General features: G+C 38.1%; 1 protein-coding gene and 1 long non-coding RNA gene across 2 annotated transcripts; one reads left to right on the plus strand and one right to left on the minus strand.

Annotated features, from left to right (window-relative positions):
* Positions 1 to 16,960: 16,960 nt before the first annotated feature.
* LOC122434736 lies at positions 16,961 to 22,557 on the minus strand. Its single transcript, XR_006267446.1, has 4 exons — positions 22,413 to 22,557; positions 20,915 to 20,986; positions 19,657 to 19,802; positions 16,961 to 17,079 (listed from the first exon to the last, which is right to left on the minus strand). It is a non-coding gene; the product is annotated as an uncharacterized LOC122434736 (long non-coding RNA).
* On the plus strand, positions 21,636 to 104,565 carry WDR44 (WD repeat domain 44). Its single transcript, XM_043458390.1, has 20 exons — positions 21,636 to 22,112; positions 47,071 to 47,104; positions 53,779 to 53,853; positions 61,815 to 62,451; positions 62,939 to 63,069; positions 65,469 to 65,564; positions 66,850 to 66,986; positions 68,650 to 68,733; positions 73,716 to 73,822; positions 74,817 to 74,968; positions 77,133 to 77,271; positions 78,562 to 78,626; positions 90,908 to 91,021; positions 94,547 to 94,669; positions 97,227 to 97,418; positions 97,627 to 97,728; positions 97,945 to 98,060; positions 99,163 to 99,290; positions 99,689 to 99,823; positions 103,496 to 104,565. Exons 1-20 carry the CDS (start codon positions 22,036 to 22,038, stop codon positions 103,588 to 103,590), a joined length of 2,739 nt encoding a protein of 912 aa, XP_043314325.1. The 5' UTR covers positions 21,636 to 22,035; the 3' UTR covers positions 103,591 to 104,565.
* The last annotated feature ends 39,614 nt before the right edge of the window (positions 104,566 to 144,179 follow it).

Raw genomic sequence — 144,179 nt, forward strand, 5'->3', positions numbered from 1 at the left:
ATGGATCATATAATGGAATATATGCATGTGTTGAAAAAAGAAGATTCACTGATACAGAAAAATGCCTCTGGTTTATAGTTATATTTTTAAAAAAGCGATATGCAGATCAATGATTTACTTCATCAAAAACTCTGTATGTGTATTTACATATATATAAAAAAATAACATATTAAAATATATATGCCTTTGTCTATATGTTTTTGTCTGCTTATATATTCTTTTTTCTCTATGCTTTTTAACAATTTACACATGGTATATAAAAGTATATCAAAAAGCATATACATGTGTGTGTATATATATATAAGCATAGAAAGTATTTTGAAAGAAATCACTAAACTGTTCATTATGGTTACCTCTTGTTGGGTAATGTAACTGGGTGGCAGCTGGAGAAAGATTAGCAATTATAACATTTAACTTCTGTATTGTTTGAATCTTTATCAGCATGTACCTGAAGATTTCTTGCACAACTATAACATAAAAATGCTAATGCTTGCATAGTTGGTGGGGAAATGTTTACAAAAATATGTTTGATAATGTTTAATTTAGTATAGCTTTGATTGGGACTTCCCTTAAAATAAACCAGATTACTTTTGTCAAATCAGCTTATGGATAATATGGGCTCACAAGCGCAATCACAAAATAGTATATCTCTGACTTCACTCCCATCTGCTCTGCGGAAGTTAAAAATAACTCTTCTTAAATTTTTCCCAAATATTTCTGGCATTAAGTCCCCAGAGGCTATCTCACATATGCTCTGTAAATGAATCTGCTTGCTGCCATGTGGTGCCTGCCATTTTCCTCCAGTAATGATGTCTCCGTTCCTTTCACCACCAAGAGTGGCTAGTATGCCAACAATGCCTGTGAAAGGCATGTAAGCTGATGCCTGAGCTGAAGGTGCCAATGCTGTTTGTCAGAGACACTGAAGATAACCACTGCCAACAGAGCTACTACCTTCAAAAATGTCTCTGCTAATGTGCTGCCACCATCACCATCACCTAGATAGCTCTCTTTCCCTTACCCCCACATCCTATTTATGTATAAGTCCAATGGATTCAAGCTCCAGGACATATCTCAAATATGCCTTCCACTGTTATCACCCTGGCCCAAGCCACCATCATACTTGTGCTATTGCAAACACCCTAAGTACTCTCCCTGTTTCCATTCTTACATCAATATGATCCATTTTCCACTACAGTAATAAGAATGATCATTTAAAATATAAATTAGGTCTTCTCATTTCCCTGCTGAAAACTATTCAGTGACTCTTCATCACATTTAGATTAAAATTCAGACTCTTAACCATGACTCACTGCACTGGACATCATCTGACCCCTGACTACCTCTAGAACCTCATCTTGTGCTACACTCTCCTCAATCAAACCAGCCTCCTGGGCTTCCATGGTGGTCCAGTGGTTAAGAATCCACTTTGCAATGCAAGGGACATAGTTTCAATCCCCGGCCTGGGAAGATCCCACATGCCATGGAGCACCTAAGCCCGCAACTATTGAGCCTGTAACTACTAAAGCCATAACTACTGAGCCCATGTCCTGCAACTACTGAAGCCCAGGCACCCTAGAGCCTGTGCTCTGCAACAAGAGAAGCCACCACAATGAGAAACCCGAGCACTGCAACTAGAGAAAGTCCGTGTGCAGCAACGAAAACACCACAGCCAAAAAATAAAAAATCAATGAAAACTGGCCTCCTTTCTGTTCCTCCAACATGCCAAGCTTTTCGAAAGCCTTCAAGTCATTATACTTGCTGTTCTCTGTGCCTAGAATATTCATCCCCCTGCATTTTATGTGGCTGCCTCCTCCTTGTCATTCATACTTTACCTTAAATGTCTCCTCTGCAAAGAGCAACCTTCCCTGACCTACCAATACAAATGCCCACTCATTCTCTATCACATCACTCCATTTAATATTCTGCACCCTCTTTTGTTAGTCCATTTCTCAATAACGGACACTTTTTTTTTTTAGCTCATTTCCACCAAAAAACTATGAGAATCCATGATCCAAGAGAGAAAGGACCTTGTCAATCCTGTTTGCCACTGTATCCTTAGCACCTAGACTAGTACCTAGCACACAGTATAGCTTTCAATAAAATTTTGCTGAATGAAGGAATCACCACAACCAATACACCACAACCAATACCACAAAGCTGGTAACCTCTTGTGCTCTTACTATCCTACTGAGTTTTAGAAGACACTGTTATTTTAGCTTTTACTCTTTTGCTGCTCTTTAGACCTAATCTCAAGTATGGCGATCCAGGGATAGCCATGGGTATGACTCCCTGGGGGCTGAATCCAGGGGCAACTTGATTGATAGAAACATGTTGTACCCAGAACCCCTCTTCCCCTGTTTCATTTGTCAGTATCCTTGACTCAATCCCGTGTATCTCTATGCTCTCATCCTCTAGAGCTACAGTTCTCCATCTTGGCTGTGCAAAGAATTACCTGAGGAAGTTTGATGCCTGGCCAGGTTCCACCCTCAGAGGTTCTGATTAATTGCTCTGAGATGCATCGTAGGCAAAGGGATGTTTTTTTTAAGCTCCCCAGGTGATTCTGATGTGATAACCACTGCTTTGGAATAAAGTCTTTGACAGGAGCCTCCTTGAGTCCTCATAGAAATTAGATTCCCGGGAGGTCAATTTCAAATCCTCTCGAATCTCCCAGAATTACAACGAATGACATCTTTAGGCTCAATCTGAGACCTGAGGCCCCTACTGCATAGATGTGCTGCCATACACTCATATTGAAATAGTAATACAATAATATTTTGACCAAATCAGGGTTCTGAAGATACACTTCATGATCACATTAACTTGAGTTGAGGCACTAAAAAAAAAATGTAGTATGTGCTCATTGTCACTAGAGGGCCGTCAGGTAAGGTAAGGAAGAAAGAAGGAAGAAATGAAACTGTCAAAATTCAGAGAATCCATTTACTCCCACAGTTCCTATCATTTTGATGAGTACGAATCTAAGCTTTCTATCACTTGCTCTGATCGCTTTTCAAATGTCCAGTCCTGTATACTCAAGTGCAGCCTTGCAATTTCTTCATGATTATTCACCACCTCACATTCAACTCAACACTAAAATCAAACACATGCCTCTCCAAACTGACTTCCCCTCTGACTTCTGTTCCTGTCCATGATGTTTTTCTTTTTTTTTTTTTCCCCAAACTTTAAACTTTTTGTGTTGGGGTATAACCAATTAACAATGTTATGGTAGTTTCAGGTAAATAGCAAAGGGACACAGCCATATATATACCTGTATCCATTCTCTCCCAAACCTTCCTCCCATCCAGGCTGGCACATAACATTGAGCAGAGTTCCATGTGCTATACAGTAGGTCCTTGTTGGTTATCCATTTTAAATATAGCAGTGTGTACATGACCTTCCCAAAGTCCCTAACTATCCCTTCCCCCTGGCAACCATAAGTTAGTTTTCTAAGTCTGTGAGTCTGTTTCTATTTCGTAAGTAAGTTCATTTGTATCATTTCTTTTTAGATTCCACATATAAGGGATGTCATAGATATTTCTCTTTCTCTGTCTGACTTAACTTCACTCAGTATGACACTCTCTAGGTCCATCCATGTTGCTACAAATGGCACTATTTCTTTTTTTAATAGCTGAGTAATATTCCATTGTATATATGTACCACATCTTCTTTATCCACTCCTCTGTTGATGGACATTTATGTTTCTTCCATGTCTTGGCTATTGTAAACAGTGCTGCAATGAACACTGGGGTGCTTGTATATTTGGGTGGCATGTTTTCCTCTACATATATGCCCAAGAGTGGGATTGCAGGGTCATATGTTAGCTCTATTTTTAGGTTTTTGAAGAACCTCCATACTGTTCTCCATAGTCCCTGTACCAATTTACATTCCCACCAACACCATAGGAGGGTTCCCTCCTCTCCACACCCTCTCCAGCATTTACTGTTTGTGGGTTTTTTGATGATGGCCATTCTGACTGGTGCGAGATGATATCTCATTGTAGGTTTAATTTGCATTTCTCTAATAACTAGTGATACTGAACATCTTTTCATGTGCCTATTAGCCATCTGTATGTCCTCTTTGGAGAAATGTCTATTCAGGTCTTCTGCCCATTTTTTTAAGTGGGTTGTTTGTTTTGACGCTGTTTGTAAATTTTGGAGACTAATCCCTTATAGATCACATCGTTTGCAAGTATTTTCTTCCAATCTGTAGGCTGCATTTTTATTTTGTTTATTGTTTCCTTTACTGTGCAAAAGCTTTTGAGTTTAAGTAGGTCCCATTTGATTATTTTTATTTCCATTATTCTGGGAGATGGATTCTCCCAGGCACATAACGAGAAACTCCACAACCCCATGCTTTCTTTTCCCATGTGTCCCCTCCAAGCTCCAAACTGATTTACCTCCTAAATATTTCTCACATCCATTTCTTCTGTTTGTTTTCTTTTGTTTTAGTCACTAAATTGTGTCCAACTCTTCACAATCTCATGGACTGTAGCCTGCCAGGATCCTCTGTTCATGGGATTTCCCAGGCAAGATACTAGACTGGGTTGCCATTTCCTCCTCCAGGGGATCTTTCCAACCCAGGGATCAAACCCGAGTCTCCTGCGTTGCAGGCAATTTCTTTACCACTGAGCAACCAGGGAAGTCCCCATTTCTTCTACTTTATCCCTACTGCCATGGCCTTAGACCAGACCCATAGGACTTCTCATTTGGATTTTTATAGTAACCTCCTAACAGGTCTCTCTGACCCAGTCTGGGGTTGTCTACTCCTTCCTTAACATTGTCACCAGAATGAGCTTTCAAAACCCCAAAGCTGACCGTGATCATGGCAGTGGCAGTCCCCTGCTTAAAACCCTTCAGCAGCTCCATACATAATAAAGTATAAATATCCCTTTCGGGCCCTTTAAGATCTAGCTCTTTGCCTACTTCTCCAAACACATCTTTCTCAGCCTGTTTTTTCTAGCATGCTAAGATCTGATGTCTACAATCTTGAAGTTTCCCCACCTGTGTATTTCCTGTCTACCATGTTCTTCCTCCTCTTTAAAACTTGATAAGCTACTCATCTTTCAAAATTCAGCTATGGAGTTTCCTTCTCTTTTCAGGGAAAGACAGTTAGTTACTCTGGAACTGCCTGGACATCAGGATTTGTCAGAGCTCATCTGGTGATTCTGACATGTACCGAGACGGAGAACCACTGCCACCACGTATCTCTAAAACTCCACTGTATTTCAACCCGTTTTAGGTATATCTGTCCTCCTTTCTAAACTCTAAGGTCTTTGAGGGAATAAGCTATGTTTTATTCAATTTTACAATCCTAGTACCTGTGGAGAAGAAATGAAGGAACAAGTGAATAAACCCTCCCAATGATATAAAAATACAAGTTTCCACTAATATTTTTGTGTCATATGAGTCTCTTCTGTAAAAATATGAGGAAGTATTACATTATAAGAACATAGGAATTGGGGCTTCCCTGGCAGTCCAGCAGTTAAGACTCTGTACTTCCATTTCAGGGGGCAAAGGTTTAATACCTGATTGGGGAGTTAAGATCTGGCATGCCACACAATAAATACCTGCTTCCCCCCAAAAAAAAGAACATAAAAATTGTATTGCTGATTTAGACTAAATATTGTCACCAATAGTGTAAAAGAACATGATTGTCACTAACAACTACTTTAATCTGCTCAAAGATATACCTATAGTAATTTTAGCTTCCTAAACTAATTGATTATTAAAAAAGTCTCTTTTTAAACTTATTATTAATAAGTCTCTTTAGAAGCTATTTATAATTTCAGCTAGCCCTATTTTGTAGGGATACATTTACTACTGGCATGCAGCAGCATTCCAGGGCCTGGTAGGAGACACAGCGTACAATGAAGCCACCTAAAATTTTCTTTTTTAGATAGAACTCAATCCTATGACCAAGGACAATTTATCCCCACAGCAGCTTCCCTAGATGCCTCCATTACACCATCACATTCTTATCAACAGCTGCTTAGCTAAAAAGTCCTGAGGACAGCTCATCCAGCCCAACCCCAAAACTTGAAGATATTTCTGTGATTAGGAGAGAGAGTTCAGAGACCATGGAAATAGAGGACATCTGTTGTTGTCCTTCCACAATAAAGAAGACACCAAACAACTTGGACCTTCATCCTGGATACAAGTGCCTAAACACAATTTGGAGATTTCTGGCCCATGAGGAAATGTGAAGGCCTGAGTTGAGCTGACTGTAGCTCAGATCACGAACTCTTTATTGCAAAATTCAGACTTAAATTGAAGAAAGTAGGGAAAACCACTAGGCCTTTCAGGTATGACCTAAATCAAATCCTTATGATTATACAGTGCAAGTGACAAATAGATTCAAGGGATTAGATCTGATAGACAGAGCACCTGAAGAACTATGGACAGACATTCACGACATTGTACAGGAGGCTTTGACCAAGACCATACCCAACAAAAAGAAATGCAAAAAGGCAAAATGGTTGTCTGAGGAGGCCTTACAAATAGCTGAGAAGAGAAGCAAAAGGCAAAGGAGAGAAGGAAAGATATACCCATCTGAATGCAGAGTTCCAAAGACTAGCAAGGAGAGATAAGAAAGCCTTCCTAAGTGATTAACGTAAAAAATAGAAGAAAACAATAGAATGGGAAAGACTAGACATCTCTTTAAGAAAATTAGAGATACCAAGGGAACAATTTATGCAAAGACGGGTGCAATAAAGGACAGAAAAGGTAAGGACCTAACAGAAGCAGAAGAGATTAAGAAGAGGTGGGAATGCAAACTAGTACAGCCACTATAGAGAACAGTGTGGAGATTCCTTAAAAAACTGGAAATAGGACTGCCATAGGACCCAGCAATCCCACTGCTGGGCATACACACCGAGGAAACCAGATCTGAAAGAGACACTTGCACCCCAATGTTCATCGCAGCACTGTTTATAATAGCCAGGACATGGAAGCAACCTAGATGCCCATCAGCAGACGAATGGATAAGGAAGCAGTGGTACATATACACAATGGAATATTACTCAGCCATTAAAAAGAATACATTTGAATCAGTTCTAATGAGATGGATAAAACTGGAGCCCATTATAAAGAGTGAAGTAAGCCAGAAAGATAATGACCAATACAGTAGACTAACACATATATATGGAATTTAAAAAGATGGTAACGATAACCCTATATGTAAGACAGAAAAAGAGACACAGATGTACAGAACAGACTTTTGGACTCTGTGGGAGAAGGCGAGGGTGGGATGATTTGAGAGAATAGCATTGAAACAAGCATACTATCAAGGGTGAAACAGATCACCAGCCCAGGCTGGATGCATGAGACAAGTGCTTGGGGCTGGTGCACTGGGAAGACCCAGAGGGATGGGATGGGGAGGGAGGTGGGAGGGGGGTTCAGGATGGGGAACACATGTAAATCCATGGCTGATTCATGTCAATGTATGGCAAAAATCACTACAATATTGTAAAGTAATTAGCCTCCAACTAATAAAAATAAATGGGGAAAAAAAAAAGAAAATTAGAGATACCAAGGGAACAATTCATGCAAAGATGGGCACAATAAAGGACAGAAAAAGTAAGGACCTAACAGAAGCAGAAGAGATTAAGAAGAGATGGCAAGAATACACAGAAGAAACTATACAAAAAAGGTCTTCATGACCACCCAGATAACCATGATGGTGTGATCACTCACCTAGAGCCAGACATTCTGGAATGCGAAGTCAAGTGGGCCTTAGGAAGAATCACTACAAATAAAGCTAGTGGAGGTGATGGAATTCCAGTTGAGCTATTTCAAACCCTAAAAGATGATGCTGTGAAAGTGCTGCACTCAATATGCCAGCAAATTTGGAAAACTCAGCAGTGGCCACATGACTAGAAAAGGTCAGTTTTCATCTCAAAGAAAGGTAATGGCAAAGAATTTTCAAACTACCACACAATTGCACTCACCTCACACGCTAGCAAACTGATGCTCAAAATTCTCCAAGCAAGGCTTCAGCAGTATGTGAACCAAGAATTTCCAGATGTTCAAGCTGGTTTTAGAAAAGGCAAAGGAACAAGAAATCAAATTGCCAACATCCATTGGATCATAGGAAAACCAAAAGAGTTCCAGAAAAACATTTACTTCTGCTTCATTAACTATGCTAAAGCCTTTGACTGTGTGGATCACAACAAACTGTAGAAAATTCTTCAAGAGATGGGAATACCAGACCACCTGAGCTGCCTCCTGAGAAATCTGTATGCAGGTCAATAAGCAACAGTTAGAACTGGACATGGAACAACAATTTAGACTGGTTCCAAATTGAGAAAGGAGTACCTCAAGGCTGTATATTGTCACCCTGCTTATTTAACTTATATGCAGAGTACATCATGTGAAATGCCGGGCTGGAAGAAGCACAAGCTGGAAGCAAGATTGCCGGGAGAAATATCAATAACCTCAGATGTGCATATGATACCACTCTTACAGCAGAAAGTGAAGAGGAACTAAGGAGCCTTTTGATGAAAGTGAAAGAGGAGAGTGAAAAAGCTGGCTTAAAATTCAACATTCAAAAAACTAAGGTCATGGCATCTGGTCCCATAATTTCATGGCAAATAGATGGGAAAACAATGGAAACAGTGACAGATTTATTTTCTTGGGCCCCAAAATCACTGTACATGGTGACTGCAGCCATGAAATTAAAAGATGTTTGCTCCTTGGAAGAAAAGCTATCACCAACCTAGACAGCATATTAAAAAGTAGAGACATTACTTTGTCAACAAAGGTCCATCTAGTCAAAGCTATGGTTTTTCCAGTAGTCATGTATGGATGTGAGAGTTGGACCATAAAGAAAGCTGAGAGCAGAATTGATGTCTCCCACATCTCCAGCATTGGCAGGCAGGTTCTTTACCACTGAGCCACTTGGGAAGCCCCTAAGGAGGACTGTTTGACAATAAAAATGGCAAATATTCTTCCTATTTCAGGACTTAAAGAGTAAGCATCTTGTTTGTGGTTGCAGATAGGATGAAATGGATCTGGACAGCCTCTAATGGGCTCCTCATTTTTTCTCTATTGACCAACTCTCTTGGTCTATTTCAGACACAAGTAAATTTAAAGCATTGAGAGGAAAATTTGAGGAAAAGTTATTTACATTTGTGGTGATGGCAAAGTATTGCTCAGGCTTCCTTGATGGCTCAGGTGGGAAGGAACCCACCTGCCAATGCAGATATAAGAGACACAGGTTTGATCCCTCTGTCAGAAAGATCCCCTGGAGAAGGAAATGGCAACTCACTCCAGTATTCTTGCCTAGGAAATATGACGGACAGAGGAGCCTGGTGGACTATAGTCCATGCGGTCTCAAAGAGTCACACATGACTGAGCGACTAACACTTTCACTTTTTCACAAAGTGTTGCTCAACTTTGCACAGGTTGAGCCAGTAAGTAGGTCCTTTCAGTATTCACTGCTAATACTCCCTATAAAACAGGGGAGTGAGAACAGTCCCTAGACCCCGACCACAAAGTCTAGTTTTTCTAATTAATTTTCCCTACTTCCACCTTACAGACCCAGATTACAATATAAGCTTTAACTTCCTTTTTGGTCTTTAAGGAGTTAAAGTCCTTTGTTATCTGGCCTTCAACAGACATGAGTTTTGACTTCAGCTTGAAACAGCATTAACTTCCTGACCACTTCTCATCACCCACTTGGTTAGCTTCCCTCTGGCTGCTCCCAGGATGTCGTCTTTCTATCTCTTCCTCCCGGCTTGTGACAGAAGCCCTGCTCCCACACTGTTCCTGGTCCCTATCCCCAGGACTAGAGCATCCTGAGTGGTCTGCTATTTCTCTCTATTGCTTCTCTTCAGATTCTCCCTGGCTGCTGTACTTTCTGGCATTCATCATATATTCTGTATCCAGTGCTCTTGAGCTTCTTTTTGACTCTGGCCATCCTACACTTTCCGTTTCTTCTCTGCCTTTCCAAAAAATATACTTTTGGATTTTGGATTTGTTTTTCACAAGTTTACCTACCCCTAGGTATCACCCACCCACTATGTGAGGTTCCATTTCCTTACCTTCCTGTAGTTCAATCTTTCCCTCATTCAGGCTTGAACAATTCACATCTTCAAAAGTACCTCCCAGGAGATTTCTCTGGTGGTCCAGTGGTTGAGAATCCGCCTTGCAATGTAGGTGACACAGGTTCCATCCCTGGTCAGGGAACTAAGATCCCACATGACACAGGGCAACCAAGCCTGAGCGTAGCAAATACTGAGCCACAACTAGAAAGAGAAGATTGTGCACCCCACTGAAGAGCCAATGCAGCCAAAAATAATTTTGTTTTTAAAAAAGCACTGCCCTACACACACTAATTGCTATTAAACATTTACATATACTTAAGATTCTTACATTTATACTTTAATAGTCCCACTTTTAGACCTCCCTTCCTCAATTTCACAGTCACTTTTAAGAAGGGAGGCATTTTTTTCTATAGATGTCTCTGAGTGTTTATGGCTAGAATCCTCAGTCTGATGACCAAATAAGCAAATATAATGTGACACTCCCTCAAATAGATCTTGTTTAAGGTGTTATCTAAGGACTACCTGCATCACAGTCACTTGAGGGAAGCTCCTTAAAATGCTAATTTCAGGGGCTTCCCAGAAATCAGAATTCAATAGGCCTAGGATGAAGTTCCAGGATCTATATTTTAAGCAGCTCCCTAGAAGAGTATATAGTTTGAAAACCATTGCAGTAAGACATGTTGCTTACATAACTTTCCTTACTTACTTTATTTATATATTTTATTTTGGCCACGCCACACAGCTCGCAGAATCTTAGTTCCCTAACCAGGTAATGAATCCATGCCAATGGCAGTGAAAAACACAGTCTTAACCACTGGACCACCAGGGAATTTCCAGCTTTCTTTACTTTAGGTGTTACAATCTTGACCATGGTCATCAGGTTATATACCTATAACAGTATGTAGAGTTCTTTAACTTGGGGTTTTATGAAGACAGCAAAAATATCTGTTGAGAATAACTGAAGCTGAACTGAACCCTAACAAGAACCATATACCTACTCACTCATACACAATACACACACACCCTCTGCCTGTTTATTTACTACATATATTTAGATAAAACAAACTATAAGGGTCTATGGCAGGTTTTGATATCAATCTCCATATTCTCCTTTCTAAGGAATTGTGTATATTTTCCTCCTAGGATCCAAGGATCACTGTCTATCTGCCAAGTTATTTTCCCATGCTGACTGACCTGGGAGATCCAATTCTAGCTTCAGGGTGCTTCTTAGGAATCATGTGTACTTGCTCTAAATATGGAAAATTAAATGATTTCTATGTTAAGCTTTACATCCTTACAACGTGTTCTGTGAATAGCTGACTACCTAGTGTACTAGTTAACTGGAATTGGCAATGTGTGTGTGTTTAGTCATTCAGTCACGTCCTACTCTCTGCGACCCCATGGACTGTAGCCCACCAGGCTCCTCTGTCCATGGGAATTTTTTTCCAGGCAAGAATCCTGGAGTGAGGCGCCATTTCCACCTCTGGAGGATCTTCCCGACCCAGGAATTGAAACTGCATCTCCTGCATCTCCTGCATTGCAGGCAGATTCTTTACCTCTGAGCCATTGGTGAAGTCCCAGATTCTGCAATACTTTCAGTAAATGTCTAATCTGATTGTTCCAAAAGAGAGTCAGTGGGGAGGCAATTGGATATATGAAAATCAACTGATTTTCTATCCAAGATGGCTGAGCTTTTGGCAAGACTCATTTTTGTGGACAGGGTAGTAAATTCAGGTTGAGAATTACCAGGCTAAACAGCATTCTGCATCTATATTCTCTGGAATAGTAGGAGTCTCTTATTTTTTTTAAATCGGTGTTTTTCAAGGTAAGACAATAGGAGATGCACTTTCAATACATTTCGCTGGAAAAGCCACTTATGGTTTTGAATCTAAACTGAAAACAAATTCTCCTATTTCTCTCACTATGTAACTCTTCCTTTATAACACCATAAACACCCTCCACGACCATCCCAACCCTTAGTCCTCAGGTGGCATCAGCTCAGGTATTACTACTTAATCACTTCTTCCCTTCTATCCTTTGGTCTACAGAATGACTTTTAGATTTACAATGGGCATCCTCAGAAATTGACGGGATCTAGAGTTTTTCCCAGGGTGGTATGAAATATGACCTAGACTCTGAGTTTCCTACTTGTGGTGTATGACCAGAGGAAATGGGTTTCTGTTACTAGCCTCACTGACATTCATCCCTCAACCAAAATGATGGACACTGAATAGCTGTTCACTAACCAATGTATAGCCAAAGGAGGAAGACTTAGATCTCAATCAGAGAAATGATTGACCCCTTCTTAGACAAAGGTTATGGCTCCTCAGTAAGAAAGTAGCTCAGTTTCAAATAAACTGAATCTCCATACTTCCTAGGCAGACTAGCTATCCTTATGCTCTTCTGGAAAGAAAGGAGTCTCACCTCCTACCCAGTTTTTTATCTACTTTCTGCAATTCTTTAGTCCAGAAAGTGTCTGCTTTAGGATCTGCTGCTGGTAGAAGTAATTATATCACACTACCTGATCCAGGGCCTCAAACTTTTTTACTTTTTTGAAGGTACAATAAATCTAGTAAAAACACATCCACCAGAACTAAGCAATGGCCTAATTGATATAAACCTAGAAGCAGAGCTTCTGTATCCTCAGTTTTACTTTTTGCCTGGAAGACTGCCTCCATGATAACTGTACAGATCTTAATCCACCTATCCAAACATCATTCTGCGGAATAGAATTGAATTGAGGTAATATGGCAGAAGAGATGGCCAAGGAAGTACCTCACATCTTAAAATAAGTAGATAGATATATAGACAGATAGATAATGATAGACAGGTATGATAGAATATATTCTTTTAAATTCAGGGCTGATGGTTGAGATAGGGGGAAAATAACAGCCAGTAAGGATATGTCAGCACTGATTCAGAATAAAAAAGGAAGCTCTGAAGATGGCATCTACTTTTGGATCACTACTGGCTCCTAGTAGTTTTAAAGGGCCAGTCAAGTGCAAGGGACAAAGAATACAAATCCTGGGAGGCAAGCAAGGTTAGCAGTTAGAGCAGGTGCACACCATCCCTTTCCTTCTCTGCTTACAGTCAGACTCCCAAAGGGTAATGCTCTTAATGGATGAATGGGGGCAAAACTACCACCCAGAGGCAGATGGTAGAGACAGGAGCTTGCGCTGGTTTTGGCTCTGAGTATAAGAGACAGACAGAGAGAAATTCCCTTCAGACATCATAACCCCAGGCAGCTCTGGGTCCGGAAGTCATATGGGTCCAGAAATCTATGGCCAAAACATCTCATGTGAGAAATTTAGCTTAAAACGGTTGTGGATTGGCAATATTCCTGGGTGACTAGTAGGAGCAAATGCAACTCTCCTCTAGAAGAATTCACTTTAAACCCAGGTCTCAGTATCCAAAGAAAAAGTTCCAAGGAACACATGTTCACAAATAAATATCATAATATACACAAGGGAAAATATGAAAGACAGGTAAAGATATACGGAGGGTATAATGAGAAGGATCAACAAGCATCTAATGGAAGTCCTAGAAGGAAATACTAAAAATAATAAGGAAGAGAGAATGGCTAAGCATTTTCCAAAGTTAGTGAAACATACAAATCTTTACATTCAGGCCACCCTTAATGAACTTGCTCACTCCACTAAACTTATTAGGCTAATATCAACCTTTCATTTGCCCACATGGCAATCCTGGATAGACCACAATTAGTGTCCATTCATGCCACCTTCAAAAGGAGCAAAGGCGATTGAGTACAGTTGCTTGAATAAGCCTTACGGTTTATCTTTCAGAATACCAGAAGTAAGATTACCTATAGTCAACGCTGATCTTTCCTTCAGAGTCTGAAGTGGTAGGTAAGCTCTGTTAATCCTAAATCCTAGCGCGACCATTCTGCAATCTCCAAAAGAAAAAAAGAGAAAAGTATGCATTTTGATGCAGAATACTAGGAAAAGCATAAATTTGAGGGCCAGGTACATCTAAGTTCAAATTCTGACTCTGCTACCATGCTTCAGGTCCCTTCCTATAAAAAGATTTTTTAAAAAACAACACAGTGGGGGAAGGTTAGAGAATTGAGTCACTGAGATAACATGTAAAATGCCAGCCAGGTCACTGGTACAGAACAAATGATTATTTCCTTTTTACCCCCCATCCCTCTACTTACGTCACGACTTTCAGACTTTTGTCCAAGACTGAGGTCAGCTCCATGATTAATTTTTAAACAAATTGCCTACTTTTGACAAAATAGTCATTTTAGTTATAAAACTTCGTTAAACTTTTGAAAAACTAAAATTATGTCCACTATTTCTCAACTTCAAGATGTATATGGACAGGCTGGGTCTAAAGATTGAAGAGATATTGACCAACCAGAATGGCCAGCCAATGTGACCCAGGTGAATAGGATGACTGAAGTAGGAAAAAAGATGTGGCAAAAAGATTTCAAGCCCATAATTTAGCACTAACCAGGGAGTATTGGAAGATCGTGGTCAAGGCAGACTGGAGAAGGCTGGTAACCAGAAGTTTAGGCTTCAAAGATGAGGAACATAGGCAAGAGCCATAAATGAAAAGCTAGGGATTTAATTATTCAGGGACTGGGCAATGACCACTAGAAGCTCAATTCCCAGATCATCTGGGTTACATGTGTCAGAGTTCAAGTTTAGGTGACAGAGATGAAAAGCTCATCACAGAAGGACTAAACTATACCACTGTTAACCTACTACTAATACAATGCCTAGCACATAGCAAGCCCTCTGTTGAGTGAATGAATAATCAAGCAACCATAGTAAAGCCAGATAAAAATACTGGAAGGTCAGTAGTAAGATTAACATTGAAACTAAGGTTAAATTCTAAAGGCAAGCAGGTTCACTCAGTGGTTAAAGACCACAGAAGAAAGGGAACCAGACGGTCCCTAACATCACATGGGCAGTAAGATTGCTGAGGTTCTAGAGAATATTTAGAAATGGGGTTGAATTTTACGTGTACTGTGTGTGAGTGTATGTGAAGCAAGATACTTCTTTCATACTTTAAATTCATGTTACAGCCTTTTCTTTTTTCTGAACTCACTGTTTTTTCTTCTGTTATATCATACCTTAGTGTTCACTTCCAGGGTGATATTTATTTCCAAGGGCATTCAAGGACTTCAGAGAGCAAACAGCACCTGCTGATGTGTTACACTTGTTTTTCCAGGACCCACCTAGATTCGTGGTTCTCAACTGGCAGAGGGAAGATAAGGATATTTATCCCTGGAGTAGTTTTCTACTGTTTCATAACAAATTACCACAAACTGAATGGCCTAAAAAAAAGACAAATTTGTTAGCTCCTAGTTCTGTAAATCAGAAGTCTGGGTACAGTGTAGCTGGACTCTCTGCTCAGGGTCAAGCAGGGCTGAAATCAAGGTGTCAGCTAGGCTGCTTTCTCATATGGAGTTTGGGGTCCTCTTCCCACCCCATTCAGGTTATCAGCAGAATTCATACCCTGCAGTCAGAGGACTGAGGCTCCCATTTCCTTACTATCAGCAGGGAGCTACTCTTGATTCCTAGAGGCCACATTTCACATGTCTTGGCCCCAGCGTCAGCACACAGCATCGATGTTTGCTTTCTTTCTTTTTTTTAAGATGTTTGCTTTCTCCCAAGCCTGCCAGAGAGTATTTCTTTGACTTCCTTTCCCCACTAGTTAAAGAAAACTCTGCTTTTAAGGGGCTCATGTGATTAGGTCAGATTCACAAGTATCATCTTTCTATCTTAAACTTTAATTACATCTGCACAATCCCATCACAACAGCAGCTGGATTAGCACTGAATTAAATAACTGGGAGAAGATGTGTGTATAGAAGGAGCGAGGCAGTCTTGGAGGTCTAGCTTAAAATTCTGCCTACCATAAACCCCAATGTTGAGATGTTTCTATTTAGATAAATACCATAAAAATGGGAAAAAAGAAATATCAACCAGTTGCTTTAAGTTTTGTAGTAATATTACTGTTTCAGACACTTCTCTCATTAACATGGCTCATTTCCTATAAGATAGTAAACTCAAACTGTACATGCACACACACATGTGTACACATTAGCCTGACTGATATATCTATGTAATTGTTTGCCACCAGATTATTTCACCAATTAAAAAATACATATATATGTATATATGTATGAATGCATATATTCTTTTTCTTCCATGAAAGAAAAATAAAAGATTTATTCCTCAGATTTTGACCTGGAGTGAATTTTTGAAGCATAAAGTTCATATGTCTTAAGTTTCTCTCTCTTTAGATTAGGTCATATATTACTGCTTACTGTTTCGAAAAACAAAATTATTCTTAGTCCATATTATTTAGAAGTGAACCTCTAACATTATACTTTGCTTCTAGAAGCTCCACATCAGTGCATCATTTCACAGTTGCTTTAGAAATTATCATTACCATTCTCTTTGTTTATCAGGCCTGCAGTATAGAAAACATGATTTTTACCAGTAGAATAATTACATTCCAATGTTTTTTTTGTGGGTATTCTTTCCAAGTTCATTTTCTTAGTGGCACTTATTAAACTGTTCCAGAAGCTAAGTGTGACACAAGTAATACCTTATATTGGAAATGAATCTCAGATTTTCATTTCATGTGTAAGTCTACCTTGTATATGATTGGTTATATATTTTCTTTTAATATTTTCCCCTCATTTACAAAGTAACACATATTCACTGTAGAAAACTGAGTCATTTTATAAAGGTACAAATAACCATAAGTTTCATTATTATTTTAATCAACAACCAAAGACAATCACCATTAATCATTTGGGAACACTCTTCCAGAACTCTCTATGCTTATATACACATATAGATACATAGAAAAATAACTTTTATAAATCAAATTATTCTTCATGTAATTATTTCATAACATCTGTTTTCATTTAATACATTATCAGCTCCCATCATGTCAATGAATATAGAGACTTACCCCTTAACGACTGGTGGTTAGCACATTGTTCTTGTCTGCTAGTAACCCTTTCTTGGAAAAAACATCCATTGCATACTCCACATGGTCCTAGTAAGAAAGATGATCAGAGTAGTCTCTCCCTACATGGTGTGTGGCAGGGAATCAGTTGACCCATACCTGAAAACTCAGTCTCTATTCCCTTAGCTACAGGGGTTTCCTAAGACCAATGAACATAGGCCCTGAGATTTAATATATCAACACTAGGAGAGAGTCTTACTTCCTTTAGGATTGAGGATTATTAAGACAGTATAAACCAATTGCCTACAGTCATCTTTGCTGACAACAGATTCCTTTTTGGAATCTGTCTGTGACAGGAAAATTGAAGCCAAAGCACAAAAGAAGCAGAGATAAGCAAAGATGAAAAAGAAAGTTTTGAGATATCTTAGACCCTGGATCCCACTATGCCTGAAGCTACTTCATCTAGACTACAGTCAGTGCTGCTATAATACAATATAGGCTTTCCCCAAAATTACTGCACTATGCAAAGTTGTTCAGTAAAAATCACAGGGCTTATGGGGGAAATGGGACTAGGAGTACAAGATTTAAAAACTTTGTCACTGACACATATACAAAAAAGATATGAACTTAATGAAAATGGTAGCACAGTTTTACACGCCAGCTGGTGATGAAATACAAAAATACTACAATGAACATGGTGCTTTAGTTTGAAAAAGACCCGAAGCTTGCTTGTGGAAACAGGTATTAGAAGGGTTGCAACTTATGAGTTACTGTGAGGTGACAGATGGATGGTTATCTGAAACCAGGTGGAAAGCTGAAACACTAGATGTGGATGGGTATGACTCAAAAGATACAAAGAAGTGAGGCAACTGGTAGATGTCTGAGGTCTATGTGTGTATTTCATGTTCTCCTCTGCAACTTGATTCATCTGGGTTTAGTTTTCTGTTTTCACCTAATGTTTCTGGCTGACAAAATTGCACATAAGAAAATGCAAAATTCCTCTTACACTTAAACTGTTCTCTAATACATTAGTCACAAAGGAACAGACAAGTGTTAGAGCAGTCTGTACTTGACTATGTAAGTGAATAAATTCCCTTTATTGGTTTAACATAATTCCAGTTAGCTTTCTTCCAGGATCCTGAATAGTAATATATAGCTAAAAAATATTTCATTACACATCAGTAACACATTTTAAGTTCCAGGCTGGCTTCTCTGTGTCTCTTGACACATTTCTAGACTCTCTCTACTTTCAGTTCCTGTGTGCTCAGAGATTGAAAATTCATTTTAATATTAACATAAACCATCATTAAGAAGGTGAAGTGGGAACTTCCTTGATGGTCCAGTGGCATTAAGACTTTGCTTGCCAATGCAGGGGGTGCGGGTTCAATACCTGTTCGGGGAGCTAAGACCCCACATGTTTCACAGTCAAAAACATAAAACAGAAGCAATATTGTAACAAATTCAATAAAGACTTTTAAAAAAGAAGGTAGAATGGACCTGAAAAAGGCATAAAAATTCAAAGTCAAAAGATTTTAAAAATTGTATTATTATAATCTGTAACACAACTGACTTTTCAAACAGATGATTGAAAGTTGATGATTACAGAATTTAATCTTGGCCCTGACAAGTTTTGGCCATTTTCAGAATGATTTTTCCCATGGATTCTGCTACTTTAAAATCCATAAAAACTCTCATGGTGATTGCAATATTAAATCTTTTCATGTAAATATTATATCTCAAATCACCTAACCTTGTACATAAAAAAGTTTTTCCCTGGGTTATCACTTTAGCTCTTGTTTATGCAAAGGCCTACATGCATTACAGTTTTATCACTGATGTTCTAGGTGATTACTCTTCGGGTTGGAGCAAAATTGGCCCCAAAGATATTGCCATTTTGTATTATTCTTGACAAGAGGAGAGAGCGAGTATTTCACACCACAGACAAGTTCTTCCATATACTGGCTGTGACTTCAGCATTTGAAATCCCTAACCGGGTTTATGCTGTGCAGATAAGGAGGCATAAAAAGTTTCCTTAAACCCATCAGCCTTAGATCTGTGTAGTTTTTATAGTCATTGGAAATGAGCCACTCAACTCTGCTCTGAAAGCAGACATAAACAATATATAAACAAGTACGGCTGGTTATGTTCCAATAAAACCTTCTTTACAAAAGCAGACAGCAGGACAGATTTGTCCAGAGTTCCGGTACCATAATTTGCCAACGCCTGCTTTGGACCAATAGTTTTCACTTTTTTTTTTAATGGAGCCTTGCAGCAGTCTCTTGAGACTCAAGGAAGGCCAAGCAGGCAGGAACCTGAATTATCTCTGCTTCAAATAAAATAGTTTTTATTTTTATGATATGTGGACCTTTGTACGAAATCAGGTTTGATTAAAGAGTTTCATTTCTAATAAGGAGAAAAGCTTTAAAACCACAGCCTTGGACTAAGCCTAAAATCTGCTGCCTTAAAACTCAAGAACAGATGTTTAAGGCAAAACATCTTTAAAAATGATCATAGGTGGTACACATTTGTTTTGATGTTCCCAGAAATTTACTTTCTCATAAAATTGATAAAAGCATTTAAATAGATAACTTGAACAGCTCTAAAAATGTTATTGGCTTATCATTCCTATTTCATTTCAGCTTTTTCTAAACATAATGTTTAAGGTACCTTAAAAGGTCCAAGAGAGGTGGTAAGAAATAATGGAAAACACACCAATTTAGGAGACTGTATTTTCCTCCATTGTAAACTAGATTGTGAGCTCCTGGGAAACAGGAAGTAAATTGTCTTCCTCCTCTTTGAATTATGCTCAGCACCTAGAACAGAACATGACACCAAGTTTTAATTTTTAAGGCAAATGCAAATTAACTATTACATAGCTAGGAAGAAAATAAATTCAGATAGTTTATTTACTTATATCTTTCCATAATCTGTAAGGAAAAAAAGCATATCTTTCCTGATTGTATGCTAAGTTGCTTCAGTCATGTCCAATTCTGTGCAGCCCTATGGACTGTAGCCCACCAGGCTCCTCTGTCCATGGGATTCTCCAGGCAAGAATACTGGAGTGGGTTGCCATGCCCTCTTCCAAGGGATCTTCCTGACTCAGGGATTGAACCCTGGGTCTCCTGCATTGGCAGGCGGGTTCTTTACCATTAGCACTACCTGGGAAGCCGCTTATAATGAGCAACAAAATAAAAAGTTTGTACTTTGAGATATATTTTTAAACCTAGAAAATTAGCAAGTTTAAAACACATAAAAGCTAATAATTGGGTCCACAAATCCCTTATGTGCACTTCTTAAAACACAAAAAGCTCTGGAAGTCCAACATTTTTGTTTTGTATTTTTAGTGACTTATTTGACAGTCAATTTAGTCTAATCTAAACTTATCTGACAGTAGTAGCTGACCTGAACTGAAGGTGGCTACTTACTGGTGTTTATCTACCCCTTATGAATAATCATAAGGTTTGCTGCAAGAAATATTACCCTATTTGATTACGCAGCATTTTCCCTCAACTCCCTAGGGTGTTAAAGAATACATAGTATATCGCATTCGGTTTTACACAAACTCGCCAGACAACCCCAGATCTTTTCCCGGTTGTTTTTCACGTAGGAATCTAGAGTCCCATTCCAGCCTCTCTGAGGCCATGCCCCCGGTCCCAGTTGCTTTTCTGCCGCCATCTTGAGCAACAATTGCAGTGCAAAGAGCTCAGAGTGTCTTCCTGTTACGGCAGTTGGAAAAATAAATGTGCTTCCCGATTATATATAACAGTCAGCATTATCACTTTGATGGTCAATGATGCGTTAACAAAGAACATCTTGGTCTTTTATAAGCACCTTTCTATTTTCAGCACTGGACACTGGGCAGTAGAGGATCAGAGTTAAGTTACAAGCTCTTAGCCTTGCAAAGGAATCTGCTCAATATATTTACCATTTGACTGATGCACATCTTAGCCAGTATGTAAGAATTTCTCTCCCGTTAAGTGTCGGCAACAATAGGTATCTGTAAAGAGAAAGTAACCAGAGGCCCTACAGTGGCTCAGCTCCAGCAACAAATCCATCATTACTCCATTGAACTGGCACACTCCCCACCATCTCTCTTGGACCCCACCCTCTGGCCGGCAGGATCCAATCTAGAGATCTCAATTAGAGATCTTGTACTAAATAGCACAGGTTATGCCCCATAACGCTGGAGGAGGTGGACCCGCCTACTCCCTAGGGTTTGGGAATCTGGGCTTGGATAAATTAAATCGACGAAAATTTAAACCACAATGCCAACTTATCCCGACACCATTTCCTCATAAGAAAAAAAGCAGACTCCAAATCACCCCTCTAAAAATGCCTCTCTTTAGAATTGCAGAGTTAGTGGATGGGACACTCTGCCGGACCCCACCTACATCGGGCGCGTTCCCACAAAGTCGGGGGACCGCGCCGGTCAGGCGTAAGCTCTAGACTCCTCCCCTCAGAACACGCATCCCCACCCTTCTCCGCTACTTCCGGCCCTCACCTAACGCCCTCAACGGCGCTTGCGCCGTCTTGATAGGCTTCTCGAGTGCAAAAAATCTGAGCTCTGCCTCTCAGGAACCGCCCCCGCCTCCTCTTCGCCCCGCCCACGCCTCACCGGCCCCTCCCGAAATCTCGCGAGGGTAGGTGCGCGTCCGTGTTTTGCGGGCAACTAGCTCTCCCAGCAGCTGTAATTGCTGCTGCGGGAGATATCGGAGCTGCCGCCGTCCGCGCGCCCGCCCTCCCCCACTGAGGCGAGCCACCGCCTCTTTCGCTCTCCTCACACACCTATCGCCGGGAGCGGCGGCAGCAACAGTCCCTGGGTCCACCGCCGCCTCCTCAGACGGCCGCTCTGCTGGTTATTGCCTCAGTCCGACAGTTGCCGGCGGCCCCCTGTCCAGCTCCTCTCTTCAGATCGTCTGCTCCCTCCTCATCCTCCCGGGACCCACCTCCCCACGGTTCGCCGGGGTGGAGGACGACGTGGAGGAGACGAGAGTCACCCTCCCTCCAGGCGGCGCCGGCCCCCTCACCCGCGGGTGTGTCCTATAAATGGCGTCGGAAAGCGACACGGAGGAATTCTTTGATGCCCCTGAAGATGTGCACCTAGAGGGCGGCGACCCTATCGGGTAAGTAACCGGAGCCCTGGCCCAGAAGCCAGGCGTCCCCGTCTCCCGGCTTCCCCCGTGCCTTCCCCCCTACACCCCTTCCAGGTCCCGCCGCCGCAGCCCCTCCGCGTCTCCCTCGGCTACTTCAGAGTGAGTTCGGGGGAGGGCGATCGCCCACCTCGGGCAAACCCCCCTCTTGGCCCTGGTAAACGGCCCCCGGGCTTCTCTCGGAGCCTCTTTCTCTTGTCCGGCTTTCTGCGAGGTGGGACAGTTTCTGAGCTCGAGAGCCGGAGATGTGTATTTGAGGGTTTCAGAGCTTACCTTGAAACATCCGTTTTGGCCTTGGGGGCCATAGATGAAAGGAGCGGTAACAGGAGAAATTGCAGTGCTGGCTGTTGTTTTCTTCTTCTTTTGCCGCTAACTTACCTATCCGATTCAGAGGTGTCTCTACTTCTCCCTCTTTGCCGTCCTCTTTTGGTTGTACAAAAAGAAAAGGAGCGGAGCGCGGGGAGGGGGAAGACTGGGTGTTTACTTAGGAAAGTCCTCTAGCTGATGTACTCTAGATCCACGGTGTTTTATTAAAATAGCACCTTGCCGTGAGGCAGAGGAAATCGAAGACGAGGTCCTTTACCATTAGCGAGACTGCGGTCTTAAAAGAGTTGCCATACAGAAATGTGTACAACCGACTACAGCGATACAAACAAGTGCTGAGTAATCTGTGGTTGGAAGGAGAGCCACAGCTTTGTGCTCTTTATCTGTTTCTGCAAAATGTTTTAGTGGTGATTAATAGGGAGATTCTGAGTAGGAACTACAGTAGTTGGAATACTTGGCTTGCCTGGGACTTCTACTGACCCACTCCCGACTCTTCCAAGTTGGAATAATGTTTAAAGTGAGTTCACCGAACTCTTCTACTGGTCTTGTGTGGCACTAGAGGCAGTGAAATACATTTTCGTGCTATAAGAACTTGAAAATGGGTAAAATTTGTCATGTTACTGTAAAAGTCAGTAATATGGTTCCAGAAGTCAGCTGCCTTCAATTTGCAAGCTTACCCGTGGAAGAAATACCTTAATGCAAATTAATGTTATTTGTACATTCTAGAAGTCGTTCTAAAACTGAATAGGTATTATATATATATGTACCCCATATATACATATACATACACATATATAATATATAATATGTACCCCATATATATATAGTATGTACCCCAAAAGTTACAGCAACAAAAGCAGAGAAAATGTACGTTGTTAGGTCGTTAATGAGAGTGTTTCCACCAACCTTCAAATCACTAGTATGGGATTTGAAGGTGGCAATGGCCAATCTTGAGATGGCATTGAATCTCCTTCAAGTTCAATATATGAAACAAATTCACAGCTAGATGGTAGAGGATAGAAAATTGACTTGGATTTCCAAGTATATTGGAGTCCTCTGAAATTAAATTTTGCCTTCCTGGTATTCCCCTTAAAGTAATCATATGATTTAATAAATTTAGAGCTGTATGAATATTGTTTCTTTTCAATGAATGTAATATTTAATTGTGAAGAACAGCTACATCAGGACCTGTGTAAACTGCCTAATAGTCCAGTACCTGGCAGAAAGAACTCCAGTGTTCATTCCCTTCTCCTTCCTTTCTTGTAATTAGCAAATTTAACTTCACAGGGTGCTTGCTTTGGGAGGAAGTATGCACAACTTTGGATTTATTTAACTTATCTAAACTGAATGAGTCATTTTGATAGACTTGCTAGTCACTTCTTCCCTCCTGGGATAATAAACTTCTCAAGCACTTTGATCCTTTGATATGCTAGGTGAAAAGTAAAAACATCTCTTAGGACCCAGCCTTCTGATTTCAACTCTAATCTGCCCAAATATTGAGGATGTTGAGCTCTATGGGTAAAACTGTCAGTCTGTGAATTTCAAGGCTCCATCCTGCATTATTGAGGGGATTTCAAAGGAAATTAAACTCAACTGGAGAATTTAATCTGAAAAAAACTAGCAGTACTGAGAGGACTGCATAAGGTTGGCATTATTAACTTGCCCTCTGTCCTTTGTGACAGTTTTTGTTATTTGCATAAGGTACTGTGAGGAAACTTGGCTGGGTAACTAACAACCTAGAAATGAGTGAGAAATCTTGATTTGTGAAAACATATGGTATCATCAGATATCAGTTATTAGAAGTATCTTCTCTCCCTTGAGATACACTCAGAGATTTACACCACCCGCAGTCTAAGAGGTTAACCGACCTGGTTTGGGCACTTTAAGAAATGTTCCTTGCATTGCATGTTCTAGAGTACACAGAACATTTCACTAGAGTGTAGTAAACTGAGTAGGCTGTTGAGAGTTATCTCATATGTTTTGGTAATTAGCAGAATCCAGATAAACAATCCATTTCCTAAAACTGATTTCTTTCTTCTTTTCCAATGGTGTCTTCAGCTTTGTTATTCTACTCTTTGAAATCAGAGTTAATAAAGTTAAAAATCAGTCCAGTTTTTTATAGGAAGACTTGATTTGAATGCAGCTACTTTTCCGCAGTGGCAGATCATCTCTACTTGTCCAGCTTTGCATATACATCACAGTTACAATGCTTTATTTTGATTGATATTTTAGGTCAGATTTCCTTATTCTTTTCTCAGAGAGGTTACTAAGTTGGCCTAGGGGACACAGCTTGTAAGTGACAGCTGGGATTTGAAACCATTTCTTTGGACTCCTACTCCAGTATTTTTTTTCTAGTACATCATAGCTGCCCCATACTGGGTGTGTGCTCTGTGTGTGTGTGTGTGCTGTGTGTGTGTGTGTGTGTGTGTGTGTGTGTGTATTCAAGGTGACTTCCTCCAAGAGATACTTGAGTCAAATGCTTTAGGACCAACTTGCTAAATTGAACTGATGCATATATTTAAAACTAGCAGCCAAAACTTCAGTTCTCTTGACTAGAAATTCCCACTTTCTCTTTCAAGAATGTATATTTTGTTTTGTCATATAGGGCTGTTATAAGATCATAGCATGTTACAGCTGGAAGGGACATCTAGTTTGACTCCTTCATGTAAAATGTGAAAGCCAAAGCCCAGAGAAAGGAAAGTGACTTGTCCAAGGTGCCACAGCAAACTAATAGCAAAGTTAGGACTTGAATCCAGATCAGTTTCACTGTCTAGAATTATCTTCTGCTATCATGCTATCTTTTGATAAAGCAGGAAAGGGAGGAGGAAGTTTGGTATAGTACAAAAAGGCCCTGGACTATGAGTCATTTCATTTCCTCATCTTTAATTTGAGGAGAGTTTAACAGACTTGATGGTATTTGGTACATGATTTAAGACCTGTAGATTTGAAATTAGATATTTACTGGATAAATTATATGTGAAATGAATGTTTGTGCTATTTTGTGTGGATTATGCATACACATACTAAAGGCTGGCACTGAGAACATGTTGTAAAAACAAACGTGATGTTTTGAGCATTCTTTATTTTTTTATTGGAAGAAATGGCAAAATTTTTAGAGTAGGAAGGGACAGAAGATCATTTGGCCCAGCCCTTCCATTTAACTGAAAGAGAAACTATGCTCAGAGAGGGGAAGTGACACATTGCTGATTAGCGCCAAACTCAGAACTAGAACCCAAGTCTCCTGATTCCTCATTTATACCATGATGCCTTGTCTGTAGAAGGAAGGAAAGTATTGGCAGTTACCCCTGCTGTAGGTTTCTGGCACATACTCTCTTAGCAGGACTCCTGAGGTAGTCAACTACATCTACCATGATTCTGTTTCTTTCATGTCTTGCTGTCAGAGGACATGGAATGTTCTAGGATCCTCACTTTTGCCCACTAATTTTCTTCAAGTCTGGATGAAAAAACGGTGACAGAACAGCTATTATACGAACAGGGATGGTTATTTGTTTTGTTTTGTTAGTTTAGAGTCAGTTGCAGTCTATTATTTTAGATTGGAGTAATAACCCAAATCTTGATTTTTAAGTCATAAGAACTGAGATCAAACTGTCCCAAAGAGTTGTTTGGTCTAAAAAATAAAAACTTGCCTAACTGCCTTTGTTGAAAACTCAGTTTTTCACTTAGACTTCAGAAACATTTCTCTCTGAATTGAAAATTGATGCATTTCAGTTAAAAATTATTTGCATGATATGGGTTATTTAACAGCCCTATTAAAGATAAGCTGTTATTTAACAGCCTTATTAAAAATGGCTGTTCATAGGTTGGCCTGGAAGCATAGATGAATTATGGATTATATTTGATTGCCATTGGCTTTGTGGATTGATAGAAATATATTTACATATGCTTTTTTGTCACACCATGTGCCATCATGTAGAGGTAGGAGGGGACCTTTTACATATTAATTAGTGAATTCAGGCTCTAAATTTAGTGGCCTCCAGCTGTCAGTTTGGTGACTCAGGGAAGTAGGACAGTCCGAAGCAGCACTGCAGTTTGGGGACTCAATTTGAATCTGTACAAACTCTTATAAGCTGACAACTTTATTCTGTTCTTGGGATAACCTACTTCAAAAAATAGGGTGGATAAAATTTGATCTTTAAAAATGTTAAAAGCCTAGATAGTTTTAGGATGTTGACAGTTCAGTGATGATCCTACAGAACGAAAAGTAACTTCTAATTGTTGTTATTTGAGACCTGTATAACCTTCACAGTACATGACAGTCCTTGTGTTCTTTTCAGTTCATTGTTTAGATTTTGACAAAGTCAGGTGAATTTGCCAGGCAAACACCTTGAAGAGGCTGTTTCCTCCTCAAACTCTGCCTGCAATTCTGGTAATTACTTCCTGGGGTATGTAGGTGGTGGACAGGGTGGTGGTGATGGTGGTGATGGTGAGGGAGTAGGTGGTGAAGGAAGCCCCCCAAGCCAAGAGAGAGAGACCAGGTTCTCAGACTGCTTACTGGGACATGGATAACTGAGATCAGACAAATCACAGTATTTAGTATTGTTTTAGATATGCACCTACAGAGTGAATTAAACAACCCTTTCTGTGAGAGATTAATAGTCTATAAGAATTAACTCAAACAAAATTTAAAGTAATAAAAATTGTAGGTACTTTATGATGCCCTACTGATATTTAACTTGAATTGCTAATTAACCTACATTTTTGTTTTCTACCCATAGCTAAGCTAATTTCTACAAACTTTCACAAGGTTTGTTCCACCCTTGCTGTCAGATATTACTCTGCTAACATGCTAAACCTTTAATTGGGTGCTTTCCTTACTCTTCAGAGTGGAATCTTATCTGTTTTCTTATTTCAGACTGAGCAGCCTTTGTATTAGTCTGTCATCTCGTGATTCAAAATTGTGGAAAAACCGCATAAGACATAATGTGGGCCTCGTACCTGATGGCAACCCCAATGTTTTTCCCCAGTCCGTATACAAATTTATCTTGGTTACTGTAGCAACCAGCCTATCAGTTATTTTTCTAGCTCTTTTGCCTTCTCAGATACTAGGATTACCATATAATCAGGTTCTGCTAAAGCCCTTCAGATCTTAGCATTTTATTATCAGCTGCAGCTGTCTGACAGTTTCAGCTTGGCATTCCATTAGGGTCAATTGGTTTTAAGTTCACAAAACCCTTTTGTCTCCAAACATTTTAAACATACAGAATTTAACAGGAACATGTTTAGGCAATATTTCTCTCATGCTAATTTTATCAGTTCCATTGTTAGTCATTGTCTTGAAGATTGAATGCATTACATCACTGGCATCCAATGGCCATCCATTTGTCATATCAGCTAGAATAAATTTCAAGATCGAGTGACCATTTATATTTTAAATTGGGAGACCGAGGAAATTATTTTTCTAGTTATTAGCAGTACTATTAACAATTTGTGTGGTTTTAAAAAAAAATCACTCTTTTAAAATATGCTTATCTATCCAAATGAAAGGTGGTTTGAACATTTCTACTCAGCCCCAGTTCTACCCTATTCACCCTCAGCTTTCTCCTTCCTAGCTTACCTCAAGGTATTAGTACAGAGATTCCCCAGTGTAATAATTTATTCTTCTTTAACAACTGAGAAGAAACAGTGGTGGATGAAGTATAATGAATGGGTGGGTCTTTGGGGATGAATAAGGGAAAGATTGGTTATAGCAGATGCATTGGTAAGTGGGATTGGTTAGTGTCACAGGTACAGTGGAGCATTGGATTAGTGGAAGATAGGTGAGCAGAAGGAATAGGTAGCTTGATAAAACTAGTACCTTTGTGAGTGAAAGTGAGTGGGTTTGTCAGTATTATGCAATTGGCATTTTATCTTTATTGGATTGGCTTTAGAGATTAAAGCTAGTTACCTAGATCAGTCTTTTTTCCTTTAAGTGAACTTTGCTATACCTATTGTATCCCAGGTCAAAGCTCCTGTTTGTTAACTTTTAACCTTTGCCTTAATTTCCTAGGTAGAGAGACGTCTGCAGTTGATGTGTTGTTGTTGTTGTTCAGTCGCTCATTCGTGTCTGACTCTTTGCGACCCCATGGACTGCAGACTGCCAGGCTTCCCTGTCCTTCACCATCTCCCAGAGCTTGCTCAAACTCATGTCCATCGAGTCGGTGATGGCATCCTACCATCTCATCCTTTATTGTCCCCGTTTCCGCCTGCCCTCATTCTTTCCCAGAATCAGGGTCTTTTCCAATGAGGCAGCTCTTCGTATCTGGTGGCCAAAGTATTAGAGCTTCAGCATCGGTCCTTCCAATGAATATTCAGGACTGATTTTCTTCAGGATTGACTGGTTTGATCTCCTTGCAGTCCAAGGGACTCTCAAGAGTCTTCTCCAACACCACAGTTCGAAAGCATCACCTATCCTAGGTGGCAATAGGGATGCTCTGTGGTTTTCCACTTCCCTTCCTAATTTCTTCTAGCAGTACTTTTGAACTTCCTGGTTTCTCTCAAATCTTCACTCCCACTTCCCATTCCTATACACACTGGTTCCTGTAAGAGTGAAGGGAAGAAATGGAGGGGACTAAGGCAAAGATGGTGGTTTAGATTTATAGGACCTTTGTAACTTGGGGACATTCTGTATTCAGTAAATACTGTGTTAACAGTGAAGCCTTGGGAAGTGTTGCCAGTTATCCTGCAATCATATCGATTTCTTGTTACCAACTCCCCCCTCCCCCAGGATTGAATGTATTCCCAATAATAAAGAAGTATTATAGTCCTGCATGTTGTTAAACATGCAAAGAATGGTAATGCCATACTGTCAATTAATGTTGGACATTAATTTTCAAAGTATTTTTATTTACATTATCTCTTTGACTGTCCTGCAATTCTGTAAGATAGGACAATTTTTGTGAGACAGGACAGTTACTATGTTAATTTTGCAAATAAAAAACAGCTCAGGGTGAACAGGGATCAGCTAGCAAAAGTGGAATTTCACTAGTTTGTGATCCTTAGATGATGATTTTGAATGAAGATGTAAAGCATTAGGTCCCTCCCACTTCACTTTTCTAAGCTATAAATGTTTTTCGATGATATGTTTTAAATGTGAATTATTAAAATGATGAGGCTGACTCTCCTGCCAGTTGGGTATGTATAATTCACTTTTGAAAACATCAAAAAGCAGTATTTTAAATGCTTTTCTTTTTATGCTTTTAAAGAAATTGATTATGCTATGGTAGCTAGGTCAGAAAATGACCTTGCTCCTGAAAAAGCTGGAATCCCAGACACTGCTACTACACTTCAAAGGGTATGTTCTTTGTTCTTTCTATGTTCTTTCTATGTTCTAAGGGAAAACTCCTGAAGATGTGAGACACTGCTGATTTGGACTTCTGTGCTCCATCAAAAAGTCTTGATCCCAGATTTTTCTTTTCTGTAATTGTTTTGTAGGTTGTTGTTAGTTGTTTAGACCACATTTTTTCCCCTTTTTTTTATTTTGCAGTATAACTCTGGTTCATATTTTTAGCTACAAGTCACTAATTGGAAACACAATGTTTCTCCCCGCCCCCCCTTCCTCTTCAGAGGTGTTTTCTAGCAGTCACAATGAATGCATGTGGTGGTTTTTAATATTTTCCAGCTGGTCAAACATTTTGGCTATCAAATTAATGGGAAAAATGCATTCCAGTAGCTAATTAGAAAAATTACATTCTCAGTAATTACTATTTAAAGTGGAAATAAGGATGAATAATATTTTTAATAATAAACTTGGCCTACAGATTGTTTTATATAGGTAAGCATTCTAGGTAATTTGAGATTTTTCTAGAATGTTTTATCAAGTTTTAAATACATCTTCATTAAAGAATGCAGAAGTAGAAATTCAGATAAATTGTAAAAGTAGAATTTATAAACTAAAATGCTTAATTACTGAAGTATGTCCAGCTTTCTATTATTCATAATATTGAGGGAGAATATGAATAATTAAATGTTACCAGTTACACCAAACCCTCAGTTCAGTCATTAGTTTACAACTTCCTTTCCCATCAAATCTTTTATCAGAGATGACAGTAATGTTTTGTGTGTGATTTAGTTTGATTTTTTTTGTTCCTCTGCCAATCTTTGGTGATAACTAGTGAACTCAGAAGGAGAAAAAGAATACCAAAGTCTGAATAATCAGTTCATTGATAATATAATTGATTTATTTACATTTTTTAAAAAGGGGAGTTGTGACAGGTTCTTTAGTGCTCTTAATTTTTATGTGGGGTGACATTAGAAGTTACTGGCATTTACTTTTTAAGATTAGTACACCAAAAAAAAAAAAAGATTAGTACACCAATGAATGTTTTAGATAACTTAAAAATCATATTAGCACATTAACTTGATAAAGCTTCTGTAAAGTGGCCTGTAGACAAAAATCTTGTTTACTTTCTAAGAAGTAAGTTACAAAGTGATTTAGCACGATTGCATTAATATTGATTTTTTCCATACAGTCGTAAATTTAGCCATCTGTTTCTGTTGCAATTTTCTAGAAATTATTTTAAATCATTAATAGATGTGACTTTTATCTAACCCAGTTTGACAATTTGGAACGTTGATATAGCTGCCCTACCCTGGAGTTACTATTTGAATGTGAGTATTTATTGAATGGTTGTAAATGTGCAGGATAGAATGTTTTTAGTTTAGAATTCTTGAGTAGGCCTAGAGAAGTGATTATTCTGTTATTTTATCAATAAATAGATTATCAAGCTGTTCTTTCAGAAATATGACATAAAACTACATGAATTACATAAATCAGTTTTGAAAAATCAGCTTGTCATTTTAGACAATATTTAAGTTGCTTAAGGTCCACTTCAAGTTTGTAAATACTGTATATATGGCTGGAATTATATTTCATTATAACGTTTCCTTTGATTTCATTATAGATCACTTACAAATGTTGCCACAAAACCCACTTTCAGAAAACATAGAACCATTGTGCCAAACTTTCTCACCATCTCTTTCTGTTAACATCAGTGATAAAATAGTCATTAGGTGTTTTAGACATATTCTGCTTCTTGACTTTCATAGTACTTTAAAGTGGCATTTCAAAGAATATTAAAAGTATTAATTCACATCTTGAGGATTTGGTTAATTCCCTATTAGATAACTGTCATAAGTATATTCTCCATTTTTTATTAATCTTGTTAATAAGCCAGTATTACCATGTATGAAGGGAAACCTTCTATGGGAACCTTTATGCTTAGCATATAATCTAGTAAAACTTGCCATAAGAATGTAATTAATAAATGCATTTATTAATGATGTATATGCGTCAGTGTATACATTTTCATTCCAGTGAACAAATTTTTAAAAACTATGCACTTAGAGCAAGATTAAAAAAAAAAAATAAAACCCAGTATATTATTCTCTAAATTTGAACTGTTCTTGTTCAACTTGAAGTTTGGTTTTGTTTTTTATTTTGATTTTTACTTTGTTTTTGTTTTTCTCTTTCCTGGCCTAAGTGGGAAGAAATCCTCATGTCAGTGTTTTGTGAGCACCAGAACCTTTCCGATTACTAGTTTAGACTGAGCACTTTTGTGTTGGTCTTAGTTTGCCATCAGATCTTCGTATTTAAGCTTGCTGGGCTTTGGAAATCAAAACCCTTTAATTACCTGCTTATTTTAATGGCTAGCTAGGGCCTTATCTATGCTTATCTCCTTTTCACCTCAAGGACCTTAGAATCCCAAACCTTTGTACAGTTGAGCTGTTCTTTGCTCTGCTTGATTCAGTTCGTTGATGTACTGCTTAAGCTCATCCTACTTTTATATTTTCCTGATGGCAAAGGCAAAAAAAGGTGGATAAAAACAAAATCAAGCTATGGGGCAATTCTCCACAAAGCCCTTGGTAGTCACCTTTTTATAAGAAAAGTGTTTGCCAAGCCACCAGCTTTAGTTTCACTGACTGACTCTATACTCCTTCCTTCCGTGTCATTACTCTTTTTAACCTCCTTAAGAGTCTGTCAGGAATTTTGCAACCTGACAAGAGGCTTCTTCAGAGCCAACTACTTTTTTTCCTCAGAACCTAAAATAAAAAACGAGTCCTTTTACTGACAGAAAAAGAAAAGAAGACCTTGTTAGACCATTTTTCTGTGTTGCCCAATTTCATCCAGAAGTCTAGAAATGGGAATGTTAAATGTGAGATCATTCTTAGATTTTATGTAGTGGGTCTTTGAGTTCCTAGTTATTTAGTTGACTCTGAAGCAGGTGCCAGGTTTAGTCTGCACATTCCTTCCGCCCTATTCTCAGAAGGCTTACAGGTTTTGTTTTGTTTTGTTTTCAGATAACTCTCAGGTAAGAGGTAAGAGAAGACACCAAACCCCAAAGGCAGAAGGATCTGTCTATAGATAAAGGGTGAGAAACTAGAGGTAGAATGGCTTATGGGATCTGCCTCTTTGAAATTACAGAAATTCCATGTTGTTTTTTAAAGTGGACTTAAGCACTGATTATCCTAAAGCCTTAGTGCATGAGTGATGAAGATTTGAGTTTAAAAGTTGGAAAAGGTGATCCAGTGATTGCCTAGAGAGAAACCACTTGCTGAAGCTGTGAAAAACAAGTTAGACTCTTGCAGTAGTCAGCCATGTCTATACCTGATTTCAAAATGCGGATTTTGCAGTAAGACAGTGAAGGGAATGCAGCTGGCTTCTATTTGGGGAATCTAATCTGTATGTGTTCTTAATGCACACTTGTATTGATTGCCATTCAAATCTAGGAGCTATTTGTGCTTCAGGTTGTGGGAAGATGTTGAGACAGATTTGAAAAGCAGGTTCTACCTCATATCGTAGAAGGTTCATTAGTTTTCTTGATTGAAAAATATTGAAAAGTATCTGAAATATTTCTAATATCCCCTTTATAAAGTGAAGCCTGTCCTTAAAATGACTTTGTAAATACAGTAACCTAATCCCTTTTTAATGACAACATAATTTTAATTGATATTTATCCAGAAAGTTGACTGCTGATCTTTATTTGACCTATATAGGTTAAGTTCATTTTTAACATGAGGACAGTTTCAAATGATATATCTTTATAAATAATGGTTATAAGTCAATTTACATATCAAGAGATTTATCAGTTTGTTACAGTAGCCATCTTGTTTTTTTGAGGGATTTGATCTAAGTTAAAATAATGAAGCTGTTAATAATACACGTTCCTATTCTTCACAGAGTGTTTTTGAAAAATGTGTATAATAGCGTATATACAATATTTGCATTTGGGCAGGTCTACTGAATGCATTGTCTGGAAGAGCTTTGACTAAATTCACAGATGTTCTATTTTTTTCCCTAGTCGGTAAATGCTGTTTAATACTTAGATTAATATTTATACAATGACATTGGCCATACAAATCCTCCCACTTTGTTCCTTTATCACACATGAACAGAGCACAGAATTAATTGTCCACCTAATTAATTTAGGGATAGGGTAGAGTTGCCAGATAAAATACAGGCCTCCCAGTTAAATCCCAATTTCAGATAAACATACTTAAACTGGATTTAACTGAGCTGCCTATATTTATCATTGCTAAATGTGGTAACCCTAGGTGGGGGAGAAGCAGGAGGAGACCAGTAGGTATGGGCACAGTTGTGAGACTTAAACACAACTGAGAAGTGACAAGGGTCGCCTTTATTTACTCTGACATGAATACCAAGATTTTCGCAATGTTAATTTTAAGAGTCCAACTCTTTTTGTCTTTGTAAGTGCATTCCTGAAAACAGACCTCAGAAATAACAAAACTTAATATATTGTTCAGAGATACATGGCATTTTAAAAAGAAGTAAGGGCACAGTAAGTCAGGTCTGGGCTAGTGGTTCCCCCTGAGACAAAGGCATCGGAGTCCGGCCCGCAGTGCTGCTCTCATCTTGGTGCTGTTCTCATTCTCGGGTAACCTCGTGTGTCACAGTTTAGTTGATTGGTTGTGCTTCATAATTACATGTACATGCTACATTATACTCTTGTACATATCAAATATAGAATAATGGTTTGAAAGTTAAATTAAGACAGACTTCAGTAAGAAAATTAGCCTATATGCAAAGTTTCACTGCTTATACTTTCCAAACTAAAACCAAAGTCAAAAAAGTCAAGAGGCAGTCGTTTCTGTCTTATCTTCTCTGGATTAGCCATCCTTAGTACTTTGTATCATCCTACTCAGTTTCTGAAACATTCAGCAAATTGGTTTCTCTTTTGGATATGTTCCATTTTATCAGTGTTTCTTTTAAAATATGGTATCCCAATGACACATGATATTCTAAAGTGTGTTATTAGTGGGAAGTAGAGTAGAATTTACCCCCCGCCTTGTTGAGGACATAAAAGTTTTGTTATGCCTGCCAATGCAGGAGACATAAGAGATGCAGGTTCAATCCCTGGGTCAGGAAGATCCCCTGGAGAAGGAAATGACAACCTGCTTCAGTATGCTTGCCTGGAAAATCCCATGGACAGAGGAACCTGGAGGGCTACAGTCCATGGGCTCGCGAAGAGTTGGACATGACTGAAGTGACTTAGAATGCGTGCAATTCAGCCTAAGATCACACTAGCTCTTTCAGCAGTCATATGCTGAAGTCATAGCAGTCTTTTATGACTCTGTCAGGAGTCATATCACAGCCTTTACTCTGTCTGAGAAATCAACAAAAGTACCTGAATGTTTTCATGTGATTTGTTAAGTCACATCTCCCCAGTCATGCATTTTGCATTTATCCCTACTACATTATAAGATTTGGCTGGTGGTTCTGACCTATTGAAATATATTTTGGATACTGTCTGCTAGTATATTCCCTAAGCCCTCCAACTTTGTGCCATCTGTAAATTTTTTAGATATGCCATCAGTTTCTTTGTTTAAGACATTAGAACATCAAGTGGATAGAATATCGAGTAGGATAGAGCACAATAAAAATTAATACTTCCTTATGGTTTTTCATTGATCCATTAATCAGCACACCTTGAGTAATGTTTAGCCAGTTACAAACCCACCTAAGTGTATTCTAGCCTACATCCCTCTGTTGTCTAAAAGGATATCTTGAGAGAATTATAAAGTTTAGTACAAATTTGTATACAAAAATATCCAGATTTTTTTGTGTGTACAATATGCTCTTTATGTTCTAGGCCAGTAGCCCTATCAAAAAAGAAAATTAGGTTAATTTTGCCTGTTTGGCTTTCTGTGAATGCTTATTCTTAAATAAGAGTATCTTTTCCCTACACCTAAGGCCCTTAAACCATTTCATCATGTGTTTAAGAATTTTGCTTGACATTGACATCAAGTGAATCTGTTTATAGTTTGTAGCACTACTTGCTTTCCAGTGTTGACCACCAAAGTTTTCCCTAATATCCTCTTCCATACTCTGATTCTTCAGAGGTTTTAGAGATTGAACTCTACAAATTCTCAGCTTTTGCTAGGATGTAATTTGTCTAGGATAGAAGAACTGAACTCATTTAGAGTAGCCAGATACTTTTATCTCTTTGAATGCTTTGGAATTCAGTTTCCTCATTCTATAATTTATTTTTCCTTTTCTGGTTTGACTATCAGCAATCTTAATTGGAAAAAAAAAAGAATCGATGTATTTTTCACATATGTACATTCAGTTAAATCGTGTCTGATTTGATAGCCTGGCAGACTCCTCTGTCCATGGGATTCTCCAGGCAAGAATACTGGAGTGGGCTGCCATTTCCTTCACCAGGGAATCCTCTTGACCCAGGGATCAAACCCACGTCTCCTGCATTGGCAGGTGGATTCTTTACCGTCTGAATCACCAGGGAAGCCCAGCCTATTACATTATATAATTTATCCACGTATAAGCAGACTGCAGTTTATTTTTGTTATTCTTGTTAATATAAATTAAAATAATGAAAAACTGTCTTTGGTATTTTTTAAATCTTCTCACATTCTGAGCAACAGTCTCTCTGATACTGGTCTTACAGGTTTTTGTACTTTTCCTTGGATGTGTGTCCATTCCGTCCCTCCAATCTCTTCTGTATGGTCTCCTTTAAAATATTCCTTACGACATATCGCCATGGAGATGTAGTCAACAAAATTCAGACAATGAGAAATTCTACAGGATGAACAACCTAGTGTTTTTGCTTGTTTGTTTAAGACTTATTTAAAGAGCTGTTTTAGATTCACAGCAAAACTGAGAGGAAGGTACAGAGATTTCCCACACACCCCCTCCCCCAACACATGTATAGTCTCTCCCATTATCAACATTCCCTCGCCAGAGTGGTACATTTGTTACAACTGATGAACCTCCACTGACACAGCATAATCACCTAAAGTCCAAAGTTTCCCTTAGGGTTCAGTTTTGGTGTTGTAGGTTCTATGGTTTTGGATAACTGCATAATAGCATGTAGCCATCATTATAGTATCGTTCACAATAGTTTCACCACCCGAGAAAAATCATCTTTAGGATGAACAGCCTAGTTCCTCAATACATGAACTGCAAGAAATAAAAAAATGAAAGGAAACCTACTGATTGAAAGAGACATATCAACTGATTATGGCACGTGAAGCTTATTTGGATATTGATTGAAATGGACCAACTGTAAAAAAAAATTTGAGATGATTTGGGAAATCTGAATGTTTACTGTTTATAATAAGGAATTGCTAAATTTGATAATAGTGTTATAATTATATTTTAGATACATACTGAAATTTTTATGGGTAAAGATTAAATAATTTCTGAGATGTGCTTCAAAATAATCTGGCAAGGGAGTGGAGGGAGGCATATTGATATTGATCACTATTGACCATGGTCAACATTTTATACATGTGGGTTCATAATATTATCCCAGTTTTGTGCATGCTTGAAATAGCCATAACTAAAGGTTGGAAAAACTGTCCCAAAATATTTTTTATGGTCACATACATTGTTACTGGCAGATTCACAACTAAAACTCAGGTGTCCTGATTCCAGTTCATGTTCTTTTACTGGGTAGCTAAACTTACAGCCTTTCTACTTTGAGGTTGGTGTCACGGTGCCCTTTCAGTCTTTGGGAACCCCCAAACCTTAGCTGGAGAATTTGTGGTGGCAATCCTAGATAATTAAGACTTTAATAAATGACCAGTTTCACTTGACTGGCTACCTGCCCGTGTGAAAGTAGGAAGGGATTTTAGACCTCTTGGGGTAAACTGACAGGCTGCATGTGTTGTTCAAATCAGTAAAGAGACCCGGGTCCTAATCAGACCCTCATCTTAGCGTAGCTCTAGGAGGGCGTGACCTTGTCTGCCTTGTTCACTACTTTCAACCAGTGCCTAGCACTGTGCTGGTATGAGGTAAGCAATAGGTAAATGTTGAATGAAGGTATTAATTTAACCTTCTTCAGCCTTGTTTTCCTCACATGTGAAATGAGACAGTGGTCTGAATGAGTCTTCCTTCAAACACTGAAAAATTTTTTTACTGATGTAAAAAAAAAAATCCCTTTAGGATTTTGAAAAGAATTACTGTACATTTCTTTTTAACACTAGGTAAAGTCTATAGGTAGTATGCTCACTTTTAACACCTGGGACAGAAAACTCACAGTTATTATGTTGTATCAAAATCCCTTAAAAGTAGTCTCCTGCTATGCATTTTCTGTTGGATTGATTTTGTTTCTATTAAGTGAATGAATACGAACCAGGGTCTCCTGCATTGCAGGTGGATTCTTTACCAGCTGAGCTATGAGGGAAGCCCACTGATGTTCTCAACATCAGTAAATTAAAGAGTCAGGTTTATTAGCAAGTTGCAAAATCAAGCTCAGCCTTCCCAGTGGCTCAGTGGTAAGGAATCCACCTGCCAATGCAGGAGATACGGGTTCAATCCCTGAGTCGGGAAAATCCTCCAGAGAAGAAAATGGCAACCCACTCCAGTATCCTTGCCTGGGAAATCCCATGAACAGACGAACCTGGGGGATACAGTCCATTGGGTTGCAAAGAGTAGAACACAACTTAGTGACTCAAAAACAACAACAAAATCAAGCTAAGAGAGTTATAAATAAAATATTGCATTGCTTGCATATTTTGAATTGAATGCAGTATTATTGAAAGGATTTGACATTTTGCTTTCTATGGAAACTTAGTGAGCAACTTCTAGATAAGTTGTAATTATTGTCGTCAGATCCAAATCCCAGTGATTAGCACCTACCTTTGGAAGTAATGACCTTATTATTCTAATAAAATGTCACCTAAGGTGTCTGAAAGTTATCACTGGATCAGGTCAGAGTTAATAAAAGAAAAAATAATTCCTATACTGCTCTGCAAAATGACCAGAGCAATGTTTTGATGCCATGTAACATTTTAAAAATAATGTTGTGTAGATACTAAACTGCATTGGTGGTGGTTGTTCAGTTGCTAATTCATTTCCAACTCTTTGTAACTCTGTGGACTGCAGTACGCCAGGCTCGTCTGTCCTCCACTATCTCTTAGAGTTTGCTCAGATTCATGTTCACTGATTTGGTGATGCTATCTAACCATCTCATCCTCTGCTACCCCCTTCTCCTTTTGCCGTCAGTCTTTCCCAGCATCAGGGTCCTTTCCAATTAGTCAGCTCTTTGTATCCGGTGACCAAAGTATTGGAGCTTCAGCATCAATCCTTCCAATAAATATTCAGGACTGATTTCCTTTATGATTGACTGGTTTGGTCTGCTTGAAGTCCAAGGGACTCTTCAAGAATCTTCTCCAACACCATAATTTGAAAGCATCAGTTCTTTGGCACTCAGCCTTCTTTATGGTCCAACTCTCACATCCATATATGACTACTGGAAAAACCATAGCTTTGACTAGTCGGACCTTTGTTGGCAAAGTAACGTCTCTACTTTTTAACATGCAGTCTAGGTTTGTCATAACTTTCCTTTCAAGGAGCAAGCGTCTTTTAATTTCATGGCTGCAGTCACCATCTGTAGTGATTTTGGAGCCCAAGAAAATAAAACCTGTCACTGCTTCCCATCACTGAAGTGATGGAACTGGATGCCAGTGATCTTGGTTTTTTTAAATGTTGAGTTTTTTTTTTAATTAGAACCATTTTATTTTTTAATTAATTTATTTATTTTGCTTTACAATATTGTATTGGTTTTGCCATACATTGACTTGAATCCGCCATGGGTGTACAGGTGTTCCCCATCTTGAACCCCCCTCTCACCTCCCTCCCCATCCCAACCCTCTGGCTCATCCCAGTGCACCAGCTCTGAGCACTCTGTATCATGCATTGAACCTGGACTGGTGATTCGTTTCACATATGATAATTTACATGTTTCAATGCCATTCTCCCATATCATCCCACCCTTGCCCTCTCCCACAGAGTCCAAAAGACTGTTCAGTACATCTGTGTCTCTTTTGCTGTCTCGCATACAGGGTTATTGTTACCATCTTTCTAAATTCCATATATATGTGTTAGTATACTGTATTGGTGTTTTTCTTTCTGGCTTACTTCACTCTGTATAATAGGCTCCAGTTTCATCCACCTCTTTTTTTTTTAATAGTTGTTTTAGTTCTATTTTTTTTCCATTTATTTTTATTGGTTGGAGGCTAATCATCCACTTCTTTAGAACTGATTCAAATGTATTCTTTTTAATGGCTGAGTAATACTCCATTGTGTATATGTACCACAGCTTCCTTATCCATTCGTCTGCCGATGGACATCTAGGTTGCTTCCATGTCCTGGCTATTATAGACAGTGCTGCGATGAACACTGGGGTACACGTGTCTCTTTCAGATCTGGTTTCCTCGGTGTGTATGCCCAGCAGTGGGATTGCTGGGTCATATGGCAGTTCTGTTTCCAGCTTTTTAAGGAATCTCCACACTGTTCTCCATAGTGGCTGTACTAGTTTGCATTCCCACCACACTCTCTCCAGCATTTATTGCTTGTAGACTTTTGGATAGCAGCCATTCTGACTGGCATGTAATGGTACCTCATTGTGGTTTTGATTTGCATTTCTCTGATAATGAGTGATGTTGAGCATCTTTTGATGTGTTTGTTAGCCATTTGTATGTCTTCTTTGGAGAAATGTCTGTTTAGTTCTTTGGCCCACTTTTTGATTGGGTCTTTTATTTTTCTGGAATTGAGCTGCAGGAGTTACTTCTATATTTTTGAGATTAATTCTTCATCCGTTGCTTCATTTGCTATTATTTTCTCCCATTCTGAAGGCTGTCTTTTCACCTTGCTTATAGTTTCCTTTGTTGTGCAGAAGCCTTTAAATGTTGAGTTTTAAGCCAGCTTTTTCACCTTCTTCTTTTGCCCTCAAGAGGCTCTTTAGTTCCTCTTCCCTTTCTGCCATTAGAGTGGTATCATTTGTATATCTGAGGTTATTGATATTTCTCCCAGAAATCTTGATTCCAGCTTGAGCTTCATCCAGCCCAGCATTTTGCATGATGTTCTCTGCATACAAGTTAAATAAGCAGAGTGACAATAAACAGCCTTGACATACTTACTCCTTTCCTGATTTGGACCCAATATGTTGTTCCATGTCCAGTTCTAATGTTGATTCTTGACCTGCATACAGATTTCTCTGGAGACAGATAAGGTGGTCTGCTATTCCTATCTCTCTAAGAAAAACTTGAGTAGTCAATGAAGCAGAAGTAGATGTTTTTCTGGAATTCCCTTACTTACTCTATGATCCAATTGTGTTGGCAGTTTGATCTCTGGTTTCTCTCCCTTTTCTAAATCCAGCTTGTACATCTGGAAGTTCTCAGTTCATGTACCACGGAAGCCTAGCTTGAAGGATTTTGAGCATAACCTTACTAGCATGTGAAATGAATGCAATTGTAGGGTAGTTTGAACATTCTTTGGCATTTCCCTTCTTTGGGATTGGATGAAAAACTGACCTTTTCCAGTTCTGTGCCCACTGCTATTTTCCAAATTTGCTGACATATTGAGTTCAGCACTTCAACAGTGTCATCTTTTAGGATTTTAAATAATTCAGCTGGAATTCTGTCACCTTCACTAGCTTTGTTCATAGTAATGCTTCATAAGGGCCGCTTGACTTCACACTCCAGATCTCTGTCTCTAGGTGAGTAACCACACCATCGTAGTTATCCCAGTCATTAAGACCTTTTCTGTATAGTTCTTCTGTGTATTCTTCTACTTCTTAATCTCTTCTGCTTCTGTTACATCCTTACTGTTTGGTACTGAACACAAATACCCTAGCTGCAAAAGGAAAACTCTAGAATTAAAATGCTAAATGGATAGGAATGGGAGAAAGCATCTGTCACACATTGATTTATATTCAAACATGAGGTTCGTTAGTATAAACTCAATGTAGTGAATGCATGAAATTAACTTTTTACAGAAAACAGGATATAACGAATTAAAATATTCTATCTGTATTATAAGTTGCTGAAATGCTAACCTTAAAATTGTTTTTATATTCAAAACCTGAGTGCAAGCTACACTAAAAATTAGTATTTGCTCTGTAAGCCATGTGGGTTTTTTGTTATTGTTTTTTTGTTTAGTAGAATACCAATATTTTTTTAACTTAGACTCTATTTTGGAGTTGTTTCAGAAATTGTTTGTTTTCATGTTTAATAGTACCATTGATAGACATTGTCTTTAATTTCAGAAACTGTGCTGCAAAATCAAAGATTTACTGCATTTGTAATTAGAATATGTTGGAAGATTCTTTTTATACTATTAGGTGATGAAGGTAGTTTCGCCCGTTAAAGTCATATTTTTGTTCCGCATTGTAAGAAGCACATTTCTTATTTTAATGAAGCTTTGTTAATCATATATTTAAATGTGTCAAAAATATTTGATTTAAAAATAACCTATAGTAAAAACTTTTGAAATGAAAATTGAACTTTTGAAGTTCTCATTTTGGTTTATAAAAGTTTTGTTTAAATGTGTGGTAAACTACCAATACGTAAATATATCTACCTGTTACTTTGGTTTTCTTAAAGATTTCTCATATGTATGGGGTGTAATAAAAATTATTTTATTTACTTTTTTATGGGAAAATTGGGGCTTTTTATGGGAAGAATTACTAACCTTAACATTTAAATAAGGAGGAATCTAATATTTAGTATCTACAGAAAATTTTGAAGGAGTATTTTTTTAGTTAACTAGATGTATCAATATTTACCAGACATTTCTGGATGTCTGTGTGTGTGTGCTGGATTATGTCCATGTTTTCTATGATGTATCTCAAATTTAAGGGAAATCAGAGGGTATAAAATTTAGATCATTAATCATGGTATAAAAATTACATCTTCACTCCCAAATTAATGAAGGGTCTCAAAATAAACTTTCCTAAAATTACAGAATTCTAAAAACCCTTGCTTAAAGGTCTTGCAGTTAGTTGGTTGGGAAAGCCAAGAGTAGAACTAAATTTTCTTGATCTAGTCCCTTATTTCTCTTGTCCCCAAACTCAAACATGAATAAATTGCCTTTAGGCACATAATCACTCTGAAATAGTATAATAATATTATCTCTACTTTGAATGTATAGACTGAGTTACAAAGAGGAGTTGAATCGTTGTCTGGGGAGATCCTCATAATATCTGGATTCTTTCTTTACCACTACAATTACATTTTTAAAAACCCGGTTTCCCAGACTAAAAGCAAAAGACAGAAGGAGAGGGGGAGAAGAGCTTTTAAAGGCAGGCACATGGCCAACTGTATAAAGTGACCACTTCCATTGAAGCTATACACTTCCATGTAAAGCTATAAAACCCAGACATTCCAAGCATGGTAGCCTAGGGTCCTGTAGTGTGAAGGCACATAAAACCTCTGTGCCTTACAGTCCCTGAAGGGCATTACTGTATTACCATATAGTGTAGTATTTGAGCATAATTATTCTGAGTCAATAGCAAAGGGGAAAATGTATATCCTTTAAGAAGGTATTTTCTAGAGCAAGATTACTGAAATGGCAAGGCTTAGCCTATAATGTACTTATTTACAGGCTGCTTTTGAAATTTGAAATTCAAAAATAATTAAAACACTTTCAGAAGTTTGGCACTGAAAAGAGAAGCTTCATTTCTCTGGCAGTTTTCTATATGGAACATTTCATTATTTTATTTCCTAGCAGTGCCAAATCAATTAGATGTTAATTGTAGTTGTTAAAGGCAGATCAGGTTTCAAGCCTTTGACTTAATTAGTTTAGTCCAACCCAAGAAGCAATGCTAATTACCTTTACTTTGGTGTTCATTCACAGCACTGCTTAGAATATTCTCATAACTGTCATCTTTTAAGGCCTTACACAGAAAAAAGGCAACATTGCAATGTAGTTGAGAGAGTGGACACTAGAGTCAGACTGCCTAGGGTCAAATTCTGGCCCAGTTATTTACTAGCAGTGCAGTTACCCCATCTGACCCAAGCTTCAGGGTTTTTTTGTTGTATAAAATAGGGAAGATGTATAACTTATACCTCATTGGAAAGTTGTGAGGACTAAAGAAGCTAAAGCAATCAAGTCTTAGCACAGTTTTTGGCACATGCTTAGTAACTGATGGCCATTGTGTAATTGTTATTACAAGGCCCCTATTAAGAATTTTTCATGTGGGAATACTAAATAATGATTTACTGTTTCTTATAGTGAAATGAATTGTTGTTTTCACATTTTGGCACATGATACAAATCATTTTAGCTAACTTTGCAAATTATAAATATGCTTTCAGTTTTTACTAGGTGCTAATGTTTTATTGGAAAAGACCCTGATGCTGGGAGGGACTGGAGGCAGGAGGAGAAGGGGGCGACAGAGGATGAGATGGCTGGATGGCATCACCGACTCGATGGACATGAGTTGGAGTAAACTCCAGGAGTTGGTGATGGACAGGGAGGCCTGGCGTGCTGTGATTCATGGGGTTGCAGAGTTGGACATGACTGAGTGACTTAACTGAATTGAATGTTCTATAAATGGATGAAAAAATTTATCACAAAAAATTCTGGTCTTAAAGACAAATTCAGGCTTAATCAGACTGGAAGAAGCTACAAAGTATTTTACTACCTACCAAAACCTTAACAACCTTTTAATATTTACATTATGTTTCAAATATGAGTGGCTTTTCTTATTAGTTTTTTGTTTAATGACATCACAAAATGCAAGCAGGATCCCATTTTAATCCCCAGCTCAGTATAATCTGGTGTTTTTCATGTTCCCTGTTGTTAAATAGGCTGGAGTTTTATGGGCTGTAGGGTATCTTTTCTGTATCCAGAAATTGGTCTCAGGCTGCTCACTACTGACAGACTGCCAAAGTCCCTTGGAGAAACTTGGTGACACTCATTATTTGTGAGTTTCAATGGAGCAATTCAAAGCTGCTGAGGAAACTACAGCTTATTGTGTGTGCCCCATGTGCTGTCTCACTTAATCCTATGAAGTGTAAATGGTTTTACCCTTTTCCAAAGGAGGAGATTGAGGCTTGGAGAAATTAAATGAATTGATCAAGATCACACAGAAGGTAAACGGCAGAAACAATATTCAAGCAACATCTATCTGTACATGTTCTTTTCACTGCATTCCCTTGGCTCTCAAAAGGAAGTAATAAATTATTTTTTATGGTTTGTACATAGTTATATGTAAAGCTCCACCATAACCAGTCAGAACTGTTTCCTTGTATGTCAACAACTGATCTATAACTTAGAGCTCTTTATGAAACCAGTTACATACAAGAGAGAAAAATGTGCCCTATTCTGTTTTTTTTTTCTTTTTTTGACAGCTAAAAAACCTGATCAGATTTCTCAAAGTGGAAGTCATGAGGAAGGCAGATTTTCTTTTTCTTTCCTTCTCTACCTCATATGGGGCTTGAGTTTTTTGAAAAAAATCTTACTTCCTCTTGTCTCTATACCTCTGTGGCAGGTGATTTTCTTCTTGGTTGGAATTCAGAATATGTGCTACATGGGAATTTGAGCCTCTTCAAGGTTTTTTGTTTTTGCTTTTTAACCTTTTGTTATTGATTTGATTGCACTTGTATTATTTTACACATTCTTTGTGTAGAATCTTGATTCCTTATTTAAAAATTGGAATAGCCTTGGTCCTAATCACCTCTGGATAAAGAGGATTTTGTTACAGAGCAGTATATGTTTGCCAGGGAAAACAAGTAATTGGGGATGAAATTTTTTCGTTCCTGGAAATTATCCTTTATTAAGATTAAATTATATTGTCCAGGCTCTGCAATGGGCAGGTACTATTTTATACAGCCACCTTTTTTTTTTTAAACAAGCTCTAAAAAACCCCTAAACTAGGATTGTGTCTTAATTATCTTCCTTTCCTTAGTCTCTGATATATAGTAAGTGTTTCATAAATGTTCGTTGAATAAAGGGGTTGATTTTCTATTGAGTGGCAAAAGTAGCTTTTTAATCACACTTTTTTTTAATTAGAGGTCAAAGATTACTCAATTTGGCACATTGAGAAGCTTGGTAGTAGGACTTGATGCTTCTCTTGATTCTGCCCCTAACTAAATATGTGACTTTGGGGAAAGCCATTTAGTCTTTCAGCGCCTCAGTTTCTTTACCTGTAAAAAGAGGCTCTATGGCTAGATAGATCTTGAAGGCACCTTTCTACACAAAATTGTATCATCTGTGATCACTGCATTTTAAAAATTTAGAAATGGCTTATTAATATTTATGATTTAAAAGCTTCCTAGTGTGTAACCCTGAAATATAATAAGCAGCTGTAAGGGTATGTCACTCTTTTATGTTTTGAAGCAGGTATCAAGTTGTTCCTATTTGAAGAAAAACATGGGGGGTGAAAATAATTAGTGAAAAGTTACTTTTTAAAATTATCATATCTAAAGTAGCCTGTACTTAAGAATTGAGTTTTGTTGTAGTAAAAAACAAAGCAAAAAAGAGCTATGAACAAAAATGGTTTCTCTCTCTTTAAAAGCAACGTAAATGTCTAATGCATATGAAGCTTTTCATCCATTGGGCTTCCCTTTGTGGCTCAGCTGGTAAAGAATCCGCCTGCAATGCGAACCTGGGTTTGATCCCTGGGTTGGGAAGATCCCCTGGAGAAGGGAAGGGCTACCCACTCCAGTATTCTGGCCTGGAGAATTCCATGGGCTGTATAGTCTGTAGGGTCGCAAAGAATAGGACATAACTGAGCGACTTTCTTTTTTTTTTCCAAAATAATGTGTCAGGTTTTTATTTGAGTGACTTTCACTTCACTTCACGTCACTATAAATCAAGGAAGCACAAATTAAGACAGCAGTGAAATATACTTTTGCCTATCGAATTTTCTAAACATTTAAAAATAACACTCATTTTTGGCAAGGTTATTAAGAAACAGAGATGTAGAGCAATGGGAGTGTAAATTGGCACAACTGTTCTAGAGAGCAATTTGAGAGTTTCTCCAAACGCTGAAAAGCATGTATACTTTTAAGCTGCATTTCCACTTCTAAAGAAATTTGTGGAAGAGTACAAAATTATATTCACATTAATGCTAATTATAGTGTTATATATGTAGGAAAACAAAAGATACAAACTCAGATCTCTTGGTGGTAAGACTATGGGTCACTTTAATTTTCTTTACTTTTTTATGTTCTCTGCATCTTCTGTATGTACAGAAGAGTTTTTTATTTTTTTTTCAGAAGAGTTTTTTAAATGACAAAATATATAAATGTTTTTAAAAATATGGACTTGCCTTTAATGAGTGTATAGAAGGATTTCCCTTCTCATAGCCACTATCCAACACCTTCTTGCTTTTATTTCTGAACAGGTATCCAGGAAAAGTTGGGATTTCAGCATTAAAGGTAAGTTGTGCTTTGTGAAAGTCATAAGTGTATTTCTAAAAATCACATACACTTTTCATTCATTTTTCTCTTTTTTATGTAATTCTTCATTTTCTGCTTTTGCTTTCTATTACTTATTTTTTGCTAAGTAATATTATCATTGTATCTTATTTGAGGTGTGATTAAGTATTCTAGAAGTAACCTAGTTAAATACTGTACTGTAAGGAAGGGACTATAAGTCTTTTGTAGATTTCTACTAATTTTTATTTGGTTTATAATTTTTAGAATAAAGGAACACTTGTATTTGTGTATGTGTATATTTTATAAAGTAACTAAAACACTTGTATATTTATTATGGGCACATGTATGGGTATCATAACTACATATAAAAATCAATCCTAGCCTTATATTCAAGCAAAGAAATTTGATACTGAGAAATTACGCCAATGAGAACCATTTTAAATACAGGAATATCACCAAACAGAACTATTTACATCAAATAGAATATATACTGTATGTGTATGTTTGTATATGGTGGTGTTTGTGTGTATGTCTGTACATATGTATGTATAATTTCAAACATGCCATATATTTTTTTCAGTTCCACTGTCTCTACCTTCTATTTATATATATTAGATACTGATAATCTTTGATAAATTATGGGATATTCATATGGAATATTCTGTACAGTGGTTATGAATGAATTAGTTATATGCAATAACATGGATGAATTTCAGTACCATGGTGTCGAGTTGGGGGGAAACAAGTCACAGAAAAATATGTGCAGTAAGATTCCATTTATATTAAGTCTCAAAACATGCAAAATTAAAGAATATATTGTTTAGAGATATAAGCAGAGTAAAACTAAAGAACAGCAAGGAATGATAAGCACAAAGTTTAGGATATCAGTCATCTCTGAGGGGGTAAAGAATGTAATGGAAATGGAGAAGAATATACAGGAGACTTGAAAGCTAATAATAAGACTTCTTTTTATTAAACTGAGTACTTAAGAAAGGTTATATCATAATTCTTTCATCCTTATATTTTATAAAAATCCTTTATATGAACTATTTAATAAAACCATTTAAAAAATAATGCATGGACATGGTTAAAGTTCACTCAGTGTGGAAATAAGATGGTTGAAATTGTAGCTTCCCTCCCATTCCTCACCCTCCATTTCCCAGTCCCCCATCCACAGACTGTTGCTGGTTATGCTTGTAGATTTTAAAAGCCACTTAGATTGTAAGATGTTTTTAGGTCATCACAAATAGGTTTGGGGAATCTATTTTATCTCAGTAATTATAGATTGTCCTTAGCTTGAATAAAATTAGGTAGAAAATGTACATATTTAGTAAATAAAGATGAAGTTAGATATTTGTATTTTTTTTTACTTTTTATATTGAAATAATTATAGAGTCACAGAAAGCTGCAAAGATAGTACAGATAAGTCCTGTTTATCCTTCACCTATTTTTCCCAGTGGTTATGTCTTAATTATAGTATATCAAAACCAAGAATTTGACATCAGTACAGTGTAAGTGTATAATTCTGTGTCAGTTTATTACTTGTGTATATTTGTGTAACCACCACCACAATCAAGATGAGATTTTATCACCACAGAGATCTTCCTTTATAAAGTCATACCCACCACCTCCCCCACAATATCCCTAATCCTAGACAGCCACTAATCTGTTTTCCATCTCTATAATTTTGTCATTTGAGAATGTCCTAAAAATTGAATCATGTAGTATATAACCTTTTGAGATTGGCTCAATTGATCCATCCAAGTTGTTGCCTGTATCAGTGGTTTATTCCTTTTTGTTGTTGTGTAATATTCTATGATATGGATGTACGTGGGTTATTGAGTGCTTATTATGTATAACAGCATATCTGTTGATATCTTAAGCAATCTAAAGAAAAGTTTGATATAGTCCCGGCTTTTGATGACTTTACAAGCTCACAGAAGAGAGCTATATATAAGAAGGGATAATAGATGAGGTATTGATATTTGTAGACTAGAATGGATCTTAAGTACTACAAGGAGTTTGGAGGAGGAATGGGAAGATAGAACAATGGTGAGGGCAGTGTTACCTGGAATAGCAGAGAAAAGTTTTTGGGAGGAGATAGAACTTGTGTTAGGCTTTGAAAATTGGGAGATATTTACATAGGTAGATAGAGAAAAAATGGGAAAGCATTATATGTTAGGTAATAGTATGAACTAAATAGTATGCAAAGGAGAGAATTTGATGGGAGTGTTGAAAGACTGGTGTGACCAATGTAAACATTTCAGTGGTGGAATGTTGGAAAAATAAATTGGGGCCATATTTCCATGAGTCTTGAATGTCAGGTTAAGAAATCTGGCCTTTACACTATGAAAAACAGTATGGAGATTCCTTTGAAAACTAGGAATAAAACTACCATGTGACCCAACAATCCCACTACTGGGCATATACCCTGAGAAAATCATAATTGAAAAAGACACATGTATCCCAGTGTTCACTACATCTCTATTTACAATGGCTAGGACATGGAAGCAACCTAGATATCCATCGACATATGAATGGATAAGCTGTGGCACATATATATTATGGAATATTCCTCAACCATAAAAAGGAACACATTTGAGTCAGTTCTAAGGAGTTGGATGAACCTAGAGCCTATTTATACAGAGTGAAGTAATTCAAAAAGAGAAAAACAAATATCGTACATTAATGCATATATGTGGAATCTAGAAAGATGTTACTAATGAGCCTATTTGCAGGGCAGCGGTGGAGACGCAGACATAGAGAACAGACTTGTGGACACAGAGGATGAAGGAGAGGGTTGTACAAATGGAGAGAGTAGCATAGAAACATATATACTACCACATGTAAAAGATAGCCAGTGAGAATTTGCTATATGACTCAGGGAGCTCAAACTGGTGCTCTGTGCCAACCTAGAGGGATGAGATGGGGTCTGCAGTGGGAGGAAGGTTCAAGAGGGAGGGGACATACGTATAACTATGGCTGATTCATTATGTTGATGTATGGCAGAGACCAGCACAACATTGTAAAGCAATTATCCTCCAATTAAAAATAAATTTACAAAATTTTTTTAAATCTGGACTTTAAAATTTTAAAGCAAAAGACTCTGATGGAGAGATGGGGTTGATAGGAATGTATGGATGCATATGACAGCTATTTGAGTTTCCTGGGTTTTTTGTTTTTTTTTTTCCTCTCCTCTGAAAAAAGAACAGCAATCTCATCTCTCAAGCATTTTTTTAAAATTTCACTTTAGTCACAGTTAATAACTTCCCCTTCCTCACTACTAAAACAGAAGTGACCTGAATTTTTTAGTAACTAACATTTTTAGCTTAATGTTCTTTAGTAGATAATAATGAAGATTTCTTTGAGTATAGATCACCTTTGTACAAATGATTTGTGAAACTAGGTCCTTTGGTGGTGTGCTTTTTAAAATTAAAAAGCTCAAATCTTACAACTCAGTACTATGAGGAGGGTACAAATAACTCTTTAATATCCAATATAGATGGAGGGAAACAGTGGTGTGAATTGCTGGAAATTGAATGGAAATTGGATAGAAAAACCATACCTTTTAAGAAAGCATGTTTCAAAAAAAAAAAGAAAGCATGTTTCTTAGGTTCTGATAGATAGGAATTAAGAGAAATGGCCTGATGGTGGGAACCGGGATTTAGTTGGTACTGTGCTTTTGTAATGGGGCAGCCCATCTCCAGAAGAAGGTAATAACTGAGGACTGTCTCAAGTCTAGCTAAGTTGATGTTGGTTGTCTGCAGGCACATGCTTGGCTTCCATTGCTTTGTCCTCAGCCTGATTGAAGTGCTGGGGGAAGGGCCTGGACCTTAGACCTTACCAAGGAGAGAATCATAGATGACTATATACCAAATCAGATTTTACTAAGAAATCTAGTTAACCTCTTTAGAGATTAGATCATCTGGTAGGTACACTATCACTCCTTAAAACTAGGACTTAGCAGCAGTTTACCTTATAGGAGTTGATTATCTTTCAAAGTTCAAAGTCTAAGAGAGTTTTTTAAAGCCAAATAAAATAGAAGCCTAATCACTGCTTGGCAGTTTTGGTCTGTGATCTTTGTAAGTACTTAATTAAATCAAATTAAATTGAGGTACAAGAATTATTGGTATGTATTTTTCTTAGGTTAACTTAGGGAAAATATCTATGGAATTAAGGTAGTACAGTGCTTCTGACTTCCCTACTAATAATGAACAGTTATTAGAAGGTAATTGGAGGAGGACATGGCAACCTACTCCAGTATTCTTGCCTGGGGAATCCCATGGACAGAGGAGCCTGACTGATTACAGTCCAGGGGGGTCACAAAGAGTGAGACACAACTGAAGGGACTTGGAACACATGCATGCAGTTAATTTGTAGGACAGTTAAAGGTTTTTCTCTAATATACATGAACTGTTCTTAACGATCATCAGCTTTCAAGAATTTGCTCTCATCTTGTCAACATGGCTATTTTAAAGTGATCAGGGAAGACTTTCATAATATAATAATGCTTGAGCTATGACACTAAGGATGTTAAGGAACCATCCAGTTGGCCAAAGTATAATTCTGGGGTTATGATGGGAAAGGGAGGTGATCAATATAGATGTGAAAGGTGCAGTTCAGTTCAATTCAGTTGCTCAGTCGTGTCCGACTCTTTGCAACCCCATGGACTGCAGTACGCCAGGCTTCCCTGTCCATCACCAACTCCTGGAGCCTGCTCAAACTCATGTCCATTGAGTCGGTGATGCCATCCAACCATCTCATCCTCTGTCATCTGCTTCTCCTCCCTCCTTCAATCTTTCCCAGCATCAGGGTCTTTTCAGATGAGTCAGTTCTTCACATCAGGTGGCCAAAGTATTGGAGTTTCAGCTTCAGCATCAGTCCTTCCAATGAATATTCAGGACTGATCTCCTTTAGGATGGACTGATTGGATCTCCTTGCAGTCCAAGGGGCTCTCAAGAGTCTTCTCCAACACCACAGTTCAAAAGCATCAATTCTTCGGTGCTCAGCTTTCTTTATAGTCCAACTCTCACATCCATACATGAAAGTGAAAGGAAAGTGAAAGTGAAAGTCACTCAGTCGTGTCTGACTCTTTGCGATCCCATGGAATAGTCCATGAAATTCTCCAGGCCAGAATACTGGGGTGGGCAGCTGTTCCTTTCTCCAGGGGATCTTTCCTAACGCAGGGATTGAACCCAAGTCTCCCACATTGCAGACGGATTCTTTACCAGCAGAGCCACCAGGGAAGCCATCCATACATGACTACTGGAAAAACCAAAGCTTTGACTAGACGGACCTTTGTTGGCAAAGTAATGTCTCTGCTTTTTAATATGCTGTCTAGGTTGGTCATAACTTTTTTTCCAAGGATCAAGCGTCTTTTAATTTCATGGCTGCAGTCACCATCTGCAGTGATTTTGGAGCCCCCTAAAATAAAGTCTGTCACTGTTTCCATTGTTCCCCATCTATTTGACATGAAGTGATGGGGCTGGATGCCATGATCTTAGTTTTCTGAATGTTGAATGTGAAAGATGCATGCAGGAGCCAAATCATATTAGGTGCTCATGGACTATGGTAGAGATTAGATTTTATCTAATACTTCAAATCCCCTGAAACAACTTTTCTCTAGAATAATCTATATAAGATTGGTAGTATTTCCCAAATGCTGAGAGGAATTCAATGAAACAACTTTTCAGCTTGAAGATATTGGAAATCCCACAGTCCTACAGAAATACATCTAGCATATTAAATCTTTAGCAGTATAATAATCTCTGGAGTAGAGAGATTATTGGAGCCTATCCTGATACTTGTGTAATTGCTACCTTAATATGTACATACATCCTTATATATCTTAGGTCAGTTAAAAATGGTTATATAGTAACTTCCTGACAAACTCTGTGATGGACACCAAGAATTAGGAAAATTTTTTTCTCAGTGTCAGTAGTAGCATTCAAATTCCTGTACTTTTATAAATGTAAAGAAAATTTAAGATGGAAAAGAATACTGTGTTATGATTTGCAAATGTATGATTGTCTTATTTTACCCAAATTTTTTTCCAGCAGAAATGCAGCATCCATTTCTACCTTCTTTAACCTCTCAAATATATATATATATGTACGTATGTGTATATGAATGTATACGTAGATATATATGTATTTTTGGTGGGTTTAATTTTCTTCATCTGTTACTATTTGGGGAACTTCATTTAATACCAGTTAAATTTTGATTCCTTTTATCTAAAGCATATAGAGTTTCCAAGAAAACAACTCTCTGAATATGGTTTTCCACATTTTCCATATTTATGGAGCAACACTTTGGGAAAAATAGCAATTCTGATTCAACCCTTTGCTTAAATTCGTAACCTTTTTGAGCTACAAAAGTACTTAGTAGTTCTTATATTCCTGTACAGTTTTTTATTGTTAAAAAGTTAGGTACACTTTAAAAGAAAATATCCTATTACAGTAGAAAAATAGAAAATTGCTGATTGGTAACCTTCTTATGAAAATTAAATTGTCCCAATTGGCATAAAATCTCTGGGAATCTATCAGTACCCAAACGTCTAAGCCCTTTATGGGCCTTTGATTTATTAATGCTATAATTTCTAATTTGTAGCCATTTTAAACAGAGTTTTAAAAGAAGATGTCATCATTTGGTTTGTTCTTTTCTTTTGAAAATAGGAAACAGAGAACTCTGCATACAAAGTTGGAAATGAGTCCACTGTACAAGAACTGAAACAAGATGTATCTAAAAAGGTTGGTAAGATAAAATGTCAATATTAATTTAGCAGATGTCATATTTATATGATATATTTAAAGTGGAAATTTTTTTATATTATTTTAGTGTAGTACCTTGTACATGCTGAATGTTCAGTAAATGTTCCTTGAATCTGTTGCATTTGATTGAAAGCACATAAGACTTTTTAGAAGTAATTTTGTAATCCAACTAATTGGTAATTTATCTTTGAATCAGTATTTTGAAAAATGTTTTATAATATATTTTTATTTTTCATACTTGTATTTTTGTTAAAGTAAGCTATAGCTACTCTTAAGGTTAGTACCAAGAGGTAAAGGTATTGAAAAGCTTAGTGCAGCAAATTCTGATGTCTTGAGGAGTTAGAGGTTACAAGAAGTCATTACTCTTGTAGTACATTTGATATTTTTTAAGGAATTGATGATATGAACCTTCAGAGTTTGATTTACTAAAAGAGACTGAGTATAAGATAAAAATGTTGACAATGGGTTGTTAACAGTATTGGAATAAAAACCAAAGAGAAAGAATGGTGTGTGTTCATTCATTTATATAAGTTTTGGGTGTTTTCTGTGCCGCAGGCACTGTTCTAGTCGGTAGATTGCCAGAGACCAGTGAGATGACACATCTACCCCAGAGTTTCTCAACAGCAACACTTTGGGATGAATAATTGTTTGTTGTGGAGGGAAAGGGAGACTGTTCTGTGAATGTTTAGCAGCATTCCTGGCTTTGACTCATTGGATGTCAGATCCCAACCCCCACCCACCCCTACCCATCTTGACAACCAAAAATGTCTCCAGACATCACCAAATGTCTAGGGGAATGGTACTGGGCAAAATCACCACCCCTGAAGATTCATTGTCATACCCTTATGGAATTTAGAAAATTAATGGACTAAAAATTTTAATATTGAGCCTACATTTTCCTTTGGGCTTCCCTGGTGGCTCAGCAGTAAAGAATCTGCCTGCAGTGTAGGAGACCTGGGTTTGATCCCTGGATCAGGAAGATCTCCTGGAGCAGGGCAGGGCAACCCACTCCAGTATTCTTGCCTGGAGAATCCCCATGGTCAGAGGAGTCTGGTGGGCTACAGTCCATGAGATTGCAGAGAGTCAGACACAACACGACTGAGTGACTATAACTAAGTATAGTTAGTAGCCCCCCACCCTCAAAAGCTACAGTCCATGGGGTCACAAGAGTCAGACACAGCTTAGCAACTAAACCACTACCACCACCTTCAAAAGTGGCATTTTAAGGAGCATTTAGAAGCTGAAAAAATAGTAAACACTATGGGGCAATAGGGCTTCCCAGTTGGCTCAGTGGTAAAGAATCTGCCTGCCAATGCAGGAGATGTGGGTTTGATTCCTGAGTTGGGAAGATCCCCTGGAGGAAGAAATAGCAACCTGCTCCAATAATTCTTGCCTGGAGAATTCCATGAACAGAGGAACCTGGCAGGCTACAGTCCATGGGGCTGCAAAGAGACACGACTGATTGACGATGCACGCACATAGGGCTATAGAGTGAGTCTTAAGACTCTAGGTATTAGTTTTTAAGTTCTAGGCCATTCAGGTAAATTAAGTATCCAACATTAATGATACAGGGTATGGAGTTATGTGCTGGATCAGGACACAATCCCTGTTCTCAGTAACTTACATTTTAGTAGAATAAATTAGATCAACACAAAACTGAATGTAGTAAGTATTCAAATAAACTCTTAAGCTATTACAAAAAAGCAAGGGAGACTTTACTTTCTGCTTGAGGATAGGAATGGGGAAGGAGGAAGTAGCATCTGAACTGGTGTTCTTGATGGATGGATAAGATTTGGGCAGGCAGAGGTGGAAGAGAAGAGGCATAAACAAAGGCGTGGAGATTCGGAATGTGCAGAATGTTTGATGATGAGTCTAGAAACCAAATTTAGGGCCAGATTACTGGAATACCTCTTATGTCATGCTAAAACATCTGGTTTTTATTTTACAGTCGCTGTGAAAGGAATGAGTTTTTTGAAGCAGAGAGGTGATAGGAAACATAGTTTTGATTCTCACTGTTCTCTTGTTCTTTCCCTGTTTGCTGCCTCCTGAAACCCAGGGGGGAAAAACAGAGCTAGGTACTATAAATAGGTGTTATGGGAGCATATCAAGAGGTAGAAAACATGGGCCTTGCTTTCCAGGTGTAGAGAAAATATTTATACAGAGTTAGCTCATGTACTACTCTGCATTTATTATATTCTAGTTCATATTATAATGAACAGAAAGACTGATAGGAGTTCAGAAAAGGAAGAGATTGTCTTCAGGTAAGGGATGAGGGAAGGCTTAAGACTTTCAACCTTTTTTTAACCTCTCTGATGGCGTAGGCCTTTTCACTTTGCATAGTTATCATTTGAAACCTTTACATTCACCTCATCTCATGGTGCCCACTTGGGTCTGCTCACTTTCAGCAGATAACCTTGCTTCCCACTGCATGTAGGTGTCAGAGGCTGTGCTGTGGCCTGCTAAGTTGTTTCAGTCATGTCTGATTCTTTGCGACCCTATGGACTGTAGCCCACCAGGCACCTCTGTCCATGGGGATCCTCCAGGCAAGAATACTGGTGTGGGTTGCCATGCCCTGCTCCAGGGGATCTTCCCGACCCAGGGATAGAACTGGCAGCTCCTGCATTGCAGGTGGATTATTTACTGCTGAGCCACCAGGGAAGCCCATCAGAGGCTAAGAAGCCTAAATTCACTCCTTTCCATCATCTCGAAATTCCCTCTCTGCAAATTTTCATCTTTTACCTCTTTTTCATGTAATTCCTGAGAATTTAGTATTCTTTTTTTTCCTGTCCAAAGTAGAATGGTATAAAGAACCCTGGACTTTTGGAGAAAAACCTGGATTTCAGTTTTGACTTTGTAGTTTACTAGCTGTGGGACCTTGGGTGAAATTCTTAATGCCTCTGTCTCAGATTCCTGCTTTTGTATGGTTGTTGTTCAGTTGCTAAGTCATATCCATCTCTTTGTGACCCCATGAGCTGCAGCACGCCAGGCTTTGCTGTCCTTCACTGTGTCCTGTAATTTGCTCATACTCATGTCCATTGAGTCAGTGATGCCATTCAACCATCTCATCTGTTGCCCGCTTCTCCTTCCGCCCTCAGTCTTTCTCAGCATCAGGGTCTTTTCCAGTGAGTTGGCTCGAGGTATTAGAGCTTCAGCTTCAGCATCAGTCCTCCAATGAGTACCCAGGGTTGATTTCCTTTGGGATTGACTGGTTTGATCTCCTTACAGTCTAAGGGACTCTCCGGAGTCATCTCCAACACCACAGTTTGAAAGCATCAATTCTTCCACAGTCAGCCATAAATGGTCCAATTCTCACATCCATACATGACTACTGGAAAACCATAGCTTTGACTCTGCAGAACTTTATCAGCAAAATGAAGTCTCTGTCTAGGTCTGTCATAGCTTTTCTTCCAAGGAGCAAGTGTCTTTTAATTTCATGGCTGCAGTAACCATCCGCAGTGATTTTGGAGCCTAAGAAAATAAAATCTGCCACTGTTTCCACTTTTCCCCCATCTATTTGCCAAAAGTGATGGGACCAGATGCCATAATCTTAGTTTTTGAATGTTGTGTTTTAAGCCAGCTTTTTCACTCTCTTTCACCCTCATCAAGAGGCTCTTTAGTTCCACTTCACTTTCTGCCATTAGAGTAGTATCATCTGCATATCTGAGGTTGTTGATATTTGTCCTGGCAGTCTTGATTGCAACTTGTGATTCATCCAACCTGGCATTTCGCATGGTGTACTCTGCATGTAAGTTAAATAAGCAGGTTGACAATATACAGACTTGACATACTCCTTTCCCAATTTTGAATCAATCTGTTGTTCCATGTCCGGTTCTAACTGTTGCTCCTTGCCCTGCCTATAGGTTTCTCAGGATGTAGGTAAGGTGGTCTGATATTCCCATCTCTTGAAGAATTCTCCACTGTTTGTTGTGATCCACACAGTCAAAGGCTTTAGTGCGGTCAATGAAGCAGAGGTAGATGTTTTTCTGGGTGGAATTCCCTTGCTTTTTCTATGATCCAATGGATGTTGGCAGTTGGATCTCTGGTTCCTCTGCCTTTTCTAAATCCATCTCATACATCTGAGATTTCTTGGTTCACATACTGTTTAAGGATTTTGAACATTACCTTGCTAACATGTGGAATGAGTGCAATTGTGCAGTAGTTTGAACATTCTTTGGCATTGCCTTTCTTTGGGATTAGAATGAAAACGCCTTTTCCAGTCCTGTGGCCACTGATGAGTTTTCCAAATTTGCTGACATGTTGAGTGCCGCACTTTAACAGTATCATCTTTTAGGATTTGAAATAGCTCAGCTGGAATTCCATCACAGTCACTAACTTTGTTTGTAGTGATGCTTCCTAAGCCCCACTTGGCTTCACACTCCAGGATGTCTGGCTCTAGGTGAGTGACTACACCATTGTAATTATATGGGTTAATAAGACCTTTTTTGTACAGCTCTTCCGTGTATTATTGCCACCTCGTCTCAGTCTCTTGTTCTGTTAGATCCTTGCTGTTTCTGTCCTTTATTGTGCCAATCTTTACATGAAATGTTCCCTTGGTATCTCCAGTTTTCATGATGAGAACTCTAGTCTTTCCCATTCTGTTGTTTTCCTCTGTTTCTTTGCATTGTTCACTTAAGAAGGTTTTGTTATCTCTCCTTGCTGTTCTCTAGAACTCTGCATTCAGTTGGGTATATCTCTCCCTTTCTCCTTTGCCTTTTGCTTCCCTTCTTTTCTCAGCTATTTGTAAGACCTCCTCAGACAACCGTTTTATTTTCTTGCATTTCTTTTTCTTTGGGATGGTTTTGGTCACCATTTCCTATACAGTGTTACTAACCTCCATCCATAGTTCTTCAGGCACTCTGTCTACCAAATCTAATCCCTTGAATCTATTTGTCACTTCCACTGTATAATCATAAGGGATGTGATTTAGGTCATACCTGAATGGTTTAGTGGTTTTCTCTACTTTCTTCAATTTAACCCTGAATTTTGCAATAAGCACCTCATGATCTGAGCCACAGTCAGCTCCAGGTCTTATTTTTGCTTACAGAGCTTCTCCATCTTTGACTGCAAAGATTATAATCAATCTGATTTCAGTATTGACCATCTGGTGATATCCTTGTATAGAGTCATCTCTTGTGTTGTTGGAAAAGGGTGTTTGTTATGACCAATGTGTTCTCTTGACAAACTCTGTTAACCTTTACCCTGCTTCATTTTGTACTCCAAGGCCAAACTTGCCTATTACTCCAAGTATCTGTTGACTTTTGCATTCCTATCCCCTGTGATGATAAGGACATCTCTTTTTTGGTATTAGTTCTAGAAGGTCTTATAGGTCATCATAGAATAGTTCATCATCAGCTTCTTCAGCATTAGTGGTTGGGGCATAGACTTGGATTACTGTCATGTTGAATGATTTGCCTTGGAAACGAACAGAGATCATTCTGTTGTTTTTGAGATTACACCTAAGTACTGCATTTCTGACTCTTCTGTTGACTACGAGGGCCACACCATTTCTTCTAAGGGATTCTTGCTCACAGTAGTAGATATAATGGTCATCTGAGTTAAATTCTCCCATTCCTATCCATTTTAGTTCACTGAATCCTAAAATGTTGATGTTTACTCTTGCCATCTCCTGCTTGACCATGTCCAATTTACCTTGATTCATGAACCTGCATTCCAGATTCCTATGCAATATTGTTCTTTACAACATCAATCTGTAACTTTCATCACAACACACATCTACAACTGGCATCATTTCTGCTTTGGCTCAGCTTCTTTATTCTTTCTGGAGCTATTTCTCTACTCTCATCCAGTAGCTTATTAGACACTGACCTGATGAAAAGGGGCTTATCTTTCAGTGTCATATCTTTTTGCCTCTTCATACTTTACATGGGGTTCTCAAGGCAAGGATACTGAACTGGTTTGCCATTCCCTTTTCCAGTGGACCACGCTTTGTCAGAACTCTTCACCATGACCCATCCGTCTTGGGTGTCCTGCACTACATGGCCCAGAGCTTCATTGAGTTACACAAGGCTATGATCCATGTGATCATTTTGGTTAGCTTTCTGTGATTGTTTTTGTTCTGGAGGCAGTGGAATTGTAGTTTTTGCTTCTTCGGTCTGCCTTCTGATAGATGAGCATAAGAGGGTTGTGCAAGCTTCCTGCTGGGAGGGACTGGCTGTTGGGGAAACTAGGTCTTGCTCTGATGGACAGGGACATGCTCAATAAATCTTTAATCCAATTTTCTGCTGATGGGTGGGGCTGCTTTTATAGAAGGGAGATAATCTAGTTACCTCACAAAAGCTGTGTAAAGATTGACTAGAAAATGTGTGTACTGGATCTAATACACAGCAGACCCTTTCTCTTCTCCAGAACTTATCTTCCTTTCCTTTGGCACCTTCCCCTCAGCTTATAAAAATGCTGGAGCACTTTCTTGAACCCTCTTCCATGTGTAGCCAAGCTCTTTGAGAACACAGACTGTACTGGCTGTCCCTGTGTCTTCACCTCTTTTTTTAAAAGATTTATTTGTTTGTTTTTGGTTGTGCTGGATCTTTGTCCCTGCACACTGGCTTTCTCTAGTTCTGGAGAGCAGGAACTACTCTTCGTTACATGCGCATTGCAGTTGGCTCTCTTGTTGTGGAACACAGCCTCTAGGCCGCGTGGACTTCAGTGGTTGTGGCATGTGAGCTCAGTAGTTGTGGTGTACTGCACAGGCCCACCTGCTCCACGGCATGTGGGATCCTCCCAGGCCAGGGACTGAACTGCGCGTCCCCTGCGTTGGCAGGCAGACTCCCAACCACTAGACCACCCAGGATGCCCTTCACCTCTTATTCCTTCTTGAACCTACTATAATCTGGCTTCTGTTCCTGCTAAACGACTCAGTGCTCAGTAACTACCTAATTCACAAATTAGGTGGAGTCTAGTTAATATTTCTCTGGTGAAAGTGAGGTAGATCTAGGATAAAAATGTGAAGATTGACAAAAAATCATATATAGAATATGCTGCAAAATCAGGGATGAATATTATTGAATGTCATACTATCCAGTTCAACTTGGCACAAATTTGTAGTAAATCACATCAGGATAGTTTCATGAGACGGTCTGTTAATTTTCTGGAGCCAAAGAATTGAGGAAGCAGAAGTCATCTATGGCTCTGTGGTAGAAAGATAAGTGAGTGGGCTGGGAGATTTAATGTGTTAATGATGACAAGACTGAGTAGAAAATACGTTTTCTTGTAAATGTTGGTAGAAATAACAGAAAGCCTGCCTGTATTTTTCAACTATAGATAAGACATAAAAGGGGGAAAAGGCAAGATGAGCTGGGTATTTGAACTGTTGATGCTCCTGACATCTCTTTGCAGAGCGGGGGGTTAGATGTAGCCTGTTTAAGAACTTTAATCTCTCTGGATCTGTTAGCTTTTCATGTTCAGGCCTGAGTTCAGAGCTAAACAGCTTGAATTCTTGTATAAGGTGGTTTTCATTCTCATAGTTTTGTTAACTAGACTCAAACCAGCAGGCTATTACTGCAACTAACTTGGCATAAATATGTAAATAAACTATGACATGAAGCATCTGAATGTAAATTTAGGTTTAAAGTTTTTTTTTTTTTACAGAGTTGATTGAACTTCTGTGATTACACAGACTAACACAGATTCCTTGTTATAATGATTAAGAGTACAGTTTCTGGAACCAAGCTCCCTACATTTATACTGGTTTCATTACTTACTAGCTTTGTAACCTTGAATAAATCTCTGTGACTTAGTTCCCTCATTTGTATATTGACTATAGTAAGAGTGCTATCTTATAAGATTGTTATAAAGATTAAAACACGTAAAATGTTAAGAACATTGCCTGGCACATAGTAAGTAAAATATAAATGATTAGTTAATATTATGTTCTTGAAAATCACTTCACTGTTTTTTTAAACTGCTTTTTAACCTTTCATCAGATTATTGAAAGTATTATTGAGGAGAGTCAGAAAGTACTACAGCTTGAAGATGATTCTTTGGATTCCAAAGGAAAAGGACAGTCTGATCAGGCTATTGCCAGTCCTGTCACAGCTGGAAGAGATCTTAGCAATATACCTGGACTGTTAGCCATAGATCAAGCACTGCAGGAAGATTCTCAGAAGGCAGAGAGTCAGGATGTATCTGAAGAAACTGAATTAGAATCAAAACAATGTTTTCCTTCTGATGACACATGTGAGAAGCCAGTAGATGAAACCGCAAAGTTAACTGAAATAAGTTCAACTGCACAGCTTAATATTCCTGAAACTGTAACAGAAGTGTTGAACAAGGAAGAAGTGGAAGTCAAAGAAAGTGATGTTCTAGAATCTGTATCCTCGCACTCCTTATCTATGAAAGATTTTGCTGTAGTGGAAGAAGTTGCACCTGCCAAACCGCCAAGACAGCTTACTCCAGAACCTGATATAGTAGCTAGTACAAAGAAGCCTGTTCCAGCACGCCCACCCCCTCCAGCTAACTTCCCACCTCCTAGGCCCCCACCTCCATCTCGACCTGCTCCACCACCAAGAAAAAAGAAGAGTGAATTGGAGTTTGAGGCTCTTAAGACACCTGATCTAGATGGTAAGTATTAATTGAGACATAAGGATCTTTGTGGGGAGTTTGGGGAGTTGAAACTTGACCTTTCTGATTTTTTTTTCAATTTATGCTGTATTTAACCACATTGATGACCAAGTTATAAAATGTATTTTAGTAACAGAAAGCCAAAATGTTTACATTGGTATTGTTGCATTATTGTAATTAAACATTTCAGCAGGCTTTCAAATCTGTTACCGTTGGAGAGCCAGAGTGGCACAGTGAAAAGAACATAGGATTTGGAGACTTAGGATTTGAATTCAAGCCCCAGATCTCTTCATGTATAAGGTGTATAGCCTTGAGGAATTTAAATAACTTATTTGAACTGGTTTCCCCTAATATAAAAAGAGAGTAATGAAACCACTTTTCTCATAGGATTGTTCTAAGAATCAGATAAAGGTTTAAGCACTTTTAAGCTATGAATAAGGTCATATAAGTATTGGTTGTTGTTGTTATTATATTATTATTATTGCAGTTCCCAAAGAGAATATTACATCTGATCCTCTCCTAACTGCGAGCATGGCTTCAGAGAGTACAGTCAAAGATTCTCAGCCTTCTCTTGATTTGGCAAGTGCTACCAGTGGAGATAAAATAGTTACTGCCCAGGTTGGTGAATATGTGTTATATTTGATACAGGCTGTCTCAACTTTCTGCAACTAACTGGTTTGTTGATTGTTGAACCTTCTTTCTTCTCCAGGCCAAATATTTCCTTGTCTCCAAAACCTGGCTACCACATCCCTTGTCCAGCTCTGCTACTAAGTAGCTGACTGATTCTAGCAGCCTTTTTAACATCTGAGTCTGAAATGGCTCATTGATAAAATGAGGGGAAAACCTTCCTTGAAGGTTTATTGCAAGATTGAAATGAGCTAAAGTATGCCAGGTACCTGGTATGTGTGTTCAAAAAGTGACAGATGCTGCTATATGTAGTATTTATTAAAAATACCAACTACCGTCTTCATTTATCTGACCTATAATGGTCAAAGGACTTCCCAGGTGGCGCTAGTGGTGAAGAACCTGCCTGCCAACGCAGGAGACATAAGGGATGAGGCTTCGATCCCTAGGTCGGAAAGATCTCCTGGAGGAGGGTATGGCAACCCACTCCAGTATTCTTGTCTGGAGAATCCCATGAACAGAGGAGTGTAGGGTTGCAGAGAGTCATACACAACTGAAGCGACTTAACACACACACGCACACATAGTGGTCAAATTGGGAGCTTTTATTTTTTACAATTTCCTTTTCCTAATCATGAAAAAAAAAAAAAAGCCTTCATACAGTAGACTATACATCCATATATGAGGCAATATAGAAAGAACTTGATAACATGAATTTCTACCTCTGCCAAATTCTGGAATTCAAGGGTTACTTACATGGTAGCTCTGATGGGGCAGGTTGGCAGACTGGGAGATATTATACTAAGTGAAGTATCAAATAGAGAAAGACAAATATCATATGATATTGCTTATATGCAGAATCTTAAAAAGTTACACAAATGAACTTATTTACAGAACAGAAACAGACTTAGAGAATTGAACTTATGATTACCAGGGGTGGGGGGTGGGGAAGAGTAGGTGAGGTAGATTGAGAGTTTGGAATTGACGTATACGCACTGCTATATTTAAAATAGATAATCAACAAGGACCTACTGTATAGCACAGGGAACTCTGCTCAATATTCTGTAATAACCTAAATGAGAGAAGAACTTGAAAAAGAAGAGCTACACTGTTTATAATAGCCAAGACATGGAAGCAACCTAGATGCCCATCAGCAGACGAATGGATAAGAAAGCTATGGTACATATACACAATGGAATATTACTCAGCCATTAAAAAGAATACATATGAATCAGTTCTAATGAGACGGATGAAACTGGAGCCCATTATACAGAGTGAAGTAAGCCAGAAAGATAAACACCAATACAGTATAATAATGCATATATATGGAATTTAAAAAGATGGTAACGATAACGCTATATGCAGGACAGAAAAAGAGACACAGATGTATAGAACAGGCTTTTGGACTCTGTGGGAGAAGGCAAGGGTGGGATGATCTGAGAGAATAGCATTGAAACATGTATATTATCAAGTGTGAAACAGATCGCCAGTCCAGGTTGGATGCATGAGACAAGTGCTCGGGGCTGGTGCACTGGGAAGACCCAGAGGGATGGGATGGGGAGGGAGGTGGGAGGGGGGATCAGGATGGGGAACACATGTAAATCCATGGCTGATGCATGTCAATGTATGGCAAAAACCACTACAATATTGTAAAGTAATTAGCCTCCAACTAATAAGTGAAAAAGAAAAAGAAGAGCTATGTGTGTATGTATAACTGAATCACTTTGCTATACACCTGAAACTGACACAACATTGTTAATCAACTATACTTCAATATAAAATAAAAATGTTTAATTTTTTTTTTTAGAAAATCAAGGATTCTGTGGCCACTGGACTTGGAATAAAATTCAAAACACACATACACACAAAAAGACACAATGGTCTTTTCATAGCCTTAGAGCAGAGGTCAATAGTGGCCTGATTTTATAGGGTCCTCAAGCTAAAAATGGTCTTTGTATTTTTAAAGCATTGTTTTTTTAAAAAAAGAATATTCAATAGACACTATATGTGAAGCAAAAAGCTTAAAATCTTTACTATCTGGCTGTACAGGAAAAAGTTTGCCAACCCCTGCCCTCAAGACATCCATGTGTATAGTCCTGATTAATGGCAAATTTTACTAGCAGAGAACTGATTTTGGACCAAGTTCAAATAGAACATTTATTTGCTTTCAAGACTACTCAGACATTATTTCATGAGCAGCAACACTTTTGGTACCTAATGTTTTTTAGCATGATGGGAATAATAAAAGACTGAAATGGAATGTTCTGTTTAAATTTTCAGTAGGCTCCATTATCTGTATTATGGAATTCTTTAGAACTGTGTGTGGTAATGAATAATTGAATATTTATAAAAACTGACTCAGTCTACTTTCTGTTTATAAAATTATAATTTCAGGAAAATGGAAAAGCACCTGATGGGCAGACAATAGCAGGTGAAGTGATGGGCCCTCAGAGACCTAGATCCAACTCTGGGAGAGAGCTTACTGATGAGGTATAATTAAATTTTTTTTTTTTTGTTCTTGAAAATAAAAAATATAATGGTCATAGTGAGAAGATTAAAAAATTCCAGAGATGAATGGTGATGGCGGTTGCATGGCAATGTAAATGTAGTTAATGCCACTGAACTATACAATTAAAAGTGGTTATAATGATAAATTTTGTATTATATATATTTTACTCTGATCAAAAAAATAAGTTTATTGCTATTAGGTAAAAAAATCATATTGTAAAAGAAAAAATGAAAATTGAAGATTGTCTTAGTTTTTGTTTTTTTAATGTGCTGGAATTTTAACTCTGACTTAAACTTGCCCTTTCACACAATTATATGGTAGAATAAATGTATTGAAAGCCAAGGCCTATGTTTTATAGGAAGTAGGCTTAAAAGGAACTTGATATTATATACATGTGTCATTATACATGTAGATGATGTACAGTATATACAAGCTCAATGCTTGATTCTTAACTTAAAATTTAGTATATATCTGTTGGCTAATTTATTCAGAATGAAGCTTTGAAGCAAAATCTGAGTTTTTGTTTCTTTTAAACAATACATTTTAAAAAAATTATTGTACTTTGGAAAACAGTTTTGTAGTTCCTCAAAATATTAAACATTGAGTTACCATGACCCAGCAATACCACTCCTATGTATACAGCAAAGTGAAATGAAAACATATGTCCACACAAAAAATGTACATAGGTGTTCATAACTAGCTAAAGTGTGGAAACAATACAAATGTCTGATAAATAGATAAATAAAATGTAGTATATCCACCCAGGTGGACTGTTTTTTGGCAATTAAAAGGAATGAGATTCTGATACATGCCATAACATGAATGAACCTTGAAAGCATGATGCTAACTGAAAGAAGCCAATCACAAAAGACTACATGCTATATAATATAATTTATATGAAATGCCCAGAATAGGCAATTACATAGAGGAAAAAAGTACATTAGTGGTTGCCAGGAACTGAGAGGAAAAGGGAATAAGGCATGACAGCTAATGGATATAGGGTTTCTCTTGGGGGAGGCAGAAATGTTCCAAACTTAGATAATGGTGGTAATTGTACAACTCTGAGTGTACTAAAAACTGTTGAATTATATATTAAATGTGTACATTATGTGGTGTGGGAATTGTATCTCACTAAAAATGTTTACAAAATTATTGCACACAGTACTGAATGTATCTAGAGAGTTCTTAGCTTAAATTTTTTAGGATTTTGTGGACTCAAAAAGATAATTAAATTATAGGTACTCTTGGTGTTATTTTTTACTTCAGGAAATTTTAGCCAGTGTAATGATTAAGAACCTAGATACTGGAGAAGAAATACCTTTGAGTCTTGCAGAAGAGAAACTGCCAACGGGTATTAATCCTCTCACTCTACACATCATGAGAAGGACTAAGGAGTATGTAAGGTATGGCCTAATGTTATTATTCATCATTTGTAGTATTTCATTCAAAGTGGTGAAGAGTTCTTTTATGAACTGTGAGAGTCCCTAATTTGGTTTCATTCAGTGTTCTTTTTTTAAAGTTAGAATTAAAATAGAGTCAGTTAATGTATATATTCTTAAACTTTGTCCTCTCTTTTTTAAAACAAGTTCTTTTTTTTAAGATTCCATATTTAAGTGATATCATAAAGTATTTGTCTTTTTCTGTCTGATTTATTTCATTTAGTTTAATGTTCCCAAGGTCTACCCATATTGTCACAAATGGCTGGATTTCCTTCCTTTTTATGGCTGAATAATATTCCTATGTGTGTCACATTTTCTTCATTTAACTTTGTTCTTTCTTATAACTGTGCAGTTACTTGGGGGGAAATATATATCTTAGTTCAGTTCAGTTCAGTTCAGTGGCTCAGTTGTGTCTGACTCTTTGCAACCCTATGGACTGCAGCATGCCAGGCCTCCCTGTCCATCACCAACTTCCGGAGTTACCCAAACTCATGACCATTGAGTCAGTGATGCCATCCAACCATCTCATCCTCTGTCATCCCCTTCTCTTTCTGCCTTCAATCTTTCCTAGCATCAGGATCTTTTCAAATGAGCCAGCTCTTCGCATTAGGTGGCCAAAGTATTGGAGTTTCAGCTTCAACATCAGTCCTTCCAATGAATACTCGGGACTGATCTCCTTTAGGATGGACTGGTTGAATCTCCTTGCAGTCCAAGGGACTCTCAAGAGTCTTCTCCAACACCACAGTTCAAAAGCATCAATTCTTTGGTGCTCAGCTTTCTTTATAGTCCAACTCTCACATCCATACATGACCACTGGAAAAACCATACCCTTGACTAGACGGACCTTTGTTGGCAAAGTAAAAAGTCTCTGCTTTTTAATATGCTGTCTAGGTTGGTCATAACTTTCCTTCCAAGGAGTAAGCATCTTTTAATTTCATGGCTGCAATCACCATCTGCAGTGATTTTGGAGCCCCCAAAAATGAAGTCAGCCACTGTTTCCACTGTTTCGCCATCTATTTGCCATGAAGTGATGGGACTGGATTCCATGATATATCTTAAATATCGTAGTATTTGGTTTGTCTTCTTTTAAAATGATTTTTATTATTCTAGAGAGTATATTAAAACATAAGAGGCTAAAAAGCCATGTGGGATAAATACCTGGTCTTCTGAAACCTTGCTTTAAAGATCAGAAATTTTATAAATAATTGTATTGTCTTTTTAGGGTCAGACAGTGTCTTTAGAGTGAAATGATTGACTTTACTATGAGAAATATGTAGACCCAAGAAGTAATTTCTGTGAAACCAAAGCTTTCACACGATGTGCCTGATAAGTAAGGAGGAAGATATTTACAAGTTAATTTGTCATTTCTGTGCAGCATGTTTTACCCAGCACAATGCCTTTTTTGTGTTAGTTTTTTCATAAATTCCTGAATTGCATTTGTTTATGTTTTATGCATTGTACCATCTTTCAAGTCTTTTAATTCTCAGGGTCATTTAAATTAAACCTACATAAAGCATGTAAACATTTTTTTTCTTAACACTTATTAGTTAATTGTATAGTAAGTATACATAGAGAGTTTTGAGAAGTTTTGAGAAATGGCTTCTTTTAAAATGACTTCTTCTTGTAGTAATGATGCAGCACAGTCAGACGATGAAGAGAAGTTACAGTCTCAACAAACAGATACTGATGGTGGACGGTTAAAACAGAAAACGTGAGTTACATCCAATTTCTTCATTTCAGGCTTCTATTACTATATGTGTGTGTGTGTGTGTGTGTGTATTTTATATATGAGAACTGTCATACTGTTTTAAATCTATGCTCTGGCCAGTTTGTTTGTCCATCTACCACCACCACTCCCTGCCCTCAGGCAATGGATTATGAGTTCCTCGAGGCTGTCTTGGTCATTTTTATAGCATCTGACATACAGTAAATGATCAATAACGTTTTGCTTCATGCTTATATTATTTTTCTAATGGTAGATAGGTACCAGAAGTGTTGGTAGAAGAACATGATTGTTCTTGAAATTGCTTTTTCCATTTCACATCATTGCTCCAAATCCTATTTGTCTTTCTAAACTCAACTACATGAGACTCTTCCTGACTACTCCAGTTCATAGTAAAGATTTTCCTGTTCTCAATTTCAGTGACAGCCATAGTCTATATACCATACATTTGCTATTTATATTATCTTAAATTGTTTTCTTATTTAAAAAATAAATACATGTTAAACAACTAGACCATAAGAACTGATACTTTGGAACTGTGGTGTTGAAGAAGATTCTTAAGAGTTCTTTGGACTGCAAGGAGATCAAACCAGTCAGTCGTAAAGGAAATCAATCCTGAATATTCATTGAAAGGACTAATGCTGAAGCTGCAGTACTTTGGCCACCTGATGAGAAGAATTGACTCATTTGAAAAGACCCTGATGCTGGGAAAAATTGAAGGCAGGAGAAAGGGACGACAGAGGATGAGATGTTTGGATGGCATCACCTACTCAGTGGACATGAGATTAAGCAGGCTCCAGGAGATGGTGAAAGACAGGGAAGCCTGGCGTGCTGCAGTCCGTGGGGTCACAAAGAGTCAGACGTGACTGAGTGACTGAACAACAACAATATGTTCCAAAAGGATTTTGATCATACCATTCTTTTTCCCTGTATAAAAATCTAGCACAGTGGTAGACATGTAGGATTTCCTTGATTGTACACAAGTCCCTTGTTGAGTCACTCAGTTGTGTCTGACTCTTTGCGACCCCATGGACTGCAACATGCCAGGCTTCCCTGTCCTTCACTATCTCCCAGAGTTTGCTCAGATTTATATCCATTGAGACAATGATGCCATCCAACCATCTCATCCTCTGTCACACCCTTCTCCTGCCCTCAGTCATTTCCAGCATCAGGGTCTTTTCAAATTAGTTGGTGGCTTCAGCTTCGGCATCAGTCCTTCCAATAAATATTCAGGACTGATTTCCTTTAGGATTGACTGGTTTGATCTCCTTGCTGTCCGAGGGACTCTCAAGAGTCTTCTCTAGCACCACAGTTGGAAAGCATCAGTTCTTTGGCACTCAGCTTTCTTTATGATCCAAGTCTCACATCCATACGTGACTACTGGAAAAACCATAGCTGTGACTATACGGACCTTTGTCGGCAAAGTGATGTCTCTGCTTTTGAATACGCTGTCTAGGTTTGTCACAGCTTTTCTTCCAGGGAGCAAGCATCTTTTAATTTGATGGCTGCAGTCACTGTCTGCAGTGATTTTTGGAGCCCAAGAAAATAAAGTCTGTCATTGTTTCCCCATCTGTTTGTCATGAAGTGATGGGACTGGATGCTGTGATCTTCATTTTTTGAATGTTGAGTTTAAAGCCAGCTTTTTCACTGTCCTCTTTCACCTTCATAAAGAGGCTCTTTAGTTCTTCCTCACTTTCTGCCATGAGGGTGGTGTCATCTGCATACCTGAGACTATTGATATTTCTCCTCGCAATTTTGATTCCAGCTTGTGATTCATCCAGATTGGCAGGCATTTTTCATGATGTACTCTGCATGCAAGTTAAATAAGCACGGTGATAATATACAGCCTTGCCATACTCGTTTCCCAATTTTGAACTGTCCTTTGTTCCATGTCCAGTTCTAACTGTTGCATTTGACCTGCATGTAGGTTTCTCAGGAGACAGGTAAGGTGGTTTGGTATTCCCATCTCTTTAAGAATTTTCCACAATTTGTTGTGATACACAGTCAAAGGCTTTAGTGTCATCAATGAGTCAGAAATAGATGTTTTTCTGGAATTCCTTTGCTTTTTCTATGATCCAGTGGATCTTGGCAATTTGATCTCTGGTTCCTTTGCCTTTTCTTAATCTAGCTTGTACATCTGAAAGTCCTTTAATTGGCAATAATTTAGTCTAAGGCCAAAGCGAGTTCTCCACTCAAGTCTGATCTTTTCCTCATGTGGAAAGTATAGCAAAGAAAACATTGAGATTTTTTTAGAAAAGGTATGCCCACAGTGGAGGTATATGATAACACCTCAGCCATCTGGACCCTGGCTGTCTAGCAGTGGCAACTATTAAGGACCGTATAATTAGAATTATTCAGGAGGTGTATAGACATCTAGGAAAGAGTGCTCCATGCAGTAAAGCTCATCATTTTTTAAAAAGAAAAGCTCCTCAGGTTTATTGAAAACCTTTATACGTCTTACATAATTTTAAAAAGTCTGGTCATCTGATATTTGATCTCAGAGCAAAATAGAAGCATCAAACCATGACAGATACAAGTTAGCACATACGAATGTCAGAGAATACTCTGATTGCAAGAGAAGAATCAGGAAAATGATAAAAAGGACTCATATATTGCTCAGCCATTCTACATGGCAGTGCTTTCAACTTCTCACGTCATGATGTTCAGAACATGGTATTATTTGCACTGAATCCTGGGGTAAGCTGATGAGGCAGCTGATGGCCAGAAGAGACTGACCCAGGGTTCTGGCTTCTCTGGGCCCTACCCTGTTGCCTTGAAGGCTGAGAGGGGAACCATTATTATGGCCCACTTGCAATCATTTGAGAAGCCTTGGTGTATTCAGTTCAGTTCAGTTCAATTCAGTTGCTCAGTCGTGTCTGACTCTTTGCGACCCCATGAATCGCAGTATGCCAGGCCTCCCTGTCCATCACCAACTCCCGGAGTTTACTCAAACTCATGTCCATTGAGTCGGTGATGCCATCCAGCCATCTCATCCTCTGTCGTCCCCTTCTCCTCCTGCCCCCAATCCCTCCCAGCATCAGGTGTATTAAAGAATAGTAAAGATGGTAACTGACCCTATTTATTAAAGAAACTTATTAAGCATTAAGTACCATTGAAGAAGGCACAAATGTATGTATTTTAGAGATGGTCTCATACAAACTGGCTAAAATATCTGTTTTCTTGCTTATAGTAGTAGTAAACCTATAGTTAACCAGAAAAATATAACTTCAGTTATAAATAACAGAGACCTTATTGTGATTTTTTAAATGGTTTATCTGTTTTTAATCTCTATATTTATTTAATCTCTGTATCACAGGTATAAACTAGTGGTTACCAGTGGGGAGAGGGAAGAAGAGAGAGGCAAGATAGGGGTAGGGGATTAAGAGATACACACTGCTATGTATAAAATAAGCTATAAGAATATATTGTACAGCATGGGGGATATAGCCACTATTTTATAATAACTATTTAATTTTTATTTTATATTGGAGTATAGTTGACTTACAATATCATATTAGCCTGACTGGTGTACAGCAAAGTGATTCAGTTATGCATGTGCATATATTCATTCTTTTTCAGATTCTTTTCCCATATAAGTTATTAGACAATATTGAATAGGGTTTCCTGTGCTATACAGTAGATCCTTGTTGATTATCTATTTTATATATAGTAGTATGTATATGTCAATCCCAAACTCCTAATTTATCTCCCCCCTCCACCTTTCCCCTTTGGTAACTGTAAGTTTGTTTTCAAAATCTGTGAGTATGTTTCTGTTTTGTAAATAAGTTCATTTGTATCATTTTTTTAGATTCCACATGTAAGTGATAACATATGATATTTGTGTTTGTCTGACTTACTTCACTTATGTATGATAACCTCTAGGTCAGGCCATGTTGCTACAAATCTCATTATTTCATTCTTTTTATGGCTGAGTAATATTCCATTGTATATATGTACCTCATCTTCTTTATTCATTCCTTTGTTGATGGACATTTAGGTTGCTTCCGTGTCTTGGCTATTGTGAGTAATGTACATTGGGGATGCATGTATCTTTTCAAAGTGTGCTTTTCTCCAGATATATGCCCAGAGGAGTGGGATTGCTGGACCACATGGTAGTTCTTTTTTTATTTTTTTAAGGAATCTCCATACTGTTCTCCATAGTGGTTTTACCAATTTAAATTCCCACCAACATGTGGGAGGTTTCCCTTTTTGCCCTACCCTCTCCAGCATTTATTGTTCGTAGACTTTCTGATGATGACCATTCTGGCTGGTGTGAGGTGATGCCTCATTGTAGTTTTGATTTGCATTTCTCTAATAATTAGTAATGTTGAGCATCTTTCTGTCTGCTTTTTTGCCATCTCTATGTCTTCTTTGGAGAAATGTCTCTTTGGATCTTCTGCTCATTTTTAATTGGATTGTATGGTTTTTGGTTTTTTTTGATATTCAGCTGGCAGGAGCTGTTTTTTATATTTTGGAGATTAGTCCCTTGCTGGTCACTTCATTTGCAAATATTTTCTCCCATTCTATGGGTTGTCTTTTGTTTTGTTTGTGATTTCCTTTGCTGTGCAAATGCTTTTAAGTTTAATTAGATCCCATTTTTTTTGTTTTTATTTTCATTACTCCAGGAGTTAGATCCAAAAAGATAGTGCTGCAATTTATGCCAAAGAGTGTTATACCTATGTTTTCCTCTAGTGACATAATGCTGTAGAGGATATGATACTGTCATTGGGGAGAACTGCCTATATTTCCTTTGTAGCCATATTGATTTGAGTATATTTGTTCCATAGAACAAGGGATTTGGGGAGTTAAACACCTACTATTTATATAAAAAAGGAGTTATTTCAAAATGATACACTTTACCAGTCACAGCTCATGAGATTATCTGTGAATTGTTGAACTTTTACAGTTAGTTGAGTTAATAAGAAGTAATCTGGGTTGGTTTTTTTTTTTTTTTTTGCATTTTTGGTAAGGACTCAACTAAAGAAGTTCCTAGGAAAATCAGTAAAGAGAGCGAAACACCTTGCTGAGGAATATGGTGAACGTGCTGTAAATAAAGTTAAAAGTGTTAGAGATGAAGGTAAGGGAAATAGAACCCTTCAACTGAATATTTAATTGATTTGTAGTCATTTAAGTTTAGCCTGAGGTTTATAAGAAACATTCTGTTTTATTGAAAGTAATAAATCTTTATAGCTTTTATCTTAGCATTTCAATAAATCATGGTACTCTCACTATCAATTTTATGAGTGGAAAGAAAAATTTATTTATCTTAAACATGAATTTGTACATATTTTGCGACTGTGGCAACTTGGAAGAGTTGATTGTTCAATAATCAGTCGTAAATTAGTTTTGTAAGACTAGTGTTTATAAATATTCTCAAAATTAGGTAAATTTTCTGAATTTCTGTACCTTAACTTCCTGTGCCCTTGTTATAACTGTATTCATTTGTTTTATTTAATAAGCACTTAAATAGTATTTATTCTGTGCCAAACACTATTCTCAGCACTTTCACCTGTATGAGCTCATTTACTCCTCTTAAAAAGTCTATGAAGTAAGTACCATTATTGTTGTTGTTTAGTCACTAAGTCATATCTGACTCTTTGTGACTCTGTGGACTCTAGCCCACCAGGCTCCTCTGTCCATGGGTTTTCCCAGGCAAGAATACTTCAGTGTGTTGCCATTTCCTTCTCCAGGGGATCTTCCCGACCCAGGGGTTGAACCCACGTCTCCTGCATTGCAGGCGGGTTCTTTACCACTGAGCCACCAGGGAAACCCCCATGACTGAGTACAGTGGGGATACCATTATTATCCCATTTTATAGATGGAAAACTGAGGCACAGAAAGGTCGAATACCTTGCCCATAGTCACATAGATAATAAATGACAGAGCGGAATTTGGACCCAGGCAGTCTGGTACTACCAGACTCCATGCTGCTAAACCAGTATGCTATTTAGTAGTAGACAGATTTTGCTTTTTCCAATTAATGAATCTTCTTGGTAAGCAGTAGATATGAAAATATGATTGTAGCAATATCTACATTAGCTAGTGATGCTTTCTATTGCTTTTCTATTCAGTTTTTCATACTGATCAAGATGATCCTTCATCAAGTGATGATGAAGGAATGCCGTACACAAGACCAGTTAAATTCAAAGCAGCACATGGCTTCAAAGGACCTTACGATTTTGATCAGATCAAAGTGGTACAAGATCTTAGTGGTGAACATATGGTAAGCAACCTTTTCATTTTTTAGGATTGATTCTGTTTTCATTGAGAGAAATAATTTGGCTTCTATAAAGCTGATATCTTCTTATGTATATAGTTTTGCTAGCCTGAGCTATGAAGAGTGAATTGATATTAATATGATTTAATGAATAAGTAATGCAGAGTCCGTCTCTGAATTGTTGTTCAAGAAGTGACTTATAAGTAAACTCTAGGCCTGTATCATTAAGAAAGCTATGTAAACTTCCTTTTACCAAAGAAAGGTACCAAACTTAAAAGCAATTAAGGGTGATCTGTCACTTTGAACAATGTTTAAAATGTTCCCTGGTATATTTTAAATAATTTATACAAATGTTTCAGAAGCTCGGTATATTTTGTGAAGTGAAAGAGCAAAGAGAGAGGTAGAGGTACAGGTTGTCTTAAAATGTACCAAAGTAGATGTCAAGTTCACAAAGTACATCACAGTTACCCCCTGAAAATGCTAGAAACACAAGGAAGAGTGTAATAAACTCAGAACTGGATAAGTGATGCTGTGGGTCTTTGACCAGGGGATCTACTTATCTATTTACATTTTTAAATCTAAAAGTTGGCTTATACATATCAGGTGGCAACCAGATTTGAATTTATTTTGGTGCTTATAATATATACATAAAACGTTTGAGTAGTAGAGCTTAGGGAACTATATTCAATATCCTGTGGTAAACTATAATGGAAAAGAGTATGAAAAGGAATATGTATTATATTTACAACTGAATCACTGTGCTATATGGCAGAAATTAACATTGTAAATCAGTTACACTTCAATAAAATAAAAGTTTTTAAAAAGCTTGAGTTGTTTATAGTAAGTTCCTTAAGGAATCTGATGAATTTCCTTGTACTGTATTGAGTCTCTTTCAGTATTTCCAGTTTTAAGTTAAAATCTCATGGCAATAAGCTCCAAATGACAAATTTCTTAACGTTTTTGTGGGAATTTTGTGGAAATGAATATTCCAGTAAATAAACTGTTACCTCTAACTTGGATGATCTTTTTGATCTGCATAGATGTATGTTATCAATTTAACAGTGGTTATAAGATTATTTGGGATTTGGCGTTTCCAATTTAAGGATTCACATTCTTTATTGCTTTCCCCCACATACCTCCCCATTCTTTTCAGTACTGTCTGTCTGGGAATTTTAGCAATATGTTACAAAACTTTTTTTTCTGGGGAGAAAAACAGAATGAGACCACACCATTGCAACATTTCCAAATGCCCAGTGCTGTGAGGGTTACTGCTAAGGTGCACCTTCTTCTTCCCTCAGCCCTCCTCAGGAGTTGTTTTGCTATTCTCAGGGCTGTGCCCCCTCCTATCCCACTTGCTGTCATGTTCAGCTAGGAGACCAAGACCACAAACTAGGATTTGTACTTTTGCAGTGAAGGTTTCTGGCTACCTCAGATCTCCCATTTTCATTAATATGTGGACAATATATGGGTCTTGAAGTTGTTAGTTTACATTATAGCAAACTGCAGCTCAGCTGTCTTTCCCCTGTCTTCAAAAGCCCCTTTTGTGGTATTATAGCACCACTGGACTGTTAGCTTTAAGTGGTGCTAGTAATGTGAGCATTATTTTAGTATACAATAAGTCCCCTACATATAAACCTTCAACCTGCGAACTTTCAAAGATGCGAACCAGCGTTCACATGTCCAGTCACGTAGGTTAGTTCACGTGTCTGGCGTACATGGCCACATGTGTGCATCCTCTACAAGTGGTTGTGCTTTTGTGTACTTTACAGGACTGTGTAGAGTACAGTAGTGCAGTATCCTTATTTTAAGTCCAGGATGTCTGGAAGCAAGTGTAAAAGCAGTGGTGATGTAGCTGGTACTACTGTATTTTTCAAGGTACTGTACTGTTAGATTAAAAATGTTGTCTTAATTTTTTATGTTGTGTATTATTTGTTTGGAAAGTATCATAAGTCTATTACAGTGCTATATAGCTGATTGTGTTAGTTAGGTACCTAAGCTAACTTTGTTGGACTTAAGAACAAATTGGATTTATGAAGGCACTTTTGGAATGGAATTTGTTCATATGCAGGGACTTTATGTACAATTTGGCATCCAACTTATAAGTATTTTTTTTTTGGCTGAAAAATAATGTCTCAGCTTTTCAACTTTGAACCTTCCTTTGTTTTCACAGGGAGCTGTGTGGACCATGAAATTTTCTCACTGTGGCAGATTACTTGCCTCTGCTGGACAAGACAATGTAGTGAGAATATGGGCTTTAAAAAATGCTTTTGACTATTTCAACAATATGCGAATGAAATACAATACAGAAGGTATTTTTCCTTTATTGGTGGAGTTTAAAAAATCTGGAGACATCTGGCATTTTTACATTTTAGGTGTAATAATGCCCTCTTATCTGGCAATCATTTGCAGCAACCACTACTTTCCATAAAAGCCACAAACCTAAAAGTAAGACAGAAGTCATCAGCAAAAAGCATCTAAACCCAGTGAAAAAAACTACCACAAAGTTTTTGACTTTATCTCTTATCAGGTATACTGCAGAGTTAAATTCATGAACTATTGAGGACAAGGTTGTTTGGTTCCCCTGGTAACTTTCAGTTCTATCCTAGGTTAAAATGAAATGTGTGATTAATCTAGAAAAAGAATGAGAATAATACATACATCTAATAAGTAAAGAATGATTAAGGAAACAAAAGCCATGGAAAGTAAATGTTATTTGTCAGTACATCAAAGAGTATATGAAACTAGGTTAAATGGAAAAGAGAGACCCCAGAATATGATGTGTGTACACACGATTACAACTATGTAAAATATTTCTGTATTATGTTATCAGCAAAATGTTTAGAATTGATGTTTTAGGAGCTTTAGGTTTATAGGATTCTTTTCTTGTAATTATTGTCATTATTATTTAACTGCAGTACATTTTCACCACAAACCTCTTGCTATCCAATCATCCAAGGCTGAATACATGAAGTTAAGATATGGGAGAAAGAAGAATAGAGGTGACCATGGGCAGGAGTATAGAATATAGTTGAAGTAGTAGTTTGAGGAACATAAAAATCTAGGGAGAGCCACTAAACTGGCCAGCGGGGCCCATATACTTTAGTAGCCCCATGAGGTTGTTTGCAATTTGTTCTAATAACATAATTTGAGATGATAATGAGTTGACAGAAAGTAAAGCTATGTCTATTATACATTTCCTTTATTGCCCTGCCTAGAGCAGAAAGACTATTTTCAGTGGCCATTGAGATTTAACCCAGCCCAGACACTTTTTGCCCCTTTATTGTTCATGTTGCTAATTGTTCTGATTGACAAGAATGTCTTCACAATGAATAATGAGGATATAACAATATTTTATTAAATTGGAGATGTGGTTAAACCAATTTATTAAGAGTCTATATAAAAATAATAAGAACAAATACTTTGGTGCCTAAGAGTTAATGCTTCGCTTGTTTAGAAAAATACATTTTTCTAGAATGATACATTCTGTGACTTTTGATTAGGTGTTACTGTATTATTATTTGTGATTGATGTTTTCTGTGTGTGTGTGTATACAGTTGTATATACATACGTGCCTTTTTACAATTATTATGTCATTTTAGGACGTGTGTCCCCATCACCTTCTCAGGAAAGTCTAAATTCATCAAAATCTGATACAGATACAGGGGTATGTTCATTATTTTATGGTTACTATTGTTACATGCTATGATTTTTCTTTTACCATAAAGTACCTTATAGTTTATCAGATATTACAGATTCATGAAAGCACTTAAAATTGGATGCATTAGAAATGAGAATTCCTTCTGTTAGAATTAGTAAATGAAAAATTGTGATGGTTAAAGGTTGTCAGACAGTAACTAATATTACTCAAGCTACCATACTAATGTAAATCTAAACAAAAAAAATTCCCTCCCCTCAAATCCACGTGAGATATTTTATTTAAAAATTTTTTCCTATTTTTTTGCCCACACCACACAGCATGTGAGATCTTAGTTCTCTGACCAGGGATTGAACCTGTTCCCCCTGCAGTGGAAGCACAGTGTCTTAGACACTGGCCCACCAGGAAGTCCCTAGATATTTTTAAAATAATAAAAATAATGAATACCTGAATAAGAAGTAACTAAGAAAAGAAAAAAAGATACTGAAATATCTTAATTTTTCCATCTTCTAGGTTTAGTTAATGTTTTATCCCAGTGTCAGGTAGTTTAAAATATCTTAATGATTTTCATTTGGTCTCAGAGCTGAAAAGTTAAATATAACCAGTTTTAAACCTAAAAAGCAGAATGCAAAATATTATTCTAAGCTGTCCCCTGTGGTGCTTATGTATTGAGTGAAGCAAAGGTGATGTCAACAAAGAGAACCTAAAATGTTCACCTGCTCAATAGTATTTTGCTGGGATTCCATTCGCTCTGTAGTATTTGACACTAGTTTTCCCCACTCTGAACATACTCCCCTCAGCTTTCCATGGTTCTGCTCTTCCTTGTTCCCTGCCTGTACCTCTGCTGTCTCTTCCTCTTCCACCCCCTTAAGTATTGCTGTTTCTCTTGAGTTTCGTCCTTTGTCCATTCTCAATTAAGATATTCACTCACTACCTCCAGTCCTGAACTGGCTTTGGCTCCAAAATTCTTGTTTTCTTCCAAGAGCTTTATGTTTTTTAAACAACAATGAAATCTTATTGTGCATGCTACCCTTTTCACATAACAATATATAAAGGATTTCTCCACCTACATGTTCTTTAAACACATCAATTAACTATACTCCCTCAACAAATGTTTTTTGAGTGTCTGTTACATGTTCCACATACTGCTAGATTCTGCAGAATCAAAGGAGACTTATTTTCTGGCCTCAGGGACCTTGCTGACTAGTGAAATAGATATGCCTGCAGTTATAGTATTTGATGGTAATACTCTATTGAAGATACGACACAAATATACAAGTTAGCCTTATGAATCAGGGTGTCAGGAAAAGCTCCCTGGAGGCTTTTGAACGAGGAGTCAATTATGTAAGACAAGGAAGGAAGGGGAGTATCAGAGCAGATAGCAAGTGCAAAAGTGTGGAGGCTGAAACAGCATGGCATTTTAAAGATACTACCTGGCTGGACCAAAGGCTGCATGTGTGGGAGTTGTGGGAAAGGTAGACAGGTTAAACCAAGACATGAACTTTATCCTCAAGGTACTGGGGAAGGATGAACTTTGAGGGGTTTAGATCAGAAGCCGAGTTAAAATGTTTAGATTTTTGTTTTGGAAAGAGCATTCTGGTAGCAGTGTAAAAGACAGATTGGATGGAGGTTCCAGGCAAGAGACAGGGAGACTGTTTAAGAGGCTCTCAACTTCATAAAGAAATGAGTACTTCAATTATGGTAGATTATGATAGCAATGAGTCTGGACACCTTAAAGAGGAGCTGAATTTGAGAAATATAAAAGAAAGAATTGATAACTCACTACCTGGGGCAAAAAATGAGTAGCATAGGATGATTCCCATGTGTCTGACTTGAGCAGCTGGTTAGATATTAATGATCATTCTTGAAAATGTTTTTTATTATTATCTACCCACAACCCTGCCTCTGCTCTTTTGAGCCATCTTTAATGGCATCAACATCCATAAGTTACCTTTTTAACTCAGTTAGAAACACTCTATTACTTTTTCTTTCTTACTCACAGGTCAAATTACTTAAAAATTCTATCCAGCGGATAAATGGATAAATCTATTTGTGTTTGGTGTGCTTGATTAGTGGAATACCAGTATGGGTTGTTATAGAATTTAATTTCTGCTTAGAATTTTTGAGAATAGATTGTAGGGGAGGAAAAAGTTTCCTATACCATCTTACGTTCTGTGGCTGGGATCTATGAAATAATCTGACAAAAGACAGATTAAGAGGAGAGACAGTTTATTATGTATGCATATAGAGGCCTTCCTAGGGAAAGAATGAAGACCCCAAAAAGCTGTTATACACAGGAGCTTATGTATCATTTTAACAAAGAGCAAGAAGTTAGTGGAAAAGTGACAAGATAAAGAAAAAGGAGTTTAGTCTTTTAGGGGCAGTAAATTGTGAGAAGGTAAATCTGTTGAGGAAACTAATGGAAGGTAACGGTTATTTACTAAGATTCTGTTTATGCAGATAAGATTGATTCTCTCTTTCCTGGTAAGGGAGAGGTGAGGGGGAGACAGCTTCACAAAGGGCATTTTATGCTCTGCTTTCAGATAGAAAGGAGGAGGGCAGATGTTTTTTCTTGTCTCTCTTTCTTCTCAGTTCCCTTCAGCTCAAAATAATCCTTAGGCAAAGGGGCATGTTTTGGGGTGACATTCTGATCTCCTTCAAAATCATTAGAGTCTAAAACTCGGATGAAAAGACTTAACTGTGAGAAAGTGAGACGAAATTTTTGTGAAATTGTGCACATGCAGTATTTTATTAAAAATGCACACTGGTTTATATTTGGTTCAGCCAACAAACAGTTATTAAATGTCAAAAATGTGTTAGGCACTGAAAATATAAAGTTGCCGTGGATAATTCATGCCAACGAGCAATGCGTGGGAGAAGACAGATATCGACAATGATAATATATGCCCAAAACAGAATTACCATTTTCCTGAGAAAATCACTCCTTTGATGGTCTACATACTTGACATCAGGTCATTGTTTAATAAATATGTCATCTCCTGAGTTAGAAGCTGTGATCACTTTTCATTCTCTTATCTCTTTCAGTGTCTACTCATTTACCATATCCTGTCCACTTAATCTCAGAAATGTCTTTGGAATCTGGCCATTCCTTTCATTTCCACTGCTACAATCCAGGCCTTTATCTCTTACCTGTACCATTATAGCTGTTCTCCCAGATTCCACTCTTTGATCCACACTGCCAGCAGAATTAGTTTCCTGTAAAACAAATCTGATCATGTTACTCTACTATTTAAGCACTCCTTTTGGCTCTCTTTTTTTCCTATAGAATGAAGTCTAAATCCCTTAGATGACTCAGTCTTTCAGAGATCAGCCTGACCTCAGCTCTCACTGTTACTTCCAACCCTTCTCTCTCCCAAACCTTATGTTCTGAGCCACTTGGTTGTTCATGCCCCAACAAAAATGTCAGACCCTTTGTTGATTTCATATATTTACATATGCTTTTCCCCTTTTGCCTGGGAAATTCATTTAAGACTTTTCTCCTCACTGAAACATTCCTTGCTTCACCTAATTTAATCAGTGCTCCCTCACTGTTCCCATGGTACTTTGCCCATAGGTCTGTTAAAAGCATTTACTATATACTATATCAGTTTATTGACACCGGCTAACATTTTATGAGCCTTTACTCTGTGCCATGTACTTCACTAAGTACATTTTATGTCTTCACATCACAACAATCCTGGTACTGTTGTGAAGTACTATTAAGAACCCTGTTTTACAGATGAAGAAAAGAAGGCTTAGAGATATTGAGTAATATACCAGTTTTACACACTAGGTAGATACAGTACCAGAATTAGAACCCAGCTCTAATCAGTCTTCTGGGCTTCCCTGGTGGCTCAGATTGTAAAGAATCTGCCTGCAATGAGAATATCTAGGTTCAGTCCCTGGGTCAGAATGATCCCCTGGTGTAGGGAATGGCTACCCATTCAAGTATTCTTGCCTGGAGAATCACATGGATAGAGGAACTTGGAGAGCTACACTCCATGGAGTCAAAAAGAGCTGGACATGACTGAACGACTAACACTTTCACTTTTCTGATCTGTCTTTAGATCTAATGCTCTTAACCATTATGCTCCACTAGTTGGCATCTGAAGGTCTGGTACTGTGTCTTCATTTAGTCAGCAAATACTTACTGAGCGTCTTTGTTGTTCAGTTGCTAAGTCGTGTCTGACTCTTTGCAAGCCCATGGACTGCAGCACGCCAGGCTCCCCTGTCCTTCACTATCTCCTAGAGTTTGCTCAAATTCATATCCATTGAGTTGGTGCTATCTAACCATCTCATCCTCTACTGCCCTCTTTTGTCTTCTGTCTTTCCCAGCATCAAGTTCTTTTCCTGGGAGTCGGCTCTTTGCATCAAGTGGCCAAAGTATTGGAGCTTCAGGTTCAGCATCAGTCCTTCTAATGAATATTCAGGGTTGATTTCTTTAGGATTGACTGATTTGATCTCCTTGCTGTCCAAGGGACTCTCAAGAGTCTTAACAGCATAATTCAAAAGCATTAATTATTTGGTGCTCAGCCTTCTTTCCAGTCCAACTCTCCCATCTTTACATGACTACTGGAAAAACCACAGCTTTGACTATACAGACCTTTGCTGGCAAAGTAATGTCTCTGCTTTTTAATATGCTGTCTAGGTTTGTCATAGCTTTCCTTCCAAGGAGCAAGCATCTTTGAATTTCACGGCTGCTGTCACTGTCTGCAGTGATATTGGAACCCAAGAAAATAAAATCTCTTGCTGCTTCCACTTTTACCTCTTCTATTTGCCATGAAGTGATGGGACCAGATGTCATGACCTTAGTTTTTTGAATGTTGAGTTTAAAGCCAGCTTTTTCATTCTCCTCTTTCACCTTCATCAAGAGGCTGTTTAGTTCCTCTTCACTTTCTGCCATAACGGTAGTATTATCTTCATATCTGCGGTTATTGATATTTCTCCCGGTAATCTTGATTCCAGCTTGTGATTCATCCAGCCTGGCATTTCACATGATGTACTCTCTGTATAAGTTAAATAAGCAGGATGACAATATACAGCCTTGTCCTACTCCTTTCCCAATTTGGAACCAATCAGTTGTTCCATGTCTGGTTCTAACTGTTGCTTCTTGACCTGCATACAGGTTTCTCAGGAGGCAGGTAAAGAGGTCTGGTATTCTCATCTCTTGAAGAATTTTCCACAATTTGTTGTGATCCACACAGTCAAAGGCTTTCACATAGTCAATGAAGCAGATGTTTTTCTGGAATTCGCTTGCTTTCTCTGTGATCCTGTGAATGTTGGCAATTTGATCTCTGGTTCTTCTGCCTTTTCTAAACCCAGCTTGTACATTGGTTCACATACTGTTGAAGCCTAGCTGAAGGATTTTGAGCATAACCTTACTAGCATGTGAAATGAGCACAATTGTACGGTAGTTTGGCACTGCACTTCTTTGGGATTGGAATGAAAACTGACCTTTTCCAGTCCTGTGGCCATTGCTGAGTTTTCCAAATTTGCTCGCATTTTGAATGCAACACTTTTAACAGCATCACTTTTTAGGATTTTAAATAACTCAGCTGGAATTCCATCACTCCACTAGCTTTGTTCATAGTAATGCTTCCTAAGGCCCCCTTGATTTCACACTCCAGGATGTTTGACTCTAGGTGAGTGCCCACACCATCATGGTTATCCAGGTCCTTAAGACCTTTTTTGTATAGTTCTGTGTATTCTTGCCACCTGTTGTTTATCTCTTTTGCCTCTGTTAGGTCCTTACATTTCCTATCCTTTCTTTTGCCCATCCTTGCATGAAATGTTCCCTTGGTATCTCCAGTTTTCTTGACGAGGTCTCTAGTCTTTCCCATTCTGTTGTTTTCCTCTACTTCGTTGCACTTTCATTGAAAAAGGCCTGTTATCTCTCTTTGCTATTCTCTGGAATGCTTCATTCAGTTGGGTATATTTTTCCTTTTCTCCCTTGCCTTTCACCTCCCAGCTATCTGTAAAGCCTCCTCAGACAACCACTTTACCTTCTTGCATTTCTTTTTCTTGGTGATTGTTTTGGTCACTGCCTCCTGTACAGTGTTATGAACCTCTGTTCATAGTTCTTTAGGTTCTCTGTCTACCAGATCTAGTCCCTTGAATCTGTTCGTCACTTCCACTATATAATCATAAGGGGTTTGATTTAGATCATATCTGAATGGCCTAATGGTTTTCCCTAATTTCTTCAATTAAGCCTGAATTTTGCAATAAGGAGCTCATGATCTGAGCCACAGTCAGCTCCAAATCTTCTTTTTGTTGACTGTGTAGAGCGTCTCCATCTTTGGCTGCAAAGAATGTAATCAGACTGATTTCAGTGTTGACCATTTGGTGATGTCCATGTGTAGAGTCGTCTCTTGTGTTGTTGGAAGAGTATGTTTGCTATGATCAATGTGTTCTCTTGACAAAGCTCTGTTAACCTTTGCCCTGCTCCATTTTGTACTCCAAGGCCAAACTTGCCTGTTACTCCAGGTATCTCTTGACATCCTACTTTTGCCTTCCAATCCCCTATGATGAAAAGGACATCTTTTTTTTTTTTTTGATGTTAGTTCTAAAAGGGCTTGTAGGTCCTCTTAGAACTGGTCAACTTCAGCTTCTTCAGCATCAGTGGTTGGGGCATAGACTTGGATTCCTGTGATGTTGAATGGTTTGCCTTAGAAACGAACTGAGATCATTCTGTCATTTTTGAGATTGCACCCAAGTACTGCATTTCAAACTCCTTTGTTGACTGTGAGGGCTACTCCATTTCTTCTATGGGATTCTTGCCTACAGTAGTAGATATAATGGCCATCTGAATTAAATTGGCCCATTCCCATTCATTTTTGTTCACTGATTACTAAGATATTGATGTTCACTCTTGCTATCTCCTGCTTGATCACATCCAATTTACCTTGATTCATGAACCTAACATTCTAGCTTCTTACACACTATTGTTCTTTGTAGCATTGAACTTTACTTTCACCACCAGGCACATTGACAACTGAACATCATTTCCACTTTGGCCCAGCCACTTCTTTCTTTCTGGAGCTGTTAGTAATTGCCCTCCACTCTTCCCTAGTAGCATATTGGACACCTTCTGACCTGCAGGGGGCGGGGGGGCCGCTCATCTTTTGGTGTCATATCTTTCTATCTTTTCATACTGTTTATGTTAATGGGTTTCTCACAGCAAGAACATTGGAGTGGTTTGCCATTCCCTCCTCCAGTGGACCACATTTTATCAGAACTCTCTACTATGACCCGTCTGTCTTGGGTGACCCTGCACAGCATGGCTCAGAGCTTCATTGAGTTATGCAAGCCCCTTCTGCATGACAAGGCTGTGATCCATGAAGGCTGGGGATATAGTAGTGAATAAAAGAAACCAAAAAATCTATTTTTACGAAACTTACTCTAGTGGTCGAAGACAGAGAAACAAAGCAAGTAAATTTTGTAATATATTAGAAGGTGAAAATTTTCATGGGAAAAAAAAGTGGGGTGATGGGAGGTAAATACAGTGGACAAGCAAAGCTTCATTGAGAAGTTGTCATTTGAAGAAAACTTGAAGGAGGTGAGAGAGGGATCATCTATCTGGCTATGTGGAGGAGAAGAACATTCCAGGTAGAGGGAACAGCAGCATGTGAAACAGTGATAAGGCAGGAGTTCTGGTATGTTCAGTAAATAGCATTGAGGCCTGGGTAGTTGGAGCCAGTGAGTAAGAGAAGAATAATAGAAAATGAAGTCATGGAGGTGTAGATGGGGCAGCCATAATATGTAGGCCACTGCAAGGACTTTGGCTTTTACTCCGAGAAAGAAGCCGATGGAGAATTTTTGAACAGAGAATGACATAGTCTGACATATTTTAAAAGGCTTACTCTGACTTAAATACTGAGAATAGATTATAAGTAGATTAGAAGTATTTATTTTGGCATTCAAGTTATATACCATACCTGGTATATAGTAAGTGTTAATAAATATCAAAAGGTTAACAAATTTTCAAAGCAATCTAACTTTAAAATGACATTTTTATATAATCAGGATATTTAGATATAAATTAGATATTAGATGATACAAATGGTATTTTTAGGTATGATAATGTAATGATAGTTATATTTAAAAGAGAGATTATTAGTTAGAGATACATATAGAATATTTACTGATAAAATGACTGATGTTTAGATCTTGCTTTTACTGCTCCAGCAAATATAAGCAAATACATAAAAGTGGGAAGATTGATAAAACAAGATGAATAAAATGTTGATAATCATTAAAAAGGTGATGGACGCATGGAGTTTATGTTACTATATATTATTTTATCTACTGTGTATATTTGAAATATTCATAATAAGGTTTAATATATACATTATATTTACATAGAGATAAAAATACCTCTCTACATATATATATATCTATTCAGAGAGATATAGATAAAATATATAAGATTTCATTTGGTAATTCTTTTTTTTTTTCATTTATTTTTATTAGTTGGAGGCTAATTACTTTACAATATTGTAGTGGTTTTTGCCATACATTGATATGAATCAGCCACGGATTTACATGTACATCCTGAACCCCCCTCCCACCCACCTCCCCATCCCATCCCTCTGGGTCTTCCCAGTGTACCAGCCCTGAGCACTTGTCTCATGTATCCAACCTGGACTGGAGATCTGTTTCACACTTGATAATATATATGTTTCAATACTATTCTCTCAGATCATTTAGTTTTTCTACTTTCTATGCTTTCTGATTTGTCTATACTGAGTATGTATTACTTTATAATAAAAAATACATGAAGTATTTTAAAAATATGTAGAATACAAGGGGAAGAAAATGGATGTTTTTTTAACTTTATATTGGAGTATAGTTGATTAACAGTGTTGGAATAGGTTCAGGTATACAGCAAAGTGATTCAGATATACATGAAAGAAAATGGATGTTTAAGGAGAAAAAAAGAGACCTGGAATCGTGGCTAGAGGCAATACACTAAGGAGTTAATTAAATGAAAAGGACTATTAAACATAAAGTTGAATTTGATGTAATAGGGCAAGAAGCCTGTTTTGTTTTGTGTTTTCCCATGGTGCTCACTAATCTGACAGTAAAATTAGAGGAAGTAGCTGTAGTCATCCAGCATTAGGAGTGTTTGGCAAAGGGTCAGGGCATTGATATTGTTGGTCTCCCTCCGCAGTGGATGTGAGGATATTTTTATAACCTGTAAAATTGTTAACAGCTAACAGGAGTAGTTTCTCTCTGTCCTCATGGCCACTGTCTTATTTAAGCCCTCATTACTCTTAAACTTACTGACTGCTCTTCCTGCCCCAATTCTCTTTCCAAACCACCTTTTATGTTATTACCCAGCATTCTCTTTCTAAAGTCCCAGTCAGATCATGTTGTTTTTTTCTTTTCAGAAACTTGTCTTGGCTCTCCATTACCTTAGAATGTCTGAAATTTTAAACTGCAAATCCAGGGGTATTTATGATCTGGCTTCAAAGTACCTTTTTGTCCCAATCCTCTGCTTTTTTCCATATAAGTTTTTCTCCCTCCTCATCATTCTACCTACCCTTCCCTAAATATACAAGTCTTAGCTAACCTTCTGTATTTTTGCTCAAGCAACATCCTCTAAAGCATATGAGGACCAACCTCTGGACTTACAGTTAGATGCTTTGGTTCTGCTGTTTACAGGTGGCTGTGTGACCTTTAATATGTTATTTTGACATCTTTGAGCTTCAATTTTTTCTTAATTTCTTCATCTTCATAATGGTAATACCTACCTCACAGAGTTGTTAGGATTCATTCAGATAATGAATACAAAAGCATATTGTAAAATAAATGCATGGCAAACATGCATGGCATTATTTTCTACCCACCTCTACCTGTCAGTATGCTTTTGACTTCAAATAACAGAAATTCAACTGAAAATGTCTTAAACAATAAGGCAGCCAGTCGGGAGATAAGGCAGCTCCAGAGTTGGTTAATTCAGCAGCTCAGTTATGTCATCAGAGACACAAGTCATTCCATCCTCCTGCTTTGCTATTCATTATCTGTTGTTCTCTTTAACTTGGTCCCCTCATGGTAGTAAGATGACTGCTACTCTCTTGGTGACTTACTGTCACATGCAGACAACAGTGTTCAGAGGCAGAAAAGAGGAAGGTCCCTTTAGAATACTCCTTTTTAAGAGTGAGGAAATCTTTCTAGAAGCCTTCCCTATCTCCTCATCCCCAACCAACCTGCCCTCATGTTTTATTGATGAAAATTCTAGCATATGCTTATGCCTAAACCAATCATCGGTGGAAAAGAGAGTGAGCTCATCATAATTAGCTTAAACCAATCATGATCAGTTCAGTTCAGTCGCTCAGTCCTGTTTGACTCTTTGTGACCTCATGAACCGCAGCACGCCAGGCCTGCCTCTCCATCACCAACTCCTGGATTCCACCCAAACCCATGTCCACTGAGTCGGTGATGCCATCCAACCATCTTATCCCCTGTCGTCCCCTTCTTCCTGCCCTCAATCTTTCCCAGCATCAGGGTCTTTTCAAATGAGTCAGCTCTCTGCATCAGGTGGCCAGAGTATTGGAGTTTCAGCTTCAACATCAGTCCTTCCAATGAACACCCAGGACTGATCTCCTTTAGGATGGACTGGTTGGATCTCCTTGCAGTCCAAGGGACCACTCTCAAGAGTCTTCTCCAACACCACAGTTCAAAAGCATCAATTCTTTGGCACTCAGCTTTCTTTATAGTCCAACTCTCACATCCATATATGACCACTGGAAAAACCATAGTCTTGACTAGACAGACCTTTGTTGACAAAGTAATGTCTCTGCTTTTTAAAATGCTGTCTAGGTTGGTCATAACTTTCCTTCCAAGGAGTAAGCGTCTTTTAATTTCATGGCTGCAATCACCATCTGCAGTGATTTTGGAGCCCTCAAAAATAAAATCAGCTACTGTTTCCACTGTTTCCCCATCTGTTTGCCATGAAGTGATGGGACCGGATGCCATGATCTTAGTTTTCTGAATGCTGAGTTTTAAGCCAACTTTCCCCCTTTCCTCTTTCACCTTCATCAAGAGGCTCTTTAGTTCTTCTTCACTTTCTGCCATAAGGGTGGTGTCATCTGCATATCTGAGGTTATTGATATTTCTCCCAGCAATCTTGATTCCAGCTTGTGCTTCTTCCAGCCCAGTGTTTCTCATGATGTACTCTGCATGTAAGTTAAATAAGCAGGGTGACAATATACAGCCTTGACGTACTCCTTTTCCTATTTGGAACCAGTCTGTTGTTCCATGTCCAGTTCTAACTGTTGCTTCCTGACCTGCATATAGGTTTCTCGAGAGGCAGGTCAGGTGGCCTGGTATTCCCATCTCTTTCAGAGTTTTCCACAGTTTGTTGTGATCCACACAGTCAAAGGCTTTGACCTAGTCAGTAAAGCAGAAACAGATGTTTTTCTGGAACTCTCTTGCTTTTTCGATGATCCATTAGATGTTGGCAATTTGATCTCTGGTTCCTCTGCCTTTTCTAAAACCAGCTTAAACATCTGGAAGTTCACGGTTCACGTATTGCTGAAGCTTGGCTTGGAGAATTGTGAGCATTAGTTTCCTAGTGTGTGAGATGAGTGCAGCTGTGCAGTAGTTTGAGCATTCTTTGGTATTGCCTTTCTTTGGGATTGGAATGAAAACTGACCTTTTCCAGTCCTGTGACCACTGCTGAGTGTTCCAAATTTGCTGGCATATTGAGTGCAGCCCTTTCATAGCATTGTCTTTCAGGATTTGAAATAGCTCAACTGGAATTCCATAACCTCCACTAGCTTTAGTGATGCTTTCTAAGGCCCACTTGACTTCACATTCCAGGATGTCTGGCTCTAGGTGAGTGGTCACACCATGGTGATTATCTGGGTCATGAAGATCTTTTTTGTACAGTTCTTCTGTGTATTCCTGCCACCTCTTCTTAAAATCTTCTGCTTCTGTTAGGTCCCTACCATTTCTGTCCTTTATTGAGCCCATGATCATCCCCTGGTATTTGCTCCCACCTCTCCTAAAGGAACAGATGCTAAAAAAAAAAAAAAAAAGACAAAGTGGGAGCTTTGTTAGAGAGCGAAAGATTGCAATAGCACAATGTCTTTAGAGATGATCCTGGTTTATTAGGACAAGGAGGTAAGGAAGTAATAAGTAGTAGATTCAACATAAAGAGGAGTTGGGTTTTAGTGGGTCAAGATTTTAGTCAAACATCATACAAAATGATGGGAAAACAAATAGGGAGGAAAGAGTATGAAGCTTTTGTTTTTCTAGTTTTAACATTTGTTTTCATGTCTAAATAGGTATGCAGTGGAACTGATGAAGACCCTGATGATAAAAATGCACCATTTCGACAACGGCCGTTTTGCAAATATAAAGGACATACTGCTGATCTGCTTGATCTTTCCTGGTCTAAAGTAAGAATTTCTTATTTGAATATTGTATTCTGCATAACTTTTTAGGATAAGAAGAAATGTTTTATTTGTATGATTATCACCATCAAGTCTGAATCTCTGTAACTACTTTGTGGGAGTTACAAATTAATTGAAATTAAAAAAGAGAAATGATAGATTAGGCTAATAAGAAAATGTTTATGTTACTTAACAGCTTCTATCTGAATCTGTCTATATACTTATACTTCTTGCTTCTTTTATAAAGTAGTTTTGCAAAATAACTGTCCTCAGCAAAATGCATATGACTTCAACTACAAAGATGAAGTCTGACCTAGCCAATCAAGACTGTTTTGGAGCTAGTCTGCTACCTTCATGAAATTATTAATTTAGGTTTAACAATTATATTCTACAAATCAATGGTAAGTCTTCATTTTATGCTTTTTTTCCTTAGAGCAAGATTATTTTAGGAGTAGCGGGCTATTTTGCCACCAATCAAATGTCTTAGAAGTTTGCAAAGATTTTAAGAGATATTTTAAATTTCATTTAAGATATCTGAAACATGAAGCCATTTTTGGAATTTTTTTTAAAATTTTTACATTATTCAATATACTTCCCTTGTATTAAAATTTGTCAGTAATCAGAATCTAATATATATTAAGAATTTGTGGGGGAAAGTAATATTTAAAAGCCTTAAATTGAGAAGAGTCATCTGAGTTAACAAAATACTAGCAAGGATACTGGTAATGCCCATATATTTTAACTATGTCAGGAGAACTTCACGTATCACAAAGATATCACTGGTATGTATTGGCAAGTCGGATTCCCAGGTGGCTCAGTGATAAAGAATCTGACTGCCAATGCAGGAGATGTGGGTTCAACCCCTGGGTCAGGAAGATCCCCTGGAGAAGAGAATGGCAACTCGCTCTAGTATTCTTGCCTGGAAAATCTCATGGATGGAGGAGCCTGGTGGGCTTCCAAAGAGTTGGACATGACTGAGCGTGCACACATGCTAGCGAGTCAGGCTTCCCTGAGCTTCAGCTTTGAGTCACTCCACTTCTGAATTGCTGCACCTATCATATTTGTGTAGATATTATGGGTGCATTTCATAACATCTTTCTCTAACCTCCTGGAACAAGCTTGGGCCTCACCTGCTAGTCTAATTCTAAATTGAGCCCCAGTTGTACCTTTGTACTTCCCCCTTCACTCTAATCATGTTCATCTAGAATAAGAAGTACAAAGCACCTAATTGGGAACCCTACACTCATTTTACTGTCTTAGAGCAAGCCAGTATTTTTTGTGAAATGCAAAACTAACTGAAGAAATTAATTCTCCATTGACCACTGTATCAGTCAGGGTTCTCCAGAGTAACAGAATCAAGAGGAAATGCATACATCAGGAAGTTTATTTTAAGGAATTGGCTCACACGGTTGTGGGGCCAAGCAAGTTTAAAATCTGTAGGGCAGACTTTGAAAGCACAGCAGGTGTCATACTGGAGTCTTAAGGCAGAATTTCTTCTCCAGAAAACCTCAGTTTTGTTCTTAAGGCCTTCATCTGTCTGTGTGCTCTTCCCTTAAACTTTCTTGTTACTTAACTGTTTATGTATGTACATTTCTAGGTCTTATCGGCAATGAGATTCTAAGCCCCTCAAGAGTAGGGGTCTGACTTTCTTTACTGTTGTTTCTTTCAGTATCTAGCACAGTTGATATTTATAGGGGGCTTTCTGTTTGTTGAAAATTTATTTTGTGCCAGGTAGCAAGAATTACCTCGTTAGTTCTTTTTTTTTTTTTTTAACATTTACCTTCTTAGTGCTGTGAGGTGGATGCTATTTCATATTGTGGATTAGAAGACTGGGCCTCTGACCCATCCCAGATCACAAAACTAGTTATGGGTAGAACCTAGATCTGAATCTAATTTTTCTGACTCATAAGACCATGCTTAGTTCAAGAAAACTATTTAATTTTGTTTAGTTAATAAGTATTTATTGAACAAAAATCTCTTAGCATGATAGAACCACTTTTAGGGATGTCTTAGTATTTCTTTTGTATACTTAAACCAATGGACTGTTGGAAGAATTGAATAAATTCAGTTTTAATGAGCAGCAGACCATAGATTTAGTTTTTATACACTTGTTATTAAATATCAGGAAATATAAAGCAAACTGTATATACTCCTCAAAACTTCTGGAACTGAGTGGACCTTGAAAATGAATTGTTATTAGATGTTTCAAAAGTTATTATAAATCTTTCAAAATTCTATTTTTTCTATTATTTTGGTTTTATTTTATATTTTTATTTTTGGGTTTTTAGATTCTTTTCTCTTTTTTTTCTTTTTCTTTTTTCCTTTTTTTTCTTTTTTTTTCTCATGTCAAAGTTTTTAGTTGTAAGATATATCTTTATTTTAAAATAGGTATACCACATAAAATATACAGATTTTTACACTAGCCCAGATAGTATATATGTATCAGTACAGTAACATATCTGAATCCATATTTGTGCTTAGTCTTTTTACATTCAAAGATTAAAGAGTCTTTATTACTTTAAGCAAATAACAAAGCATCTCATTTTTCATAAGCACTCTGCACAGTAGTATAGTGGTTAGAGCCTGACCTAGAGCCAGACTACTCGGGTTCAAATTGCAGCTCTGCCACTGACAAGCTGTATAGTCTTAGACAAATTATGTAACCTCTCTACCTCAGTGTTCTCATTTGCAAAAGCAGATAATAATGTACATACCTCATAGGGTTGCTATATAGTGCTGAGAACAATGTTTAGCATATTGTAAGTACTCAGTAAATATCATCATTATTTCAATTTGTTTAGCACCTTTACTCATGCCAAAGAATACTAAGATTTCATTTGAGTTTCCTTGTTCAGCATAACTCATAGTTCTTCCCTTAAATAGATTTGTGTTTAGAAGTTAAAGAGCTTCAGCCAGCTGGAAGCTTTTGACAAATAGATGTTTGGTTTCTGGTGATGAGCCATCATAATGCCTAAGTCAGTTACACTACCCTCTTCTAGCTTTGAAAATTCTGAGACATTTAACAGTTTCTATTCTCTAATTTTCTTGCCTGAGGTGTGACAGGTGCACAATAACTTTTCATTTCCATGCTGCTTTGGATGGTGATCTTTTTGAAGGCATGTTAAGTGACAGTTAGGGAACTCATGTAAGTTAAAATTCACTAGTGTTATCAATGTGAAAATAACCGAAGTGATGCTAACTTCCAGTAGGTGCAGACTCCAGCGACTAAGGCACACCCTGGTCCTCTCTTGGCATCTTGCAAATTTCTTTCAATAGAAGTCATAAGATTCATCCTCATTTCAGAATATGTAATGTGAAAAAGTCTTAGAATCAAAGAAATATGGTATTTAACTATTTGGGGGGAAAATGGGATTGTCCAAGTGAATTGGATATCTTTTGTGCTGTCTGATCCTGCATATAACAGTAATAATAATAACAAAACTATTGAGGTACTAAAACTAAAAGTTCACTTTTATGGTGTAAATATTTTTTTATATGATGATAAAATAATCAATGTCAATTTCTCCATAGAACTACTTTCTGCTTTCTTCTTCAATGGATAAAACAGTCAGATTATGGCACATTTCCAGAAGAGAATGCCTTTGCTGTTTTCAGCATATAGATTTTGTCACTGCCATAGCTTTCCATCCGAGAGTAAGTGTTTACATGTTTTTTGTTATACTATGAGGAAGGTGAGGGAACCAGGTTTCTCTGGAGGATTTCTGGACTACAGAAAAAAAAATTATTAATAGCCATATAGTTTACAGCAACTTAATGTTTCATTCTGCTTTAGAAATAAGAAAGGAACTAAATATTGTACTAATCTGCATTAGAAGAGCTGGAAATATTATAGTCTAAATATCAATATACTAGTGAAAAGTCATCCCAAGTCTTTAATAAAACCTGCAGGGTATAAATAAATAAGATATCCTATTAAAGAGGAAAGAGGTTGGAGATGGTGGAAGAAGAAAATACAGCAGGTAAATAAGAAAGGGAAGCATATAGGCAGGAATAGTTAGTTGCAGGAGAGTCAGGAAGGGAAGAGATAAAGAAAAGGTTGAAAGTGGCAAAGACCAAAATTCATTACAAGATAGACTGAATTCCTGTTTCATATCTGGAAACATTGTGAATCTTGAGATCTCCTCTTACTCATTTTCAGTGTAGAAAATCCTGTAATATCTTTCTTCCAGAAGGAATTTCATATAATTTCAACTAAAGGAGAAAAGTCTACTATCATGGACTCCAGACCTATCTGATGCCCTTGTAAGATAGATCCACTAAAATGCATAAGGCTAGAGAAGTTTTAGTTCTTTGCAGCTGTAAGCACAGGGATGTCATGTGTTGGCACTGCTTCACCAGCTAGGTTGAAATAAGTGGAAGGCTTGAGCTGACCTTCGTTGACTTTCCCTCCCCTATGTTGGTGTATATGATTACATTTCCAATCATGTCCTCATCTCTATATGTTAATACCCGTTGTCTTTTTAATGCAGACTTTCAATTATATTCACATTTCTTTCTCTCTTTCCTCAGATTAAGAAAGAAGAATGACTTTTGTCTCTCAATATAATTTCCCTCCCTGGGCAGGCTTATAACATAGGCATTAATAAAGTACTTTATTAAGAACTTTTGAAAATTAAAGATGTTTAATCTGTGTTAACACCATATCAGTTTGACCATCAAGCTCTCGAGGCTTCTTTCTGAAAAATACCCCCATCCTGTCACCTAAGGATGCAACAGAAGAATGGATTTACCCCTGTCAGCAACTGTGAACAAAATCCCCCACCTCTATTTTAACTATAATGTATCAGTGTGGAAAGGGAGGGGTATTAGATGGTGATAGTTATCCATGTAGTACTTTATCATTAAGGTTTCTGTTTAGTCAGCAATTTTCCTATACCTCTATTTGGTTTTATTTTAGAAACCGAAAAGCCTTATTTCTAAAACTTCTACTTACCTGGAGAGTTTATGAGAGGGGCTGGGGAAGAATGGAGTGATGTTGACATTTTCCTTGGCAATATGACTGTATCAAATAATGTAACTTGGAAGGAAGCAGGGTTATAAAAGAAATAGCAAAATAGAGATACTCACACATATACACATGTGTATATGTGTATATAATGAATTGTAAGACAAAGACAAAGTATTTTTACTTGTTCAGCACTTCTACTGGTATACATTGAGTTGAGCCTACTATACCATATCTGTAAAAATACCTATTCTATGAAGGTTATCCTTGACAGGCTTCAGAAGTAGGTAAGAATAATAATCTTGAGTGGAAAAGAAAATCTGTTTCATGTTTTGGTGTCCTAATTATTTTATCTTATCTTTAATTCTTATGTTACCAAAAATTAGAGCAACTTTGTGATAGGCCTGGTTTAGTTTAGAACAAGGTTTCTAAACCTTGGCACTAATGGCATTTTGGGTTGGATAATTCTTTTTTGTAGAGAGAGGGAAGGCTGTCTTGTGCATTGTAGTGTGTTTAACAGCATTTCTGGGCTCTTCCCACTAGATGTCAGTAGCGCCCACCCCCTAAATTGTGACAATCAGAAATATCTCCAGACGTAGCTAGATGTCCCCTGTGGGGCCTGTTTGCCCCCATCTGAGAATCTTTGGTTTGAAATTGAAAATTTGGTTGAGAATTTAAATAGTGACGCGATTCTCTGCTGACGGGGTGTTGGAGTTCCAAAAATTAACTGGTTCTGTGAGCTAACTAACATTAGTTACTTTTTTATCCATGTATTTATTACATGTATCCCAAGGAAGGTATGGGCAAATGTACCATTATAGGGTAGTGTTTCCCAAAGCATGTTCCTTGAATGTGCTAGCCCTGCTAGGTGTCCCTACCTGATCCCCTGCCAACCCCTCGCAGAAAGATTCAGAACACATATTAACAGAGAACCCAGAATTTCTCAAACTTATTTGATCACAAAACACTTCTACATGATACTTACTCCATTGTCTGTTAACATCTGTTCTTTGGGAAAAGCAGTTTAAGGATATGATAAATGATTAGAACCTCATTTCTCAAAAATGAATATTGAGGTTTCTAATTGTTATTTTTAGTGAATAAAATAATGCTTACTTTAATATTTTTAAAATAAAATCTTACATATTTTAACATTTATTTCTAATAGACTTGACGTATTGATTTTGCTGATTAGTTTTTCTTCATGTGGTAAAATGAAAGCTTCCTCTTTTGCCACCTTTTTAGGATGACAGGTATTTTCTAAGTGGGTCTTTGGATGGAAAGCTCCGCCTTTGGAACATACCTGACAAAAAAGTGGCTTTGTGGAATGAAGTAGATGGTCAAACAAAATTGATCACAGCTGCAAATTTCTGTCAGAATGGCAAATATGCAGTGATTGGAACATACGATGGAAGGTGTATTTTCTATGATACAGAGGTAAATGACAATCTTGTATAAATTACATACTTGAATACTTGGAAGACCCTTTTGTGGTTTGGAATAAGTTGGTGTATCCTCCCTGGACTTTAACTGCCTTATCTGTAAATTGGGACAAATAATATTAATACCATGTTTGTCTGTGAGTTGGCTCAGATGATCTTTGAGGTTCTAATTCTGATCTTTTTAAATTGTGGTTTCCTTTTAGCATTTGAAATACCACACACAGATACATGTCCGATCTACTAGAGGGCGCAACAAGGTTGGAAGAAAAATTACTGGCATTGAGCCTTTACCTGGAGAAAATAAGGTACTAAGTATTCAAAACCATCTCTCTCCACACTATATATAGACTCCTGAAAGTAAGTTCTTCATATCTTGGCTAAGAATATATTTCCTTTCTTATGGAATATTGCTTTTTCTAGTTTTGAGGTATATTCTATATTTGTGTAACACCCTTTTTTGGTTGTACCTTAACACAGATTAAATGGTGGTATTTTTAACTTTTCCTTTGATTTGTTTTTAGATACTGGTAACCTCAAATGACTCCAGAATCAGACTATATGATCTTAGAGATTTGTCGCTGTCCATGAAGTATAAAGGTTATGTCAACAGCAGCAGCCAGATCAAAGCAAGTTTCAGGTAAATTGGCAATGAGGAATTCCCCATAGAGATCACAATATTTCTCCCCTACTCCCATTTTTCCATTGATCTATACCTTATGTTTATATGTTTATGTATAATGGTGTTAGTTACTTTGGATTTTTACAACTGGTATCTCATATTATCAATCATACAGAACTTACCTTATCCACCTGTTTGGTAGAGTTAGAATTGCTCCTTCTCTGCTGATGAGGAAGCAACATCCAGAAAATTAAGTAATTTGCCTTAAGTCACAGTGGTAGTAGCAGAGCCAGGATTAGAAGACTCCCAGCTCCAGAATTTGTGCTTTTGTACTTTCATGTATGCTTTCTAAGAGGAGATTTATCCCACCACCACTCACCCTTGGCCTTTTAAGTACAGAAACTAATAAAGCATTTTGAGACCCTAAGGTACAATGTCCTGTATTTATACCTTTACATGTCATTATTATTTGAACTTTTAATTTAGGGTCTGCAGGCTCTCCTGAAATACCTACCTCTTCTTTCTTTATAGCCCTCTTTATTTCAGTCCTTTTCTTACCAGTTCTCTGTTTTTCTTGAACTACCCAGTAATTACCCAGTAATTTAATTAGTATTCAGCTTCTCTCTTTTATCTCTTAAGTAGACGTTCCTCCTGAGGGCTTCCCTGGCTCAGTGGTATAGGATCTGCCTGCAATGCAGGAGACACAGGTTCCATCCCTGGGTGGGGAAGATCCCCTGGAGAAGGAAATGGCAACCCACTCCAGTATTCTTGCCTGGGGAATCCCATGGACGGAGGAGCCTGGCGGGCCTGGTGTCACAGAGTCGTACATGACTTAGAGACAAAGCAGCAGCAACAGGCATTCCTCCCAGTGTGGGTTAACCCAGCACCAGTTACCTAGAACCTTGATGAACATACGAATGCCACTGGCCACCAATATCAACCATATCACCCATATCACCCATATCAATGTTTAGGGCCTCTGAAGTGAGGCTAGGAGTCTGTATTTCAGCAAGTTCTCTTAGATGTTTTCTTAGGTGGTTCAAACTAGGGAGCTCTGATAGAGAGAAACCCCTAAAAAGCCCCACAACTTTGATTCTTTTTCTTTCTTCCCTAAATTTAGCCATGATTTTAATTACCTTGTTAGTGGCTCAGAAGATAAGTATGTTTATATCTGGAGTACTTACCATGACTTAAGCAAGTTTACTTCAGTCAGGAGAGATCGTAATGACTTTTGGGAAGGTATTAAAGGTAAGCAAATGCCCAGTTTGGTGTGTCTTTTAAATAAATAAAGTTAAAATGAAGATATATTATAGGTAAATTTGTATAGGCGTTATTTCAGAGAGAGAGTTTGGCAGTTTTAACTGCTTTCAGTTTGTATTGGCTTTGTTTGACTTTTCTATACCAAGGAAGAACTTATACTTGTATAAAATTTGAGACATCATGGAATCTCAGAACTTGTATGTGGTTTTGGTTTTTTTTTTAAGAAAATATTTTTGAGTTTTAAATAGTTCTGAGTTACTTATCTCTTCATTTCTAAAGATAATTGTATAGAACATACACTATTATATTTTTTGCATATTATACTTTTTATCTTGATGTTTAGAATCAAGCTTATTAGTTATCCTAAAGTCGATTTTTTTTTACAGCACATAATGCAGTTGTTACATCAGCTATCTTTGCTCCAAACCCAAGTTTGATGTTGTCTTTGGATGTGCAATCTGAAAAATCAGAAGGAAATGAAAAAGGTGAAGATGCTGAAGTGTTGGAAACCATGCCCTCTGGTAGGTACCTGTGTTTTATTTGTCCTTCATGCTCTCTGATCAGCCTTTAGTAGCTTCATTGATCTATGAGTATTATGAGGTCTTCATGAATATGAAGAATATTTCTTGTATACAACATAATGGTTGACAGATATTCATTTCTGAACGTTTTGGTAACATAATTCTTGGAGGTTTTACTTCTCTTAAATTCACCTGGGAATTAAAAATGAAAATTTTGAAAGGTTGTAATTTTTTTATGAACAGTTGTTCTCTTTAGAGAAATGCAAACAAGACATAAATATATACAAAATATATCACCTTTCTCTTCCACTACAGTATCATCTCTGTGAGGACACAGATTTTATGTATTTTATTTATTGTTGTAGTGCCAGTGCCTAGCCCAGTGCTTGCCTGCATATGGTAGATGCTTAATAAAGAATTACTGAAAAAGTGAGTTAAACCAAAATGAAAGCAGTATTCTTTTCTCTTGCCACAAATTTATAGCTTCTCATAGATAGCTCTTGGGTTGACCAAAAAGTTTGTTTGGGTTTTTCCCTCATATCCAGTGGAAAAACCTGAATGAAGTTTTTGGTCAACCCAACATCTCCAAGCGTGTAATAAGGCTTTAATAATGAAGAGTCCTTTCAGTTATATAAAATGCTCAGATTAGGAAGTGAAAAGAAACCATCAAGTAGTAGTGAGTGCCAATTATATAAAAATTATTTTCCTGTTAATTCTTTTTTTTTCTGTTAATTCTTAAGAACAAGATAAAGCCATGTGAATTTGGACCAGTTGTTAACAAAAACAGTTTGTATTGTTACACTCGATTGCAGAATATTTTAGTAAATGCGTTTTCTCACTTTAGAGACTACACCAGGTCTTGAAGAGTGTTATAAAGACACAGCAATACATACAGTGTACCAAGAGTGCTTCTAAAATTATTTGAATATTTAAAAGTTCTCAAGCATGTTTATTTAATCTCAAGCAGTTTCCCTTGTGGTATTGTTTGCACTCTACACTGCACTAAATACACTATTTCTTCTGTCTGTGAAGCAAAATTTTGATACCAAAGACAAGCTTCAGTCTAGCACTTCTTTCAATTACATGATTTAAAAATAAACCAACTCAGAATTATTACACCTTTACTAAATGCCTGTTTGGAAATATTTCTTTTCATTTTTTTTCCCTCACAGTCAAATCCTGTTTCTCTCTTCTAAATTAAGTCGTTTGGTTGGGTTTTTTCTTTTCTTTTTGTCCAATGATTCCTTTTTACACTCTGTACATTCCCCTACATATTGCACAGAAAATTCTAGCTTTTTAAACTATTTGAGGAAAAATGGAAAGTGCTTTTTTTTAGACTTCTCAAAACCGCACAGTATTAACATTGTTCAGTTACCACTTCGCTGGGTCCTTTTTAAAGAGGCACAACTTTGGATCATACTCAGATTTGTGTTTGCTATTTTCTACCTGTGTAGGTATATTCTAAGAATACTCTCAAACCCAGGGTATGAGATCATAAAGTATATCTGATTGCCCTCCTCTTTATTCCTGACATATTTGACTATTTAAGCTTCCATTTTCCTCATGTTTAAAATGGTGATAATACCTCATTGATAAGGTTTTGATATGGGCAGAAGACCTAAATGACATTTTTTCAAAGAAGACATACAGATGGCCAACAGGCACATGATAAGATGTTCCATATCACTAATTATTAGAGAAATGCAAGTCAAAGGTACAGTATACACACACACACACACACACACACACACACAGAAATATTACTCACCCATTAAAAAGAATGAAATAATGCCACTTGCAGCAATATGGATGGACCTAACGATTATATTAAGTGAAGTAAGTCAGACAGACAAAGATAAGTATGATAGCATTTATATATGAAATCTAAAAAATAGTACCAGTGAACTTACAAAACAGAAACAGACTCACAGACATAGAAAACAAACTTATAGTTACCAAAAAGGAAGAGGAGAGGGAGAAATTATGAGTACGGGTTTAACAGATGCACACTACCTTATATAAAATATATATAACAAAGATTTACTATATAGCACAGGGAACATATTCAATATCTTGTAACAACCTATAATGGAAAAAATATATATGTACATATATGTGTGTGCATGCTAAGTCATTTTAGTTGTGCCCAACTCTGTGCGACCCTATGGACTGCAGCCTGCCAGGCTTCTCTGCCCATGGGGTTTTCTGGGCAAGAACACTGGTGTAGGTTGCCATACCTTCTTACAGGGGATCTTCCCAACCCAGGGGTCGAACCCATGTCTCTTACATCTACCTGCATTGGCAAGCGGGTCCAATACCACTAGTGCCACGTGGGAAGCTCATGTACATATTTATGTACCTCCAAGTGTATGCATGTCTCAATCACTTTTCTGAACAACTGAAACTAACACAGTATTGTAAATCAACTATACTTCAATTTTTAAAAAGATACAGCTGAAAACTAAAAAAAGAAACAAGGTTGTGATAAGAATTAAAGATAACACATGCATCTAGCAAAATGCCTGACGTGTAATAGATATTATCATCTTCATTATATAGTATCTTATAAAACATTTTTATATTTATATATATGATGATTTCTTTTCTTCTCCAGCCTCTCTGATATCTGTCAGTTGTTTGCTGCTGCTTCTGCTGCATGATGGTACTTTGAGATAAATGAAAAGTGTATTAGGAATGTTCAAAGGTTTAGCATATGTTTTTAGCAAATCTAAGTGAAACCATTTTGTCTAACTCATCCTGTACACAACTGTCCATTTAAAGTTTGGATTATCTGCTTCCTCACAAGTCAGCACTTCTTAAGTCTACAATTTTTGCCTGTGCATAATCGTTAACCTGAATTTTGTTTGTTAAATGTTTTTACCGGCAAACGTAAGAGGTAAGCATTTTTGCCATTCAGCATAGCTACATAGTTCTTCAGTATGGACTGGAAAGGCAAAAGGTGTTGTCAGCATTCACAGAGCAATCATGTGTACTGCATTTCATGGCAGTTCCAGTATGTCTGCTGTACAGTAAACCTTACTGTCAATCTCATTAGTGAACCCTGTTAGCAAAAGACTTGCCCAGCTGATCCCATCTTGCCAACACTCCAGTCCTGGGGCTGAATAATACACTAGCCTCTTGCTGTGAGGGCTTCTCTGATGGCCCAGATAGTAAAGAATCTGCCTGCAATGCAGGAGACCCAGGTTCAATCCCTGGCTCAGGAAGATTCCCCTGGAGGAACGCACAGCAACCCATTCCAGTATTCTTCTTGCCTGGAGAATCCCATGGACAGAGGAGCCTGGTGAGCTGTAGTCCATCGGGTCGCAAAGAGTTGGACACGACTAAGTGACTAACACACACACACTCTTGCCATGAAATGAAGAATTAGACAATTTAGAGGCCTTGGCTGCCTGGGACGAAATCCAGGCATCCAGGCCCCAAGGGGCCATAATCTCCCTATGCCAGGAAAAGAGCAGCTAAGACAAGGTAAAGTGGAATTGAGCCTCAGAGAGGATGAAAGGATTACGGGAGCAAGCCAGGAAATAGACTGAAAAGGCGGGGAGAGGTTCTTCCCACCCCAGAGGTTGAGGGTCATGGGCATGTGACAGGCTGGTAGCAGCAGACTTCATATTCCTTTAAAATCAATGAAAAACTTTTTTTTATGCTTTTAAGGTATTATGAAGACAGACAACACAGAAGTTCTTCTCTCTGCTGACTTCACTGGAGCAATCAAAGTGTTTATTAACAAAAGGAAAAATGTATCTTAATTTGAAATGACATTTAAAATAAACATATCAGTAAGTTTCTGTATGTACCAGGACTGAAAAAAATCATAGTGTTTCAGGTTAACATCCTTTTTTTAAATTTTTATTGGAAGTTGTTCAAATATAATATATTTTTTGAGAGGCAGTGTTAATGATCTAGTAAACTCTGGATTGATAGACTAGAAAGGAATGTAGCTAGAATAACATTGCCAAACATTAGGCTTTACATTTTGTTACGTTTGTGTTTTTGTTATATAATTGTGAACATGCACAGGTTTCTGCATGAAAATATATTAATATATTAATCACATGTGTGTGCCTTTTGGTTACATGCACTAAATCTAACAGAGTTAAATTATTTCAGTGGCTCTTTTGGCCTCTTATTGAGGAGGAGTGTCTTGTTTCTAGCTTAAATAATTTCTTTTGCACAAAATTTCATTTTTAAGAGAAGTGGTATCTTTTGACTGAGTTATTGTTTTAAAAATGTTATATAGGTTTTCAGTAGGTCAACAACCATGTGTAAATGGTTTTTATAAATTTCTCAATTTGGGGACGATTTTTTTTGTGTGTGTGGTCTAAATTGTGGACTTAAGATTCTTTTCTTTGTATGTGTATATATAATTTTTTTTTTTTTGCCACACTGGAGCACAATGTTTCTATGTAAAGAATTCTTTTCATTCTTTATCCATGAGCACCAGGCTTTGCTCACTTAAAAAAAATTAAGCCGCATTAAGGAGTGAGTCTTCTTTTTTACAATAATGTAAAAATGGACTGTTTACATTTTTTTAAAGCATTGTAGTTTTAAAAATTAAGCTGTTTTGTTTTGTGTTGTTAAATTTGGAAGCCTTTGTAAATATTGATAATGTACCAATGAAATAACATCTGGGGTTGATGGAACCCTAATAATGTTGTTGATGGTTAGCATATGTTTCTGAAAATTAAATATGTATTATTAAAAGTTGGTGGCCAAAAATTGTTAAACATGTGATTTTATTTTCCAATGACTTAAGTAACTTGAGAAATGTAAGAAAATAAAAGTCTTGTTATATAATTTGATTTTTAGCAAGCAGAGATCAAATTTTGGACCCCTAAATTATAATGCATTAGCTACATACCTTTAAGAAAAATAGTTTTTAATTCTAGTTCTAAAATGAACACTGCTACCAGTTCATCTCTATGCTTATAACATTCTTTACTGCAGTGGTTTTCAGTATGTAAGTGAGAAGCTGAGGAGCCATGATCATATCCTTATTAATCAGCATAGTCTTGAGTGTCCTGGATTTTCTAGTTCATTCCGTATTGTTTATCTTGGTTTTATTTCTATGCTGCTTTCTTCCTCTTCCCAGCGACATGCTTCCTCCTTCCTCTCCTCCCACCTCCCTCACTATCCTCTCCCCACCTCTCTGCTCACTTTCCTGTACTCTGCCTGACAGATCAAGTTGTTATGCCATTGGCTTTCTAACTGGTCTCTTTCTTAGTCTCAAGGTCTGGATGGCAGTGGAATTGGTCTGGTGTCTCAGAGAACTCAGTGTATTCAACTCTCTGAGGCTGCTTGGGTTTCACTGACTTCTGCCTGATGCCTCGTAGTCTTGCTGTGGTGCTGGATGTTTCAACTGCATATAATCGGGGTGTTGCCATATGAATATTTCCTGATGGGTTTTATGTGGTTTCTTGAACAAAAAGGCAAAGGCAAAATAGTTGGGATGCAAGCTTAAGAGAATAATACTGATACTTCTAAATTTAATTTTTAAAATGTTGGTTTATCATTATATAAATATGCTGCAAAGTTACAAGTCAGAAAGTGAGTTTGAAAAGGTAGCATCAAGATGTATGTAAAGAAAAATTGAACAGTATTTTTCCCTAAAATGAACTGTATTAGAAACTCACTGTATTAAGTGGTGTGGTATTATTGGAAGGAGCACAGATTCTAGAATTAGATAAACTTAGATTTGGTTTCCTCTGTGAGCACCTTCCTTGGGCATGTTATTTTATATTAATTTCCATGTCCTTATCTGCAGTATGAGAATATCTCACTGAAATCATAAGGATTTAGTGAAAATCATGTATATGTAAAACTTCGTACCTAGCTAGTACTCAATAGACATACATTTCTCACTGCATTTCCCGAATCCCTCAGTACACTTCTAGACCAAAAAAAAGGGAGGGGAGGATGTGGAAGCACTTTTCAGATACTGATATTTCATGGATGAATATATATTTTTTTGATGAATAGTATTTTAAGGATTGACAATAGGGCACCAGCCCTTTTTTATCAACTCAACACTTTAAAAAACTTCCACCATTTATTTGTTATTTAGTTGCTAAGTCATGTCTGACTTGTGACCCAATGGACTATAACCCGCCAGGCTCCTCTGTCCATGAAATTTTCTAGGCAAGAATACTCAGTGGGTTGCCATTTCCTTCTCCAGTGGATCTTCCCTACCCAGAGATCGAACCTGCATCTCCTGCTTAGCAGGTGGATTCTTTACCACTGAGCCACCTGGGAAGCCACCATCATAAAAGAGAGAACATTTTAATACTAAAAAAAGTCAAGCACAATCTTATCTTAGGGCAACAGTCTATTAAAGTGAATAAACCTAGCTTTTGAAAAAAGTAACCATATTTTCTTATTTTCCCTTTCTCTGGTGAAAATTTTATCACCGAGTTAGTGTGGCTACCTAAATAAGTTTAAAGCCACATTTCATTAAAAACTCTTTGAAGAGTCATAACAAGCCTTCCCTTGCCTTTATCTTGTTTACATTAATTGGAATTAAAATATGAATGACAACATAATTTAGCATGCCATTTTCTCTGGTCTTTCACATTATACAGCTAAGCAGTTGCTTTTTATTCTTTGAAATACATGTATAACATTAATATATCCATTCCCCAAATTCCAATTTCAAATTTTGAGAGCCAGCTCTCCTTGCTGATATGAAAAAATCAAATTTTTGGAATTTTTTAAGTCTTTATTATGGGATTCAGGATAAAAATATGTTTGGGATTTAATATTTCCCCATAAGTTTTCAAAAGAAAATCATGCCCAGTTTCACTAGTTTCTAGTTTCCTGCCTTGCTTCTGCATTAGCATTTGTTTATTGAACATCTCCTATGTACAGACCATTGCTGGGACTAGAGAAGAATAAGACAGCATCTTGTGCCAGAAGAGCTCACAGTCTGATGGAGAAGGTGGCCACAGAAACAAGCAAGAGACTTGCAACTGTCTCATGGCTGTAGCCCTAGGAATGCCCCTTCTCATCCTATTCCCAATCTCTGTTTTTTTTTTGCTTCCTAGTAACTCATGACAGCCACTTAACTTTCAGGCCAGTCTTTGTTCATCTAATAGTACAAGTAGCAAAGATAACGTGGGTAAAAAACCTTATGAGTAAGCCAGAGGTAAGGCAGAAAAAACGAAGTACCTAACCAAGGCAACATTGTCACTGGTCTCTGGCACCCCTCCTCCCAGCCTAAAATCATTGTCTATTCCCCCCAAAATCTTACCTGTCTTCTGTTTCAAACTAACTCCTGATTATCAGACTCCTCCCCGCAACTGCTTTCCTGTTCCCTTCAGTTCTGAAGCTTGGTCCATTCTATTTTCTTTTGTTCTCTAGATGTAAGTCATCTAGTCTTGGGGAGCCCAGGTTTCCCCCGTTAACCACAACCACATGGCTGGTGTAGATCCATGCACATGAAATGCATTCAGGTTGATACAGCAGGGCCAGTGCGAAGGGTGGTATGGAAAACAGGGGAGAGATCCACTGCAGATTCCCCAACAAATCAAATGTCATCATGTAGATTACAGGTTATCTAGCCTGGCCCAAGCAGATCGAGCTAGCTTGTATGTCCAGCTACTCTGCACTACATTTTTTAAATTTTATTTTGGAATAACTAGATTTACAGAAAAGTTGCAAAGGAAATATGGCGTTCCCATGTACTTATTACCCAGTTTCCCTTAATGTTAGTATCTTACATTACCATGGTACATTCATCAAAACTAAAATCCACACTGCTGCAATACTATTAAGTAAACTCCCAACTTTATTCATATTGCACCAGTTTTTCACTAGTGTCCTTTTTCAGTTCCAAGATCCAGTCCAGAATACCTTTCATTTAGGCATATTGTGCTTCCTTAATTTAAGTAAACTTTATTTTAGAATAGTTTTATATTTTTCAGAAAAGTTTGCATAGTTCACATAACCCCTGCACCAACTTCCTCTGTGGTTAGCATCTGACATTACAGTGGCACATTTTTCACATTAAGGAACCAAAACTGGTACATTACTATTAACTCCACGCTTTATTTGGATTTCACTAGTTTTTACCTATGTCCTTTTTCTGTTCAGGAATCCCATTCAGGATGTGACATTATATGTGGTTGTCAGGTCTCCTTTGGCTCTTCTTAGCCATGATGTTCTCTCATGCTGCCCATGCTTCTGATGATTTCAGCAGTTTTGAGGAGTACTGGTTAAGTATTTTGTTCAATGTCCCTCAGTTGGGTTTGTCTGGTATTTTTCTCATGATTTCAACAGGCTGTAGCCTCTAGGGAGGAAGCTCACGGAGGTGGATTGTTCCTTCATTACATCGCATCAAGCATATATAGTACCAGCATGACTTATCACTTGGCTGAGGAGTGTTTGTCAGGTTTCTCTACTACAAAGTTACTTTTTTCTCACTTTCCATAAATCTGTTCTTTGGAAGTGAATCACTAAGCACAGCCCAAACTCTTGGGGTGGGGAAGAGTAAAGGCCCACCTCCTTGAGAAGCAAGTATCTGTATAACTTAATTTGGAACTGCTTAGTACAGGAGATAGGTCTCTTCTCCCTTATTTATTTATTCAACCATTTGTTTGTATCAGCTTGGACTTACAGGTAATTATTTTATACTTTGAGTTGTAGTCCAACACTGCATTATTTTGTCTTTCAACTTGTTCTTTCAAGTTGGCTTCTATGTCCCTTTGACTTTTTTTTTTGAGCACTTCCTTTCTTTATGTCACTCCTAACATGCTCCAGGTTCATTTCATATGTTTCCAGTTCTGTAATCAACCACTTATCCAGGTTCCTTTTATTAGAGACTGGTATTAAAAATGAAGATCTGGGTGATAGATGTGCTCATTGCTACTGGGGTGTTGTTTCTTCTAGGCCATCTCAGCTGACAGAGCAAAGAAATATATGCATGCATACAAATCTCTGTTGATATCCACATCTATAAAATTTTCTATGTATCTCAATATTAAATTGGATTTGAATCCTTGCTGATGTCTCTGAGTGATCCATTAGTGCATAGATTATTCTAGTTTCCTCCTCTTGCTTATGAATAACCTCTTTCTCCAAGAGTGAGCCACCTGGTTCCCACCATTCACTATCCATTTACTTATTTGTTCAATCACAACATAACATGTTCAGCAGTTTCAGAATTGCTAACCCATATCCCCAGGAGAAACACATTTACCAACTAGACAGTTTTTACATAAAGTCCTTTGTCTTTTATGTCATAATATTTGGTCACAACACCATTTTCAGTTACTTAGGTCAGTGCCTTTTTTCTCTACTCAACATCACCTTTTAAAATTAGATTCATCTATATTATCTGTTCTCTATTAAGATTTGATCATATAGATAGCCATACTTATTTAGTAAATAAACAATGGCATTCTTTTGTAGACAACTTCCTGCCTTGCTTTCAGATGCTTACTGCTACTGCTAAGTCACTTCAGTCGTGTCCGACTCTGTGCGACCCCATCCCTGGGATTCTCCAGGCAAGAACACTGGAGTGGGTTGCCATTTCTTAGCATTATCCTAAAGCAATTTTACAGTCTGTCCTGTTGCTCCACTGGAGTTGCACTCATTCAGCAAACATCCAGTGCTTAATCTGTGTCAAGACCTTGAGGGAGTCTAATATGCTTTGGATCTCAGAAATTCATGAAGGCGTTACAATTATGATTTCAATCATTTTATTGCATATTTTCTGAGTTCCTACTCTGAGGTACTGTAAAGAATAAAAGATAATAAGGTATGGCCTTTTCCTTCAAAGGTCACAATCAGAGCACTCTTTATTAATACGATAGAAACTTTTTTCCACTATTGGTGGTTTAGTCGCTAAGTCATGTCCAAACTCTTTGTGACCCCATAGACTGTAGCTCACCAAGCTCCTCTGTCCATGGGATTTTCCAGGCAAGAATACTGGAGTGGGTTGTCATTTCCTTCTCCAGGAGATCTTCCACAGCCAGGGATTGAACCTGGGTCTCCTGCATTGTAGGCAGATTCTTTACCAACGGAGCCACCAGGGAAGCCCTTTGTTAATAAGGCCTCTTCAGATTAGCAGTAGAGCATAAATAATGGCAGATCCATTACACATTTTTCAATTTTGAATTTTCTGGGAAACCTAAATCTTAGGAGGAGTTAACAAAAAGTTATAGAGAAACCATGACTTACGGATTATTTCCATGTAAATTACTACCCTCGAAGAAGCATTTGTGAGGGCAGAGTTGGGTTATATATGTTGATTGCTGGCAGGGACTAGTAGCAAGGCTTAGGTAGAAGCAAGGCTTCAGTAGCTACATACCTTATCTATAAACTGACACAAATTCATAAGAAATCCTTTCAAATTTAAAATATTTATTTTACTTTAATACTTACACATTGTAGAAACTGTGACATATCAAAAAGTTTAAGAAATAATCACCCATAATACTGTAAGTCAGAGATAACAGATATTAATATTTTTGAATATTTAGCTTTATTTTTATGCATGTATATTTTTAAGAGCTAATATAATTATACAAGATAATTTGAATACTATTCATACTACACATCATGGACAGTTTCCATATTTTTTCATGGTGCATAAATGTTCTATCATATGGACACAATGTAAGCAATGTACGGATACTGAGGGTGTACCTGTCTGTATTTTATTACTATGAATAATAGTAAAGATATAGAGGCAAATATCTTTGTCAGAATTTCTAATTACTGACTTAAGATGATAAATCCTTAAAATGGAAGTATAAAGCTTGAACTTCTAAGGATAAGCAATATCATAGATTGTAAAAGTCTTCTGCAAAGGAATTGGGAGCCTGGGTTTGTAGCCTTGGTTCTGGTGGCCTTGTGACTTCAGGAAAGCTAAGGAATTAGGCTCTCTGTGAAATTAGGAAATTAGGAAAAGGCTCTCTGAGAGCCTAACAAAATAGGATATTTAGATTAAGATTCCTTCTAATTCTTGTGGTCCATGTGCCTGGTCAGCATTCCTTCAGAGGCAGTATAGCTAAGAATTCTTTCACTTTCTTGTTTCCTCAGCAGATAGCTAGATAACCTGTGATATGCAAGGCAATCACAGTTTATGTCACCTGCAAAGTCATAACCATGTGAAGTCTGTTGAAGTCAACTCAGGGAGCTCATTTCTGGAGATGGAATTCCTGGTTATGGAATTGACTAGTAGGAGAAAGGAGGGTGGGTAACAGAGTTGGCTCACCTTGCCCTACCTGTCTACAAGGCCAGTCACCACATCCAGGTATATCAACTCCTCTGCCTTTAGTATACTTCCCTTAGTATAGCTTCATTTGTTTGGGTCTTGAAGGTTTTTTTCCCTGGGAAGAAATAACTAGTTAAGGTGGTATCAGTTAATTTTCCTTATCACTTGGCATTAACTAATAGTTGAGAATAAAGAAAAACAGGGCTCTAGAAAATGTTGGGAGGTACCAGGAAGGAAGAAAGGGAAACATATGGGAGATAAGAAGACTCCAAAACAAACTCTATGGGCCTCACATTTTTGTCTAAGATATTCCAAGCTTCGTCACCGTTAGAGGCCATACCAAGGTTACTTCTGGAATATGGAATGTTGTGTTAAATCGGTTCAGTCATGTCTGACTCTTTGCAACCCTATGGACTGTAACCCACCAGGCTCCTCTGTCCATGGAATTTTCCAGGCAAGAACACTGGACTGGATTGCCGTGCCGTCCTCCAAGGGACCTTCCTGACCCAGAGATCAAAGCTGCGTCTCTTAGGTCTCCTGCATTGGCAGGTGGGTTCTTTACCACTAGCGCCATCTGAGAAGCCCCATATGGAATGTAGGACCAGGTTTATGACAATAAATTGATGGCTCACAGCCCAATACCAACAATAACCAAAACTACCAGAAGGGGGCACTGGTGGTCCCAAGTCAGAGCATCCCTGAGAGCTTCACTGCAGTAAATTCAACTGCTCCAAGAGCTGGCTGCATTTTATGGCAACTAGGAACCTCGATAAAGCCAAGCCCATCACCTCTCTCACCCAACTGCCAGGACAGGTGTGGCTTTGTGTTGTTAATGTCTTTATGTTCATGCTGGCATTAGAACTTGTGACCTGTGGCACCAGAATGGCACAGTTTGAGTTCTACACCTAGAATTTCTAATTACAACTGAACAGGCCCCATATCAGTGTATTTCCCTAATGTTTTTCCTCCAAATACATCCATCAGCTGAATCAGTAAATATTGTCTCCTCTAGCTGATACTCAACATTTAAAATACTGCAGTGCTGGGGCTTCCCTGGTGGTACAGTGGTTATGACTCTGCCTTGCAATGCAAGGGCACAGGTTCCATCCCTGGTTCGGGAAGATCCCACACACCACAGAGCAACTAAACCTGAGCACCACAACTGCTGAGCTGACATGCTGCAACTATGGAAGCCCACGTGCCTAGAGCCTGTGCTCCACAACAAGAGAAGCCCCCACAATGAGAAACCCCTGCATTGCAATGAAGAGTAGCCCCTGTTCACTGCAACTAGAGAAAGCCTGCATGCAGCAACAAAAACCCACTGCAGCCAAAAAATTAAATAAACTTTAAGAAATAAAATATTGCAGTACATATTATTCATTATCTGGATAAGAAGACCAAAAGCATAACTTAAAATTGCTAGGAGAACAAAAGGCCTTAGATTTTTCACTGTCCCTAGCTGGGAAGAGTGAGGAGGAATATTGGAGCAGATGGCAGTAATTTTCCTCTCCTAGGACCAGACCAAACAGGGAACCAAAAAACAAGAAGGAACCATATCAATCTGCTGAATCCCCAAAGAAATTTCACATGCATTTTAGTGAACCGCGAAACTAACCTAAGTTAGCTACAGAACAAAGTGTTTGCTAAAGCACAGCAAACCAGAACTAACCTGCTTTCTAAAAAAGCTGAATATTATAATAATTATCAAAGAGAACTTAAATCGAATCTTGCTTTTGGTAATTCACAATCCATAATCAGGAGTGTCTTCCAAAAGATGAGTTTGGGATGAGGTAAAAAACAAAGATCTTCATGAAGTTCTGTATGTGGCAAGAGCAAATCCCTAAGTATGAGGTGGTGGGAGTGCAGACAGACTGCAGAAGCACCAAAGGCTGGAACAGATCCGGATGGCAATGGGAGTGGAGTGTGGTAGAAAGCCTTAGAACTTCCAGGAACCAAGTTGAAACAGGTACACAAAAGAATGATTCCACTTCATGGTCGATTATTATGAACTGACCCTTAGAATGTATATGAAAGTTGATCATAGGGCCTTAGAAGTATGAGATGCTCAACAAATGTCCAACTTGAGTTGCCCGCTGTGAAAAAGGCTACAGTAATAGAAGAGAGATTGAAAATTATGTGTGACTTCACTGGCTCTATTTTGACCTTGATGTGGGCATTTGCTAAATCAAAGGAATAATCCATTAGAGACCGGATTTGGTCAGTCAAGCTTTTGCGCATCTCCATTAGGGACAGGATTTATTTTCATCTTATAAATGTAAACAATTACATGGAAGCATTTCACTCTCAAGCATTAATGTCGAGAACAGAACATTTTGTTTCTCCTTTTTCAAGGCCTTCTCCCTTCAGTCTGGCAGGGCAACACTTAAATTGTGGGATGTCTGATTTGTCCACCTTCCTCAGAAGCACCTGGGAGCTTGTTAACCATGCACACTCCTGGGTCACACTGAACAATAACCTCTTGTAGGTGAGAGGCAGGAATCTTTTTTCACATCTTTCTAAGAGACTGCTTTGCACCCTCAACTTTAAAAGTCCCTGAGCTAGGAATAGATGTTCAAGCAGCTAACTCACTTGAGCAGGGTCAAGAGGCGGTCAAATGTGGCCATGAATTTTCCCAAGGCCAACAACCAGTGGTGGTGTGCTGGTAAATGTTTTAACAGTCAGCTCTCTAAAAGAAAGCCTCCATTTGTACCATCTGCCATTTCTGCCATGTCAATACTCTCACTATAGCCAATTTCAAGCTACCAGTGTTACATCACCTAGTGTGGACTTGAGAAGGGATACACAGCAATGCATGTTTATATAGTAGTCTTACCATGCAGCTAATAGGTGTAAATAACCTTAAGATCAAAAATTATAGTAAAAGGGGGACTTCCCTGGTGGTCCAGCAATTAAGACTCTTCACTTTCATTGCAGGGGACACAGGTTCAATCCCTGGTCAGGGAACTAAGATCCTGCATGGCTCACGGCAACCAAAAAAAAAATAGTAAAAGGTAGGAAAATAATTAGGAAGTGATGAGTTTTTGAGTACTTATTTCCTTTGTCTTCACTATAATTTATCTTGTAATTTAAATTTTAAGTATGACTGTCTAATACATCAGTTCAATTCAGTTCAGTCACTCAGTCGTGTCTGACTCTATGGGACCCCGTGGACTGCAGCATGCCAGGCTTCCCTGTCCATCACCAACTCCCAGAGCTTGCTCAAACTCATGTCCATCAAGTCAGTGATGCCATCCAACCATCTCATCCTCTGTCGTCCCCTTCTCCTCCAGCCTTCAATCTTTCCCAGCATCAGGGTCTTTTAACAAGATTGGTCACATCAGGTGGCCAAAGTATTGGAGCTTCAGCATCAGCATCAGTCCTTCCAATGAATATTCAGGACTGATTTCCTTTAGGATTGACTGGTTTGATCTCCTTGCTGGCCAAGGGACTCTCAAGAGTCTTCTCCAACACCACAGTTCAAAAGCATAATTCTTTGCACTCAGCTTTCTTTATGGTTCAACTCTCACATCCATATGTGACTACTGGAAAAACCATAGCTTTGACAATACCGACCTTTGTCTAATACATGGCTTGCAAATTTAATGATCTCTCATAGGTATTATAAGCTGGCACCAGCACACCACTGCCTGCAACTATTCCTGAAAGATGCACCACCTTTCTTTTTCCTGTGGATTAATCATGGCACATGCCCAATCTTAAGAAAATCTGCCATCTGCCCAGTGAGGCAGGAGGAAGTAGGAGGTGGGGCAACGGAGGGAGCAAGGCTGTATGGGGATTAATTTTGTCAGTAACCAACATCCATGAATTGCTATTGGTTTATTCACTCTTGTGGGGCCTGTGTGGCCAAACAGAACCCACGAGGCAGCTACTTTAGCTTCATTCAGAGGCTTTCCCTAGAGCCTGAGCTAAGAAAATGAGGGTATGTGTATATGCTACAGCCCACGGGCAAAAACTGTCCTCTGCACCTTATACTCTAACCCAATATTTCTTGAGTGTCAGGCACAGACAACTTGCCTCAGATGAGGAGAGGGAAGGAGGTGTGCTTAGAATGCAGAGTCCAGGCCTCCCCAGGCTTCCTGAATCAGGATCAAAGGGAATCTGGCTCCAGAATGTGCATATTTACAAACTCACCATCAATTCTGATAAGCACTAACATTTTAGAACTCCTTGGTTGGAGCAGCTGTTAGAGCTAAGTACACATACCCCTGAGGATACATGAAGATTTTCCAAGGCATAGTTTTGTAGGCAAAGGTAGTTTTGTAAGCATAGATAAGCAAAGATAGTTTTGTAGGAATCAATTTCCAGACCCTCCATTTTCATATGTTTTCAGATTTCCTAAAATCCATCTGCCTGAGAAAGAAGCAACCTGAAGAATCTCCTTTCCCGCCTCCCCCATTCATGATCACCTGTATCTCCCTTGGCAGAACAATAAAAAACCATGCTTCTCACCCATCTCAAAAGTTACTCTAAGGAATGGCGTAAAAACCTCCATAGAGACAAAGAGAGGGACAATTCAAAATACTATTACTGGGGCTGAGGACACGAGTGACTACAACAATGGGGTAGTGTTGGTTTCCAACTCTTTGCTTCGAACAAAATTGTATGAATACCTAATTGTCAGCTAACCATTAAAAAATCACTTTGATAATAGATCAGTATTTTTTAATATACTTGAAAAGGGTTCAAAGAATTGAATGGCAATATTATAACAAAATTCTCATCTACTTAAATTTGTGAATAATCTTCCTCAATGCTTAGGTCTATAATTGGAAAGGGAAATCGGAATAAAGTGAAGCTGAACCCTGTATTGTTTTAGCGGTAAAAATTAGTCAGCCACAGAAATATGAACTAATCGAAAATTGCCTCATACACCTCATTTAGAGCTCTATTTCCAATCAAAATGTACTGCTGCTGCTGCTGCTGCTAAGTCACTTCAGTCGTGTCCGACTCTGTGGGACCCCATAGACAGAAGCCCACCAGGCTCCTCCGTCCCTGGGATTCTCCAGGCAAGAGCACTGGAGTGGGTTGCCATTTCCTTCTCCAATGCATGAAAGTGAAAAGTGAAAGGGAAGTTGCTCAGTCGTGTCCGACTCTTAGCGACCCCATGGACTGCAGCCTACCAGGCTCCTCCGTCCATGGGATTTTCCAGGCAAGAGTACTGGAGTGGGGTGCCATTGCCTTCTCCGCCATCGAGCCTTACAGCAATATAAATGTAAGGCTAACTCAATTAAGAAGAAAAGTGGTAGTATTTAGAGCATCTTGGTCACACGAAATGAAAAATATAAGTTTAACATATGTATCTGTATATTGCTGCAAAGAAGTATGGCAGGATGATCAATACAAACATTTCCAAGAATGAAAATATATTATATTAGGATACAAATCTGGGAGAAGAGGAACAGAACTATATATTCAAGGAGAAAAGGGAATAATAAGTAATTTTCAACTGTGAAAGAAGAGCTTGTCTACATGTATCTGAAAGGAATGATGGTAGCTGTCAAGTAGTTATGGTATGAATCCTATGGTTTATAAAATATATCTTTTAAAAGCTACTATTTAAAAAAAGGAAAAAAAAAAAAAAGGAAAACTGAGAGACTTCCCTGGTGGTCCAGTGGTTGAAAATCTAGCTTGTAATGCAGGGGACGTAGGTTTGATCCCTGATCAGGGAACTAGATCCCACATGTCACAACTAAGACCTGAGGCAGCCAAATAAATAAACATTAAAAATAAAAACCAGAAAATTGAGAATGGGTTGGGGTGTTTCATATAATGGAATAACTACTGATTGCTCCCCTCTTGTTCTTAAAAATGAAGCTCTGAAAAATATATATTGGATGGCAAAGTATTACAAAATTTAAGTAAACTCTTCTACATCCAAATGGGCTGTTTGTAATAGGAAAGTTGTCAAGGATTTCTTTGAAATGATGGTGTGTTCCAGGATCAGCTTGTATTCTGACTGTTTCATTAACTTTCTGACTTTGGACAAGTAGCTTCCCCCCTACCTGGGCTTCATTATCCCTACCTGCAGAATAAGGGACTGAACACAAAGATATTTCAAGTCCTTCCTGCTCTAACTGGTGATCTCACCTATTTCTCTTGGTTTATACATCAGTGTATTTTCCCTTTAGCAATCTGGTTTTAGGCCATTGTGTAATTTCAGTTCATTTCCACTAGAGGGCAGCCAGAGAAAGGAGATGATGCTTAAAAAAAAAAAAAAAAGTTGGCAGAAGGAACATGTTACATGGACAAAAATGAAACTGGGATTTCTGCTGGTTTCGTTTCTCTTAGCGATTGTGCTCCTATATTACACGAAGAAATTTTGAGAGAAGTAATTTACATAATTTTCTTTTTATTCAATATAAGGAAATCAAGTATATACTTGCCTTGTTCATACTGTCTATCCCCAGCTAAGAAATTCAATCTTGACTAAATCAGTCTTCAAGCTCACTCCTTCCCCATTCTTTTTACTGAGATTTCCAATCAAGAATTTTGATTAGAAACCTTCACTGATTTCCATTTGCTTACCACAAAAAATTCTACACTCTGGACAACTTTGTTTCCCATAACTCCCCAGGAATTATCCTGTACCCCAGAGATGCACCTTTCCATGCAAATCCCCCAAATGTAGCCATGGTCTTTTCAGGGCTGACCTAGCTGTGGTGTGACAGAAAGAGCCTCAAGCTATAATCAAAAGATCTTATTACACAGAACTTGGAGAGACGGTTGATTTCAGGGCTAGACAAGGTAGGCACAAGATGGTCCTGGAACATGCTGTTATTCCAGAAATTAAGGAAGTGCTCAAAATAAATGATGGGGGTATGTCACAAGAACAGGAACCAGCTTGAAAGGGCCATAGGTCAAATCTCTGACAAATTGAGAAGCAAAATAAGTATGGTAATGAAATATGAAACCCTGAAAAAATATAAAGCCATGAGTCCATACCAATAATAGGTAGAAACACATACATACATATATAAATGGAGGACACGAAGGGATCTTGTTTAGAGTATGCAATGGTGAAGGCAAAAGGAGTACTTGAGTTGGAAAATCAACATCATGTTAAGTATTGGTCAGAGTCATCAATGACTTTGATTAGCGGTAGGATAGTTGCATGGTCTTAAAGTATTACCCCACAGATTGCTTGTTAATTGTATGGTAAAAAAAAAAAAAAAAAAAAGCTATACAGTGAGGAAATTTAATAACATCTTGACCAAGTGATAAAATTAACATCACCAAGGTGTCTCCAGGTGTGACACCCTGAGAAGGACCCAGCATCACCTCTGTAGTATTTCAGTTGAGAATGCATCACCTGAATGTCAAACAAATCTCAAATAAGGAACATTCTATTGAAAAAATAAAGAGGAGAGTGAGGACTGTACTCCTTGAGAATATCAATATCGTAAAAGACAAAGTCTATGGAAATGTCTCCAGATTAAAGAGACATGACCATTAAATATATACATGATCTTAGACTGGACCCTGTATGGGAGGATCATGCTATAAAGGACATTATTGGTTAATTGACAAAATTGGAATAAGATGGTAGATCACATAAAATTGTAACAATATTAAATTTACTGAAGTTGATAACTATACTGTGGTCATATAAAAGAATATCCTTATTCCTATGAAATACATGCTGAAATATTTAGGGGTAATTAGTCATAAACTTTCCTGGTGGCTCAGAAAGTAAATAATCTGCTTGCAATGCGGCAGACCTGGGTTCAGTCCCTGGGTCGGAAGATCTCCCTGGAGAAGGGAATGGCAGCCCACTCCAGTATTCTTGCCTGGAGAGTCCCATGGTCAGAGGAGCTTGATGGGCTACAATCCAGGGGGTTGCAAAGAGTTGGACATGACTGAGCAACTGACACTTTCGATCAGTCATAAATTATGTAATATTCTCAAATGGTTCAGAAAAAATGAATGCGTATACACAGAGAGAGCATGTGTTATAACAGTAATCAGAGGTATTCTCTGTACCATTCTTGCAACTTTTCTGTAATTTTGAAATTATTTCTCAATTTACAAGCTTAAAAAATACGGTTGCAAATCCTGATCATGCCCTTCAGATCTCAGGCAACATACATGACTTCTCAACAGGGGCAGCTACCAGTCCTTGATGCTTACCATGGATCAAAGTGGGAAGCATTGTACCTGCGTGATCTCAGTCCCCAAAATGGTAGTCCAGGGGAAGTTTTACCCTGCCTGTATAGATGAGAAAACGAAGGCTCAGAGAAGTTAAGTAACTTGACCAAGATCACCTAGTTATTAAGTGGTAGAGCTGAGATTTGAACCCACATCTGATACTAGTAACTCTTTCCCAAAGAAGTCATATTTTTCTTTTTACACAGTAATTATGATATCCTAGAATGGGAAAGACTAGAGATCTCTTCAAGAAAATTAGAGATACCAAGGGAACATTTTATTCAAAGATGGGCTCAATAAAAGAAATGGTAGGGACCTAACAGAAGCAGAAGATATTAAGCAGAGGTGGCAAGAATACACAGAACTGTACAAAAAAGATCTTCACGACCCAGATAATCACAATGGTGTGATCACTCACCTAGAGCCAGACATCCTGGAATGTGAAGTCAAGTGGGCCTTAGGAAGCATCACTACCAACAAAGCTAGTGGATGTGATGGAATACCAGTTGAGCTATTTCAAATCCTGAAAGATGATGCTGTGAAAGTGCTGCACTCAATATGCCAGCAAATTTGGAAAATTCAGCTGTGGCCACGGGACTGGAAAAGATCAGTTTTTATCCCAATCCCAAAGAAAGACAATGCCAAAGAATGCTCAAACTACTGCACAGTTGCACGCATCTCACACGCTAGTAAAGGAATGCTCAAAATTCTCCAAGTCAGGCTTCAGCAATATGTGAACCATGAATTTCCAGATGTTTAAGCTGGTTTTAGAAAAGGCAGGGGAACCAGAGATCAAGTTGCCAATATCTGCTGGATCATCGAAAAAGCAAGAGAGTTCCAGAAAAACATCTGTTTCTGCTTTATTGACTATGCCAAAGCCTTTGACTGTGTGGATCACAATAAACTGTGGAAAATTCTGAAAGAGATGGGAATACCAGACCACCTGACCTGCCTCCTGAGAAATCTGTATGCAGATCAGGAAGCAACAGTTAGAACTGGACATGGAACAAACAGACTGGTTCCAAATAGGAAAAGGAGTACATCAAGGCTGTATATTGTCACCCTGCTTATTTAACTTATATGCAGAGTACATCATGAGAAATGCTGCACTGGAGGAAGCATAAGCTGGAGTCAAGATTGCCGGGAGAAATATCAATAACCTCATATAGGCAGATGACACCAACCTTATGGCAGAAAGTGAAGAATTAAAGAGCCTCTTGAAGAAAGTGAAAGAGGAGAGTGAAAAAGCTGGCTTAAAATTCAACATTCAAAAAACTAAAATCATGGCATCCAGTCCTATCACTTCATGGCAAATAGATGGGGAAACAGTGGAAACAGTGTCAGACTTTATTTTTCTGGGCTCCAAAATCACTGCAGATGGTGACTGCAGCCATGAAATTAAAAGATGCTTACTCCTTGGAAGGAAAGTTATGACCAACCTAGACAGCATATTAAAAAGCAGAGACATTACTTTGCCAACAAAGGTCCGTCTAGTCAAGGGTATGGTTTTTCCAGTGGTCATGTATGGATGTGAGAGTTGGACTATAAAGAAAGCTGAGCATTGAAAAATTGATGCTTTTGAACTATGGTGTTGGAGAAGACGCTTGAGAGTCCCTTGGACAGCAAAGAGATCCAACCAGTCCATCCTAAAAGAAATCAGTCCTGGGTGTTCATTGGAAGGACTGATGCTGAAGCTGAAACTCCAATACTTTGGCCACCTGATGTGAAGAGCTGTCTCATTGGGAAAGACCCTGAAGCTGGGAAAGATTGAGGGCAGGAGGAGAAGGGGACGACAGAGGATGAGATGGTTGGATGGCATCACTGACTCAATGGACATGGGTTTGGGTGGACTCTGGCAGTTGGTGATGGACAGGGAGGCCTGGCGTGCTGTGGTTCATGGGGCCGCAAAGAGTCGGACACAACTGAGCGACTGAACTGAACTGAACTGAAGAATATTATTTAATTAATTTATTTAATATTGTAATAGTTTCTTTTCTGTCTTCCCTCATTGCCCCCGAAATCAGGGATTGTTATCTATTTTGTTTAATGATATGCCCAGAAGGATCTGGAATAATATCTGGCACATAGTAGGTGCTCAGTAATGCTTTCAATGAAGACTTAAACCCTATGAGTGTTGGAAAGGTTAAATAGGATGATGTAAATAACACTTTGGGTATCCTTTGCTTGTGGGATCTTAGTTCCCCGACCAGGGGTCAAAGCTGAGCCCTCTGCAGTGGAAGCATGAAGTCCTAACTGCTGGACCACCATGGAATCCCCCCTTTGCTGGAAGTTTTTTTTTTTTCATTTTATTTATTTTTTTTGCTTTTTTTTTTCATTTATTTTTATTAGTTGGAGGCTAATTACTTTAGACAAGTCCTCGGGCCTGGTGCTGGAAGCTTTAAATGAATTTGTCACTTTTTAGCAGGGGCCCTATCATTTCTATCTAAGCTTTGTGACTGACGAATCTCTCCTCATAGAGCTAAGCTTAGGAGACCTCTACCTTGCATGCTTTTGGATAGAAAACAGCCAGATAAGGCATACTCTGCTTACATCTGAGAAACACCTTAAAGGCACTAAATTACTGGAAAGATTTTCATAACTTAAGACAGAATTTTATTTTTTTTTTTAAGACAGAATTTTAAAATAAGAGTAGCTTCCAATCTTTTCAATTCCCAGACACTGGAAAGGAAACCTTTTTTTTCCCCCAAGGGAGACAGATTTTCCATGTCATTGGAAATGAAAATGTGATGGTAATACCTCCATTCTAGGAGCCCAATTAAGTTGAGGGGTTAGTGGAAGGTAGAAACTCAAGACCAGATCAGTAACATTGGGGTTTCAGACATATTTTTAGCATATTTTACTGGCCCACTTTAAAGAGAAAATAAAAAATAATGAGAAAAATATGGCAGCCAAACAAAAGGGGTAATCTGTGATTTTCATGAGAAGAGTGGGTTTGCTAACCTCTTAAACCCAACCCCTAGCCCAGAGCCTTGGATACAGTAGGTCCTCAAATAACTATCCATAACCTGATGACTGGTCAGGTTTTGCTATAATAACAACCCTTCAAATTCCAGATACAACAACAAATCTTTGTCTCTTGTTCATGGTTCTGTAGGCTGGTTTTGTTCTATTGGGATTGACTAGCCTGGCCTCTGAGGTCTGCTTGTCCTTTCAGGATCCAAGCCAAAGAGGAACAGCTACCTGGAGACAGTCATCTTTAAGTGGCTGGCAAGAGTACAAGACGGAAGCAAAAGTATTGGGTTGGCCAAAATGTTCATTCCAGTTTTTCTGTAAGATGGTAAAGTCTCTGCTCAGAACTGATACACTACCACTTTGGCTGGGCCAAATGGAACCCTTGATCAAAGTAGGTCGCATGCTCAAACCCAAAGCAGATAGAATGAAGAAATATACTCCATCTACTCTACTGGGTGGAATGCACTGCAAAGTTGCATGGCAAAGGGTGTGGATGTATAATTCTATAATAAGGAGGTGGGAAAGATGAGAATAATGAGCCAGTATTCTAGACATCCTTGTCCACACACCAGAGCAGAGTTGAGGTGGCTGAGCAGGCCTGTTTATTTATTCTTATCATAATTATCCATGTATTTGTGCTTATTTAACTCAGATCTCTCTCTTGCACTGGGTAAGATGGTGTCAAATTCGGCTCATCATTGAAACTCCAGCATCTAGAACAGTGCCTAGTACATAGTAGATGCTTAATAAATGTCATTGAAATAATAGATGAATAAATGGATCTCTGTGTGTTCCATTAGAGTTTTTACATGACCCATTTCTCTTTCTAGAATATCAGAGTGTTTCACAATTCAGTCAGAAATGTCCTGCGATCACTTGAGAGAACAAAGATCTCTGTTAAGACTTGGAAGGAACTATTACAAAAGGACAATGGTTTGTTTAAGAGATTCTAAAAGAGGAACCTACAAGCTGGACTTCAGGGCTGACTCTGTAATCATGGAACATATCTGGAAGCTTTGATAAAGAACATCCCTCTGAGGACGCTGGATTCAGATGAAGTTGAACAGAAATAACACGTTAGCCAGTTTTGTGCAAAAACTCCAGGACATAAACCAAGTAGGCAAAGGAGGAAAAACTTGCACAAGCTGTGAGGGGAAAAAAGAAATGCTTACCATGCATTTACTTAGTCACGTTGAATAAGTCTGGAGTTGTTAAATAAAATGGGCCTTATTCTCAGTTAAAGCCCACCTGAGGGCTCTGTGCGCAGAGATGTTCTGTGCAAGGGGCATATAAATGCTGTGAGCATAAGATTTCATTGAAGTATTGGGTTTTACTTTAAAAATACAGGCAATTTTTGCTTTTAGCTCCATAATATATTCAAGTTTGTTGTTATATAAAAATGCTATTTAAAATTACTCCTGAGCTAGCCAAATGGACCCTGGAGGAAGGCATGGCAACACACTCCAGTGTTCTTGCCTGGGAAATCCCATGGACAGAGGAGCCTGGTGGGCTACAGTCCATGAGGTCGGGAAGAGTCAGACACGACTGAGTGACTAAACACAGCACAGCACACAGTCAAATGGATACTTGAGAAGATGCACTTTGTTGCTTTGCATAGGACCCCTTCTCCACCCTGCCCCCCTCTTTCCTAGGCTCACCTGTCTCTGTGTGAGAAACAGGCCTCTTTATCCTTATGCTGGAGCTGTTCATCAAATGATAATCTCTAGATCTGCCTGGCTGGACTTTGCCAGTTTATACAGGAGGCATTCCCCAAAAGGAATACCAGAAGCGAATCCCAAGCATGTAAAAACCAAACAATCAGAATCAACAAGTGAGCTATTACTCCGAGGCACTTGGGGTAGTTTTCCAGGAGCTCTGTTGTGAATGGTATTGAGAGAAGCAGTGAGTGCTTTTGCATTTCTGCCCCCAGGCCCTGCCTTGAGATGTCACTCTAAAATCCTATGCCTGCACAGTCCTTGCCCCAAAAGAAATCATCCAGTGTGTTTGCACAATGAACATGAGCCTGCCTGGTGGGGTATAGGTTGTCCAGTAAGTTTAGAGAAAAGGCTTCTTTTTTATGGTTACAAAAGCAATTCTTATTCATTGTGTAACAAATGGAAAAGTATTTTAAAAGTAGGGGGGAAAATAAGCTGATGACCCAGAGCAACCTCAGGTTGGCAAATTTTCTTTTTCTTTCTTTCTTTTTTTTTTTTTTTTGAAGTAGAAAAGGATAGTTTTGTTGCTTTGCCAGGCAAAGGGGGCCACAGAAGGATAATGCCCTCAAAACTATGTGTCCAGACCTGGAGGGGGTAGAGGAGTCTTATGGTAACAATTCAAAGAGGGCGTGATCAGCTCAAGGACATTCTTCTGGTTGGTTGGTGGTGAGGTAAGTGGGAGTCAGCATCATCAACTATCTGGTTCCAACTGGTTTGGGATCTAAGACTGTGTTTGTGGGAAGCACACAGTTACCTTCTCCCACCTGGTGGGGTTTTCAGTATCTGCAAAACAGCTCAAAGATATTGTTATGTATGTCCCTGGAGGGGGAACCAGAACCCTTCTCCAAGGCTGCATTTTTGTTCCATTTTGACTTGTTTTCTTCCAGCTATTCTTCCTCACTCTTTTTTTAAACACAATAATTAGCATACCACACATGTAAATTTTATCTTGATTTTTGTCACTTACTATGGTAGCATTTTCCCATGACCCTAAGTATTCCTTAAATGATTCTGTTTAACGATTGCAGAGTGTCCTGCTATCTAAATATGCCATCATTTACTCAATCATTCTCTTAATATTAGAGCTTTAGATTGTTTCCAAAGTTTTAGTTTTCTTCAATAACACTTGGCTGAACACTTTTGTATACAAATTTTTCCACAGTATAGACTGCACTTAAGTAAACACCTTAGAATGGGGACTCAAAGGACATGCACATTTTTTTCCCTGCAGGAATGTGAGTTTTCATATATTTTGTATATATTTAGATATATTAATAACATATTAGATATATATTGTATATATTTATACTGGCTTAGGTTATTGTAGGGGTTTTCCTTATCAAGGTAAAGTATACATAACATAAAGTACACCGTTTTACCCATTTTTAAGCATCCAGTTCAGTGGAATTAAGTAATACACATTGTTGTGTAACCATCACCACCATACATCTTCAGGAATTTTTCATCTTCCCAAACTGAAACCTTGTCCCTATTAAACACTAACTCTCTACTCCCTGCTCTCTCCAGCCCCTGGCAAACACCCTACTTTTTCTATGAATAGACTTCCTCTAAGAACCTATATAAATGGACTTAGACAGTATCTGTCCTTTTGTGACTGGCTGATTTTACTCAGGGATATGCACATTTTTGAGGCTCTTGATACATATTGTCTCTCAGTCAGGTTTCTTAGTTGAAAGCAACAGAAGCTGACTCTGGAAGATTAAGCTGAAAATATATTTATTAAAGGATATTGAGTCGTTCACAGAATTGTTGGGAGGACTGAATAATCAAGGCTAAATGGCCAGAAATGATGCTCCAAACCAGGTCACAGAACAAGTTTGGTGAAAAATATATCATAATCTAAGTAAACAGCACATTTTAGAGTTGTAGGTATGTGGTGGCCTTGAACATCACTATAAAAAATCCCACTGCCCTGCACTGTCACCAGCACCAAAAAAAAAAAAAAACACAAAAAACCAGAACCCCACTTTTCATCACCAATGTCAGCAAGAATGAAAGCTCCATGCAGAGCTGGATTTAATTATCATCCTTACTGTAGAGTCTAAGTCTTCTGAAAGCAAAGCTGAGGTTATATGCTTGCAGGCTAACTGCAAAGGACACAGAGAATATGAGATGGGCCTTATAAACCTGGAATTCCCACAAGTATAGAACGTTGCCAGATAAAATACAAGATGGTTAAGTGTGAATTTCAGATCACCAAATATTTTTAGGAACCAGTATATCCCATAAATGTTTGGAATATACTTATATTAAAAATTATTTGTTGTTTATCTGAAATTTGAACTTAACCAGGCATCCTATATTTTTCTTTGCTAAATTTGGCAACCCTAATAGAAATGGTGTTCAAAAGATGATGGACAGCCATGAGTGCATATTTCTAACACCCACCACACTGTCACATTGCTATAGCAAACTCAAGCACCAACAATGAACAGGAGTTTCTAACTTACCAATAGTCACACTTCAAGAAAAAGTTTGCTGATTTGATAACCAATAAATGATATTTAACAATTGTTTTAATTTGCCTCTCTTTGATTTTTAGTGAGGCCGAACAGGCTTTCAATCCTTCATTATTTTTATCTCCCACTTTGTGAACAGATCAATCTTTCTGTGTTTCTTATCAAAGAGAGAATCGGTTCTTCATACAATAAATATATTATTTCTGTGCCTAGTTTATTGTTGATCTTGTAAGTCATGATCCCTTTATTTACAGAAGTTTTATATGATCCAGTCTCTTGCTTTCACCCTCATACATAGAATAATTTCCCTTATCTAGATAACCAATATTCATTTACCTTTTCTTCAAGTTTTTTACAGATTGATCTTTTGTTAATTTTTCAATGTGCATGGAGTGGGAGTGAGTATAAACTTTTTTCTAAAAAGTTAACCCATTTTCCTAGTAGGATTTGTTGAAAAATACCAGGAGTTCCTTTCTCAAAACACTTTGTCAATATAGTCAGTTTCTCTCTTCCATTACCTGACAGCACTGAGCCCTTTCAATGCCTTCCTTTCAGCATATCCCTGTGACTAAAAACCAGCACCTACCAGTAATGGCAGGAATGTCATTTGGACTCTTCTCTTTGCCCATTATACACATTTGGATTCTTAAGACATTCAAAAGTTCTCTCTTGACTCCTAAGAATTACACGTAACATTCAGGTGACTCCCATGATGAGGGGCTTATGTCTTTGGGATCCAAATGTTCTGCCTCTATGTAGACATAGATAGCTGAGTCAGAGAATATGAATAGTTTCTCTCGTAATTTTGATCTGCCTCTAAAATAAGCTCTCCATTACAATAAAATGTTGCTAATAATGATTTAATCTGTTTACAAAGAGGCAATACACTATTTAATTTCTGTTTAGAAAGAAGCGATACACAAAAATTTTAGTGAGCTTGAAATAGAAGCTGGTGGTGGTGGTTTAGTCACTAAGTCGTGTCCAACTCTTGCGACCCCATGAACTGTAGCCCCCCAGGCTCCTCTGTCCATGAGATTCCCCAGGCAAGAATACTGGAGTGGGTTGCCATTTCCTTCTCCAGGGGATCTTCCCAACCCAGGGATTGAACCCTGGTCTCCTGTACTGAGGTAGATTCTTTACCATCTGAGCTACCAGGGAATAGAAGGAAACATTCTTAAATTGATAAAGGGTATCTACCAAAAATCATTAATATCATCCTCCATGTTCATAATACTTTTGAAGCATTCTTTTTTTTCATTTATTTTTATTAGTTGGAGGCTAATTACTTTACAATATTGTAGTGGTTTTTGCCATACATTGACATGAATCAGCCATGGATTTACATGTGTTCCCCATCCTGATCCCCCCTCCCACCTCCCTCTCCATCCCATCCCTCTGAGTCATCCCAGTGCACCAGCCCGGAGCACTTGTCTCATGCATCCAACCTGGGCTGGCAATCTGTTTCACAATTGATAATATACATGTTTCGATGCCATTCTCTCAGATCATCCCACCCTCACCTTCTCCCATAGAGTCCAAAAGTCTGTTCTATACGTCTGTGTCTCTTTTTCTGTCTTGCATATAGGGTTATCGTTACCATCTTCTTATTGATGTAGAAATTGCACCTGCTATCCAGCATTATACTGGAAAATCTAGTCAATCCAATAAGAAAGAAACAAAAGGAGCATAAGAATTGGAAAGGACGAGACAAAGCTATTCTTACTGGCAAATGATATGATTGTCCACTTATTGAAAATCTAAGATAATCCACAAACTGTTCGATTTCATATAAGAATTCAGCAAGATTACTGGATGAAAGATCAATGTAAAAAGAAAAAAAATAATCATACTCACAATAGGACAAGATGACATTACTAAAGAGAGAAGAAGTATATCAAGTTCAGTAATAGGAAGACTCAATATCATAAAGAGATCAATTTTCTCCAATTGATCTATAAGTTCAATACAATTCCAATAAAAATCCCCAGAGGTTTTTGTGTTTTGTGAAATTTGATAGGTTGATTCTCTAATTCATATGTAAAAGTGCCAATAACCAGCACATTTTGAAGAACAATATGAGAGTATTTCCCTTATGAGATTTGATGACATTATAAAGACATAACAATGAAGACGTTGTGCTATTGGCAGAAGGATAGATAAGATGTTCAATGGATTGGAACAGAGAAACCAGAAAAGACTCATTCATATATGGAAAACTGGTCTATGACAGAAGTGAATTGAAATATAAGAACAGAGAGGATGGACTGTTTACCAAATGATACTAGAACAATTGGCTGTCCAGACTGAAAGAGATTTACAATATCACTACCACACACCATTCACAAAATTAAATCCCAGGCTAATGAAACACTCAAATATGAAAACCAGGTGGCACTAAAGGTAAAGAATCAACTTGCCAATGCAGGATACACAAGAGACACAGGTTCGATCCCTGGGTGGGCAAGATCCCCTAAAGGAGGAAAGGGCAACCTACTCCAGTTTTCTTGTCTGGAAAATTCCATGGACAGAGGAGCCTGGTGGGCTATAGTTCATGGGGTTGTAAAGAGTCGGACATGACTCAGCGACTGAGCACAAATATGAAAACAGAATGTTAATGCTTTTGGAAGAAAGTCTGAAAATTCCAAATAGTAATGAGAATGAAGAGAAAGGGAAATTTTCATAAATAGCTTGTGCAATACTGTACCACCACTTGGAAGGACAATTTGCTAGTTTATGAGAAAGGTGAGGACAGTCTTGGCTATACAGACTCCAGAGAAACTTTACATAGGTACCCAAGGAAACATGTATAAGAATGCTCATCCAGTATCATTCTTGATGCTGAAAAATTGGAAATAACCTACAAGTCAAAAGGAAAATGGGTAAATAAATTGTAGTATATTCATACACTGGAATAGGGTATAGCAGTTCAAAGGAATGAACTAGGTATAAATGTATTAACATGGATAACACTCAAAATCATTATGTTGAATTACAAAACCAAGTTGTATGTACAATACACTATATATGTAAAAATTTTTAAATACACTAAACAATGCCATATATTATTAATGGAAAAATGCATAGGGGTATGCTCAGTCACTCAGTCGTGTCCAACTCTTTGCAACCCCAATGCATATGTAGTAAAAGTATAAAGCCTTGAATGGGAAGTTATACCTGGAATTTACGTAGTGGTTACCTGTAAGGGAGTGAGGAATAGTATTGAGGAGAGAGGTGTAAAGTAGATCTGAAATATATTAATAACATCTTATTTCTTGAAAAACTCTGAAAAAGATTTGTAACTATATGAGTTACATTTGTAATTACATGAGATGATAACTTATTGTGGTAATTATTCCACAATGTAAGTGCACCAAGTCATTATGCTGTACACATTAAACTTATACAGAGATATATGTCAATTATATCTCAATAAAACTAGAAAAAACTTTAAAAAGAAAACCTCTGAAGCCCATATGGAAAAATATTAATATATGTCATGGGCTCCAAAATCACTGCAGATGGTGACTGCAGCCATGAAATTAAAAGACGCTTACTCCTTGGAAGGAAAGTTATGACCAACCTAGACAACATATTAAAAAACAGAGACATTACTTTGCCAACAAAGATCCATACAGTCAAAGCTATGGTTTTTCCATTAGTCATGTATGGATGAGAGAGTTGAACTGTAAAGAAAGCTGAGCACTGAAGAATTGATGCTTTTGAACTGTGGTGTTGGAGAAGACTCTTGAGAGTCCCTTGGACAGCAAAGAGATCCAACCAGTCCATCCTAAAGGAAATCAGTCCTGAATATTCATTGGAAGGACTGATGCTGAAGCTGAAACTCCAATACTTTGGCCTCTTGATGCGAAGAGCTGACTCATTTGAAAAGACCCTGATGCTGGGAGGGATTGAAGGTGGGAGGAGAAGGGGACGACAGAGGATGAGATGGTTGGATGGCATCACTGACTCAATGGACATGAGTTTGGGTAAACTCCAGGAGTTGGTGATGGATAGGGAGGCCTGGCATACTGCAGTCCATGGGGTCGTAAAGAGTCGGACACGACTGAACGACTGAACTGAACTGAACTGAGCAGTGGTTAAATACGTGTTTATTCTATGCTTCATTCTATGTGTTTGAAAGATTTCATAAATTCAAATATTAAAAAAAAGAATCAACAAGGCTGGGTGATTGACAGAGTGTGGGTGTGAAGTCAAGAAAGGAGTCAGAGATGACTCAGGTTTTATGTCTGGTGATGCTGTCATTGACAGAAAGAGAGAAGCTAGGGAAGCAGGCTGTGTGGAAGATAAGGAGCTATATATTTCAGACCTGTTCACCTTACGAAACAACAGAACATCCAGCTAAAAATGCACTTAGGATTTGTGAAGCCAGAGATTGGGAAGAAAACTAGCCTGCAAATAGGAAGTTCCAAAGCAGGATATTTGCCCTGAGTTCCACCTTTTCATCATGTCACAGACTCCAGGCCGTCAGAGAAGAGATTTAAGAGGGAGGGGATGAGGAACACTGTGAAGTCAGGTAATCAGGACTGAGAAAAAGTTATTGAATATGGTGATTACTTTCAGATGAGAAGATTGTGTCATGCAGAGATGAGAGTCTAGGTGGCAAGTAGCTAAGAAACAAAGGAAGAAGCGGTGGAAGCTTATTTACTTTAGAAGATGGGCCATGAAAGAGGGGGAGATACTACATACTGTTTATGAATAAAATACATATATACAGCAAAAGTAGAAAAATATGCATGGGAAGTATATACACGGACTTTGTGTGTGTATATATGTATACATATACACACACATACATATTCACACATATACAAGGGTCTCCTGTGTCTCCTGCATGGAGGCAGATCCTTTAAACACTGAGCCATCAGGGAAGCCATGTGTATGTGTGTGTGTGTATGGAATATATTTTAATTATTCATGATACTAATTAACAGATTATTCAAAATTTGTTATAATGAACAAAAATATAAATACATGCACAAATGTGATATATACATAATTATATGTATATATTATATTTGTTCAAATGTTTAGCTTTTGCAAAAAGGACAGGAAGAAAGAATTTAACATTTAGGCTGACACCAGACCCAAAGTTTCAAATGGACTAACAGTCATAATTACAGAGAAAGAAAATCTTGAAAACTTTTCATGTGGAGAGAACAAGAAGTCCAACGTATATAGACCCTTTAGACATTTCCAGCTATTACATGAGAAATATGAAACTGAAGTCAATAGCCATTAAGTCTTAGATACAAAAAAATAAATTTTTTAAGAGGGAAAAATTGCTCTCTAACTATTAATACTAGCAGAAAAGCAAATGCTACAGCAAGCACTTGACGAGAGATTCAGGCTGACTTGCAAAACAGAAGAACAAGAGACCATTGAAGTCACCCAGCTGGTAGCAGTCCAGAAAATCTGGTAAAGGACCAAGGAGATGGAGTAGTTTCACACAAGATAATAGACTAAGCAGCATTTCCCGAGTGTATTTGACCAAAATTAAAATTATCATGTGTGGCTGGAACTCCACCAACAGCTCAAGATAATGCCCATTTGAATTAAAGTAGAAAATCAAACAACAAAAGCGTTTTACTGGGAGATTAATTGCCCTAAGAAATGATTACAATTTGATTCATAGGCTTTATACATTTTATAAGACACCAAAATACTTACAATAACACATTTAGAAGATTAAATTATTTTTATTTCATTAAGAACAAAATACAGGGACTTCCCTGGTGGCCCACTGGCTAAAACTTTGCCTTCCAATGCAGGGGGGAGCACTTTTGATCTCTGGTTGGAGAGCTAAGATCCCACATGCCTCAGAGCCAAAACACACAAAACATAAAACAGAAGCAAAATTGAAACAAATTCCACAAAGACTTTTAAAAATATATGTATAAAAGAACAAAATATATTAAGCTCAGATATCTTGTGTTTTCAAGTTTTATTATAAAATGTGGTATAAAAAGCAATACTTAGAGATGAGAACAATACTTCTGTGTCTTCTGATCACACAGTTTCTTCATACTATAAACAATTGTGCTGAATAGGAGTTTGACATTATTCAGTCATTTGACAAATATTTATTGAGCACCAGCTATGTGCCAAGCACTCTTCTAGGTGCTGTGAATATAAGCGATGAAAAAAAAAAAGGACGAAAATTCTTCTCACACAGAGCTGGGAAAAGATCAACACTAAAGAAAATATATAGGTAATAGGGTGCTTTGGGAAAAAAATAAAACAGGGAAGAGAAAAAATAGGGAGTCTGAGGGCAGAGCTGGGTTGCAAGCTTAGATAGGTTGTTTAGGAAAGGTCTCACTGAGAAGGTGGCATTTGAGCAAAGGTTGAAAGTGGGCAGAGAGGGAGCCTCCAGGATGTCTGAGGTAACAGCATTCCAGACAGGAGGGACAGCAAGGGCAAATGCCTGGAGGCTGGAGCCTGCCTGGCTTGTTTGAGAAACAGCAGGAAAGCCAAACCGGAAGTTCCCACATGAGGATAGTGAGAAGGGCAGAATGGTCACTGGAGGGCATAAACCCCTGTCAGGACTTTGGCTTTTGCTGAGTGAAATGAGGGGTCAGAACCACAATGAGGTACCATTTCACGCCAGTCAGGATGGCTGCTATCCAAAAGTCTACAAGCAATAAATGCTGGAGAGGGTGTGGAGAAAAGGGAACCCTCTTACACTGTTGGTGGGAATGCAAACTAGTACAGCCACTATGGAGAACAGTGTGGAGATTTCTTAAAAAACTGGAAATAGAACTGCCATATGACCCAGCAATCCCACTCCTGGGCATACACACTGAGGAAACCAGATCTGAAAGAGACACATGCACCCCAATGTTCATCGCAGCACTGTTTATAATAGCCAGGACATGGAAGCAACCTAGATGCCCATCAGCAGATGAATGGATAAGGAAGCTGTGGTACATATACACCATGGAATATTACTCAGCCATTAAAAAGAACACATTTGAATCAGTTCTAATGAGATGGATGAAACTGGAGCCCCTTATACAGAGTGAAGTAAGCCAGAAAGATAAAGACCAATACAGTATACTAACACATATATATGGAATTTAGAAAGATGGTAACGATAACCCTATATGCAAGACAGAAAAAGAGACACAGATGTATAGAACAGACTTTTGGACTCTATGGGAGAAGGCGAGGGTGGGATGATCTGAGAGAACAGCATCGAAACATGTATATTATCAATTGTGAAACAGATCGCCAGTCCAGGTTGGATGCATGAGACAAATGCTCGGGGCTGGTGCACTGGGATGACCCAGAGGGATGGGATGGGGAGGGAGGTGGGAGGGGAGTTCAGGATGGGGAACACATGTAAATCCATGGCTGATTCATGTCAATGTATGGCAAAAACCACTACAATATTGTAAAGTAATTAGCCTCCAACTAATAAAAATAAATGGAAAAAAAAAAAAAAGAAATGAGGGGTCAGTGGAGTCTTGAGCAGGCTGCTGTGGTCTGACTTTCCTTTGAACAGCACCTCACTGGCTCTCATGCTGTGAACAAACTGAAGGAGTGGTACCTGCGAGCAAGAAGACCCAAGGAGCACCTAAGTAAGAGAGGATGGCCCTTTGGACCAGAGTATTGGCAGCGGAGATGGTGAGAAATGATCTTATACAGAGAAGGTAGAGACAGCAGAATATGCTGATGGACTGGATGTAGGGTGTGAGACAAATGTAGCGTTGGCTCCAAGGTTTTGGGCCTGAACAACTGGAAACACGGAGTTGCCATTCACTGAGATGTGTAAGCCTCTGGAACAATTGTAGGGCAAGATGAGAAGGTTTATTTGGGGCAGATTAATTTTAACACACCTCTACTAAATTCAGGTAGGGTTGGTTGAGTAGGCACTTGGATGTGTTATATAAGTCTGTGGATCAGGAGAGAGGTCTAACTTCTCTCAGGTAAGAGGTCTAACTTGCCCATAGCTTCACTGAGTTACACAAGCCCCTTCACCACGAGAAGGCAGTATTCATAGTCATGATCCTGGGCAAACTCCAGGAGATAGTGAGGGACAGGGAGGCCTGGTGTGCTGCAGTCCATGGGGTTGCAAAGAGTCGGACATGACTTAGTGACTGAACAACAATGCATATATCTATTCTTTCTCAAATTATTTCCCCGTTTAGGTTATTACAGGATATTGAGCAGAGTTCCCTGTGCTATACAGTAGGTCCTTGTTGGTTATTTATTTTAAATATATTAGTGTGTAGGGCTTACCTGGTGACTCAGTAGGTAAAGAATCCACCCGCAATGTGGGAGACCTAGGTTCAGTCTCTGGGTTGGGAAGATCCCCTTGAGGAGTGCATGGCAACCTAGTTTTGTATTCTTGCCTGGAGAATCCCCATGGACAGAGGAGCCATGGGACTGCAAAGAGGTGTACATAACTGAGCGACTAAGTACACAGCACAGTGTATACTTGTCAATCCCAAACTCCCAGTTTATCCCTCCCCTACACCTTTCCCCTTTGGTAACCATAGTTTGTTTTCTATGTCTGTGAATCTGTTTCTGTTTTGTAAATAAGTTCATTTTATCATTCTTTAGATTCCACATATAAGTGATATACGTTGTCTATCTCTTTCTGATATACTTCACTTAGTATGACAATGTCCAGGTCCATCCATGTCACTGCAAATGGCATTATTTCATTCCTTTTTATGGCTGAGTCATGTTCCATTGTACATATGTACCACATCTTCTTTATACATTCATCTATAAATGGACATTATTCACTTGTAATTAGAAATTTTAACTTTGTTTTTGTTAGATTAAGACTCCATTTGAAAGACTTCCCGTGTGGTCCAGTGGTTAAGGATGGTCTTCCAATGCAGGGGACGCAGGTTCAATCCCTGATCCGGGAACTAAGATCCCACACCTTAATTTGTGAAACATCTGTGTGTAGCTATGAAGATCTGACACAGCCAAACTAACTAATAAATAAAATATTTTTTAAAAACCACAAAGTAGCACTTATATGAATTAAAGAAATATAACAGATTTTAAAAAAAGACTTCATTTGAGCACTCCAAGACTCTGGGTTTTGTTTATTTTGTTTATTTGTTTATAACTTTTTTCCCAACCAAAATATCCCTGGGGAGTGAGGAGAATGAGTTAATACAGCATCGGACCACTTGCATGGGACTGAACAAGTTGTCCATCCACGTCCCTAGGGGGTGCCACTCACATAGCCTAGGATGTGGTTGGAGTTCTCTAGAATTGTTCAGTATTCAGTATGGCAGCCCTGGCGGTACATTTGTTTAACACATAATTCTGAGTGTCACAGAAACTGTAGTCACGGATGAGGACAATACATTTTAGTAAGATGTTTAGTTGATAAATGCTGTCTATGCATTAATTTTCGGACTGTCATGTTTTCCTTCTCTTGGTGATCTTTTATGGACTTTTAGTAGCTGTTGGGTATAGCACGCCATTTTAAAAGGCAGATTATCACATAAGAACAATTATATGAGTGTGTTCCCTTAGGCATCAGCGTTCCCAACACTTTCTGTTTTTCTTGGCAGTCTATTTTTTTGCCACCTGATTCATGCCAAATCAGCAGACATAGGCAGTTTGTCAGGGCATGATTTACTCTAGACTTTTAGAGTAACTTTAGAGAAATTCCTGAAACCGGACAATATGTATTATATAGTTTTACAAGCACCATTTCTCTCTTGACTTTTCATTATGGAAAATTTTATATACAACATGCACAAAAGAAGAGAGACCAGTATAATGAATCTTCAGATACCCTTAACCCACTTCAACAATTATCAGCTTTTTGCTAAACTAGTTTCACCTACCACCATGACTCCATTTTTTTTTTTTTGCTGTAGTGCTTTTTAAGGTTAAATTTGAATAACATACAGCTAACCAGTTTTTTATTTAAAAATTATTTGTGATAAAACACATAATATAAAATTTACTCTTGGGCTTCCCTGGTGGCTCAGTGAATAGGAACCTGCCTGCCAATGCAGGAGACACGGGTTAGATCCCTGATCCAGGAAGATCCAACATGCCTCAGAGCAGCTAAGCCCGTGTGCCACAAATATTGAGCCTGTGCTCTAGAGACCTGGAACTGCAAGTACTGAAGCCCGCACGCCCTAGAGCCCTTTCTCTGCAACAAGAGAAGCCACTGCAATGAGAAGCCTGCACACCACATCTAGAGGGTAGCCCCTGCTCTCTACAACTAAAGAAAAGCCTGTGCAGCAACAAAGACTCAGCACAGCCAAAAATAAATAAAATTATTTAAAAAATCTACTCTCTTCACCATTTTTAAGTGTATTTATCAGTAGTGTAAACTACAATCACACCGCTGTGTAACAGATTTCTAGAACTTTTTCTTCTACTAAAACTGAAACTGTATACCCATTGAACAACTCCCCATTTCCTCCTCTCCCCAGGCTCTGGCAACCACCATTCTATTTCTGTTCCTGTAATTTTGACCACTCTAGGTATCTTATGTAAGTGGAATCATACACTATTTGTCCTTTTGTGACTGGCTTATTTCACTTAGCATAATGTCCTCAAGGTTCAGCCATGTGGATTACATGACAGAATTTCCTTCTTTTTAAAACTGGAATAATATTCTATAGTTAATAATTTTAAAATGTACAATTCAGTGACATTTAGTGCAGTCAAAATGCTGTGCAACTACCGTCTCTCTGTTAGTTTCAGAACTTATTTATCATCCTAGAAGAACACTCTATGTCCATTAAGCAATTACTCCCCATTTCCCCCTCCGCCAATCCCTGGCAACCATTAATTTGCTTTCTGTCTCTATGGATTTGCCTTTTCTGGGTATTTCATGTAAATAGAATCATATGATATGTGACTTTTTGTGTCTGGCTTCTTTCACTTAGCATAATGTTTTCAGGGTTCATCCAAATTATAACATTTATCAGCACTTCTTTTTATGGATGAAGATATTTCATTATATGCTAGACCAAAATTTCCTTACCCATTCATCTACTGATGAACATTTGGGCTGTTTCCACCTTTTGGCTATTATGAATAATGCTGCTATAAACATTCATGTAAAGTTTCTGTATGGACATATGCTTTCATTTCTCTTGGATATATATCAATACCTAGGAAACGAATTGCTTGATCATATGGTAATTCCATGTTTAACTTTCCAAAGAATCGCCAAAATGTTTTTCTATAGCAGCTGCACCATTTTATATTCCCACAAGCAATGTATGAGTATTCCAATTCCTGCACATCCTGGCCAATGCTTGCTATTTTCTTCTCCCCCCCCCTTTCTCTCTCCCTTCCTTCTATTTATTTATGAGATTTACATATATGCACTACCACGTGTACAATAGATAGCTAGTGGGAATCTGCTGTATAGCACAGGGAACTCAGCTTGGTGATCACTGATGACCTCAGTTCAGTTCAGTCATGCAGTCGTGTCCGACTCTTTGCGACCCCATGGACTGCAGCACGCCAGGCCTCCCTGTTCATCACCAACTCCCAGAGATTACTCAAACTCATGTCCATTGAGTCAGTGATGACATCCAACCATCTCATACTCTGTCATCCCCTTCTCCTCCTGCCCTCAATCTTTCCCAGCTTCAGGGTCTTTTCAAATGAGTCAGCTTTCCAAATCAGGTGGCCAAAGTATTGGAGTTTCAGCTTCAACATCAGTCCTTCCAGTGAACACCCAGGACTGATCTCCTTTAGGATGGACTGGTTGGATCTCCTTGCAGTCCAAGGGACTCTCAAGAGTCTTCTCCAACACCACAGTTCAAAAGCATCAATTTTTCAGCGCTCAGCTTTCTTTATAGTCCAACTCTCACATCCATACATGACCACTGGAAAGACCATAGCCTTGACCAGACAGACCTTTGTTGGCAAAGTAATGTCTCTGCTTTTTAATATTCTGTCTAGTTTGGTCATAACTTTTCTTCCAAAGAGTAAATGTCTTTTAATTTCATGGCTGCAGTGATTTTGGAGCCCAAAAAAATAGTCTGTCTCTGTTTCCACTGTTTCCCCATCTATTTGCCATGAACTGATGGGACCAGATGCCATGATCTTAGTTTTCTGAATGTTGAGTTTTAAGCCAACTTTTTCACTCTCCTCTTTCACTTTCTTTTTTTTTTTTTTTTTTTTAGTTCTACCACTTTATTGCTACCAACCCATTTCCCTCCACCCTTGTGCACACATGCTCAGTCATGTAATCCCATGGACTTCAGCCCGCCAGACTCCTCTGTCCATGGACTTTTCCAGGCAAGAATACTGGAGTGGGTTGCCATTTCCTTCTCCCTTCCTTCACTTTCATCAAGAGGCTCTTTAGTTCTTCTTCACTTTCGCCATAAGGGTGGTGTCATCTGCATATCTGAGGTTACTGATACTTCTCCTGGAAATTTTGATTCCAGCTTGTGCTTCTTCTAGCCCAGCGTTTCTCATGATGTACTCTGTATATAAGTTAAATAAGCAAGGTGAGAATACACAGGCTTGATGTACTCCTTTTCCTATTTGGAACCAGTCTATTGTTCCATGTCCAGTTCTAACTGGTGCTTCCTGACCTGCATACAGGTTTCTCAGGTCAGGTGGTCTGGTATTCCCATCTCTTGAAGAATTTTCCACAGTTTATTGTGATCCACACAGTCAAAGGCTTTGGCATAGTCAATAAAGCAGAAATAGATGACTTTCTGGAACTCTCTTGCTTCTTTGATGATCAAGTGGATGTTGGCAATTTGATCTCTGGTTCCTCTGCCTTTTCTCAAACCAGATTGAACATTCGGAAGTTCACAGTTCACATATTATTGAAGCCTGGCTTGGAGAACTTTGGGCATTACTTTACTAGCGTGTGAGATGAGTGCAATGGTGCGGTAGTTTGAGCATTCTTTGGCACTGCCTTTCTTTGGGATTGGAATGAAACTGACCTTTTCCAGTCCTGTGGCAACTGCTGACTTTTCCAAATTTGCTGGCATATTGAGTGCAGCACTTTCACAGCATCATCTTTTAGGATTTGAAATAACTCAACTGGAATTCCAACACCTCCACTAGCTTTGTTTGTAGTGATGCTTTCTAAGGCCCAATTGACTTCACATTCCAGGATGTCTGGTTCTAGGTGAGTGATCACACCATCGTGATTATCTGGGTCATGAAGGTCGTTTTTGTATAGTTCTTCTGTGTATTCCTGCCACCTCTTCTTAATATCTTCTGCTTCTGCTAGGTCCATACCATTTCTGTCCTTTATGGAGCCCATCTTTGCCTGAAATGTTCCCTTGGTATCTCTAATTTTCTTGAAGAGATCTCTAGTCTTTCCCATTCTTTCCCATTCTATTGTTTTCCTCTATTTCTTTGCACTGATCTCTGAGGAAGGCTTTCTTATCTCTGCTTGCTATTCTTTGGAACTCTGCATTCAAATGGGTATATCTTTCCTTTTCTCCTTTGCTTTTTTTTCTCTTCTTTTCACAGCTATTTGTAAGGCCTCCTCAGACAGCCATTTGCTTTTTTGTATTTCTTTTTCTTTGGAATGGTCTTGATCCCTGTCTCCTGTACAATGTCATGGACCTCTGTCCATAGTTCAACAGGCACTCTGTCTATCAGATCTAATCCCTTGAATCTATTTCTCACTTCCACTGTATAATCATAAGGGATTTGATTTAGGTCATACCTGAATGGTCAAGTGGTTTTCCCTACTTTCTTCAATTTAAGTCTGAATTTGGCAATAAAGAGTTCATGATCTGAGCCACAGTCAGCTCCCAGTCTTGTTTTTGCTGACTGTATAGAGCTTCTCCATTTTTGGCTGCAAAGAATATAATCAATCTGATTTCTGTGTTGACCATCTGGTGATGTCCATGTGTAGAGTCTTCTCTTGTGTTGTTGGAAGAGGGTGTTTGCTATGACCAGTGCGTTCTCTTGGCAGAACTCTACTAGCCTTTGCCCTGCTTCATTCTGTACTCCAAGGCCAAATTTGCCTGTTACTCCAGGTGTTTCTTGACTTCCTATTTTTGCACTCCAGTCCCCTATAATGAAAAGGATATCTTTTTTGGGTATTAGTTCTAGAAGGTCTTGTAGGTATTCATGGAACCATTCAACTTCAACTTCTTCAGCATTACTAGTTGGGGCATAGACTTGGATTACTGTGATATTCAATGGTTTGCCTTGGAAATGAAGAGAGATCATTCTGTCATTTTTGAGATTGCATCCAAGTACTGCATTTCAGACTCTTTTGTTGGCTATCATGGCTACTCCATTTCTTCTAAGGGATTCTTGCCCACAGTAGTAGATATAATGGTCATCTGAGTTAAATTCAGCCATTCCAGTCCATTTTAGTTTGCTGATTCCTAGAATGTTGACATTCACTCTTGTCATCTCCTGTTTGACAACTTCCAATTTGCCTTGATTCATGGACCTAACATTCCAGGTTCCTATGCAATATTGCTCTTTACAGCATCGGACTTTACTTCCATCACCGGTCACTTCCATCACCATCACACAACTGTGTGCTGTGTTTGCTTTGGCTCTGTCTCTTCATTCTTTCTGGAGTTATTTCTCCAGTGATCTTTGGTAACATATTGGGCACCTACCGACCTGGGGAGTTCATCTTTCAGTGTCCTATCTTTTTGCCTTTTCATACTATTCTGATGACCTAGAGGGGTAGAATCAGAGGTGAGAGGGAGGTCCAAGAGGGAGGGGATAAATGTATACATATGGTTGATGCACTTCATTGTACAGCAGAAAGTAACACAACATTGTAAAGAAACTACACCCCAATTTCTAAAAAAGTTACTTAACCAATGAGAATACATATGGTCTTGAACAACCAGAAGTTCGAAGTGCAGGGCTAGTAGATTCAGCAGCTCAGTCTCTTTTTTATTATGATTATTTTTTCTTTATTATTATTATTTTCATTATAGTCATCCTAGTGGATGGGAAGTGGTATCTCATTGTGGTTTTAATTTGCATATCTTCAATGACCAATGATGTTGAGCATCCTTTCATGTGTTACTTGGCCATTTGTATGTCTTTGGAGGAATGTTTGTTCAAGTCTTTTGCCCATTTTTTTTTCTTTTGCCCATTTTTTGATTGAGTTTTGTCTCTTGTTGAGTTATAAGAATTCTTTATACTGGATACTAAACTTTTAAAAGACATATGATTTTTCAAATATTTTTCCCACTCTTTACCTTCTTGATAATGTACTTTGATGCACAAACATTTTTAATTTTGATAAAGTCCAAGTTATCTATCTTCTTCTTCTGGTGCTTTTGGTTTTGGTGTCAAATCAAGAGTCCATCCCCAAATTAAAGGTCATAAAGATATACATCTATGTTTTTTTCTAATAGTTTTACAGATTTACTGCTTATAACTAGATTATTGATCTATTTTGAGTTAATTTTCATCTATGGAGTGAAAAAAGAATCCAAATTTATCCTTATGCATGTGGAAATCTGATTGTCCCAGCACCATTGCTTAAGAAACTACATTTTCCCCCATTGAATGATCTTGGCACTTTCAGTGCCAAGTAAATTTTAAGTAAATCCCAGGTCACGTCATTTCATTTGTAAATACTTCAGTATGCATCTCAAATCTCTGAAGACTGTCTTTAACATAGTCATCATGCTATGGTCATATTTAACAAGATGAACAATTATTCCTTAATATCATTTAATACCCAGTCCAGATTCAAATATTTCCTATTGTCTCAAAATTCTCTTAAAGCTAGTTTGATTGAGACAGGAACCAAACAAGTTTCACACATTCAGACACAGTTCCTTTCATTCTGCTATATCACTTCTGCTCCTGTTACTGGCTGTTTTAATTCCTTGTTTTAATGATAGTGTTCCAGTTATCCATTGTTACATAACACATCACCCCAAAACTTAGTAACTTAGAAAAACAACACTTATTTTATTATTGTTCTTGGTTTTCGTGGGTCAGGAATTTCAGGAAGGGCTCAGCTGGATGGTTCTTGCTGAATTTCACATGTGATTGTGGTCCCCCATGGTGATTGAAGCTGGAATTGCAGAGGCACCATAGTAGAAGGAGATTGCCCAGGCATTCTTTTCATTTCATGTAGCCTCAGGGTCTCTCCAGGTGACCTCTCCACAGGGGTCATTCTGGGCTTCCTCCATGCATTGTATCCTGGAGACAGATAGATTGCTTATAAAGGCAGCTCAGGGCTCCAAAAGGGTATCAACAAAGAACCAGATAGACAGTGTATCACTTTTTATGATCTCTCCTCAGAAGTCACATTGTGTCACTCTGCCATGGTCACAAGCCCACTGGGATTCTGGGAGAGGCAACACAGACCTGTGGCCTCATGGGTGTGCTACTCAGACAGTCTCACAGGGCCCCACCATCAGAAGGACCCCATGCTTGGTGGTTTAATGTTCTCCTGTCATTGTAAGTGTAAAAGTAAAATTTTGAATACATTTCAAGTAAGGGGTCCTGCATTTGCAGTTCACACTGAACCCAGAAAATTATGTAGCTGGTCTCACCTTGAGGCCAAAGCATCAAAGTCCTGTTGTAAAAAGAGCATGTTGGTGCTTCCCTGGTGGCTCAGTGGTAAAGAATCTGCCTGCCAATGCAGGGGACATGGGTTTGATCCCTGGTCCAGGAGGATCCCACATACCTTGAAGCAGCTAAGCCTGTGGGCCACAACTATTGAGCCTGTGCTCTAGAGCCCAGGAGCTGCAACTACTGAGCTCATGTGCCACAACTACTGAAGCCCTCACACCCTACAGCCAGCACTCCACAACAAGAGAAGCCACCGCAATGAAAAGCCCTACACCACAACTAGAGAACACCCTGGGGCAACAATGAAGACCCAGCACAGACAAAAATAAATAAATAAACAAGCTTATATATATATATATATATACACACACACACATATATATATATACACACACACATATATATATGTAAAAGAGCACATGGGATGGGAGATCACGCTCTAGCATCTTTGGGAAACATAACCTCTGCCACAGACAACCAATGTTTATTTGATGGCTTACTGTGTGCCAGACACCTTCTTTCATTAAATTTCCATAAACATGAAAGTCAGATACTAATTGTTATTCCCATTTTTTCCAATGGGGGAAAGTGAGCTGCTTATGCTTACTTTGCTAGAGAGTAGAAAACCAGAAGTTGAACTAGTTCAATTAGACTCTTGTGCCCTACTGCATACCCACTATGCTATTCTGTTCATGTTGATTATAAACCCTCTCACCGGCCCTGACCATTTGGGTTGTTGTGTTCCTGTGAATTCTCCAGGGTGGTCAGATCACAGTGATCATGATGCCTGGAATATGGTAGGAGCTCAGTAAAAGTTCACTCCTCTCCTCTCCCCTTAGTGTGCCCTCCAGGCTTGGTTGCATTTATTACCATGAAGAGCCCTTTTTGGCATCAGCAGAAGTAAGGTTCTTTTTGTTCAGTAAACTTTTAAAAAATATGTTTATTTATTTATTTGGCTGTGCTGGCTCTTAGTTGCAGCATGCAGGATCTAGTTCCCTGACAAGGGATCGAACCCAGCCCCCTGCATTAGGAGTACAGAGTCTTAGCCATTGGACCACCAGAAAAGTCTCTGTTCAATAAATGTTGACTGTACTCCTACTAGGTGTCAAGCCATGTGCTTTCTCTGGCCTGTAACTGGCCCCTTCTCCTAAGTGGTTTCTTTTCCTGTGTCTGAATTTAACCCCGTCTTGCCTCCTATAACAGAGAAGCAGTTTGAACTAGAATCTAGTCATTAGGTGATTTCTAAAATCTGCTCCAGCTCCAAGTGTCTGCCTTCCCTA

The sequence above is a fragment of the Cervus canadensis genome, chromosome X (assembly GCF_019320065.1).
Source record: "Cervus canadensis isolate Bull #8, Minnesota chromosome X, ASM1932006v1, whole genome shotgun sequence".
NCBI classification, from domain to species: domain Eukaryota; kingdom Metazoa; phylum Chordata; class Mammalia; order Artiodactyla; family Cervidae; genus Cervus; species Cervus canadensis.

Coding starts and splice junctions, on each gene's coding strand:
- WDR44 (XM_043458390.1), top strand. CDS start 22,036: ATGGCGTCGGAAAGCGACACGGAGGAATTCTTTGATGCCCCTGAAGAT. Junction 65,565..66,849: donor GGAGAGAGCTTACTGATGAG/GTATAATTAAAT, acceptor TTTTTACTTCAG/GAAATTTTAGCCAGTGTAAT. Junction 98,061..99,162: donor CAGATCAAAGCAAGTTTCAG/GTAAATTGGCAA, acceptor CCCTAAATTTAG/CCATGATTTTAATTACCTTG.